The sequence below is a fragment of the Ziziphus jujuba genome, chromosome 1 (genome assembly GCF_031755915.1).
Source record: "Ziziphus jujuba cultivar Dongzao chromosome 1, ASM3175591v1".
NCBI lineage: Eukaryota > Viridiplantae > Streptophyta > Magnoliopsida > Rosales > Rhamnaceae > Ziziphus > Ziziphus jujuba.
Window position 1 is genome coordinate 21696682 of NC_083379.1, and position 144179 is coordinate 21840860.

Consider the following 144179-nt stretch of genomic DNA (forward strand, 5'->3'; position numbering starts at 1 on the left):
CCGAATTTTACCTTAATATCCTAGGGTTTTTGTTTTGTACTCTTAGCCTATTTAAAAGACTTATTTTTCAATGAGAAAGCAGCTTAGAATAATATTTGAAAATTATTGTGAGAAAGAATTCTCCTTATTTTCTTTGAACACGTAAAACATCGAATATAGATCGAGCGTTTTATTTTGATTTATCAATAGGACATCCATCACCTATTGTGGCATCTTCATCATTTACTAAGTTTTCTAATCCCAAGTTGATTAAAGGTTAAGGTAAACATTAAAATTTGAGCTTAATTTTCGATCCGGGCTAGTATAATATGGGTTTAGAAGCAAGTCGACCTAGGTTCGTATCCTTTGGTATTATAGCCGAATTTTGTTCAGGTTTGATCTATCTTATTTTTTTATTATTTTGTTTTGTGTTAATCTACAATTTTAGTATTAGGTTAAGGTTTTTGCTTCTATCTTCTTCACGTTCTGCATAAAAAAAAATAATAATAAAAAAAAAAAAAACAGATTTTTCTACATAGACGAATTTGTTTCTTAGCCAAATTTTTGTCTCCTAGTTTGTTGGTTGTTTTGCATATTAGTTCCTAGAAATTTGGTTTATTGTTGATTTTTCTTTGCTGTTTTAATCTTAATTAGTTGCATTCATATATGAAAAAAAAAAATCTTGTTTGAAATGTGGATTTGGTTTGGTGAAATTTTGGCATTGGAATTGTAATTTTGGTGTTGTTTCTTGCTGCTGAAGTTGGTGTTTATAATTTGTGAGTGTTTAAAAAAAAATAGAAAAAAAGGGGAAAAAAAAAAAGAAAAGCTGAAGATAAAAAAAAAAAATTTACTGCACAAAGGCGGTTTTGGTAGATCATTATTAGGGGATATTTTGTTTTTGGGAAGCATAATTGTAATTGTTGAGTTGCTGATTATTTATTCAATATTTAGTTGTTGGATATTTGAATTTTGAGTGCTAAGATTGTTTGGATTAAAATTAGCTAAAGGAATTGAGACAAAGACTTGAATTACAAGACCTACAACCAACAACTATTCTATATTTTGTTCGAATTTTTTCTTGTTCTTTGTTTGAATCTTTTTTCTAAATTTTATCCTTGAATTATTGGTTTCTTAATATTCTGGTCTGCTCTTTATTGATTCCGAAAATTCCTTGTTGATTTACCTTGTTTTTGGTTAGTTAGGTCGAGACTAGGTTTTATCAATTCACTCGGTATTTGCTTGTTTTAGTTACTGTCTTGTTGATAAGTTTAATTAGGGTATACTTATGATCTAATTGCTGTTTTGAGTGTGTTTTAATAGAACTTTTAGATAATTCTTTGAGTGGAAAAATGTAAGAGCGTGTGAGCCTAAAAGAGGGTTAAAAGCCAAAACTAGTATGCAAACACGAGTGCCGAGACCTTGTTTGATTGAAACATATGAGGGAGTGAATTTGTGAGGAGTTTTGCATTATTTTTATTAACATGGTAGATCCAATAATGAGGAGAGGAGATGGTTCATTAAGAAATCTTGAAGAGCAATCCGTGGGATACAGAGGCGAATCAAGAGCAACGGGACTTGGAGGTGAACCTACTGACATGATGGCGGTTTTGGAACAACTTCAAAAGATAAATGCTCGCTTTGATCTCCTAGGTCAAAGAATGGAAAGAATTGAGAATTTTCAAGGTGGGCCGAATCTAAGGAACCACATGGAGGCCGAGGAGGCTGTGGAAGATTTAGGGAGGAATTCGAAGGAGGTAATTATGGAGATAACCTAGAGGAGGAGTTTGAAGATGTTTTTGCACTCCAAGGAAGGAAAACCCGTGGGAGGAAAGCCCATGAGGAAGCTGATGTTGGAAATATTAAGGTCAATATACAACCTTTTATGGGAAAGAGTGATCCGAAGGCTTATCTAGAATGGGAGGAGCATATGGAGATGATATTCGATTGCCATAACTACTCCAAGGTAAAGAAGGTTAAATTGGCTGCTTTGGATTTTGGACATTATGCACTCCAATAATGGACTAACGAGCACGGTACTTAAAGGAGAGTTGGTGATAAATTAATTACTACTTGGCGACAAATGAAAGGAACCATGAGAAAAGGATTTATGCCGACACAATACCATAGGACCGTAGAGGACTACTATCAAGAGATGGAGATGCTCATGATGAGGTTAAGTATAAATGAGGACCGTGAGGCAACCATGGCAAGGTTTTTGGAAGGTTTGAACTGAGAGATAGCCAACGAAATAGAATTGTAACAATATGTGGAATTGGAAGAGATGCTTCATGTGGCTATTAAAATTAAGAACCAATTCAAGATGAGGGCTACAAGCTCACGGTTTTGAGAAGTTTCTAGCAGTGGGAGGCCTAATTCAAGTGTTTGGAGAAGCAATCCCACATATGATACAAAGCCAAAATCAAAACATGGTGAAGAGAGCTCCAATCAGCCAAGGAAGGACAATCTGGCTGAACACCCACCAGCATCTAAATTGAGTGGTAAGCTTGATTCTAAAACTTCTAGAACTCATGACATTGTTTGTTTTAAGTGCCAGGGTCAAGGGCATATTGCCAATCAATGCCCAAATCGAAGAATAATGGTATTGAAAGGCAATGGAGAGTTGGAGTTCGAAAGTGAAGAATCCGAGGAAGAGGGCGAATTTGTTGATGAAGAAATTGGAGATTGAGTTCGATGGCAAGGAGGGTTCTAACCACGTATAAAGATAAGGATCAAGGCCAAAAGAGAAAACATCTTCCACATCCGATGTGAAATTCAAGGTAACATTTGTAGTATAATAATTAATAGTGGAAGTTGTGTTAATCTAATTAGTAATGTGGTAGTTGATAAATTAGGGTTAACAACCATTAAACATCTCGAATCATATAGATTACAATGACTTAATGATAGTGGTGAGATGAAAGTGAACAAACAAGCCAAGGTGAAGTTTAACATTGATAAAATGTGGATGTCGTTTTATGTGATGCTGTGCCTATGCATGCCGGACATATTTTATTAGGTAGATCATGACAATTTGATAAAGATACTATATATTATGGCACCCACGACTTCACCATTTGTGAAGAAAGGTAAAACCGACTCATCTATCCAAAGTAAGTGTCCTAAACCTAAAATTGAAAGGAAAAAGAGAGAGGAAGTTAAGAGGAAGAACAAAGTGAGAAAGCCGAGAGTGTGACGAAAGGTGAAGTGGCTGAAAGTGGGAAAGAAAAAAAGAGGAAAGAGAAGAAAAAGAAATTTTTTTATCTTAGTCTAGGTGAGGTTAAAAAGGTAATTTTGAGTAATAAACTATTGCTAGTCATGATTTATAAAGATGCTTACCTAAATGATCAAGCTAACCTTGAAGAGCTTGAATTTCCAAGTTCTATTTCTTCTCTTTGACAGGAATTTAATGATGTATTTCCCGAGAAAATTCCTAGTGGTTTACCATCTATTCGAGGGATTGAACATCAAATTGACATTATTCCTTAAGCTGCAATTCCTAATAGGCCTGCATATAGAAGTAATCTCAAGGAGATGAAGGAACGACAAAATCAGGTAAGTGAATTGCTTGAAAAAGGATATATTCATGAAAGTATGAGTCCATGTGCTATCCCTGTTTTATTAGTACCTAAGAAAGATGGATCATGGCGCATGTGTGTAGATTGTAGAGCCATAAATAATATAAATATTAAGTATAGGCATCCAATTCCTAGATTAGATGATATGCTTGATGAATTGTATGGTTCTTGCATGTTTTAAAAGAGTATCATCAAATTAGGATGAAAGAGGGTGATGAATGGAAAACCGCATTTAAAACTAAATACGGATTGTATGAATGGTTAGTAATGCCTTTTGGTTTGACTAATGCATCTAGCATTTTTATGAGGTTAATGAATCATGTCATACGTCCATTTATAGGAAAATTTGTGGTTGTATATTTTGATGATATCCTAGTGTATAGCCGAAATCTTGATGAACATGTAGGATATCTCAAGTAAGTTTTAAATATTTTTAGGAAGGAAAGGTTATTTGCTACCATGAAAAAGTGTGATTTTTGTTAAGATGAGCTTGTTATCCTAGGATTTGTTATAAGTGTTGCAGGAATTAAAGTTGACCAATCCAAGGTCCAAGTAATTCAAGTACCTCTCCAAGTAATTCAAGTACCTCTATTACCCAAGTGAGGAGCTTTCATGGTTTGGTTAGTTTTTACTGAAGATTTGTCAAGGATTTTAGCACCATTGTAGCACCATTAACTAAAGTTGTCAAGAAGAATGTTGGATTCAAATGGGAGGAAGCACAAGAGAAATCTTTTAATTTGTTGAAAGAAAAATTAACTAATGCCTCTTTATTAGTTTTGCTTAATTTTTCTAAAACTTTTGAAATTGAATGTGATACTTCAGGTGTAGGTATTTGAGTTGTTTTAATGCAAGAAGGAAGACCCACAACTTACTTTAGTGAGAATTTAAATGGAGCTACCTTGAATTACCCGACCTATGACAAAGAGATGTATGTTTTCGTGAGAGCATTGGAGACATTGCAACATTATTTAATGCCGAAGGAGTTTGTGATTCATACAGATCATGAATCTTTGAAGCACATCAAAGGTCAAGGGAAGCTCAAGCAAAGGCATGGTAAGTGGATTAAATCCATTGGAACTTTTTCTTATGTCATCCGCTACAAGAAAGGTAAGGAAAATGTGGTTGCCGATGCATTATCCCAAAAGTATGTATTATTTTCTACCTTAGATGCTAGATTGCTTGGATTTAAACAATTGAAAGAACTTTATGAGCATGATAGTAATTTTAGTGAAATATTTAAAAATTGACCTAAGCAGGTTTATAACAAATTCTACATTTTTTAGGGATATTTATTAGGGAAAATCAACTTTGTGTACCTAATTGTAATGTTGGGGAATTACTAGTTAGGTAAGGTCATTGTGGGGGTTTAATGGGTCATTTTGATGTTTTAAAAACTTTAACCATTCTACAAGAACACTTTTATTGGCTTAACTGAAGAGAGATATGGAGAGGATATATGAGAGATGCTTAAATGCCGAAAGTCCAAATCAAAATTGAAACCACATGGACTTTACATGCCATTGCCGATTCCATTTTTTCCATGGGTTTATTTATCTATGGATTTTGTTCTTGGTTTACCTAGGTTTAGGAATGGAAAAGATTCAATTTTTGTAGTTGTTAATAGGTTTTCTAAGATGGCACATTTTATTGCATTTAATAAAACTGATGATGAATCTAATGTGGCTAATTTATTCTTTAAAGAAGTAGTAAGACTTCATGGAATGCATAGGACAATTGTTTCGGATAGGGATGCTAAGTTCTTAAATTATTTTTGGAAAACATTGTGGGCTAAGTTAAAGACTAAACTTTATTTTCAATTACTTTTCATCCACAAACTGATGGACAAATTGAAGTAGTAAATAGAACTTTGTCTGCATTGTTAAGAGCATTAATTAGTAGAAATTTAAGAATATGGGAGGAATGTTTGCTGTACGTAGAATTTGCTTATACTAGATCAATACATTCAGCTACTAAATACACTCTATTTGAAATTGTTTACGAATTTAATCCTTTGACTTCATTAAATATAACACATTTGCCTTCAAGTGAATGTGCTAATCTGGAAAACAAAAAGCTAATTTTGTAAAGTCGATTCATGAAGAGATAAAAGCAAGCATTGAGAGGACGATGAAACAATATGTAAAGAATGCTAATAAAGGACAAATAAAGGTTGTATTTGAGCCTGGAAATTGGGTTTATTTGCACCTAAGGAAGGAGAGGTTCTCGAAACAACGAACGTTAAAGCTTATGCCACGAGGGGATGGACATTTTCAAGTTTTTAAGAGGATTAATGAAAATGCCTACAAGCTTGACTTGCCAGATAAGTATAATGTGAGTGCTACATTTAATGTTGCTAATTTATCCCCATTTGCTGTAGGTGATGACTTTGATTCGAGGGAAAATCCTTTTCAAGAGGAGGGGAATAATGAGAATCCACCCCTACCTGTACAACCGACTACCCTCTAGCATGCTGATCCTGTACAAATAAAGACGGAGCCAATCACGAGGGCACAAGCTAAGAGATTCAAGGACAACTTGGTTATCTTCATCCAAGGAGTGTTTCAATCCCAAGAGGGCATGACAATATCCGAAAATCCAAAGCCTATCTTATGCATCCAAGTTATGAAGGCGAATATGGATCCAACAAGCTGTTTTGAAGCATTTATTTGTTCCAGATAGCAAGGGATTGGTTTGTTAGCCTATGAATGAGATTGAGATCACCATGAGGCCATGGAATCATGTGGAGACCGAAGCTAAGCTATTCAAATGAGGCATGTGCACATAAGGCTTCACTTTGGCCGAAAATGCATTTTTTGGCGCTGGCTTTGACTTCTTTTGTTGATCAAGCAAGTTTGACTTATTCTAATCAAAGGCAACATATGGGAATCAATATTAATCATATCATATTGGAGCTGATTTGGAGCTTAAACTAGCTGGTGATTAGATAAAGATAGCTTAGTTGCCAAACTAGTCAACTAGTTTCCTAATTTGAACATTTGACTTTTGTTTTAAAAAATAGTCTTTATTTTGGTTTTTATTTATTTATTTGCTGGACAAATTACTTTAGGAAAGTTAGAATTTTATTATTTTGATTGTAAATTAATTAATTCCTATTTCAAAATTAAGGAATTAATTAAACAAATTTAGTTTAGGAAATGTTATAAAATCTGGCCACTTTCCTAATTCCAATCCATGTTGGCCGAATTTTACCTTAATATCCTAGGGTTTTTGTTTTGTACTCTTAGCCTATTTAAAAGGCTTATTTTTCAGCTGGGGTGCTAACCCGATATGGATGAAGACCGGGCCAATCACTAGGGCTAAAACTAAGAGATTTAAAGACAATCTAGCTACCTTTATTCAGGGAGTTATCAATTATCAAAAGGGCTTGTCCATATCCCAAGATACAAAGCCTGTTTTAAGCATCTGAGTGATGCAGACCGATATGGACCCGGATAGCTGTTTTCTTGCAAATATGGACGGGCAGCAAGAAATGGTTCCAACATTTCATGAATTCAATACATATCTCTAAGAGGTCATGGAATCAAGTCAAGGCAGCTTCAAAGGCAATCAAAAAGGGCTTGTGCGCGTGGGAGAGAAACCGGTTTTGCTATATTATTTGCTGGCTTTACTGTATTATGCTAAATTGGCATTTTCTATTTGTTCCAATCAAGGGCAACATGTGGAACTCAACAATAATCCTATTTGGCATCCTACAAGGTATATGGAAGCTGATTTGGAGTTTAAATTGGTCAAAGATTGGTCAAAGCTAACTTAGTTAAAAAGATAGTTAAATAGTTTCCTAATTTGATTTTGACTTTTTATTTTAGAAAATTAGTCTTTTATTTGGTTTCTATTTATTTCTTTACTGGAAAAATAAAATTAGAAAAGTTATTATTTTATTATTTTCATTGTAAATTAATTAATTACTAATTCAAAATAAAGAAATTAATTAATCAAAATTAGATTAGGATAGAAGAGAGAAAATTCGGCCACATTAGGAATCTAACATGCTTTGCTGGTTTTATCCTAGGTTTTTATGGTTTATTGTTTTGTGACTTTAGCCTATTTAAGGGCTTATTTTTTAGGAAGAACACACCATTAATAATATTCAGAAAATTATTTTGTGAGATTGAATTCTCTTAATTCTCTTTAAACACCTAAAAGACCATTAGAGAGTGAGTATTTTAGTTTTAACTTACCAATAGGACTTCCATAACCTATTGTGGCATCTTCATTATACCAAGATTTCTAATCATTGGTTGGTTAGGAGTTAAGGTTTTCCCATAAGAACTTGAACTTAATTGAGATCCGGACTAATATAATACGGGTTTAGGTGGAACCGACCTAGGTTCATATCAATATATACCTTGATAAATGTGTTCTCATGAAACAAATTCAAAAAATATCTAAAAAGTCCCAAAAACCTCCAGAAGACTTGAAACATGCGAACTGGGTTGACTCGACCCATCACCACCACCAATCAGGTCATACTAGTTTTCTTCTTTTCTGCATACCTGTAACCACCGTGTGCTAGCCAGGGGTGTTGCTTGTCATTTGGCAAACATGGTCTCTAAATCTCTGGCCAAATCGCTGCCAAATGTGCCCAAATTGGTCTAACAAAGCTAACGATGGTAGTTTGACGAGTCATCAGGGATTTTGGCATTGTCCAACCATTCTAGGCCTACTCATACACTTTACCCACTATTTTTGGACCCTCTGAACTCATTTCCAGCTTTCTTTTACTAAGGTTTCTCACCATTTGAGAGATCCATCAACATCAAATTTGCTCATTTTTTCGATGTGTTTTCTGGCCAACGATAATGTTTTTAGATCAAAGTAAGTACACCATTGTATTCCTCGTCTTTTGGGCTTTCCATTGATATAAAATTTTAAATTTTGGAAGTTGTTTGATAATATTTCCATTTTTAAATCAATCAGTGTAATATCAGATAAATTTGAACTATGTTTGGACATAATTGGATAAATTGGACAAAACTGAAGTTGGATTTATGTAATTAGATATTAATGGGACTTAACAGAAGACTCAGTACGCAATTTTATTTTGGAGTTATGAAAGTTATTTTGGAACATTGGTATGCATCAATGTCTTGGATTTGATTTTTGGAGAGGAATAATTTATTATATTATAGGCACCCATACTAAAATTAGAGGCGAACATGCAGAAGAATAGTAGACATCATCGGTATCAATGAGTGGTTTATATTTTTAAATAATTTTTGGGCATATTAGCATAATTATATATATATGGTTTGAATATTTTATGTTTATGCTTTCATTTACATATTCATCGTATACATGTATAAGTATATATATATATGTGTTATTAATTCACGTAACTTTTGTCAAAACTTTAAGTGGTTTTAAATTCAAATGAGTATATTGTGAATTTGAAATTTCTGGTATTTAAATATCTGGGTATTTGATTGACATTTTAGTCTTTTTGGAAAATAATTGGTTTTGAAAAAGTGGATTTGAAATTGTATATTTTTAAGCATATTTAAGTGTTTATATTTCAAAATTCTTAAAAATGATTTATGGTAATATATATTTCCCTGTTGATATTTATATTTTGATATGAAATAATGATTCTGAATATTTGAAGTATTTACATAAATGGTTAAGTTTGAATATTAAATTTTTGTTTACAGTACTATATGCGTTTGGAAAAAATAGAAAGTATGATTTTAAAAAATGGTTTATAAATGCAGCATTGTTGTTTTTAAAGGGGTGTACCATATAATATCAAAGGTTCTGTTTGTGTTATTAGCTTTGTGCAAGTTTACTCATCCTATGTATAGTCGCAATATGAGAGAATGATAAGGAATTATGTGCCATTCTCTTGGAGTAATGATGAGTCGTGTGCAGCTGACTCGTGCTCATAGGTTGACATGTCTTTATATGTGAGAATGATGATGAGTTGTATGTCATTCTCTTGAAGTGATGATGAATTGTGTGCCCTTCCCTTATGATGTTGGTTTATGTGTATTTCTTTACAGTCTAATGATGTTTCAAGACATTTTAGTAGCGCTAAATATATTATATGGTATACTATATGTGTTATTTCTGATATATATATATATATATATATATATTGTTTATTGTCCAACATTAAATTTATGTTTTAGTTGGTCAACGAGATTTTAAATTCTTTAATTATGAAACGCTATTTTTGTGATACTATTTTGGGGTATAAGTTGGGTTTTGTAAAACGATTTTAAAAATGGAAACTTTTCAAAAAAATGAAAGTGAGGTCTTGATTGAAAATGTTTGAATTCTAAATGACTATTTTCATATTATTAATATATTTCTATTCACTAAGTGATGAGGACCTGCCTGAGAGCACAACAACCTAGAGCCAAGATTCTATATAATTTAAGATAGGACCAATAACATGAGCTCAAGATAAAAAATTTAAAGAACCACTAAATGGTTTAACTTAGGAGATGTTTAGCTCTCGAAGGAAATTCACTACTGCAGGTGAATCAAGAATGGTCCAATGTATAGAATTACACGGCCAAATTCATGAAGAAAAGCCTTTGCTATGACGTGATATATTGCCGAAGTGGTACGATGATTTGGTATATTGCTAAAATGGCATAGTGACATGGCAGTTATAGGATGATGTGGTAGCGTCATACGGTGTCCTATGCGGCATTTGTGAGGATTGATATGGTTCAAGATCGAATTGACTTTTCTTGGTATCTAAGTTATTAATTAGTTTCCAAATTGTAATTAGGAACCTTAATTGTTTTTGTATTTATTTTATATTTGGACAAGTTTCAAATTAATTTCCTAATTTGCCTTAATTATGTAATTAAGTCACATTTCATAATTTCAATTAATGGAAGGTTGATTAGTCTAATTAAGTTTAGGAACTAGGTTTAAATTAAATCATCTTTCCTACATTCAATTAAAGGAAGGTTAACTAGTCAAATTAAGATTAGGAAACTAGGTTTAATGTCAATTTTTGTTTTAGAAACTAGAATTTGTATTTTGCCTATAAATAGGCACTCTTTTAGTTAAATAAAACAGCTTATGAATTTTCATCATAATTGTGAAAGTTATTATCTTGTTTCTCTAAGAACTATTGAACTTATCAAGCTTTATTTGTGGTTTTCAAACCCTAGACTTATCAAGAGGTTTTCCATTCCCTATAGTGGCATCATCACTATATCAAAGTTCTTAGTCACAGGTTGAATAAGGATTGAGATTTCCATTAAAACTTGTCTTAGAATGATCCATACTTTATTTGTTATGGGTTTAGGAGCGAGTCGGTCTATGTTTGTTTGGTATTGGAGCCTGATTTTCTAAGTAGCTTTGATCTATCTTACGTTTATTGTTTTTGTTTGTTTGATTTTTTAATTTTACAATTTTTGCATTAGGTAAGAATTGCGTCATATATTTCTTCTTATCATCCTTGCCATCCATAGTAAAAAAAAAAAAAAAAAAAAAATTCATTTGTTTTCTTCTTTGGCCAATCATCATAGGTTTTTCTTTGATCATTGATATCATTATTCTTGTTTGCTTTGTTCTTTTTACTATCCAAATTCATCCTTGCATTAAAAAAAAATTGGGTTAAGCATCAAAGTTCTGAAATTGTACTAAAAACTCTAATTGTATGATTTTTGGAAAAGTTGTTTGATATTTGAGTGGAAGAATGAATTGATACCTTTTAGTAGCATCAAAAGTTCTGAAATTGCACTAAAAGTTCTAAAAAATTCAAGTTGTTTGAGTTGCTTGATATTGTGGTTGAGTTTGTTAATTTAAAAGGTTAAAAGTTCAGGTTTGAAAGGAAGCACTTAAAACCTAAGATTCAAGGAATCTACATGGCCAATTCCAAAAGGTTTGTTTTCACCCTTTTATTCCTTGTACTATTGCCTCAAACTTATTCAATTTGATCTTTGAAACCTTTAACTATTGATGCTTGACTAGATTATCATTCAAAACTAGAGTTTGTTTTATTTCAGTCTTAGTTGGCCAAATTCTAGATATTAGTGTTTCTTATTTGATTCTTGCTTTCTTTATCATTGTTTAGACTTATTGTTAAGTTCAGTTTGGACCTATTTATAGTAATTGAATTAGTTAAGTTAGTTTGCAAAGAACTAAGTAAATTTAACTTGAGTGGTAAGAAGCTAGAATGTTAATTTATTAAGGTTAAAATCCACTTAATTTTGTGAAACATGAGAGACTGACACTTTGATTAAGTGATACACGTGGGGAGTGAATTAATGAGGATCTCTTTATTTTGCTCACTAACAATCAAAAGGTAAACATATTCAAGGACAAAGAGGAGTCATCGAACTCTAAGATAAAGATTGATACTAACGTGTTCACCACTTTCATGGGAGATATGCAGCGAATGGTGAAGGAGATGGAGCAACTTAAATTGTAAGTAGCTGCGAATTCTAAAGCATTCATATTTTAACAACCTACTCGGTATGTACCACAAGGACATGGTAATGGAGTACATAGATAAACCGAAGAGGAGTTTAAAGGCAGTAACTACGGAAGCGAATTAAAGGAAAAATTGGAGAAGGAATTCGAGTTTTACATAAGACAACCATGTTGGAGATTCGAGTTTTACATAAGACAACATGTTGGAGGATAAAACAAGACTGGGAGGATGATTTAAGTGGTATTAAGCTCAAGATTCCACCTTTTCAAGCCAAGAGTGATCCAAAACATACTTAAAATGGGAGCAACACATGGAGATGGTATTTAAATGTCAACACTTTTTAGAAGCTAAGAGGGTTAATCATAAAGGTAAATTTGGATTTAGTTGCAATAAGTGCCCTAACAATCTATAAAGATGAAGATCAAATACAATGAGAGAACATCTTTCATACTAGATGTGTAATCGAAGATAAGGTATGTATATGATAACTGACGAAGAAAGTTGTGCTAATGTAGCTAGTACTGTTATGGTTAAAAAGTTAGATTTAACAACTATGAACTATTCCAATCCTCATAGATTGCAATGATTAAATGATAGTGGGGTAAAATTTAACACTGATGATCATGAGGATGAAATGCTTTGTGATTCTGTACCTATGCATGCGATACACATATTGTTATGTAGATCTTGCCAATTTGATAGGGATACTAAACTCAAAGGTTGGACAAACAAAATTGTGTTTTCTTACAAAGGTGATAAGGTTGTACTAATGCCATTAACTCCTAAAGAGATTTTGAAGATCAGCTAAAGATGCAATGAAGAAGAGAGGCTAAACAACAACAAAAATCTGAACCCACCATTCCTACGACTAAGAGAGATCAGATGGCCCTTATAGGTAATTTTCAACATACGCTCGAACCACATTCCAAAGGTAAGTCAGGTAAGTCCATGAGTAAGGTAGAAAAAGAAAAGAGAGAGAGAGAGAGAGAGAAAAAAGAAAAGAGGGGTTCTATGCAAAAATAAGTGAGATCAAGAGAGCTTTCTAATGTAAAAATCCTATGTTTGTAATGATGTATAAAGAAGCTTCTCTGAATAATTTAGCTAACTCCAAATCATGTATTTGCTAGTTCTGTAACTTCTCTTTTGTAGAAATTTGATGATATCTTTTCCAAAAAGATACAAAATGGACTTCCACCAATTAGAAAGATCGAGCATCAAATTGACTTTGTTCCAGGTGCAACAGTTCATAACCAATCATCATATAGAAGTAATCCTGAAGAAATGAAGGAGCTTCAATGTCAGGTAAATGAATTGTTAGAAAAATATTATATTAGCAAAAGCATGAGTCTGTGTGCTGTTCTATTGTTATTAGTCCCTAAAATAGATGGAACATGGAGAATGTGTGTTGATTGTAAGGTCATTAACAATAAAACTGTTAAGTATAAACATCCTATCCCTAGGTTAGATGATATATTTAATGAGCTATATGGTGCATGCATGTTATCTAATATTGACCTTATACGCATGAAAGAAAATAATGAGTGGAAAATTTCCTTTAAAACAAAACATCGATTATATGAGTGGTTGGTTATGCCATTTGGATTAACTAATGCTCCTAGTACTTTTATGAGAGTAATGAACCATGTTTTGGATTCTTTTATTGATAGGTTTTTGGTTCTGTATTTTGATGACATTCTTATATATAGTAGGAGTTTAGAAGAGCATGTAAAACATCTTAGGCTTATTTTAGAAATTCTTAGGAAAGAGAAGTTGTTTACTAATCTTAAAAAATGTAATTTTTTTCAATCTAAGCTTGTCTTTTTAGGCTTGTAATAAGTGTTGCAGGTATTAAAGTTAATTAAGAGAAGGTTAAGGCCATTCAAGAATGGCCCACGTGAACTTCAATTATAAATGTTAGGAGTTTTCACATGTTGGCTAACTTTTATAAAAGATTTGTCAATGATTTTAGTATCATTGCTACACTTTTGACAGAGGTTATCAAGAAGAGTGTAGGTTTCCATTGAAGAGAAGAACAAACAAAGTCCTTTAATTTGTTGGAGGAAATACTTCTAATGCGTCTTTATTGGTTTTGCTTAACTTTTCAAAAAAACTTTAGATTGAATGTGATGCCTTAGAAATAAGTATAGGTGTTGTTTTGATGCATTTAAGGAAAGAAAGATTCCCAGCCCAGTGCAAGTGTAAGCTTATGCCAAGAGAAAATGGATATTTTCAAGTGTTTGAGAGACTAAACGACAATGCATATATTTAAGATTTTCCAGGTGAGTATAATGTTAGTGCTATTTTTAATATTTATGACTTATCTTCTTTTTTTGCAGGTGATGATTTTGATTTGAGGATGATTTTTTCGCAAGAGAAAGGGAATGATATAGACCTACCTAGGAGCACAATAAGCTGGAGCCAAGATCCTATACAATTGAAGCAGGACCAATAACATGAACTCAAGCTAAAGATTCAAAGAAGCACTAAATGATTTAATCTAGGAGCTATTTAGCTCTGAAGGGAAATTCACTACTGAAAGTGAATCAAGAATGATTCAATATAAAGGATTCAATAGCCAAATTCATGAAGAAAAGCCTTTGTTGACTTAGATGTTGACATGGCAACCATATGATAATGTGATAGTGGCATATGGCATCTTATATGGCATTTTTGAGGAATGATAAGCTTCAAGACCGAATTGATTCTTCTTGGTGTCCAAGTTATTAATTAATTTCCAAATTGTAATTAGAGATCTTAATTATTTTTGTGTTTATTTTATATTAGGACAAGTGCCAAATTAGTTTTTTAATTTGTCTTAATCATGTAATTAAATCATCTTTCCTAATTCCAATTAAAGGAAGTTTGATTAGTCAAATTAAGATTAGGAAACTAGATTTAAATTAAAACATCTTTCCTCATTTCAATTAAAAGAAAGCTGATTAGTCAAATTAGGATTAGGAAACTAGGTTTAATGTCAATTTTTGTTTTAGAAAACTAGAATTTGTACTTTTCTTATAAACAGGCAAGCTTTTTAGTTGAATAAAACAGTTTAAAAATTTTTAGCATAATTGTGAGAACTATTGAACTTATCAAGCTTTACTTGTGGCATTCAAACCCTAGACTTATCAATAGATTTTCCATTCTCTATTATGGTATCATCACTATACCAAATTTGTTAGTCACAGGTTGATTGAGGGTTGAGGTTAACATTAAAACTTATTTTAGAATGATCCATACTTTATTTGTTATGGGTTTAGGAGGAAGTCGGCCAAAGTTTTTATCATTAAGCTTGTCCCATAGTTTTGTTTTCTTAAACTATTTCCTTAGGCCTTAGTTGACAATTTGTGCATACTACATTTAAGTGTTGTTCAAACTCTTTTATTTTATTTAGTATACTTTGGTGAATTAACCTCTTATGTATGACTTTCCATTTGAAGTTAGTGAAGTTGAATTTATGGAAAATCTTTTAGCAGTATCATTGATATTTTACTTGTACTGTTGGGTTGCATCCAATTATGGGAATGCTCCATTGGACTTTTCAACATTGGTTTGGTGGGGTTTCCCTAGGCAAGACTACTTCGAGTGTCTAGTAAGGACTTCAGAGGCGATCCTATCATGGTCACTTGGAAATTGTTTGCTTTTAACGTTGATGCAAGTGCTCTTTGCATGGCCTAGAACAACAAGGAGTTGAATTTTTTTGTACAAAATAATTTCAATATGCAGACATATATGCTAGTTATCATGGATTAAACTGTAAAAAGTAGTTATTTCAATTGGCTTAGTAAATATATATATGAATTGCAACTTTATAGGTATATAAAGAAAATACAATAATTAATGACAGCCATTGTACTATGTTTATACTTCTTAATCATAATGCTTTAAACAATAGTTATTACTTTCAACTGGAAAAAAATTAGTAATTACTTCGACTTAATTTTGTTGACTTTTGATATGAGACTTTAGGTAATATTGTTGACATGAATTAAATTGGAAAACCCACTATGCTTGCCTGAACATATGATCTTAACCATAAAATATGCAATTATACTCACAAAAAAAGTTAAGTTAAAGTTTAAAAACTTGGTTATGTAGAGATAAGCAATTAAAATTTAAATTAGAAAATTATATGTGTTCTTTAATGTTAAACAATTAATGATAGAATATTGCACAAATCATATCACATTAAGAGCATGGCCAATATAGCATTTTGTATATGAGCCCATTTGCTATTAGAAACAAAATGGAGAATCTAAAATCTCTCTGTGTTAGATAATGCATGCCTATTTGATTGGCCGATTTTATATTACAGTTTACAGGTGTTGCATGTTGATTAGTCTAGAAGAGTTGCTTTTATTTTAAACAAAATTACTACATTAAAGACTATCTAAAACCTATTTACTAGACACATAGTATACTTTATATGTAGTGCATTTTATTAGTCCTAATAGCTTCTATAGCAATTAATTTATTGCCTTTGGAAAAGGTTACCTAAAGTATATCACATAATACATACTACTTATGTTGCTTTAATTTGCGGGTAGAATGGTAATTCATTATTCCCATTTCTTATGTGTGTTTACAATGTTTTTTTATATTTTTTTTGTTCTTCTTCTTTTCAATGTAGTATATATGGATCAAAGAAATGTTGTTGTGTTCTTGTTGCTTGCCAACGAATTAGAATTCTAATATATTTATATGTATTTTATGATGGTTTTGCTTATGTACATGTAAGCATCATGGTGAATTAAAAATGATATAGGTGTTAGGAATCAAATAATCAGAATGTCAGAATTACATATGTCTTTAGTAAATAGCTTGTTAAACAATAATGTGAATTGTATTAGTCAACTTCAGATGGATAAAAGAACATTTGCTATGTTATGTGAGTTATTACATCATGATATATATATATATATATATATATATTAATAATAATTTTAAGGTATGTTTATGGATTAGTTTAGTTAATAATATTATTAGATTATTTGCAACATTATTTTACTTGGGTAACTTTGTTTATGATATATAATTGTTTAAGAGAATTATATGGAACTTACATTAAGGTGAATGTACTTGAAGTCGATAAGTCAAGATATCGAACAAGGAATTGTGAGATAGTTATAAATGTACTAGGTGTGTGTAACCAGAATATTGAACTCATATTCATATTATCTAGTTGGGAAGATTTTATCTCGGATTCAAGAGTACCCTGAGATGCAATAAGTAGGTCAAATGGATTAAAAATATCAACTATATGACTAATCCTAAAATTGTACTTTGTAATGCTCGAACCTTGTATAAACTAATAGGAGGTAACTCTTTTTTGTCTTTTTTTTTTTTTAAGGTTGTTATTACCCAATGGATGCTAGTTAAACTAATGGTTATAGATTTCTTATACCATATAGATGAACAAGATATCACCTTTCAAAATGGAGAGATGGTTATGCATCCTTAAATCATAAAGAATATTTCAACATGAAGTATACATTTACTAGAAATACAATAGAAAGATGCTTTAGAGTTCTGAAAATGCATTGGGTAATTTTAAAAAGTCTATCTTTCTATCCAATGAAAACACAGATTAAGATCATTATAGCGCGTTGTCTCATACATAATTTAATTAGAAGAAAGATGTCAGTTGATCTTGAGGAGTTTGAGTTTGATACGAGTGAAAGCGTTGAAACTGATGTAGATAATGACATTATTAGATCAATTGTTTCCTCATACTAGTAGACTAGCTGAAGAGATAAGTTAGCTAAACAAATATTTGAAAAGTCAAGAGGTCGTCATGGTCAGTAGTTAATTGTTTTGCATAATACTTTGTTGTAACAACTTTTAAAAAAAAAAAAAAAACTTTGGATCATTTTTATGAAACAGCAATAATTAAGATTTTTGTTATATTTTATTTGTTGTTATGTTGTGGTTGATATCATGATAATTCTACCACTGTACTTAAATAGCAATGAAAGTTAGAGGTAGTTGTAATGATATCAGGGAGACTGGATTTAGGTGCACGTGGAGTAAGATTAGAAAGCAATCTTTGCTAAATATTTTAGAAGATGTTGTAGCTTATGGGTAACGCTGTGACATAGGTTCATTTAGAACTAGAACACTAAATATGATTGAGAGGCTACTGTTTTATATGTGTCCTTAATTGAGGTTGAGAGCTAATCCACATATTGAATCAAAGATGAAAAGGTAGAAGAAACAAAACGATATATAATGTATGATATACTGAACAAAAGTAGATTTTGACGGAATGATTCACTGAAATGTATGGAGGTTGATAGTGATGAAGTATGGAAATTCTATGTGCAGGTTTTGAATCATTATGACATATACTTTTAACTATTTTTTGGATTGTTTTTATACTTTTTTTTTCATAATGTATGAACATTTTTTTATATAAACTTTTTCTCTATTTTAGAATAATCAAAATACAAAATGTTGGAAAAGCAAACATTTTTTTATGTATTAGAGGCTTGCTAATGTATTTGGAAAGGATCTTACAACTAGGCTTAGAGCACAAACTCCAAGTGATATGATTGATAATATCATTATGGAGGGTCCAAATGTTAATGTCCATTGGTTTTGTTCATCTAAAAAAATTTTGTTACATCAGATAGATAGATATATGGATAATATATTTAAAAGAAACCATGTCCAATGTCCATTCATGGATTTTGTTAAACTGATGTGATAATAAAAAATAAAAATAAAAAAGCTGTCAATGAGACTCTCTATTTGTGGAGGGTCTGTTAGAAAGAATGAGTATGTAATTCATTGTTTTTTTTATCTATTTTTCTTAATTAAAGAAAAACATTTCCGATAAAAATCATGGTTTTTCTTACTGATGAAAACATATTTTAAACTTTGCGAAACCGAACATATTTTGGAAAAAGGTCTTTTTACAATTTTTTTTAATCCTACTATACATAGCTTGCAGAGGCCCTCCATTCCACAGATCCTTTGCAAAATTCTAAAACCCCAACTTTTATTCTGGAAATTCCACTATGCAAAGCTAGTGATGAATCTTTGAAAAATCTCACACCCCAACATTTATTCTAGAAATTCCACTATGCAAAGCTAGTGGTGAATCTTTGAAAAGTCCTGCATCAAACATATAGATATTAAAAAAAAAAAAAGGCCTTTTTTTCAATTTCTTTTTTCTTTCGGTCAACCATATTATCAAAAACTTTGAGAGAGTAGCTCTGACAAAACAGTGGGTAATAGGTCGAATTGGCCTTCGATGTTGGAGTGGTAGTGGGACTGATAGAGACTTTGCCACATCACATAGACTTCAATGCTTTTTAGACTAAAAAAAACTTACGACGAAGATCTTCAAGCGGCTCATGGGCAAATGGAAGGCCTAAGAAAATCAATGGAATGGAACAACCAAGTAGATTCTCAGAATCCAACAATGCCAACAGTGTATCACAATGTTGAAGTTCAAGGGTAGATGGTGATTATGGTGATTGTATTTCAATGAGAAAGAATCTAAAAATTTCACAAAATAAAAAATAAAACTAATAAAAAAAATAGATTACTTAAAATATTACACGTTATCAGTGAATTTTATTTTGAATAGAATCCATTGGAGAACAATTTTCAATAGATACTGTTTAATAAATAAATACTGTAGCACATCAACATTAAAATCTTCTAATCTCTATGCCACATAAATTTCAATAGGAAGAATCATTGAACATGCTCATTAGGATAAGCTGAAAGATAGTTGCCATGAGAACATTTTTTGTAAATCAAATATGTTAGATTTTATTTAAACTAAAGATTAATTAAATAAATTAAGATATTTGTTACTAAAATGGATTAATTTATTTTTTTAAATGGGCAAATCTTTTTTGAAAAATGAAATTGGAAAACAATATTTATAAAAAAACCCTTATGTATATTAATGATAAAAGATATGAAACAATTTTTACTTCCATAAAACCATAGAATGATTCTAGTGTGATAAAAATTTTAAACTAAAATTTTGATAAGCGATGATTTGATATTTTTATTTCAATTTGCCTCCTATAATTGTGGGGCATTTTAACAATATAGATGGCTAACTAATGTTATAAACATTTTAAAAATTAAATATGAAGAATAAATTAAACTTTTTTAAGTTTTAAGTACTAATCATTTTATTAATTTTCATTTTAACAATATAAATGGCTAACTAATGTTATAAATATTTTAAAAAGTGAATATGAAGAATAAATTAAACTTTTTTTAAGTTGTAACTAATACTCATTTTATTAATCTTTTAGTAAATATGTAAATAGTTTACCAACTGAATCGGTATCAATTGATCTTTTAACTAATCAAGTAAACCAACCATGACCTTTTAACTAATAATAATAATAATAATAATAATAATAAATATTATGAAAAAATAAAGTAATTAGTCATTCAATAAAATTTTCAAATTCTTGTTCAATTTTTTTAATACCTTCATTTGTATCTAAAACTTCTAAATATGTCATAAAATGAAATAACAAATATGATTTTTTTTTTTTTTGCCCAAATGATTTTGTAATTAGAATTAAAGTTTTTTGTCCTATTTATTATTATTTATTATTTATTGTTTACTTTTTTTTAATAAAGTTTAATCGTTGTAAACATTGGATATTTATTAACTAACATTTGCCAAATGTGAAAAACGAAGAATTTTAAGTTTTAAAATAAATATTAAATTATTTTTTCAAAATTTCCATATATTAAATCCTCTACGTTTCTGTGTATATGGACACTTTTATCTCGCTCATAATCATTCTGCAAATTCTTTGAAGTATTTTATAAATATATGTGATGAGAGGGACAAGACTAGACTATAATAAAATAGAATGTATTTTAGTAAAATATTCAAAAGAGCTGAAGTTTTATTATTTTATATATATATATATATTTTTTTGGTTAGGAAAACGGAGGAAGGAAGAGAGAGATAGGGAGTGTTGAAAACTGACAACAGCTGTGAGAAACAGGACAGCACGAACACAGTTTACACATCACAGACTCCAGGCCATCAAACACCACGGTCAATTTTTGTTTTTTTTTTAACTTTTTCGTTCATTTTTTTTTTCCGCCAAATTTAGTGTAAATAAATTCAAGTCCCATGTTATTTTTTTACTGTTCTTCTTCGTTTGTTTTCTCAAGGACACAAAGAGAAACAAACCGAAACCAAAACAAAAACCAAAACCAAAAACAAAAACAAACGGATTGTGGAGAGAGAGAGAGAGAGAGAGAGAGAGGGGTTAGAGATGGGTAGAGGGGGATTGAGAGAGGAAAAAGGAGTTATGGCTTCCGACTTCTTGTGGTCCTATACGGATGAACCCCACGCCTCCAGGCGCCGTCAGATCCTCTCTCACCACCCTCAAATCAAGGAGCTTTTCGGCCCTGACCCCTGGGCATTTCTTAAGGTTATCGACTCTCTTTGTTTATGTCGAATGTGATTATTATTCTTGTCTGTTGATGGGCTTTTGTGTTTAGTTTTTGTTGTGTTTGGATCTAAGATGATCTGGTTCTGTGTTTGTATCTGATTTTGACAAAAAGATGTTTCTTTTCCTGGATTTGGGCCTAGACTAATCGTCCTGCATTATCGTTTTAATTGCTTTTTGGGAAATGGGATCGTGGTTTTCGCCTATGTTGCAATGTGCATTGAATTGATTGGTGTGAGGCTTTGTCGGTTGTTGTTTGTGCGTAGTTGGAGAACTTACATAAGTCAGCTTCTCATTTGAACGTTGCACAATTCTTTCCAAATCCGGTCATGGGTTTTTGTTTGGCTCTGTAAATCTGATACTAAAAAAGTTTCCATCTTTTGTGTTTTTATGTTTGTTTGGTTTTATAAGTTCTATAGAAGAATTGTTTCCGTCGTTTCTTTGGGAGCAACTGATTTGGATTTAAAATTATTCTTGAATACCAGATCCTCCAGTGTTAACGAATCCCAGATTGTTAAGTGGATGTTATAGATATTCAATGGCGCTCTTACTTAATGATCAGATATCTTATATCTAGTCAAGCGGTCAAGTCCCATTTGGATGTCCTTTACTAATTTACTAAGTTCTCACTGGTACAACTATAACGTGCTTTTTGTTGTATTTCTTTTGGATAAGGAATCAGGATATCTTCATTATTTTTCATTAGTAGTACAACTTAATTGATTCATCGTTATGAAATGATGCCGCACTAGATTCAATAGATGCTTTGTGTATTTGTTTGCAAACAATTGCTATTTATTTTTAATTTTTCTCGTGGGTTTCTTTGTATGTAAGTTTTCATTATAAAAAAAAAAAGATGCAAACGCTTGAGCATCTTTTTCCTTTTAATCCATATTGATGACGAATGAGCAATCCTTAATTGTGCAAAATGTGGCATCTTTTAATTGGGTTGTTTCACATCTTTTTCTACAGTGTTTTGAAAACTCCACTTTTTTCTTGTGTTGGTTTGGTAGCCTGACAACTGAGTGTCCATATAAAACGTGTAGGTTTCATAGTGAGTATTTGTGAACTTGCTTTTTATTGTTTGTTTTGAAGTTTTGTTGAAGCTATAAGACTACATGAGTTTTTTAAGTGTTACACAAGTTTATTCATATTCCTTGGGATTCATGAGATCTCATAGTACTAACAAGAAAACCACAATGCATGTGCACTATTTTTTCCTACATTTGTAATTTTACTATTAAAAATATGATGAATGCTGTTTTGATCGTAATGGGGATTACATGATGTCAGTAGGTAAAAAATATTTGTTTTTGGGAAATGGATACACAGCAACGATAAAATTGTTCTGATAGGACCTGTCTGGATTTAAAAGTGTGGTTCTTTATTGTTGGCTCTCCGTAATGTTTGATGGTATTATGTTTCTGGGCAACATTTGGTTTTATAAATCATACTTAGTCATTGAGTACGTAAGTTTCTGACTTTTTTCTGTGAATGGATCTCAGTATGTACTAAATACTATAGTAGTTGGGCATTTCCACCCTATTTGTTCCATGATCTATGGTTATACCGGAGCTAACCGCTTCAATCAATTAGCCATGATTTTGACTGGATTTGAATCACTGGTTTAAAGAGACTAGTTGGTTCTTGAATATACTTTATCTCTTTATTTTTTATTTTTTTTATTTTTTTTTTTCCTGGTCAAGTTTTGTAAACTTCGCAAATATATATTTTTTTCTTCGTTTGATTCAAATTAAATTGGGATTTTCATTTCATGATATCATGAACTATTGTTTGATGAGATCTTGGGTTTATATCTCTGAAATGCAACTTTGTTGTGCAGATTAATTTGGCTGTTTTGCTTCAGCTTTGGACTGCGACCTCCGTCCAGAATGCAGGATGGCTCAAGATACTGGCAATAGCCTACTTCTTTGGTTCATTTCTCAACCACAATCTATTCTTGGCCATCCACGAGCTCAGTCACAATCTTGCCTTCTCTACTCCAGTCTACAACCGTTTGCTTGGGATTTTGGCTAATCTCCCAATTGGAGTACCCATGTCAGTCACCTTCCAAAAGTATCATCTAGAGCACCATCTCTACCAGGGAGTAGATGGCATGGACATGGATATTCCAAGCCACACCGAAGCCCATTTGGTAAGAAATGCGGGGGCAAAAGTTATTTGGGTTCTCTTTCAACTCTTCTTCTATGCTCTTCGGCCTCTTTTTCTCAAACCAAAACCCCCTGGTGTTTGGGAATTTATAAACTTTCTTGTTCAAATAGGCCTAGACTTTGCTATGGTTTATTTTTGGGGCTGGAAAAGTTTTGTCTATCTGATACTTTCCACATTTGTTGGGGGTGGAATGCACCCAATGGCTGGCCATTTTATCTCAGAGCATTATGTCTTCAAGCCTGGCCAAGAGACATATTCTTACTATGGTCCCCTGAATCTTCTTACTTGGAGTGTTGGCTACCACAATGAACACCATGATTTCCCAAGAATTCCTGGTAGCAAACTCCATAAGGTGAGGCAGATTGCACCAGAATATTACGAGGGATTGGAGTCGTATGATTCTTGGAGTCAAGTCATATTCATGTATATAACGGACCGTGCGGTTGGGCCATTTAGCCGGATGAAGAGAAAGGCAAAGCAATCTGAATAGGCCATCTCTTCAGTATTTCCATGATTTTTGGTTCTTTATTGGTTCTTATAGAATTGCCCAAATTAATTTATATTTTTTCTATAAAAGATTTGCTAATGTTTGTAACAATTTTTGAGGGATTAGAATCCCGTGTAGTTTTAAACTGAAAAAGGAGTAAGTTATTTGTGCATTCAGATTTCACAGATTACTTTTGAGTTGAGTTGTATACTATGAAAAGCTTATGTATTAAATTCTGCCCTCGCTTTCTGTCTTTTTTTTTTTTTTGTTTATTTGCTATTATTATTATTTATTTATTTATTTTGGTCTTCATGGTTAGCTCAATATTGTGATGTGATATGCAAAAACATAATATGGATCTTGTGCTGCTCTCAAGATTCAGAGGTATGGTTTAATCTACGTTGTTCATTGAAGCTCCATAATGTTGCATGATTTGATGGGAGTTCTCCAACTAGACAATTAATCGCAAAATTTGTGCTCTGTAGTAGGAATTGGCATTATTGTTTTTAATTTTTTGGCAATAAGGAGTTGGCATAATTGTAAAACAATAATATTATTCATTACCACTTATGGCGGCTGAGGTGGTGACTTTTTATGTAAGCCTTACGGATTTTGCCATTTTTCTGTATAGATTTAATTTTGAAAATGTCTAAATAAAAGCTAATTAATAACACCAATCTTGTAAACTTTGAACTCCCACACCTCTAAAAGCTGTTATATTTCCTGCGATATACACTTATGATGCAGCAAAGTAACAAAGTAACAAGAAAGTTCCAAAAAAACATAATAATAATAAAAATAGGAATGTGGGTTTTAATTACCAAAATGATAGTTATAATATTGTTACTTTGTTAAAGTTCAAGTGATTCACTTCGGTCAATTGGACAAAAGTACTTCAAGAACATTTCATTTTCAGCTCACACAAAGATACATCCACCCCAAAAAAAGACTTACGAATTTATAAATGTTTTTTAGAAACTTTGATACAATAATTTATTTTTGATGCTTTAACATCCCATTCGTCCTGTATGTCAACTTTTTGTCAATCTTCTTTTTCTTAAATACGCTTGAAAATTTTTCTTCCTTCACTTCTTTGTCTGGAAAAAGGTAACAGTACCTCAAATGTTATTTGGAAATATATAAATATAAATACATATATACATATTATACATATATGGGTTTTTTTTAAAAAAAAATAAATAAATTTATACATGTATGTATTATGTTCGTTAAGAATAAATTGTTACCTTAGAGGAGTTATTCTTGGAGGCAAAACACTGTTCATCTTCAAGATACGGTGCCGAATGAAGATCATGCTTTATCAGTGGAAGCCTTGCCGGAATATAATCCTCATCGCTGTCATAGTATTTTGTTGGCCCTATAGACTTCAGTACCATGGCAACTAAGATTGAGAGTCCCTGCGGATTTTTATGGCCATTTTAGGAATACAGTTCTGTAATCCTTGTAAAACCAGTTTAGAATTTCGATTAATTTGAGTAAAGAAAATAAAGAAAAGTTACTACCTGTGCTAAGACAATCAATAAGCCTATCCATTTAAATATATCAAAGTTTGACTTCACAAAATCTTTGAAGTCATTGAACCTACCAGTAGGATCGTTTGGTAAATCCTGAAAAGTGACAAAAAAAAAAGTTAAATATGAAATAAGGAAGAAAGAAAATGGGAAGAAGATAAGGAACTGCCAAAATGATACATATATATACCTTCTCCCAGTCAGAATTGAGGAAAATATCTGCTGCAATTGCAGTCTCCAGTAAAAGAAGTGTAAATATAATCACCATATACTAGGTGGGTCAAGGTTGAGAAATACTCGAGAGTTAAGAAATAGGGCATTGTATTCATGGCTTTGAATATGAGATTTTTCTGGGCCTATACGTTTTGGTAATTGAAAGTTTCTGCTTTTATGCTCAGGCCCAAAAAGAAAGAGGATAAAATTTTCTTCTTCTCATATTGATTTTGGGCAAAAAAAGAAGGATTACAAAGATTTGAGGATTTGGGTTTGGCAAGTGAAAATGATAAAATAAATGTTTCCAGTGTTTTCAGGAAATGAGAAACAGACAAATGAAAGGCTGGAAACATTGTCAATAAGCACCAACTCTTGACTAAAATTTTGTTCTGAAAAACTTCTCTTGGCAAAATAACATATGGGTTTTTTGTTACAAGTGTAGAATAGTGCTGATAATAAAATGACATTATATTGAAGGGGGGAAAAAGCAAAAGGATACACAAGAGAGACAACAACCATTTGCAACCCCTGCAGCTACATGGCCCAGACAAGTTATTGCACACAAAGTAACACCAGCTCCTATGAAAGTGTATATAAACCTGAAATTTGTAATTATACGAGAATGACATTAACACTAGTTCTACTATAAGTTGAGATAGATATTTTTGCAGCCTAAATAGAGAGGACCAAATTATCATCATCCATAATTTCCTTGACTGATTAATAAAACCAAATGGAAGAATCTGAGTTGACCTGCTTTCATTTTAGTGGATTTGGTTTTTTTTAGTTATGAGCAAGTAATACTAGAATTTTGCTGCAAGGACTGTACAAATTGCTGCAACTAAGCTGATATGGAAGAAAAATCAAAGGTTGGAATCGACTGGCAAGCAGAAGCAGAACTAATGAACAGGGTTTCTAAGAAAGAAGAGGTAAGCAACTTACCATGGAGCAGTAGATTTAAAGTCAAACGATGAACCTTCCTCCTCCATGTCCCTCTGCCAAACTCTGATCATCCAAAGGCCATATAGAGTCATTGCAATTCCAACGATCCCCAAACTTGAATTCACAACTTTAAGAAATGACTGCATGCAAGTTCTTGCTACGCTGCTCATTGTGGTAACTGCGAGTTTTTAGTTTCAAAACACTCGGAAGAAAGTGAAAATGAAACCCACCCAAGATTACTCCGGACTCTCAAATATGAAGACTTATTAGCCTTACTCAAAACTTAGACGGCAATGGCAATGATAAGGGGTTTAAACTGAAGATTATAATTGTTTTCTAGACTTTATGTTTGAAGAATAAATGTATGGCAGGCTTTGCCTAAGGCTGTGGCAGAATTTGGGCAGTGTGGCAGTTGAGTGCGTTTACACGCCTTTCTTATTTATTTATTTATTTATTTTATTTTTTTTGTAACATATAAATGTTTCTCTTGTTAGGTAAGAAAACCCACGTAAGGAAGGTTTTGAAGTCCCCAGTAATTTGGTACGCTAACATGTATTAACGATTGAGAAGTAGGAACTTTCTTAGAAACTGGTTGGTTTATCTTTTGCTCCCTTGAAGGAAGCCGGTTTGTCTTTTGTTCCCTGGGAAAAATTGGGGTTTTGACATTTGAAGAAATGAAAAAAGATCATTCGAAAATGCCAAACAGCAGTTGCTGTGGTGTAGTGGTTATCACGTTAGTCTTACACACTAAAGGTCCCCAGTTCGATCCTGGGCAGCAACAGATTCCTTTCATAATTTTTTAATAAATTAACAAACTCATATTTGAAAACCAACTTTTTCCACCACTCACCTTTATCTTCGTTCTTGCACATAATGTTCCATTAGCAATATTTCCAGAAAATAACACTAGCCAAGGCATTATAAAAGCACTGGATTATGCCAATCAAACCCATTCTAATAAATTTATTATATGCAAAATTAGAATTTCCACAATCAATAAATATGTCCATTACAACTCACAGGAGGCGGAGCCTTCATCTTTCTCTACAATTTTCTTTTGATATTAAGTACATTCATTTTCTTGTAATATCTTGAGATGGAATTTAGGCTGAAAAAATTTAGATACGATATTCCTACAAACTCAAATTGTTGTCCTGCAATCCATACTACAGAGCTATCCATCTCATTCAGTGTAAACCTTTCACATCTTTTCCGGAGATCAATATCTCAATTTTGTAGCATTTTTCGTCAACCCAAGGTACAAAATGACACTCATGTTGAACTAAGCATTTTTTCTAGGGCACAAAGCTTCATTACAAATCTCAAACAAATGAGAGTATCTGGCATACTACTTTTGACAGCCAAGAAAATCCCACAGTATCTGGCACACTACTTTTGACCGCGAAGAAAATCCCGCATGTGCATGTGGATTTCTGCCTTGACCACCAGACGCTTCTTCTTTGAATCCTCCCACAACAACCCATTCCATTCACGGGCAAAGTCGCAAGCAGCCTCAAAGACCTCCTGTTAGACAGGGGAGAGGTCTCAGACAAAACCTTAACTTGATGATTAAAAAAAAAAAAGCAGAATATATCACTTCGCAAGTTGGATTCTCACCTTGCTAGGAAATTCATCATAATGATGGGCAGGAGTCATCTCAATCCTGTTAAGGTCTGACTCCCATAGCCTAATCTGTCGCATCGTAGGGCATCCCAAAACATCAGAAAAGAAGTGTGACGTTGCAATCGGTGAAAGCATTACAATCCAAAAAGTGTTGGACAATCCACAGATACAGAAACAAGCAAACAGAACCATAGGAGCTGATGCCTACACAGAATATAGAGAAGAATCCAGACCTGATCGGTAACATTCTCGGGTACAGATGGTATTCTTTCTGCAACACGAGGATGTGCATTCTGCTGAATAAAAGAGATTATCTGCAATTACAAATTTTCATAAGATAAGCAATATTGCAGAAAAGAAATTTAGGCATACTGCTATTAATGAAAATAATGAAGAATATATAAACCAAACACATAAACACAACCAGAAAGCAATAGCTACCTGCTCTGCTGTTATGCCATTTTCAAATGCAGTATACAAGCTTTCCTTTGTTATTGCTCCAACTATAAGGTTTGGAAGTTGATACTCTATCCTGCATATAGACGAATAAAGACAAGTCCTCAAATAAACAAGCAACATGATAAGAAATGCATTCCAAGTTGAAAAAGAGAATTTAGTGAAATTTTACAGAATGTAAATACTGATGATAAGCAATGATAAAATGGGAGGTCTAATTGATAGTTCAAACAAAAATGTAAATGTAATAAAATAAATTAGATCATTGGTTTATGGAGTAGGGAGAGAAAAATAATAATAATAATAATAATAAATAAATAAATAAAATAAACCTCTTTATGCCATGATAATTTTTCAATTGTTTAACAAACACTTAAGCTCTTCTAAACATCTAAATTATGCCTCAAAGCATTCCAAGAAAGATGACGTTCTAGCTAACAAAAAGGTATGAAAGGCTATTTCTTGTTTGGTATTCGATAACCTACACTAAGAGACTTGAAAGTTTAGCCTTCAAAATAACCTAATTCAATTTTATAAAGCAAGCACTAAGAATAAAGCTGCTTCCAACAGAATTATTTACTGCAACCATATTGCTTCGATATGGCTAACCAAAAAGATTGTCTAGAGCTAACATAACCCACAAAGGTTAGGACTGAGAGTTTAACATGCAGACTTGCTTTACAACCATTGGATTATCTCAATCAGACTTCATCTTTTAATGACTGCTATTGAGCTAATCCAAAGGCCATCAAGCAAATCCACACTTAAAAAACTTGAAGGCTGTCCTCAGCAGCGACTCACTTATGTACATGTGCTAACAAAAATAAAATTGTAAACTAGAAGTGTGTTTGACCAAAAATAACACCACCTGGAAAAATTGAGCCTTCTACATCTCCTTCTTCATAAAATAACCATCATTCTTATAATTATCAGTGACATAGAATAAAAATTTAAAAAGTTTGTGTTCTCTCCAAGGTTTTATTCTTGAATTACATGCTAAATATCTACAAGAGTCTCAATTAACAATGTATACTTAATTCACCTGCCTAGTGATGAAACGAAAACATAAGAGAGAGAGAGAGAGAGAGGGGAAAAAAAAAAAAAAAAAAAAAAGAAAAAAGAAGAAGAAAACAAGACAATACATCAAAGTTACTGGTTGGCACACCTTGAGAAAAGACGTAAAATTTCACAATGCAGTTTAGAAGTTGAGTAGGCGTACATCCTAAAATTTGTTTCCACCACCACAAACCCCTGTAAAGAGAAAAATGAGAAATGAAATTCTTAATTACCTAAGAATTCCATGAATGACCAGCTAGCTTTCTTAACAAAAAATGAACCAAATTGGTGACACAGAAAATATTGTTCCAAGCTGAACAAGTGGAAGAATTATAATATCCAAATTCCTGACAGATTGTTAATTAAGGTTGTATTTGGCTTCATATTTGTTAAATGCACTTTTGTTTTCTAAAATCTAAAGAGCAAATCAACCGAACGAATATTAAGTTAACCTTAAAAATAAACTGTGCACAACCCAAAAATTGTCACCAAAAGCATGTTAACTAAACTACTTATCTGTATTTTTATAGTTTTTGGAAACTATACAAAACAAGTATCAACATTTTCAAGTTTAAAAACAAATTTTGAATCATATACCAAACTCATTTCTGAAATGTATAAGTTATTGTAGTAAAAGTTTTTTGAATCCAAAGAAAATTGTTGAAGGCAAAACTTTTAACCACCTGTTTTCTTGATGATGAATCTGCTAAGCTCACGGAAAGATTTGTGGCTAATTTAGTAGGTATAAACCAACTCTCCTTCCTACCCTGAGCAAATAAAAAAAAATCAAACTTCGGTAAAGCATGGTTAAACTATCATGTGGAAAACTATTAGCATATTCTAAAGATCAGACAAAATGGAATTACCTGCTGAAGCTTGACTAATCCCAAGTCTGAAAGGTCCTTTATCGTATTGCTCTGAACATCGGTCAATGTATTCATATTATAGGCCTAAAAGCATGAAAAAAAAGTCCAAAGTTTAAACAAATCTATGCTGGAACTACCGAGAGAAAACAGAAATGGTTAGAATCAAGAAAGCAAGAAACAGAAACCAATAAACTAGAAAACCAAGAAACCAAACCAAGAGCAAAGAAACCAAGAAACCCAGAAAGAACCAAGAAACCAGGTACCAAGAACCAAGAAACCAAGAAACCAAGAAACCAGAAACCAAGAAAACCAAGAATCCAAGAACCAAGAACCAAGAACCAAGAACCAAGAAACAATGAACCAAGAACCCAAAACCAAGAACCCAAGAAGAACCAAGAACCAAGAAACCAAGAAACCAAGAAACCAAGAAACAGGAACCAAGAAACCAAGGAAAAGAACCAAGAACAACCAAGAAAGCAAGAACCAAGAACCAAGAACCAGGAACCCACCAGGAAAGGAACAAGAACCAAGAACCAAGAACCCACCAAGAAAGAACCAAGAACCAAGGAAGCCAAGAAAGAACCAAGAAACCAAATATCCAACTCAAGAAACTGAGAACCCAGAACCGAGAACCAAGAAAGAACCAAGAAACCAAGAACCAAGAAATCAAGAACAAAGAACAAAGAACCAAGAACCCGAACCCGGAAACCAAGAAACTAAGAACCAAGAAACCAAGAACCAAGAACCAACCAAGAAACCAAGAAATCAATAAACCAAGAAAGAACCAAAGAAACCAGAAACCAAGAACCACCAAGAACCAAGAATCAAGAACCAAAAAACCAAAAACCAAGACAAAAGAAACCAAGAAACCAAGAACCAAGAACTAAGAAACCAATAAACCAAGAATCAAGAACCAAGGAAACCAAGAATCCAAAAAACCAGAAACCAAGAACCAAGAACCAAGAAACCAAGAACCAAAAAACCAAGAACCAAGCCAAGCACCAAGAAACCAAGAACCAAGAACCCAAGAACCCAAGAACCCAAGAAACAAGAACCAAGAACACAAGAACCAAGAACCAAGAACCAAGAACCCAAGAACCAAGAACGAAGAACCAAGAACCCAAGAACCAAGAACCAAGAACCAAGAACCCAAGAACCAAGAACCAAGAAAACAAGAACCCAAGAAACCAAGAACCCAAAACCAAGAAACAAGAAACATGAAACAACCAAGGAACCAAACCAAGCAAGAACAAGACCGAGAACCAAGAACAAGAATTCAAGAACCAAACAAGACCAAGAACCAAGAAAACCACAAAGAACCAAGAACCAAGAAAACCACAAAGAACCAAGAACCAAGAAAACCAAAAACCAAGAAAGAAAAGAACAAAAAGGAAAATTTGAACTATATAAAATGTTAAAATGAATCATTTTGTAACTTAAGCGTGGCAAACAAACAATATGCAGCTCAAACAATACATAAATGCAATTGTAATGTTCAGGAAGAGAACAGTTTTATAACAAACACTACATAACTCATACCTCGCCTGTCACATGAAAGCTAAGCTCTAGAAGGAATGAAATTAAATCTGCGGGATCTACACCTCTCTCCTGATCCAAGAAAATAGCATCCACATAGAAGATATTAGTAATGAACAGCAGGTAACAGGTTAGAGTGACAGTCTCCTCTTGGCGAAAATGGATATGATTCTGAATTATTTGGTCAACATTGAAGAATATACATAGAACAGAACGAAAATTATTGTTAAAAAATTCAATGTGACACAACATTCGATTATGAAAAGATATATGCAGAAAATATTCCACAAAACATAGAGGAAACTTATATAAGTACTACCAACAAAAAGACCACTGGTTTTCAACAGCAACAAGGGTGAAATTCTGGAGAAAGAACCAGCCGTAAATAATATGAGTTCATACCTCAGAGTTAGAGATATATTCTCTGATGATATACCAAAGTTGTGCATTTGTATCCATCAGCTGTGGTTTGCAGAGACAAGAATGATAATCTAGTAAGAAACACCACAGGTAGGACTTAGGAGTGGCTCTAGAATTATGCATATACATACCAAGAACTGGAAACCACTTTCTGTTAATCGTGGAGCTTCTTTCTCCCTGTACAAACAGCAAAAGAAAAGGATATTAAATATGGGATACAATACTCTCAACATCCTTCTGTGTATTCAAAGGAAAGAGAGGTTTCTTCATCTTCAAACCTTTGACTCAAAAGTCCCCGCTGGAAAATTTTCATCATAGAAGAGCTTATGTTTGTTGGCTTTTCAGCTTGAGATGAGTTAATAAGTTGCAGCAAGAAGCACTGGTTTAACATGACAGCAAGTCATTAGAAAGAGTGACCTAAATCATGAAATGAAAAAATGGCAGTTTAAAAGCTTGTCAACCAACAATGCAATATAAATAGGCCACCATCGCAGCTAAGAACCAAACTGAGATATCCTCAAACATGGACAAATGAAGTAGGCAATGAAAACAAAAATGAGCTTCACACCTCCCACTTCTCCAGGGCAAAAGCCTCAAGATCCTCCAAGCTCGGAAGCCGTGCTGTAACATTGGGAGGCATTGGCTCTCTTGGCAAAACTTCACTGCATTATTAGAAAAACCTATGGTCACAAACCCAGAATTAATTTCACTGAAACAACATGTCTTGAAATAATGATTTGAAATACCACAACACAAACATCACTTTGTATAGGATCATCAGCTTCGCTTTATTTAGTTCATACAGAGAATGAATTAATAGGCTTTGGGCAAGTCAATTACACTTGTATAAAACCATTAAAGGATAAGAATGTGGAAGCAATACATGAGGAGAAGAGTAGATTAAAATCAAACCATCAGCTGGTAACTGCACATTATTTTGAGTACTCTTTTTCTCTTATTTTTAGGGGGAAGGGCAGGTTCAAGGGGAAAGAAGTGAAAAAGAGAAAAACTAGAAGAGTTGATTCAGATTCTGCACCTTCTACACAAGTCATATTATAGATAACAATAAGCAGGGAAAACATATCATAGTTTTTTACAACTACTTTGACTGCAAGGACCACACTCAAGATAAAGCCCAAAATAGAATGCACTCATTTGACTGAAATTTTATTTTATTTTTTTTAAAGATGACAACATAAAACAAAAAACTTACCCACATGTTAGAAGCTTCTGGAGGTTAGCCTGTAATACAGGATTTAATCTGTAAGTTGTTTCCCTTTTCCTGCCAAAAACAGAAAGAGGGTTGGATCAAAACTCTACTTGAAATCCTTATTTGGATAATGAAACTCTTCCAAGCAAGCATACAAGATAAAGCATTCATATAGGTGTAATTTGTAAATAAGATATTAAGATATGCAACTTACAAAAAGAGTATACGGTTTAATTGTTGAGAGGGCAGGGAAAAAGACATCAGGTAGGCTTAGAAGTTATACTTTTAGAATCAGAAAATAAACTTGGAAAAAAAAGTAGTCCAAGATTTAAACTAGGATGGCATTTCTTGCAATAACATGACGTCTAACATGTGTCTTTACATAACAACAATAACAACAATAATAATAATAAATAAATAAATATATAAAAAGCAGCCTTAAGCAAATCACAATGGCACCTAAATGCAATCAAACTAACAAGCTTCTAAGGTGTCATAATTCATTCCAAGAACCCTATGTCTCTCAAAAGAGTATAGAAAAGAACTCCACAATAAATGGGTGGTAATGTGCCAGAGTACTCCTCTTAATCTTTGATACCTTTGATTTAAACAAAAATGCACTCCAGTATAATATACACAATTGAAAAGGAAAAAAACTCCCAATTATTGGATTGACTTCATGAGCACACTATTTCATTTTCCTTTTTTTTTTTTTCTGGTTTAAAAAAAAAAAATACTGTCTGTCTCACTCTTCCTACTATCAGAACAGATGTACAAAAAAAAATATATTATAAAAAAAAAATAAAGGTCCTAGTCTTGGGAAATAACAAGAAAGGAAGCCTTACCTGTCAGCAGTTTCAGTAAACAATCTTAACTGAATTAACCGATCAATTGCAACTTGATGCTTGGAGACCCCATCTGCAAGCACCCACTCCTGCATTGATGTGGCGCTTACTGGACCCTCAATGAATAACATTTGCAAAACGTATTTCTTGGCTAGAGGTGGCAGAGACCTAAGTACAAGATTTCATCGATGTAGAAAAAAATATATGCATATAAATTACAACAACAAAAACTATATTATTAAAATTTAACCCATAAACAATGTAATAAAGAAAACCACCAAAAAAAAAAAAAAAAAAAAAAAAAGCTCTTATACCCAATACATCAAAAGTGAAAAAGCTTAGCTTTATATATAAATTGTATGTGAGAGGAAGAAGGGGACCTTAGAATGGCTTCGCAGATGAAAGCATTGGCGTAGAGCTTGTCAAGCTTCATGGCGGGCAAGGAGGCCACCATGTCCATGAAATTCTTAGCTATGATCTTCACCTGGGGCATTCTGATTGAAATCGAGTGTTTACCACTTTGCGTTCTAGGGTTCTACACAACAATTTTTGCAGACTCCTGTATTTCTCTTGCAGTTGTATCAATAATCAGTGTCAGCGACGCGAACAACGACGCCGTATTAAGGTTTGCTCTGATCGACGTCAGGATTAGATTATTAGTCTGTAGGGATTCTCCTTCTTCTTCAGCTAAAAAGTTTTAGTCTCTTTAGATTTTCTCTCCATCCTTTGCTCTTTCAAACATCAGATTTCGGAACTTCACTTTTGCTCGATTGCGCCCCAGTGCATTTTAACACACTGGATTACATTAAACTTGTAAAACTAACCCTTTTTTTTTTTTTTTTCTTTTGTAGTGAAACTTGTAAAAAAATAATAATAATAATAATAAATAAATCTTATCTTTAATATTTATATTTAAAAAAATATAAAATGTTTTATTGAAATAATAAATAATAAATAAAAGAACATGGATATCTAACATATCAAATTCCAAAAAGTATGCTTTTAAGTTTTAACCTTTAAAGAAATAATAATAATAATAATTGTTAAAGCTTCAAGTCAAATTGGTATAACAATAATATTATATACCTTGAACCTTTTAAACTATTTTTATTCACATTGATGCAATGCCCCACCAGTCTATAACATGAGGTGGGTACATTCATGTTTTAAAACCATACCTTTGACAGTGCGGATTCAATTCATAGCACAACCGTCCTAGTTTACTATATTCAACCTTTCATTACTTCATCTATTTAAGATGCTCGAATCTCCCATTTTAACATTAAACAAAACAAAACATAAAATAAAATAAAACACTTCAGTATAATGTCAATTTTCCTTTTTTTCCTGGGAAGCCCGGTTTCTTTTTTATGACTAATTATTATTTTTGTTGTTTGTTTTTTTTTTTAATGACAAAACCCCTTAAGACTTGCACATACCAAAAAACAAAAAAAACAAAAAAAAAAAAAAGCAGGTTTAAGTTTTTATTCGGCAGTAGTAGTAGTAGTATTACAGGAGAATAAATCATGATTTTCTTCAGCAAAAAAAAAATAATAAAATAAAAAATAAATAAAAACAAAGAAAGAAAGAAAGAAAGATATCATGATTTATTCTGCATTGAAAAGATACAATGCTTAAAAAAAAGGAAAAGTTACATTCTAAGAAATATTCAATCAATTATCCTAGTGCTAAATGGGCCTTTTGGAAAGCTTTTCGCCACTAAATGATCAAAATTTTAAGGGAGTCCATTACAATCCCCCCAAGTCCGAGAGAAAAATCTATTTCCTTTTCTTGTAGGAAGCTGCAAAACTCTTGATTTTAGTTACTTCCTCTTCAACAAAACTGGAAGGGGACCAAAGTTTATAGTCCACTTCTCTGTGCTATCAAAACTCTAAATAGCCAGATCTCCAGCAATTCAAAGCTTGACGAACCCGAAGAAGAAACGTAAAAGCAAGCTTCTTTCCATTAAAAAAGGGAGCCTAAGATGAAAAAAACAACTGCAGGCCGTCTAGATGACTAAATTGATAAGGCATACATTTTGTTTTAAAATTTTGGATGGCTTTCACTAAGCAGAGGTGCTGGGTACGTCTTCAGCAGTTGTTTTGGATTCAACTGGTGGTGAGGTGGTTGGCTTTAAAACAGGGGGAGGAGGCTTAGGTGGCCTGTTCGGCCGAACTTTATTGACGTTCTCAGTGAGCATATCAAACTGCAACAAACAAATATATTGCTGAGTCACCAACTGTCAAGATAGATAATAAATGCACCAACCAAAAGTGTCTTGAAAACTTTTTGCAACTCCCAGACAAACATTCTATGGCCTTTCATTTTTTTTGCAAAGTAGAAATCTCATAAAATGTCTGCAAATGAATCTCCTGTGTGAGATGAATTATCGTATCACTTTAAGGTATACTAGCAAGAAAAGGAAAACCATGAAAATGTTAGTTGGTGTTGGGTAGAATAATGTGTATTGACTATGCAAAGTGCATCTTACATTTAGCAGCATTTGTCCTATGGACATCAACTAAAACAGCACAATGTTTTAAAACTACTACAGCTTCTAAGAATTTTTTCTCATTAAACATGATTCTCTCATATTTATTACCGAACTAGGAAGATATTACGATGCAAATTTTCTACAACCACAATTTTATTTCCTACAAGCATCAATAAGAAGTTCCTTTCCTTTGTACAATGACCATGTGTTGACAAATTTCCAAAGCATGTTAAATAAATATATTTTTATCAAAAAACTTTTGCCCATTTAAATGTTAAGTAGAATAAAGACTAAAAGATCAGCTCATGAAATAATCTAACCTTGTAAGCACAGCCTGATACACAAGCATGGAAACATTCCTGCACCAAGAAATGGTCAACAATCATCAAATTGGGTCAATCAACACATGGAATGTAACCACTTCTTGCTCCTTATATCAATCACATTCATCACTTAGGAGAGGGAGAGAGAGAGAGAGGTAAAAGAACATAGAAAGCAGCGACCATTCAAGAATCCAACTGTATTCTTTCAGGGTTTTTTTTATTTTTTACTAAAGGTATTCTTGTCTGTTAAGATGCTCCATACTCTTCAAGATTCAAATTCCAACACTAGGTAAGGTATAAAGATATAAGTGAGAAAAAAAAAAAAAAAAAAAAAAAAAAACTAACTTCTGTGGTACAATTTTGAACACACGAAGTGAGAACATAAATGTCAGAAGGAAGCAATTCTTCTTTGGCATGTAAGGAAACGATTTCCCATCAGGTTACCATCCTTATGTAACCAACTATATCTATGAGATGGTCCAACAACCAATACCGATGAGACAGGCATGGGTATCAAGCAGATTTACGTTGTAAAAAACTCCACCCAATGATAGGCATCAAAGTACTGACACAATGGGGAAACATGGACAAAGGATGACTAATAAATGTCCCAATTAGTAAGCGTCATCAGAAATGCTAAATAAAATCTAACTCAGCTTGATGCTCTTCACACATCCTGCAGCCTAAGCCCCCACCACCACCACCAACAAAAAAATAATAATAATAATAAGAGAGAGAAAAAAAAAAAAAAATCTACAAAAGACAAAGGTATAAGAAACCAAAAAAGAATCTACAAAAGACAAAGGTATGAGATGTCCATGGATGGAAGATAAATTACCTCCGAGTAACTGTCAGACCCAGGTGAGCGGTCAATATAAGCACTCCACTGCCGGTCCTTTAAGACCGGGTCCTTGTAACAGATTTCATTGCAATCCTCCAAACCTGAAAATTGGATCAACTACATAATTAAAGCTTCCAATCAACAAATTAATTATATAAAAGTCCAGCTTTCTCCATCCTATGCAGTAGTATATATACTTATTCTTGGATCGGCAAAATAACTCCTTGAATAAATTAGGGGGAAAAAAAGAAAAAGGAAAAAGAAGGAAGGGAAGCCTTGGAACAGCATACCAAAAACCTCTTTAAACCAATAATTAATTTCCACATACAGACCATCGAATCAGAATAAGGGCCAAGAAAGCAATTTACAGCCAAGGGTTTTCTTACTAGACAGGAGGCCTGGGGTTCAACCGCACATAATATGCAGGAAGATTCAGGTTCTCAAACCATCATTTAAAAGGAAACTAAATGGTGTATTTTATAAAACATTTAGGGACATTATGTCAATAAAATTTCCATAAAAATCAGCAAAATTCATCATTCTAAAAGCTGCTTCAATATCATAATTATAATAGCAGTAAGATAGTCTCCTTTAGTGATAAAACATATAGAGCCAAACTTCACTTCAAAGCCAAGGTTGATCATGTTTAACTGCCATACATTTCCTTTAAAAACTTTAAACTTGAAAGTGCTGATGCATTTGAAGCAAGGAAAACAAGCTCAGGAAAAGTTATGCCGACCAAATGAAAAAGAAGAAACCTTAAATCTGGGAAATTAAATTTAAAAAATAAAAAAAATAAAAAAATAAAAAGTTTTCATAAAATGAACATGATAGCACATTAATACTCACATTCTTCCCAAGTGTCTCCATCCGAGTTGCACCCCTTTTTGCAAAAAACTCGCCCTGCAAGAATGCATTCAGATTATTATGATCCATGGAACAGTATTACTTTTTAAAAGTTTGCTATTCATTATAAAAACTATGCAGACATATAAGATAAAAAGAAATAATAATAATTGAGCACTGCCCAAGAGAAGAAATACAAAAGTTTTGGGGTTTTTCATGATAGCTGCATGAAACTAACAGATAATAAATATAATCTCAAATAATCTTGAAATGAAATGAAGAATTGAAAATGTTCAAATATCTCTTTAACAAGAAAAGTATGTACTCATTTCACTGTCCTTACAAGAACTATTCTATGAACAAAAGCATAAAGCAACAAATTATTCGCAAATACAGAATATATATCTATATCCAAATCATGTTAGGCGATCTTCTTCTTACCTCATAAAGTATAATGTAATATAAAAAAAGCTCTGTTCTCATTCACTCTTTCTCTTTCTACTACCTATTTGTTAAGTCCAAGGCTCTTTCTACCACTTATGGCAAGTCAATAGTATTTATTAAAGTCAGTTTCATTTCCTTTCTGAGCCCATTTCAGATCGTCATTTGTAATCTTTCTTCAAAACTAATCATGAAGTTAAAATTGGCATTCAACAGAAGGGAAGTTGGCAGCAGCACGGTATGTTCGTTAGTGAAAACGAATTCCCAAATTCACAACCTATGAGAACTAGCCAACAGTACATGGTATCTAATCCAGATCTCGCAACCATTGCAGCATCAATGAATTCAGCAAAATAATATGCAACCTACATATAAATATTAAAACAAATACATAACTAAATACAAATGTACGTATAAATATGTATATGCACATGTATTCTAGAAATATAGATATATGTAAAATACAATCTCACATATACGTATAGTATGCAGAAAGATAGCATAGTTTGATAAATTGAAGAAAAATCATCAAATAACCAAACAAAAAAGGAATTAGGAGGCCAAAAAAAAGGAGAAAAACGATGAAAATTAAACATGAAAGAGAGAGAGAGAGAGAGAGAGAGAGAGAGGAAGAGAAGGGTTACATGGAATCTGGGTGAGAGCAGCGTATTTCTGGGTGCATTGGTTACCACATGGAGACGACCATTGCTGAGGTATCATCCTTGCTTTTTCCCTCTCAACCCTGCGAATGGAGGAACGAACGGGCGAAGAGGAAGGAGACGGGGGGGAAGAAGGGTCTGACCGCGTAAGGGTATTTTGGTCATTCTATCATTTTAAGTTCTCCGACTCTCAGTTTGGATGTGTGGGTGGATCTACTCTATTTCTAAATTCTCGAGTCGCTGCTTGGTCGTGGTTTCTCTAGTTAAATTATTTTTTTGAAGGACACATTTAAAAGTATTTACGATAAATTTTATTTTATTTTACATTAAAAAAAAAAACATTTTATTTTGGAGAATTTCAAATGTTTCGTTTATATTTTAGTTTTTTCTCGTTTTATTTTTGTTTTAGTCTTGACCAATTTGCTAGTTAAACTTCACAAGACCTAACTTTCTAAAAGTTCAATCCGCATAAGACTAGCTACCATTAATTCATTTAGCAACGTAAAATCATTTGTCATCACCGAAGATGGCAACTTAATGCAAGGAAGTCACTCAATTTTCACATTTACGGATTGGAAAGTTGAGGTTTGAGTTTTAGCTGTAACGTTTTTTAGAATTTGAATGATTTTGACTTTAGTGGGCCTTAATGGGCTTTAATGATATTAAATGAAATTAATTCTTTTTCGTTTTTGGGTTTTTGAAAAAAAAAAAAGGAAAAAAGAAGGAAAAAGTTGATTTTTGCGATAATTAGGTGCACCAAAAGTTTGAAGGGAAATCTTGGTAGTGTAGAGTCCAAGATTATATCCTGATAGACAATCATCGGGAAAACATCTGCACCGATGGCATGAAAATTATCTCAAGAAAATTGTGGTACCACACAGACCTTAGACTATTTCTCAACATGCAGATTAAAGCTAAAGACATACAGGTTCTCAATTTTATTTTATCAATTTCCTTTAATTTTATTCATATTTTCATTCCACATATATATTCATATAGTATGTATAATTCTTATCAACAATCTTAAGACAACTTCCGAAAATATATGTTAATATATATGTAGATGATTGATTTGTTGTGCTTATCTGTGCATGCGTTGATGAAAATAAATATATATATTTTTATTTTTTTGCCTTCAAACCCCGTATACTACATGGTGATGGGCTTTGTTTTTAAATTAATTATTTTGTTTTATTTAATTAAATTTGATACCCATGATTTTATGATATTTAGTGTTTTAAAATTTTAATTTGAATCGGATTTGAAAAGAGAAAAATAAAAATTGTTTCCTGTGGGTTTGAAATTTTTTGGACAATATTTAATTTTGTTTTAAATCAAATTTTTTTTCCAAACATTGAGTTGCCCATGAAATTCTAAGCCTTTTGGTGATTTTTTGGCAATTTTCCGGTGCCAGAATTGAGTAAAAACTGATGAAAAATTCAAACTGGATCAGCTGACCCGTTTACTAGTAAAATGGGTCGATTTTGACCCAGCTAGAAGTTGAAGACTGGTCAGAGAAACGGGTATAGGTAGGTTTCTGGGTTGGTGGACCTGAATTTTAAATTATGATGGACTTGCCCCAGCTCCAAAGCTTAACTCGTGGTTAGAACAGCCTATTGTTCAACCCAATACCCAAGCCCAGACCTGACCCAGGCCCAAGAGCATTCGGCCTAATTGAGAATGGGCTCGCCACGTGTCACGATGAAAGAGTGCCACGTGGGGAGACGAGGCGACAACAAATGCAGCACAATGGCAAGGCGAAGTGTCGCACGATGGCAAGGCCATGTATCACACATTGCGAAGCCACGTGCTGAACACGCAATGTTGACACTTATCGACCTGTTACGGGTGACCCGTGTCGGACGCTGACGATGCCATGTGTCACATGATGGAGATGCCAAGTGTCGACCTGTTATAGGTGAAATGTGTCAGACTTCGATGGTGACACATGTCGATTAGTTAAAGCAACGACATGTGTCGTGCCATGCTAGCCATTGTGACACATGGTAGGGTTGCTTCAGCTCATGACGACACATGACTCTGCCACGTCAGCGAAGCAATTATGTATCATGTGCCACATCAGCAGGTGAAGATGTGGCAGTGCTACATTGACACGTGGCAATGATGTCAGTGATTATGTCATCATTGTGTAATTGATGATGTCAGCTGGTGGGTGTATACAGCAATTTTTATGGGTGTATACAGTAATTTTTGTGGTATATACAAAAACCTTAAAAATCACATTTTTGTGTGTTTTCCTTTTGGAAATTGGTTTAAATTAGTTTGTTGAGATAGAATATAACAACTAATTGATTTCTGTTTTTTTGTGATTATATAGAAATGGCAAGTGGAGATGTGACTACTGCATAAGTGCCTACTCAGACTCCTATGTTTCAAGTGCCTCTACCTGCTAGTCATGCAGAGAGATCTGAGAACTTCGATGGGGCTAATTTTAAGAGGTGGCAACAGAAAATGTTGTTCTACTTGACTACGTTGGGCCTTACGAGGTTCCTGACTGAAGACGCACCACCAAGTAGTGAAGAGAGTGACAAAGAGACTCTGATGGCGGTGGATGTATGGAAGAATTCTGATTATTTGTGTCGGAGTTATGTCCTAAATAGCCTACCTGATGTCCTATTTGGAGTGTACTGGGACATGAAGTCAGCGAAAGAGCTGTGGGAAACTTTGGACTGGAAGTACAAGACTAAGAACACAGGATTCGGAAAGTTTGTGGTAGGTCGTTTCTTGGACTATATGATGGTGGATATCAAGCCACTGATAAGTCAAGTACATGAGTTGCTAGTGCTCATCCAAGAACTTCTAGCAAAAAGGATGTTCATTAATGAAGCCTTTCAAGTTGTTACTATGATTGAGAAGCTGCCTCATAGTTGGGGAGATTTTAGAAATTGTCTCACGCACAAGAGAAAGGAAATAGACACGGAGGCTCTTGTTGAAAAGCTTCGAATTGAAAATGACAAAAGGAGATCTGATAAAAGATCCATGAAGGTCGGGGTGAAGGCTAATGTTGTGGATCATGGAAGTAGCTCCAAGAACAAGAAGAAATCTGGAAAAAATTTCAAAGTTGGGGCTTAAAAGAGGCATCTCCAAGAACGCCAAGTTCCAAGGGAAATATTTCAATTGTGACAAGATGGGTCATAGAGCGGAGGATTGTAGACTGTCGAAGAGAAAGAGGAATAAACAGGCAGCGATGATGGAGCACATCACAAAAGAGGTTGATGAGATTGATCTAAGCATTGTTGTCTCTGAGGTGAATTTAGTGGGTTATAATCCAAGAGAGTTGTGGATAGATATAAGTGTAACCCGCCACGTGTGTGCAAATAAAAGCATGTTCACCTCCTTCTTACTAAAGGCAAATGGGGAGAAGTTGTTCATGGGTAATTCTGCCACATCCAAAATCTAAAGGGGGGGCAAGATAGTCCTGAAGATGACCTCTAGGAAGGATCTGACTCTTAATAATGTATTGTATGTTCCACATATTCAAAAGAATTAGGTGTCTGGATCACTGCTAAGCAAACATGGATTTCGCTTAATGCTTGAGTCAGACAACGTTATCTTGTTGAAGCAGTGGGAAATGGCTATGTAGTCAATGGAATGTTCAAATTGAATATAATGACTGTAAAGCCAAAGAATATTGATAATAAAGCTAGTAGTTCTTCCGTTTACTTGCTTGAGTCTTTCATTAGTGGTATGGTAGACTAGGTTGTGTTAATTTTAAGTCTCTATGGAGGTTGATTAACTTGAATCATATTCCTACCTTTGATATTGATTCTAAACATAAGTATGAAACTTATGTAGAGGCAAAATTAACGAGGTTATCATATCAAACAATAGAACAAAATAATGAATCTTTGGATTTAATACATAGTGATGTATGTGATTTAAAGTTTGTATTGACTAGAGGTGGTAATAAGTATTTTATCACCTTTATTGATGATAACATGGAATATTGCTATGTCTACTTGCTTAAGAGTAAGGATGGAGCTATAAAGAAATTTATTCTCTATAAATGGAAGTTGATAATCAACTCACAAGAAAAATTAAAGTGATCAGAAGTGATCGTGGTGGAGAGTATGTGACTCCGTTTGGAGAGTATTGTACTCAACATGGCAAAATACATAAAGTTACTCCACCATATTTGCCACAATTAAATGGTGCGGCTGAACGAAAAAATAGAACTTAAAAAAAAAAATGATGAATGTAATGCTAATAAATTCTAGAGTACCTCAAAACTTGTGGGAGAAAGCAGTTTTGTTAGCAAACGACCATTTAAATGAGGTGATCCAAAAGGACTAAGTAAAGATACCCTATGAATTATGGAAAGGAAGACAATCTTCCTATAATTACTCACAAGTGTGGGGGTGTCTAGCTAAAGTTGTGGTATCAAATCCAAAGAGAGTAAAGATAGGCCCTAAAACCGTTAATTGCATTTTCATAGGATATGCAAAAAATAGTAGTGCATATCGGTTGCTTATGCATAAGTTAGAAATTCCTGATATACACAAAAATAAGATAACGAAATCGAGAAATGCATCATTTTTCGAGCATATTTTTTTGTATGAAGTGGAAAAATGTCTGAGTTCATCTAAACAAACTTATGATACTATCGATGAAGATAATAATGATAGTGATCAAGAACAAGAAACTGATGTTGAGACTGAGGTTGAGCTTAGATGTAGCAAAAGAGTAAGAAAGAAAAAATCCTACGATTCAGATTTTCTTACGTATATGCTAGAAAATGAACCTCAAAGCTTTCAAGAGGCTATAAATTTTCCTGAAACTGTAAAAAGATTAACTCCATATTGCAATATCATACTTGAAAATTAGTAGATCTTCCTCCAGATTGTAAACCTTTAGGTTACAAATGGATTTTTAAAAAGAAGATGAAGGAGATGGAACAATAGATAAATATAAGGTGAGGCTTGCAATTAAAGGATACAAGCAACAAGAAGGCCTTGATTATTTTGATACTTATTCTTCAGTAATGAGAATAAATTCTATAAGGATGGTACTAACGATCGCTGCATTGCGAGATCTTAACATACATCAAATGGATGTGAAAATAGTCTTTTTTAATGGAGATCTTGATGAAGAGTTCTACATGGAGTAATCCAAGGGTTTCTCCGTTCTAGGACAAGAAAAGAAAGTCTATAGATTGGTGAAGTCTTTGTATGGACTTAAATAAGCTCCGAAGCAATGGCATCAAAAATTTGATAGTGCCATGCTAAGTGATGGATTTAAAATAAATGAGTGTGACAAATGTATCTACGTAAAAGATACAGAGAATGGATATGTCATATTTTGTTTGTATGTAGATGACATACTCATAGTAGGTAGTGACAACAATATGATTCAAACTACGAAAACAATGCTGAAATGCAAATTTAATGAAAGTTACGGGCTTGCAGATGCAATTTTAGGAATGAAAATCATGAGAATTTTGAATGGAATCATTCTTTATTAAACGCATTATGTGGATAAAATATTGGCTAATTTTAGTAAAGATGATACAAATATAGCTAGAACACCGATAAATGAGAGAGTGTATCTCAAGTGGAATATGCAAGGGTGATTGGAAGTCTGATGTACTTAATAAATTGTACAAGACCAGACTTAGCCTATATTATAAGTAGACTGAGTAGATACACGAGTAATCCGAATGATGATCCTTGAAAAGGAATCATTAGCGTATTAAGATACTTAGGATATACTCGTGAATACAGACTGTACTATACAAGATATCCAGCTGAATTAGAAAGATACAGTGATGCCAACTGAATATCATATATTAAGGATTCAAAATCCGTTAGTGGCTATGTATTTACATTAGCAGGTGCAGTCGTGGCATGGAAATCCTCAAAACAAACAGTAATAGCTTGATCCACGATGGAATCTGAGTCTATCGCATTAGATATATGTGGTGAAAAGGTAGACGCTAATTCTTAGAGGACATTCCGAGGTGGCTAAAACCTGTCCCAGCAATAAGTATACATTGTGATAGTCAATTTGCGATTAGCAGGGCACAAAATGTGATGTATAATGGAAAGTCCAGACACATTCGTCGTAGACACAATTTCATTAGACAATTAATCTCAATTGGAGTTATCTTAATAGACCATGTAAAGTCGAAAGATAACGTTGCGGATCCGCTAACCAAAGGATTAAATAGAGAATTAGTTAAGAAATCATCAACGGGAATGAGATTAAAGCCCGTGAGTAAAGTTGATATGATGATAACCCAACCTAGTTAATTGAAGATCCCAAGATCTAGGTTCAATGAGACAACGCAATTGTAAAGATTAGTATGGATCACTGTGGGGTTAATCCTCTACCAATTCCTATGATGAAACAATGATAGAAAGAAGTTAAGCATAAAGTATGCTTTTAATTCCTATAAATGTGTGTTTAGTAATCTTTGCATAGTGATGCTGATTACATTGGAAAAAGGAATCACTTATGTGAGAGAGAAAAGTGGCTGCTTCAAAGGAGGATTGTTAAGGGTGCAATTCTGTAGAAACTCTTGCAGAACTAAGCAGGTGTACAAGGCCAAAATGAACATAATAGTGAGAACTGAAGTGTACTAGAAATGAATCTGTATGAACTATATTGTCATTTACACAAATGACGAAATGGTTCAAAGATATCATATTTATGATTAGTCAGTAAAGAAGATATAGTCTCACAAGGAAAGGTTCAAAAAATAACATCTACCTATCCTATGCAGGTTCCAACTGCAGAGTTTTACCATTAGAGTCTTGCACTGTCAAATAGTCAAATCATTCATGTGGGGGATTAAAACGTTTTAAATGTTTTTTGGAATTTGAATGATTTTGACTTTAGTGGGCTTTAATGACATTAAATGAAATTAATTCTTTTCCGTTCTTGGGTTTTTGAGAAAAAAAAAAAAAGAAAGGGAAAAAGAAGGAAAAAGTTGATTTTTGTGATAATTTCTTCTCCTCCCTCATGAGTTTTTCGGGAAAAATATAGGAAAAATAGTTTTTTTTCCATATTTTGAGATATCTGTGAGAGTGGTAAAGATCAGGTACACCAAAAGTTTGAAGGGAAATCTTGGTGGTGTAGAGTCCAAGGTTTCAAAATCCTTTGTATCTTGGGAGACAACCGTTAGGAAAACATCTGTACCTTTGGGATGGAAATTATCTTAAGGAAACTGTAGTCCTACACAGGTCTTGGATTATTTCTCAACAAGAAGATTAAAGCTAAGGACATATAGGTTTTCAATTTTATTTTATCAATTTCCTATAATTTAATTTATATTTTCATTCCATATATATATTCATATATTATGTATAATTTTTATCAACATTAGCAAGCCCCATTATTGCCTCCGATAATCCCATGCCGCAATTCCGCATGGCATAAGACTACGGCCTAATCCCTATGATACTACTAGAAGGCATCTTTTTTTTCAAGGAAAAAAAAAAAAAAACAAAACCATCTGTCAAGCTAGACCCTTAGAATGCAATTCAACAAAAATTTTGGTAGAGCTTGGTCGTTTTTCTCACATCCTAATAACATACACAACTTAACTTGTAAAGGAAAACACTTCGACATACCCTTACTAGACACAACAACTCAACTCCATCGCAATCAGAACATAAACATCAACCATAAACAAGTCCAACATATGATAAAGTTAAAATGCTACAACATTCCTACATCCAAAAGTAAAACAATTTAACATAAGTTCCCAATATAGAAATCAAGTTCCAAAATACAAGTCCAAAAAATAAAACACAAAACATAAACCCATATCACTATTCACATGCCCATATAATAGAACTGCTATCGATGACCAACTTGTTACTCTACGTTCACTAGAATTAATTGTAATAGGAACCCAAGAGTACAAGAACCATTGAAGGAAAAATAAATAAAGGGAAAGTATATAATACCCAGTGAGTAGGGCTTTAATATCCAACATATTAATATATAGGTAATTAATAATCTATATATATATATAATATGCCTCGTAGAAGAAAACATAAATATAATTGTTAAATAAATCAATACAGTTTTAATTGAATGGAACTTCTTAAACCAAAACATGTTAAAAAAAAAAAGTAAAACAAATATTCTTCTTGCCACCTGGGGCATCATGACTTAATTCCAAAGTATAAACTACTAGCACATATCCACTCATATGTAGGCCACCTATAAGCCACTAGCATAAGCAATGTGCACTTACATGTAAGACAAGCAAAAATAATAATAATAATAATAATATCATCATCATCATTATTATTATTATCATCATGATTAACATCATCTCAATTACTTAGCAAAGCTATCTTTGTGCTCAAGTAGAAGGAGAAATCCACAAATTTGGCTATACATTGACAAAATAACCCATCGTATAGATAAGACAATAAATCGTGCTCAATATCTATATCTCACCATAAAACCATCGTTCACATATAAACAATAACCTCATAAATCTTCTCAATTCATGTAAGGAACAAAATCATGGATGCCATATACAAATCATAGCACAATTGCCCGTATATAAAGATGTTTTGACAATGCCATCTTCATAGATAAATTTAAATTAAAAACAAAAATCCCATAATGATCAAAGGAATCATCAATATCAAATACTCAAGTACATAAAATATTTTAATCTTTTGTAGGTACATCATGCTTTCGAAAATATCATATTCATTAAAATCATAAAATGTTGATAAATCAAGTATTCAAGATATATATACCAAGATAGTAAATGATAAGTAATATTTGTACTCGAAACCTTAAGATCTGGAAACATGACTTATAATAGAAATTGAAATTCTTCACACACACATATATATATATATATATATATATATATATATATATATATATATATGATAAGGGACTTATAGAAAGGAACTATGAGGAACAACATCTACAGCCGTTAAATTTGCATAATCTTTGTAATTTGATGGCTGTGGATGGTTGTCCTTCACAGTCTATTTTTATAAATCTCTTACCATATCAAAATGGTATATATGTATTTATTTTGTATAAAATAGCTATATAAGTAAACATATAGTTCCCATTCAAAATACTCGTGATGCCCAAGTCAAACTAGTGTGATGCTCTCCCCGACTTATTCCTTCCTCTAAAGGGACCAAAGAAAAATAGTATCAAATACTATTTTAAGAGAAACAAATTAAGGATTAAACAATACAAAAGTGAGCAATCATGAAACTACCAAAACATCCGTGTCTTCAAACCGAGTTTTATAGGATAATTCATCAATCGAAACCACTTGCTTAAAGTTGGTACCAACACCTATGAATTATCAAAATTACATTCTTCTCTATTTCAAATTAAAATACAAGCAATTTCATATATATCATCAATTCTATTTTCTACACCTATTTACCACCATTACCAAAATTCAAGGATCCAAAACAAATTCTTCCAAGAACTTATTTATCTAAATAAACCATCACAATTTAATAATAACTTAATAATTTCAAAACAAGCTTAAAATCCATAATTTTCTTATTAATGAAACCACTACCACCGGTACAATTCTTAATACCAAACATAAAATTCCAACTCCCCAACTAAGAATTCTAACCCAAATAATTTTTCATGTAGCATGGTAAACATCATGTGGTAAATATGGGAAAGAGAAGATTTATTTGATGGAAGTTAACTCTGTAGGGGATTTTTTGAATTGCTTAAAACCTCTTAGTATAATTTGAAATAGGGTTAAATCTGAGGGGGTTTAAATGATATTTAGCCAAGATACATTTATATCCAAAGTGATACTTAGGAGTGATAATAACCAATCCATTTGCAAAGAAAAAATTTGGCTGGTCTTCCTAGATTATTTGGAGATAAATTCAGGCAAAAACTAGAAGAAAAATATAATAGAACAATTCGTTATGATAGATTAACCTATAGAGACTTGATTAACCCAGTACAAAAGGAATGTCTGCATATTTATGCAGATTTCATAATCCAAAAACATCTTAAAAAAGAAAAACATCATTCTAAGAAAAAGAATATGATTTAAGAAAAAGAATATGATCTTTTTGTAAAAAATTTGGCTATCAAAATATCCAAAATTTTTAAGAGTTGTAACGAATAATGCAGCAACAAGAAGAAAAATAAAAGCAAGTTTTGTAAGGTTTCCTAAAAGCCAAATGGCAAAAGAGATGATGAGTAAAGATAATTCTATAAAATATTTTAAGTGTGGAAAAAAAAAAGGATATTTAGCAAGATTTTGTAGCATTAGAAAGGAAATTAATAGTTTAGAACTAAGTCTAGAGAAAAACAATAACTAGAAAACAAGATGATAGACTCTGAGTCTGGCACCTAAAAAATAAATGCATATTTTGGATATGGATATTAAATTGATAAAATAAAGACATTTTATGATTAGAGGATTTAGAAATCAGTATGTTTAAAATCAAAGACCAAGATTTACTTTTAGAAGTTATAAACAAAATTGATAACCCATAAATTCAAAAAGCCCACCTTGAAGAAATTAGGAATTGAATGAAACTTTCTCTTGTAAGTAACCCAAAATTATATTATCACGCTCAAAACCCTACCCTACTAAATGACTAGCAACTCACTTTAATAAATTATCTTGTCTCTGTTTTCAGTTATCAATATTTTGTGAGAAAACATCATTTTACTTGCCTCAGAGTTTTAGAAAAATTGTTTTTGTCCTAAAACAAGCAAAAAGAAAAGGTACTTCTTGAACAAAAATTCTCTTTGGACACATAAAATTTCAATCTTCAAAATGAGAGACTTTAGTAATATTGAACAATAAACATTCACTATATCAATGGGACAACATTACTAGTTTTTCCAAATATCAAAAGTTTTAAGGTACTACAATGAAATAGTCAAACAAAAGAAACTGAAACCTAATTATGAATCTTCTGAAACATTTACAAAATACGTTGACTAGATTCATTGTAGACAATCAAATATTTGCATAGACTACTCAAACCTTTATTCTTTTGTGCTCTATCCCCTATAATTAGACTACAATTATTCCCTAATGTCTTTAGATTATTCTTCATCATTTGAATAGAAATATCATCATTTTGATGGAGGGAACAAGAATAATAATGAGCAAGTTTTTTTGAAGTTTTTACTAGTGATAAAGAGGGAACAGGAACAATAACAAATAATGACGAAGTTGTTTTAAGTTTTATCAACAAAGCAGAAGAGAAAATTATCAATAGTCTAATCATTCAGAAACCAAAACAAATAATTTTTCTTAAAGAATCAAAAAACTACTTGAAAGTACTCAAATAAAAACAAAAATTCAAAATATTCACAAGAATTTGAAAAAAAAAATTTGTCTGTGCTGAAATACCAAATGCTTTCTAGAAAATAAAATAACATATTGAATTGCTTGAGTGTTGTAACAAAGAAATTCAAGATTTATTCAATAAAGGCCTGAAAAAGGAAAGCCAATCCCCTTCCATGTAGCTGTTGTTAACAACAAAAATGTTGAATTAGAAAAGGGAGTTCCTATACTTGTAATAAATTATGGCCCTCATTCTCCAAAATAATAATAATAAATTATAATCCTGTTGATAAGGCCCTAAGGTTTGTTTTGAGAAATTGGTGGGATTTTCAAAATATTAAAATAATATTTTGAAAAAGATGTGTTGAGAGTTTTTAGGGAAAAAGACTCTAAGTTGAGAGTTGGAGTTTTACACGTTCTTTTCAACGTTCTTTCATTTTTCAAAAAAAAAAAACATAGAGAAAAAGTTTTGAAAAATACGTAAAAAACCAGAGAGAAAATATAGTCATTTTCATAGTGTGGTAAAGTGAAGGTACACAAAAAGTTCATAAGAAAGATTTTGGAGGTGCCATGTCCAATTTCTTTGCAATCGTTGTATCCTGAGAGACGATCGTCACAAAACATCTGTACCAATGGGCAAAAAACGTCTTAAGGACACTGTAATATCACACAGGCCTCGATCAAATTTACAAAAAGCAGATCAATACAAGGACATACAGGTTCTAATTTATTTTGATTATTCTATGTAATTGTATTTTACGCTGTTTCATGTTATCCACATGTATTTACATATATATTCATACATATTTTTCAACAATCTTAAGATGTTTTTCTTTTTATATATGTATATATATGTGGAGATGTTGATACATTTATCTGATTATGTGAATTGGTTGTTGTATATTATATATATATATATATATATATATATATATTTTTGGATATGTGATTTGCGTGCTTCGGGTTTCGGGAAAAAATATATATATATATATATATTATTTTGCATCAAACTCGTGTATGTTATATACGTTGGGTTTTTATTTATTTTGTTTAATTATTTCTTCATGCCCATGGTTTTATGAATTCCATTTGGTTGTGTGATTTTATAAATGTATTTGTTTGATTTGAGTGTGGAAATAAAGAAAAAAAATTTGTTTTCCCATGAGGTGTAAAATTTTTTGGGCAATTATTTACTTTTGTTTTGAATCAAAAATTTTTCCCAAAATTGAATTGCCCATGAATTTCTAAGCTTTTTGATTAGTTTCTGATAATTTTCTATCATCGAAACCGGGTCAGCTGACCCGTTTACCAGGAAAATGAGTTGAGAAAACCCGGTTGGAGGTTGAAAATGGGTTAGTAGGTCAGAAAAAGGGGTGCAGGCCAGTTCTGGGTTAACGGGTCTAAATTTTAAATTTTGATGGACCTAATCCAGTTTCAAAATCTAGCCCGTGGTTAGAATAGGCTATTGTTCCACCTAAGACCAAGGCCCAATTCAAACCCAGGGCTAAGAGGATTTGGCCCAACTGATTTTGGGCACCTCACATGTCGTGATGAGTTAGTGCCACTTGGCATAATGAAATGTTGACAAGTGATGCACAGTGGCAAGGCGACGTGGAGCACCGTGGCGAGGCCACATGTTGAGCTATGAGTCGAGACACGCGTCACCTGTTACAGGTGACACGTGTTGACCTCCAACGAGAGCCACATGTCACATTAGGGAGACAACATGTGTCGACTTGGTACAGGTGACACATGTCAGACTCTAACATGTGACACATTTCGATCAGAGAAGGCACTATGTGTGTGGCTGTGCACACGAGTGCCTGACATCACCAACATGTAAGGCGACGTGCTGGTGCCACATTAGTTGCTCCGCCACATGGCGGATGACACATCAACTTCAAGTGCCACATGTCACGACATGTCAGCATATGTGATGATGTGCCGGTGCACCACGTCAGCACTCGAGGCCACGTGGCAGTGCCACATCATTAGGGTGCCACATCATCAATAATGACACATGGCTATGTCGTCAGCAATGATATCATTCTTGTGTAACTAATGATGTTAGTTCCGGTGGGTGTATAAAGCAATTTTGTAAGTATATATAGTAATTTTGTGGGTGTATATAGAAATTTTATGGTGTATACAGAAACCTCTATAAAATCACATTTTTTGTGTTTTCTTGTTGGAAATTGATTATAATTAGTTTGTTAAGATAAAAATAACAACTAAGTGATTTCTGTTTTGTGATTTTTACAGAAATGGCAAGTGGAGACAATAGGACTATACCCACTCAGACTTCTGGGAATTCAGATGTATCCTTCTGCTAGTCACGCAAAGAGACCTGAGAAATTTAATAGAGCAAACTTCAAGAAGTGGTAGTAGAAAATGCTGTTTTACTTAACCATGTTGGGACTTACGAGGTACTTAACTGAAGATGCGCCACCTAGTAATGAAAAGAATGATAACAAGACACTCATGGCGGTGGATGCATGGAGCAATTCCGATTACTTATGTCGGAATTATGTCCTGAATGGCTTGTCTGATGCCCTGTATGGAGTATACTGTGGCACGAAATCAACAAAGGAATTGTGGGAAACACTAGACCAAAAATACAAGACTGGGAATCCGGGTTCAGGAAAATTTATTGCAGGTCGATTCTTAGACTACATGATGGTGGATATGAAGCCAATAATGAGTCAAGTATATGAGTTACAAGTATTGATTCAAGAACTTCTTGCTGAAGGGATGATTATGAATGAAGCCTTACAAGTGGCTTCTATGATTGGGAAGCTACCTCTAGTTGGAGTGGCTTCAGGAATTATCTCAAGCACAAAAGAAAGGAGATGAATATGGAGCCTCTTATTAGCAAGCTTCGCATTGAAGATGACAACAGGAAATCTAATAAAAGAGCTTCTAAGGTCATAGTGAAAGCTAATGTTGTGGAACATGGTTAGAGCTCCAAGAATACGAAGAAAACAAGAAAAGCATTCAGGTTGGGGCCTAAAGGAGGAATGTCCAAGAAAGCAAAGTTTCAAGGCAAGTGTTTTAACTATGACAAGATGGATAACAGAACTACAGAATGCAGGCTGCCGAAGAGAAAGAGGAACAAAAAGACATAGATGATGGAGGATATCACTCGAAAGGTTAATGACATTGACCTTAGCATTGTAATCTCTGAGGTAAACTTGGTGGATCTAATCCTAGAAAGTGATGGGTAGATACTGGTGCAACCCGCGACGTGTATCCAGATAGGAGCATGTTCACTTCTTTCGAATAAAAAAAGAATGGAAAAAAGTTGTTCATGGGTAAGTTCGCCACTTCAAAAATCTAAGGTGAGGGAAAAGTAATCCTGAAGATGACCTCTAGGAAGGAGCTGACTTTGAATAATGTACTATATGTTCCAGACATTTGCAAGAATCTGGTATCTGGATTGCTATTGAGCAAACATGGTTTTTGCTTAGTGTTTGAGTCAGATAAGGTTATTTTGTCCAAATTTAGGATGTTTGTGAAAAAGGGATATGTAGTTAACGATTTACTTAAACTCAATGTAATGACTGTAAAGCCAAAAGAAATTAATAAAGCTAGTAGTTCTTCTATTTACTTGTTTAAGTCTTCCATTTTGTGGTATGGTAGACTAGGACATGTTAATTTTAATTCTCTGTAGAGGTTAATTAACTTAAATTATATTTCCATGTTTAAAATTGATTCCAACCATAAGTGTGAAAATTGTGTGGAAGCAAAATCAATAAGGTCATCATATTAAATAATTGATAGAAATAATGAACCTTTGGATTTAATACATAGTGATGTATGTGATTTAGAATTCGCACCGACTAAGGTGGTAATAAGTATTTTATTACCTTTATTGATGATAGCATGAAATATTGCTATGTATACTTGTTTAAGAGCAAAGATGAGGCTATATAGAAATTTATTCTCTATAAAATAAAAGTTGAGAATCAACTCAACAGAAAAGTTAAAGTGATAAAAAGTGATCATGGTGGAGAGTATGTAACTTCATTTGGAAAGTATTGTGCTCAACATGACATTATTCATGGAAGTTACTCCACTATATTCACCACAATCTAATGGTGTGGCTGAATGAAAAAATATAACTTTGAAAGAAATGACGAATGCCATGCTGATAAATTCTGGATTACCTCAGAACTTGTGGAGGGAAGCCATTTTGTTGGCAAACAACCTTTTAAATAAGGTGCCCCAAAAAAATTAGGTAAAGACATCCTATGAGCTATGGAAGGGAAGACAACCTTCCTATAAATATTTACGAGTGTAGGGGTGTCTAGCCAAAGTAGTAGTACCCACACCTAAAAAGGTGAAGATAGGTCCCAAAACAGTTGGTTGCATCTTCAAAGGTTATGCATAGAATAGTAGTGCATATCGGCTTTTTGTGTATAGGTCAGAAATTCTTGATATCCACAAGAATACAATAATGGAATCGAGAAATGCATCATTTTTTGAAAACATTTTTCTGTATAAAGTGGAAGAAGGACCGAGTTCTTCTAAATGAACTTATGATGCTATCAATGATGATAATAATGATAGTGATCGAGAACAAGAGAATGAAGATGAGACTGAGGTTGAGATTAGACGTAGCAAAAGAGTGAGAACTGAAACATCCTATGGTCCGAATTTTCTTACTTTTATGCTAGGAAGTGAACCCAAAGCTTCCAAAAGGCTGTAAATTCTCTTGAAGGAAATTTATAGAAAGAAGCCATAAGAAGTGAGATTGATTCCATCCTGTAGAATCACACTTAGAAGTTAGTAGATTTTCCTCCATGTTGTAAACCTTTGGGTTACAAATAGATTTTTAAAAGGAAGATGAAAGCAGATGGCTTAATAGATAAATACAAGGTGAGGCTTGTAATTAAGGGATACAAGCAAAAAGAAGGTTTTGATTATTTTGATCCTTATTCTCCAATAATGAGAATAAATTCCATAACGATGGTACTAGTAATCGCTGCATTGCAGAATCTTGAAGTACATCAAATGGATGTAAAAACAATCTTTCTTAATGGAGATCTAGATTAAAAGATCTACATGGAACAACATGAGGGTTTCTCCACTTCAGGGCAAGAAAAGAAAGTCTGTAGATTGGTAAAGTCCTTATATGGACTTAAACAAGCTCCAAAGCAGTGGCATCAAAAAATTTTAAAATAAATGAATGTGACAAATGTATCTATGTAAAAAATAGAAAGAATGGATATGTGATTCTATGTTTGTATGTAGATGACATACTCATAGTCGGTAGTGACGACAATATGGTCCGAACTACCAAAAGCCATGTTAAATTCCAAATTTGATATAAAGATATGGGGCTTGCTGATATGATTTTAGGTATGAAAATCACAATGACTTCGAATGGAATCATTTTTAATTAAACGCATTATGTGGATAAAATACTGGCTAAGTTGATGCGAATCCGTCCATGCTTGCACAATCAACAACCCGTTGGGTTACTGACCCGATACGGATGAAGACCGGACCGACCATTAGGGCTCAAGCTAAGATGTTTAGGGCCAAATTTTCTACCTTATCCAGGGGGTAATTCATTCTCAAGAGCACTTGTCCATACCCGAAGATCCAAGACTTGTTTTGGGCATACAAGTGGTGGAAGTCGATACGGATCCGGATAGCGGTTTTGGTACATTTGTGGAGTCTGGGCAGGAAAAAATGGTTCTAAATCTTTATGGATTCAGTAAATATCACTAAGAGTTCCTGGAATCAAGTCAAGGCAGAAGTAAAACCAATTTGTACGGACTTGTATGGACAGCTTCAAAATTTGGCCGAAAATTGTTGTATTGCTTGCTGGCTTTACTGTATTTTGCTGAGTTGATTTTTTTCTCTTTCTTCCAAGCAAGGGAAACCTGTGGAAATCCATAATAAGCTTATTTGGCATCCTAAAAAGCATATTAAAGCTGATTTAGAGCTCAAATTGGTCAAAGATTGGTCAAAGTCAACTTAGTCAAAAAGCTAGTATTTTAGTTTCTTAATTTGATTATACTTTTTGTTTTAGAAAATTACCATTACTTTTATTTATTTATTTGCTGGACAAATAAGTTTAGGAAAGTTATTATTTTATTATTTTTATTGTAAATTAATTAATTCCTATTTCAAAATAAAAGAATTAATTAATCCAAATTAGATGAGGAAAGGAGGAGACTTTCGGCTACATTAGGATTCTTCATTGCATGGTTGGTTTTTTTCCTTTTTGTTTTAGGGTTTTATTTTGTTTTCTCTTAGCCAATAAAATAGCTTGTTTTTTTTTAGGAAGAATACACCATTAATAATATTCAGAAGTTATTTTGTGAGATTAAATTTCTCTTTGTTCTTTTTAACACCTAAAACACCGTTAGAGAGTGAATGTTTTAGCTTGACTTATCAATAGGACTTTCATAACCTATTGTGGCATCTTTACTATATACCAAAGTTTCTAATCATAGGTTAGTTAGGGGTCAAAGTGACCATTAGAACTTGAACATAATTAGATCTGGGCTAATATAATATAGGTTTAGGAGCAGTTCATCATAGGTTCGTATCATAAGTTTAGTAATGATAATACTAGTATAGCCAGAACACCCATAGATATGAGTTTACACTTATCCAAAAATAAAGGAGAAAGTGTATCTCAAGTGGAATATGTAAGGGTGATTGGAAATCTGATGTATCTGCTGAGTTGTACCAGACCAAAACTTAGCCTACACAATAAGTAGACTAAGTAGATACACGAGTAATCCCAATGAAGATCATTTGAAAGGGAATCGTTAGAGTACTAAGGTACTTAGGATATACTCATGAATATGGACTACACTATACAAGATACCCCGATGTATTAGAAGGATACAGTGATCCAAATTGGATATCATATATCAAAGATTCAAAGTCCACCAGTGGCTATGTGATAGAATTTGAGTTTATCGTATTTGATAAATGTGTTGAAGAGGCAGAATGGCTACACCAATTTTTAGAGGACATTCTCAGGTGGCTTAAACCTGTGCTAGCAATAAGTTTACATTGTGATAGTCAATCTACAATTGACAGGGCACAAAATATTATGTATAATGGAAAGTCTAGACATATTCGTCATAAACACAATTCCATTAGACAATTAATCTCAACTAGAGTTATCTCAATAGACTATGTAAAGTCAAAAGATAACATTGCAGATCCACTAATCGAAGGGTTAAATAGAGAATTAGTTGAGAAGTCATCAAGGGGAAGGGAATAAAAACCCGTGAGTAAAGTTGATACGATGGAAACCCGACTGAGTTGACTGGAGATACTAAGATCTAGGTTTAATGGGACAATACAATTGTAAAGACTGCTAGGGATCACTGTGAGGGTTAATCATCTGCTCATTCCTTTGATAAAACAGTGATAGAAAGAGATTAAGAGTATGCTTTTAATGATTCCTATAAGTGTGTGTTTGGTAATCAATGCATAGTCATGCTGATTATATAGGAAATAGGAATCACCTAAGTGAGAGAGAAGAGTGGCTACTTCAAAGGAGAATTGTTAAAGGCGCAATTCTTTAGAAACTCTCGCAGAACTGGGGAGATGTTCAGGGCCAAAATGAACACAACAGTGAGAACTAAAGTGTACTAGGAAGGAAACATGTGTGGGTTATATTGTCATTTACGCAAAGGACGAAATGGTTCAAAGATATCGCATCTACCATAAGTCAGTAAAGTAGATGTAGCCTTATAAGGGAAGGTTTAAAGAGTAACATCTACCTATCCTATGCAGGTCCGACTGTAGAGCTTTACCACCAGAGTCATGCTTTGTTTTAGTAGTCAAATAATTCATGTGGGGATTGTTATAGTTTTGGGCTAAAATTTGAATGATTTTTCCTTTCTAGGGCCTTAAAGGTTTTTGGGATTGGTATTTTGAAAAAGGTGTGTTGAGAGTTAGGGTTTTACATGTTCTTTTCAACATTCTTTCAGTTTTTAGTTTTCAGAAGAAACACACAGAAAAAGTTTTGAAAAATACATGAAAAACCAGAGAGAAAATATAGTGATTTGCATAGTGTGGTAAAGTGAAGGTACGCTGAAAGTTCGTAGGTTAGATTTTGGAGATGTCATGTCCAATTTCTTTGCAGCCGTTATATCCGGGAAGATGATCGTCACCAAACACCTACACCAGTGGGCCAAAAATGCCGTAAGAACACTGTGGTATCACACATGTCTCGATCAAATTTACAAAGAGCAGATCAATACAAGGACATACAGGTTCTAATTTATTTTGATTAATATATTATGTAATTGTATTTTACGTTGTTTCATGTTATCCATATGTATTTACATATATATTCATACATATTTTCCAACAAATTTTTCTTATCTATCTCCAATAATGTCCCTTGAAGACATTTCAACAACCAATTGTTTAGTAATGACAAAAACCTTTTCACAAAGTAAAGGAACTTATCTTTCTCATCTTACTTCTTTTTATGTTTATTTTCCTTTATCAGAAGTAGCAATTATTCAAAAGAATTCCCAAAAAATGAACCAAAAAATATTTTTCAAAACAATCTTCAGAATTTATCTTACCTATGGACTTAGAAATTTTCTAAAATGACCTTGGCAAGCAATTAGCAAAATCTTCCAAAAGAGTTTTTCTTTATCCCCAAAAATATATAGAAAACTCAAAGATTTTATGGATTCAAATTAGTAGATTAAGATTCTATTGCCATCAACTATTATTTTTCAAAACAAGATCAGAACTCTATTAGACATTCAACTGTCCAAATTCTCAAGGTTCTCACACCCATTTCATGAGGAACTAATCTTTTCCAACCTAAAAAATTTTCTCAAAACTTTGATCCCATAGGGTATAACTACTGGGATTATTGTGATGCACGGTCATATGCATTTCACTTCCAAAATTCACAATTGATATAAGTACTATTCAGTTTAAACTTCCCTAAATATAATTATACAAATTGTAAATCATAAGGCATATATTAAATCCAAAAGATTCACATACAAATAGCATATGGCATGCTCAAGAATATATGAATGCAGGCACTTCAACATATACATATATTCTAGAAATTAAATGGGGTTTATAAAGTTCCCACTCATAGTATATTTCCATTGATTTTTATCTAGTGAAATGACCTACAGTCCAATTCCATGGCTTTGTCTATTTAAAACTAACACTTAAACCACCTTTCTCAATCCAAAACGTACATACACTTGTAATAATATGAGTAAACCATATAGATAATTACTTCTACTACAAGTTATTCATTCTCAAACTTAGGCAATATACCATTCTCATTGTAATTTCTCTTTTTACCTAATTTTCCAAATTATCAAGCTTGGTATTTTAAAACCACACTAACAATCATCACCGTTAATTAACAAACCAACCCAAATTCAACTCAATTCACCTAAGTTATAACTTAAGCCAACTATAAGGATCTTGTATTAAATGAAATTGTCCTTGATGTCTAGTATAATAGATTCTATCATCTTTTTTGTTTTTGTTTGCTTAATATCATTGATTTAAATACTATCAATATTAATTATAAATAATATTGTATTTTCATGTTATTATTTTATATTTTTATATAATCAACTATCAATTTGTAATTATGAGATTCTAATGAATCCATCTTATACAAAAAAGTATAGCAAATATATATATATATATATATATATTTATCAATAAATAGAACCTATCAAGTTTATTTATTTAATTCATTCAATTTTATTTATATCATTAAATATTTAAAAAATAATTAAAAGATATAAAAAAAAACTATTAGTAAAATTAATTTTGTAAAATAATTTGCTAAATATGAATAATATTTATGAATTTTTTTATAAAAATTTCTAAAATTTTTATGAAAATTTTGAAAATTTACATAGAAATTGATATTATAGTTTTTTTAATCAAATTGTTAAATATTTAATGTAGATATTTTAATAAAAATTTCTATAAAAATTTTGATGAAATTTTAAAATTTTTAATAAATATTATGAAAATTTTATTTTTTGCATCTAAAATTTTAATTTTTCTTAATCTATTAAAAAAATAAAAATTTTGGTGAGAATTTGAGATATTTAAAAACCTTGCCCTGGGGGTAATATTCTAACATGAATGCCGGTACACGAGAAAGACCACAGTCCGACAAAGCAGAGGTAAATTTCACTTCCCCAAAATGCAATTAGAAATTCACAATGTGATTGGACAGTGATTTTTGTCCAAAATAATAAGCAAGTGGGATTATATCCTCACCATTTATAGATGAAGTCATTTTGGCCGCTTGGTCAATCGGAGCATCCAACGTCAGTACACGAACCAAAGGGCAAGGATATCCTCACCCTTGAGAGTGGGATCCAAAACGACAGCGGTCTGTAATACTATATTGGATGAGAATCTTGGTTGTCGAGCCGTTGGAATTTGATTGCTCGTGACTTTCATGCTTTTCCCCACAGGTGTTCAATTGGCAATCAGCACCTCTTCGACCGGAACAAAAAAAATTTCTTCCTCTTCCGACCTTTAGCAGAGGAGGAATGGATAATCTGCTTCAATGGAGGCTATTCCCTCTGCTGACACTGCTTGCTTCTCTTGTCGTCTTCTTCTATGTCCAAAATCGTTCTAAGGTTTACCATGTTTTTATTTTTGTGTAAACTGTATGATTCATTTTCATAGTTTGCTTAGACTTCGCTTTTTGATCACTCTGTACCTCTTTTTCTTTGTTTGTTTGGTGGGAAAGAATATTAATACGGATGATTCCTCTTATGGCTGTCAACATAATGAAAAACTCAACAGTCTCACAATTTTATTTTACTGTTTCATCTATGGTTTTTTCTGCAACCGAACAGAAAATATGACACAGTAATTTTTGGTACAGAAAAATATTCTGTGTTTATTGTTCTTTATTTGGTTGCTGAATTTCTTTTCTGGTGTATAATTTCACTTAATCTAATACATTATTTGTTTGTTTATTTATTTATTTTTAACACTGTTTGTACTTCATTTGCAACAAGAGGCTTTGAGGTATTTAACCTTGTCCCTTTTTATTTTTTCCACAAGTGTCACCTAGGCACAACAGTAATGGACTACTTGTATCTTGTATGTATTTATGTATATATGTATATACGTATACATGTATGATATGCTATTCTGTATTGGACATTAGACTTGCTCAATGTTGGTCCTTGATGGTTTCATCGAAAGGATTGTACAGCAAAATTTGACAGAAATTAACTTTTCCTTTTTTTTTTTTTTTTTTTTACTACAGCTCCCTGAAAAAAGCTGCAGTCTGCTTCCTTACCAACATTACTGGATAGCAAGCAAGCGCATTGTAACACCTCAAGGGGTTATATCTGGAGCAGGCATGTTTGATTTTCATTTTTATTTATAAATCCTAATGAAAAAACCCAAAAAAAAAAAAAAAAAAAGAAAAAAAAAAGAAAAAGAAAACAAACAAACAAACAAACACTTAATACATGCTCATTCGGTCTCATTAGTCATGTTTTCTTATTTCATTTTTCTTAGTATATTCTTACGCATCACCTGATTAAGTTTGTTCTTCGTACATGAAATACAGTTGAAATACAGGCCGGGAAGATCGTCTCCATTGTTAAAGAAGACCAAAAGCGTCCAAGTTCCAAGTTGGGGCATGTAATTGATTATGGAGAGGCTGTTGTCATGCCTGGCTTGATTGATGTGTAAGATCATTAAAAAAACAAAAAAAAAGAACACCTTTCTTTTCTGACTTATTTCTTTATTGTTTCATGAATAAATGGGGATTTTAATTTATTTATATTAAAATATAAAGAGTTAAGACGAAGTACCGGAAATTCAGAGGAGAATTGATGTAAACCACATTGATGTGCTACAGTGCTTCTCTTATTTGAAGCTTGCATTTTGCAGAGTTTTCTTAGCACTTTGAAAAACTTAATTGCACATCCGTAAAGACTTAATTATCTGTTGCTGTTCTGCAGTTTTTGTAACTCTATGATACTTTTTCAGGACAACTCTGCTTCTATATAAGTTTATTCTAAATCTGAAGCCTAATTCCATGAAGTGTGTTAACATTCTTTTTTTTTTTTTTTTTTTTTTTTTTTTTTTCATATTTGTTAGATAAGAAGAAGCTTTGTTAATTTTTTTATTATTTTTTATTCCCCCATCTATAAGATTTACTAGCTGGAGTTATCGGATTACTCTTGTGGTTTGGAAACCCATTGATCATTTTTGTTTAAATTTAAGCTGTCATTAGATCTAAATGATAGGTGGGGTCGATTTGATTGGCTTTGAATATACTATTATTAGGAATGTACAACTGAAAAAGTGATTCAAGAACCCAAAAAAAAAAAAATTCTAGTTCATCAAGGTGCCAGACAGTGGAACAGTTCTAGTTAATATTAGTAGGCAAAATGAATTTAAATGAAAAGACATGACTTATGCTATTATAAAATGGCATATTTCAAAATTTAAATGCTCCTAATTACATTAATGGCAGGCATGTACACCTTGATGATCCTGGAAGAACAGAGTGGGAAGGATTTCCTTCAGGAACTAAAGCAGCTGCTGCTGGTATGCCAATCTGGTTTCAAAATTGCTTCATCAATGTACTACTGTGTTCTTAAAGCTGATTTCTCAAAGCCTTCTCATACTTCCATGCACATTTCACTTTTTAGACCTTTAGAAAATATAAATAAATCGCTTTCTGTCTTACATCAGTTTCTTTCCTTTTAAATCTAATATCCCATAAATTTGCTTCATTTTTCCTCATTCTCTCCCTTCTACACTGTCAGATTACTCTCTTGCAGTACAATTACTCTTTACAGACCTACATGCTATTTATAATGACTTTTGTTTCTGCAGGTGGAATAACAACATTGGTTGATATGCCTTTGAACAATTTTCCCTCAACTGTGTCTAGGGAAACTTTTGAACTCAAGGTGCTTGGGGCCAAGCAATAAGAGGACCTTTTTACTGTTATGATTTTGTATAGCACTAAGTCACTTTTTAGCTTGGTTACTTTCAAATGGACTTGCAGTTTATTTACTTATTTATTGTTATCATTTGAATAACCAATTATTCTCACAAATTTTTGTGCTTCTGCTTGTCAGATTCAGTCTGCAAAAGAGAGGATTTATGTAGACGTTGGTATGGTCCTGAACCTATATTTTTGACTTAATAACGTTTTGAGAGATGCTGTCATTGTAAATACAGTATGAACAGGTTTCTGGGGTGGTCTTGTTCCTGAAAATGCATTTAACAAATCTGCTCTAGAGGATCTCCTAAATGCTGGTGTCCTTGGTTTAAAGGTAACTATTTAATGTGTTAAGTTATTGATAATATTTAACTTGGCTTAATAGAAATCAAATCCATTCTCTGGATATAGTACTTCTTTAGGTTCTACAAACTTAAATTTATAAACATATTTTATTGTTTGGTGGGCTATCGGTTAATGTAATATTCCTGAACATTATTTCACCATGTTACAAGTTAGCACAATTTCACCATGTTACAGGTTAGAATAATTACTACTATAATATGAAATATACAGAGTGAATATTAAACAATAATATCATGATTGGCTGTGCATATTGTCGTATTTGTGATTTCATCCTCTTTTAATTAATGTTGCTGTTTCTGTTTTGTAGTCTTTTATGTGTCCCTCTGGCATCAGTGATTTTCCTATGACAAACACCAGTCATATTAAGGTTTGTCTCGTGTTAAATTCCAAATTTCATATCTAAAATCTGATCTAGCTTGCAATATAGGTTATACAATTTATAGAGATAATTTATCATGATTATTGGATTTCCTACAATTCTGCATTTGCTAATTTTTCTAGTCCTTTTTTAAATTTTTGGTCATGATTCCTCAACATTTGCATGTACTGGTTTGTTGCAATGCTTGTCTCCATTTGTTCATCACAAAAACTACTTGTTAATTGCTTATAATTTAAATTCTTGTATAGACTTCAATGTACTGGTATTCTGAGAATATTTGCATATGGTTTTCAATTATGTTTTTCCTTAGGAGGGACTGTCTCTATTGGCAAAATATAGAAGACCTTTACTTGTACATGCAGAGATTGAACAAGATCCTATCAGCAACTTGGGACTTGAAGATGGCGATGATGATGCTCGCTCCTATTCGACTTATCTCAAGACTCGGCCACCTTCATGGTATATAAAATTTTCTTTGGTAAATTCTTCATCAAAATCTCTACATGAAATTCCATTTGACCATTGCGGCAAGTTTAATTTCAATTTAGGGAGGAGGCAGCTATTAGGGAGCTCTTGACAGTGACAAAGGATACAAGGATTGGTGGCTCAGCAGCAGGAGCTCATCTTCACATTGTTCACTTGTCTGATTCAAGTTCTTCCTTAAATCTTATTAAGGTACTGTTTCGTATAAAACATTTTCTATATTCAAAACTTGAGTGCCTATGAATTGAAACTAGTACTGCAATTGTACTGTATTTACAGGAAGCAAAAAATGGAGGTGATAGTGTAACTGTTGAGACTTGCCCCCACTATTTAGCTTTCTCAGCTGAAGAGATTCAGGATGGAGATACTCGTTTCAAATGTTCTCCGCCCATCCGTGATGCAGCCAACAAAGAGAAGTTGTGGGATGCTCTGTTGGTATGTCACAAAGTTCAAATAGGTTCATGACCTTCTATCATTCATTTGATTCTACTTATTGGTTTCAACTTTTGTTTCAGGAAGGACATATTGATATGTTAAGTTCTGATCATTCCCCAACCTTGCCGGAGCTTAAGCTCCTCGATGATGGTGACTTTTTGAGGGCTTGGGGTGGAATATCATCTTTGCAGGCTTGTGTCTTTTTTTTCACTCTCTTTCCTTCTTTATCTTAACTAGTAGTACTTGAATTTTTTATTTTTTATATAATAATTATATGTTGTAGGGATTTTGAGAAGTGGCATGAACAATTTTGGATGAATATGTGCAGTTTATTCTTCCAGTAACGTGGTCATATGGGAAGAAATACGGAGTAACTCTGGAACAGTTAGCTTCATGGTGGGGTGAGAGACCTGCCAAGCTTGCTGGACAAGAATCAAAGGTAAAATTATTTTCTTTCTTTTTGTATTCTCCTTAGTTTTTAAAATGCATTTCCTGCATTTTTTTTTTTTTCTTTTGAATTTTGCAGGGGAGCATTGCAGTTGGAAACCTTGCAGATGTGGTTGTCTGGGAACCTGAAGTGGAGTTTGACCTCGATAATGACTACCCTGTATACCTTAAGCATCCGGTACTTCTCTCTTCCTATTTTTTATTATTATTTTTTTTGTCATGTGAATTTTTTTGAGCCATTAAATGTTCTTATTTTTTTGTGGTTTATATAAAATAGGGTATCTCAGCCTACATGGGAAGAAAGCTGTATGGAAAAGTTTCAGCAACATTTGTGAGAGGAAACCTTGTGTACGAAGAGGGGAAACATGCTTCTGCTGCCTGCGGTGTTCCAATCCTCGCAAAATAAAGGAGTATAGAAATAGAATTAGGAAAATAAATCAGTTTTTCCTACTTGCCTGTGAAGGTTTCACATCCATATAGACCATGTCTGTACAGTACCACACAAGAATAAAAGAATAGCTGATGTTTACTTACAAAAATGCATATACAGCAACCATAACTCTTTTAGCAATTTTAATCTTTATGGACAGTCCAATTGCAGAAGTTTTGGTTCGCAGATTGGAGGGGTCGAGTTTATTATACAAGTTTAAATTGCTGCCGTATGTAGGAAGGAAAAAAAAAAAAATGAATATATATATATATATATATATATATGTAAGAAAGAAATAAAAATCCAACCATTTGTGATATGTCAAGTATGATTAAGCGAACTAGGTTTCCATGTGTATCTCTTCTAGCATGAGTAATCAAATTATTAAGAATCAAGGAAACAAGCATGAGAGAGTTGCTATAGAGGTTGACAAATGGTTGAACGAATATTTTAATAGTATTACAGACCGCAGTCGTTTTGGATCCGACTGTCAAGGGTAAGGTTATCATTGCCCTTTGGTTTGTGTGTCCGAGCAGCCTACAATTTGGATACTCTGCTTTGCCAAGCGGTACTTTGTTTGAATTTACCATTGTTCCTAGTTAATCTGTCACAGATTTAGAAAAATATAAAATATATTTTTTAAAAGTAAAAACATAAATATCACACGAATACAATGTCTCTTTTTTCCCCAAAAAAAAAAAAAAAAAAAAAAAAAGAAAGAGTATAATATATATCTCTCCTTAATTTTTTATTAATAATTTTAGGTTTTATAATTTTTGAATTTTCATATTATTTATATATATATATATATATATATTTTTTTTTTTCCGTAGAACGTACTTTTGGATAACATAAATTAGATCACAAAACTGTAATCCTTACCAGGTTTTTTGTATTTTGTTTTTTGTTTTTTGCTAGGTCCTATTAACTTAAGTTGGTTTAGTGTTTTATAAACACGTTTGTTTGGTAATTTCTTAACTTAGGTATGAGCTTTGCTCGGTGACAAACGGACTGAACTGTATGTATGAGAATCTTGGTTGTCCAGCTTTTGGAATTTGATTGATAGTGATTTTCATGCTTTTCCGCACAGGTGTACAGTTGGCAATGAGAACTGTTGAAAAAAATATAAAATATGCTGGCAAATACACCGAACAATGAAGAACCTAAATATGTTAAAACATTCATACATCATTTTCCATTTCATAATTTTTTTCATATATTAATCCATACATCAAAATGAGATCAACAAAGCTATTTATATTAGGAACATAATTTGAAATTAACTCTAATACTATGAATGTGGACTAGAACATTAATTACATCAAAAACTCCTAAAAGACTTAATACATGCATACATAATACTTATCAACTTCTTAATTAATTAAGTCTCATTTTCAAGATACATGGAATAATTCTCAATTAACATTCTTCTCCTTAGGAATTGATCCATGTACTCCCAACATGTTTCGTATATGCTCAAACCTTGCCTTTGAAGACTTTTAGTCAAAATATTTGCTACTTGAGCTTCAAAAGGACAATAATTCAACTTGATTTCTTTATTAGCCACCATCTGCCTTATCACATGAAACTTGACTCAAATATGCTTGGCAGTGCCATGAAGAATTGAAGCTTCTACAAGAGAAATGGCAAATTTGTTGTCCACATTGATAACCATAGGTGAACTTACATTCATGCCCAAATCTGAAGTATTTTTTGAATCCAAATAGCTTGATTTGTTGCATTGACAGCTGCAATATATATTGCTTCAGCAGAGGAGAGCAACAACTTCTTGTTTCATTGAGCACCATGAAAATACACAACTTCCAAGAGTGAATACATAAGCTAAACTACTTTTGCTATCATCTTCATTTCAAGCCCAATCGGAGTCCGAAAACCCCATTAATTCACCTAAGCCTTTTGATAATTCACCTGAACCTTTTGAACTAAACATAACCCATAATTGGCAATTCCTTTCACATATCTCAAAATTCTTTTAGAGCATCTAAGATGTTTCTCACATGGTTCATGCATAAATCTTAATAAATAGCTTATGGAAAACATAATATCAGGTCCGGTGTGTGTTTGGAAAAAAAGACCTCCAATGATGCTCCTAAACATGATAGTATCTACTTTTTCAGCTGCATCATCTTCTGATAACTTCTCATTGCAAGCCATTGGCATAGGAACTAGTTTGTAGTCTTCCATCTTCCATTTCTTCAGTAAATCTTTGGCATACTTGGATTGAGTCATAGAAATACCTATATCTTTTTGCATGATTTCCATTCCGAGAAACTAGTTCATAATGTTAAGATCTGACATTTCAAATTATTTCTACATTTTAATTTTGAAAATTTCATCCTTATCATTGCTTGTTACTAGCAAATCATCAATATACATAGAGACAACAAGAGTTGAACCTATGTTGACACATAATATTGCCTCATTTAGACTCCTTTGAGAACCACATTACTTAAATAAGCATTAATGTTCCCATACCAAGCTCTTAGAGCCTGTTTCAGCCCATACAAAGCCTTATTAATCTTTAAAACTTTATCACCTTCAGTCTTAGTTGGAAAACCTTGAGGAATGTCCACATAAATATCCTCTTTCAAGCCACCATAAAGAAATGTTGATTTAACATCTAAATGATAGATTTTTCAGCCAAAGCCGCTAGAAACCAGACTGTGTCTTGTCATGCTATAGGAGCAAATATTTCTCCATAATCCAAACCTGCCTTTTGAGCATATCCCTTTATGATTAATCTTGCTTTCAGTTTGTTGACTGAACCATCCGAATTTCTCTACATTTTGTAAATCCATTTTAGACCAATTGGCTTTCTTCCATTAGGTCTACTCACAAGAGTCCAAGTTTGGTTCTTGTTAATCATGAACGACTCCTCCTCCATAGCTTGAACCATCTAGCATTTTTTGATGCTAATTCATATAAATTTGGTTCAGAGATAGCCAGATTACAACTCTCATAGACTTTTGGCTCTTAGCTTCAATGGTTCATCTTGATCTTCATCATTAAATTCATCTTTGTCATCTTTATCTTGGTTGTTTTACTACTAAGTCTGTAACTCCTTATTAGGTTTAAAAATAATATTTTTTTTGTTGCTTCAATTTTTTCTTAACCAATTTGCAATTTGATCCTTTATCAATTATTACATCTCTATTGACAAGGACCTTTCCTTCTTAAATATCATAGGCTTTGTATCCTTTGGTTATAGGAACATAACCTAGAAAAATTCTAAGTCGAGACTTTTGATCTAGTTTGGATCTTTTAGGCGTTGGCACATGAACATAACATCCAGCACCAAAGATTCTCACATGCTTTATTGAAGGTTTATGACCTGTCCATTATTCAATGGGTGTGACTCCCTTCAAGGCTGAAGTAGGAAAACTATTCATGAGATATACTACCATGCAGGCAGGTTTGGCCCAGATTTTATTGGGAAGCTTCTTCTCAGTTAGCATACATCTTATCATCTCCATGACAACTCTATTCTTCCTCTCCACAACACCATTTTGTTATGTTATGTACGGAATTGTGAGTTGATAAGAAATACCATAATTGTTGTAGAAATCTTTGAATTCTATGGAGTTGAACTCAAGACCATTGTCAATTCTGAGAGCCTTGATCTTACTGCCTATTTGAGCTTCAACCATCCTCTTGAACTTCTTAAAAATATCAAAAGCTTGCGACTTACTTTTGATGAAATAAATCCAGGTCATCCGGGTATAATCATCCACAAACAAAACAAATTATTTGTTCTTGTTCAAGGATTGCTCCTTCATAGGACCACAAAGGTTACTATGAATGAGTTCAAGCTTACTCTTTGCTCTCCATGTTGCTTCAGCAGGAAATGGTAGTTTGTGTTGCTTCCCCATTTGGAAAACTCTACATACTTCATTTGAGATCATCACCTCTTGCATATTTCTTGTATGCCTTCCTTACATAGCTTAGATAGGGCATTATAGTGAAAATGACCAAATCTACAATGCCATATCTTAGATTTATTAAGAGTTACATTACATGCATCTTCCTTTTGAATATTAAGATTGAACATGAAATACTTGTTAACCTAGGTAGTTTTATAATTAAGAAAGCTCTTTTGTCATAGATATAATATGAATTTCTTTTAAAAAACTAGAATAGCCATTTAATAGAACTTGAGGGACATTTAGGAGATTATATATATATATATATAGAGAGAGAGAGAGAGGGGGGGGACATAAAGAACTTGATTAATATGTCTTGGTCCAGCCTTGGTTTGAACCAAAATAGTTCCCCTTCCAGCAACCTCTACAACTTATCCATTTCTAATTCTAACCTTGAACTTGATAGACTTGTTTAAACTTTGAAATAGACTCTCTTCCTTAGCCACGTGACTTGTGCATCCGCTACCAATCAACCATGTAGTAAATCAGATTCGAGTAATTGAGAAGCAAGAAATACATTTTCTTCGAGCTCTTCTTCTTCTGCTTCTGTGACATTTGCTTGTTGAGTTGTCCCTGCTTTGCCTTGTGCTTTTTTTAGTTTGCAATTTCTTTCAAAATGACCCATTTTTTGTAGAACCTACATTAAATGGGAGGCTTGCCTTTATATCTGCAATCTTCCTACTTGTGGTTTGTTCTAGTACAATGTTTACATGGTGGATAACTTGTCTTTTGGTCTGAATTTGCAGAAACTGCACATCTTTCCCTTTGTTTGAACTTCCTTTTGTAGGTTTCTTGCCATCTTCTTTGCTTTGCTTACTTTTGTGTCTTGCTTGGAATGCTCCTTCAACATTATATTCTTCACCTCCTATGCCGAGCTTTTTTTCAAAGGCATAAAGCGTACTAATCAGTTATGAAATATGAAGAGTTTTAGGATAAACAGACTCTTCAATGGCTGAAATCTTTGACTCATACTTTGTTGGTAGGCTTACAAAAAAGTTTTTCAATAATATTTTCATCTAGAAGATCTTGGCCAAGAAATCTGATCTTGTTTGTCGCATCAAAGAGCCTTGAAGCATATTCTTTAATAATTTCTTCTTCCTTCATTTTCATGACATCAAGCTCCCTCTTCAAGGTTATAAAATTAATAAACTTGACTTTGTTATTACCTTCAAATTCCAACTTCAATTTGTCCTACACTTCTTTTGAAGATTTAATATTAATAATCCTCGTAAAGACTGCATTAGTGACAGTCCGGTGAATGCAGGTCAAAGCTTTTGGCTTCCTTTGGATTACCTCTTCATGTCTTTTAGAGGATCAGTGTCTTGCTCTACTAGTTCCCACAAATTGAGGGCTTCAAGATAGGCTTGCATCTTGAAAGCCCATAAATGATAATTGCTTCCATCAAACTTTAGAGGACCAGGACCAATTTGCTCACTCAAAGACATTTTTAACAAATGCCTTAAGAATTAAGCTCTGATACCACTTGTTGAAGAAAACATGAAATATGCTGGCAAATACACCAAACAATAAAGAACTTCAATCTGTTAAAACAATTTTCTGATAAAGCATTCGTACATCATTTTCCATTTCATCATTTTCTTCATACATTAATCCATACATCAAAATGAGATCAGCAAAGCTATTTATACCAGGAACATAACTTGAAATTAACTCTAATACTATGAATGTGGACTAGAACATTAATTACATCACAAACTCCTAAAAGACTTAATACATGCATACATAATACTTATCAACTTCTTAATTAATTAAGCCTTATCTTTAAGATACATGGAATAATTCTCAATTAACAAGAACCTCTTCGACCAAATCAAAAACCTCTCCTTCCTTTTCCTATGTTTAGCAGAGCAGGAATGGAGAATATGCTTCAATGGAGGCTATTCCCTTTGCTGACACTGCTTGCTTCTTTTCTCGTTTTCTTCGGTATCCAAAACCGTTCTAAGGTTTTTATTTTTTATTTTTTTTTGTAAAATTTATGATTCATTTTCATAGTTTCCTTCAATCTTTAATTTCCATTTGAGCTCTCTGTACCTCTTTTTCTTTGATTATTTGCCAGGAAAGAAAAGTTTTAAGCCTGATAATTCAGCTTGTAGCTGTCAAGATAATAAAAAACTCAAAACAGTCTCACAATTTTATTTTACTGTTTCATCCATGGTTTTCTCTGGAACCATACAAAGAGTATGACAGAGTAATTTTTGGCATAGAAAAATTATATCATGTTTGATGTTCTTTTTTTTATTACTGAATTTCTTTTCTACTATATAATTTCACCTGATATCATATTGTTTAGTTATTTATTTAATTAACACAATTTATATTTTGTTAGTAACAAGATGATTTGAAGTTTTTAACCCCATCCATTTATATTATTGCCTAAATTGTCATCTAGCCTTCATAGTAATGGAATACTTCTATGTATGCATGCATGTATGTATGTATTTATGTATGTACATATGTGTATTTTGTTAAAGCTGAAGTATGATGTGCTATACTGCATTGGACATTATACTTGCTTAGAGTTGGTCCTTCATGGGTTTTGTTGGAATAATGTCGGAAAATTTCCAATAATCTGTCGTCTTCTAAATTTGCGGGCATGCCACTTCAAACCTGTAATAGTTCAAAGAAATAAAAGAAAATGTGCGCCAAATGAATCAAACTCCTCAGACGATTATATTGATTATTAGAGAACAAAAATAATCTTACAAGGTCTGATTGCCTTAATGAATAAAAGATTTTTAAAATAAATTTTCAACTAAAAACAAATAAGAACAATAAAATAAACAAAGTAAATTCTACAGAGAATAAACTAATTAGTCTATATTCTTGTAGTCGTTTGTGGAGGTGTGTAGAGATTCTTTTTCAAAGCTAATGGAGCTTGAATTTATATATGTAGAGAACTTTAAGTTGCTTCACACGCTCCCGATGTTGGACTTTTCAAAAAACCAACTTCAAAATCATAATTTATACATGTGCAAGTTTGGTTTCTCTATCATTTCCAATCATGGGGGACTAATGCTATTTAATTGATCTCCTAAAAATAATATTTCAATGACATAAAAATATTAATTTAGAAAATTAATATTATGGTCCAAACATTGCCCCCTTGCTTTGTGAGTTTGAAGTGGAATGAAAAAATTGCAAAGGAATATAGTATTAACTTGGATCTTGAATGATGGCCTTGTGATAGCTTCATGCCTTGATGCAAAAAAAAAAAAAAACATTCAATATGCACGTAACAAGCACAAGCAAACTCATGTGCATGTATGATTTTACATAATCCACATGCAAGTATGCCGTGGCACTCACTTCATCAAAATATCATGACATGTATTTAATCCTTCCCGTCCGTTATCTTTCGGAATCCTTTGCCCCCAACAAGTTCTCAAATAAACAGGCCAAACACATATATACATATACATACGCATATCAAATCAATATGTATACATTTTGCCCAGAATACTTCAAATTAATCACTTCTAAAGACAGATGGAAGAAAATATCCAAGCCTCCAATTTTGCCAATCAATTATTGCAGCAAAACGTTTGGGATTACATCCGAATGTATATATATAATATGTTTATATATATTCATATTTATTTTTGCTGCCCAATCACCCTTTCTGCCATCACCCTGAATCGGAACTTCATTCCAAATTCAATCCGGATTCTTCTTGCCAATTTGCCTTCTTTCCTTTTTTTCTTATTTTGTATACTTAAAATTTCCTTTTATCACCTTGAATGTCTTTTGTGATCTCTATATATACGTATCAGTTATAAATCAATAACTATCGTTTCCATAAAATAGCACATCCAGCTTTCATCAAATTAGATGGCAAAATACACTATATTTAATGTATGCCAAGATCACCTCTTGATGACATTCCGTAATTTCCAGCTCCATAACCTCCAGAATGTGCTCTTTATTCCGACCTTTTCAATTTATTTGATCAATTAACTTTCATAACCTTAAAAGAAATTAGCCGAATCTTATAAAATGCATATTAATTCTTTCACTGCTAATTAAGCTTCGGCCGCTTACTCCAATTCTGAGTATACTCAAAATATCTTGCTAATATTTAGCACTTTACTGGCTCAAAAATTAATCACCATATAATGCACCAAATAATTCAGTATTCATATGTTTCTCATGCGGCCATCAAACCCTAGAGTCTATAAACATATCATCACAATTACAAATCCATTGCTTCCAAAAATTCTACTCGTTTTTTGTAGGTCACGGATTCCGTAGATGCACATGTGATTCTCTTTTTCAATTTATTTTGCTTACAGCTAAAACACTCCAATTCCAACTGGAAATTCTTGCAAATTGAGCCATCTTTTAAGCGGGATCAACCATCCATCTTCAGAGTGCAGTCCATCCAAGCCTTGCAGTCAAGCTTCCACTGCACCGATCAGACAACTTCCACGAACGGGTATGTCTTTCATCCTTCTCAGCTTTATTTACTGCAACCATATTCGGCTCCACCCTTCTCTAATGCACGGTCTCTTTCTCAATTATTGATTTGGTATGAAAATTTTGGCTTCGCAAACTTAATTTTCATGTGGATATGAAGCTTCGTGTTTGCCGCCGGTTCTTCAATTCATTACCAGACAAATATATGTATATATTGACTTGTTTCTTTGCTGGATTCTGCACAAAGTTATGCTCCCACCTGCACATCTGCTCACAGCTTCATATGACACCAAAGCATTAACCTGTCTTTAATCTAGCTATTCCACCATACCTTTCGGTTTCATATATATATATATATATATATATATATCTAAATAGCATCTAAACCTCTCATGCCTCTTGTTTATATACATAGACATGTTAAGCATGGAAGACATCCACAAAAGCACACGGTTTCTCATGCTTCCTTTTCCTTTTTCTTTTTTCTTTTTTTTTAATATATATGCACATGTGAAGCATGAAAACACTCACCAAGGGCCCATGGTTTCGTATATATATATATGTATAGCATCTAAACATCTCATGCCTTTTGTCTCTTGTTTTTTTTTTTTAATATATTTGCACATGTGAAGCATGAAAATACTCACCATGGCACAAGGCTTCATACATATATATGGCAAAAATGTATCCACATGTCTTTTGTCCAGCCACACAAACCTTCTCTCGGTTCCATATATATATATATATATATATATATATAAATATACATACCAAAACATCTCATGCTTCCTTTTTTTTATTTTTCTTTTTTGTAATATATAACCATATATATATATATGTATGTATAGGTAAACCATGAATGCATTCCTTTATTTATATATATATATATATATAAGTATAGCATCAGAACATGCCAGTTGCCTTTCCAATTTTCAACTCTTGGTTGTTTAAAACTTATTCAAGCGGATGAATTTTTTTTTTTAAGATAATCAGCTCGATGAGGACACAACTTTATCAAAGCTGCAAAACAAAAAATAATGAGGCTCATGATTCATTTCCACACTCAAAGGTCCTAATGGCCTTAATTTAGCATATTAAATATATATATATATATATATATATATATTTCTATTTTCTGAAGTATTCTTTTTATATATAGCAGACCACCAATAAGACAAATTGTCATATATAGAGTAGCTTGAGCATGCTATCAATCACACCAAAAATGCTATTGACGATAGGATTTTGTCATATATAGAGTAGCTTGAGCATGCTATCAATCACACCAAAAATGCTATTGACGATAGGATTTTGATCGAGAGAAACCAACTTTATAAGGAATTTAGCCTTGGCCCTAGATTCAAAGACAAAATGCCTTGTGAAGTTGAAGCCGTATTCAGAACTTGCCGGGATAGAGTTCTACCATTCTCCTCATCAGCCTTAGATTGGTCTAAATAGGAAGATTCTAAACCTTTCAAGTCATGGCCAGTCACACCTCCGGAGTGGATTACATGGGTGGATCCCTTAGATCCCTATTACGGCAGTACCTGAAAAAAATTTGGAATTTATGCCACGATACATCTATCCTATATTAACATTCCACGCGACAAAGGCCTGATTGTAGCTGCATTTTGTTTGTGGTCTTGTATTTCCAATGTTTTTCATTTCAGGTTTGGGATGATGACACTGACCTTTAAATCTAGTTTTTTTGCTCGGCCTTAGACCTTATGGCGAACTTTTGTCCATTACTGCTCTATCTTGAGACGGCATGCTGCATTGTGAAGAAGCTAACTTCCCAAAGCATGAATCTTCTTACAACCACTTCTTGAAGAACATCCAAGGCAAAGGCAAACCACCCTTAAATCAAGAACACCTTTCTTTTCTTCTTTTGTGGTTGTGCAAGTATATCTTTTGTGTGCCTTCAATGCAAGTGACAAAAGGATACATTCACATAGCTGAAGATCTTACTATTGGTTTGTCGTCAATGCTAACATGGACCCACATCATGCCGGTCCTCTGTGAATATTGCAGCTTTGGCTCCATGCCTACTTTCTTTAGAAGAGGCCATCTCTGTCCACAAGTCATCCCAATACGCTCCTAGGCTGCCAAATCCTACAAAATGGTTTACAAGGACATTCGGCCAAAGATTGCTTTGACTTCTTCTACTCCACAAACCATCGGGCTTCGGAAACTTTTTCTATGCTGACCAGATATCATTTTCTTCCTTTTTGGTTGAGTACTGCACTTAATCCTTGCCAGGGCATAGAGAAAAACCCTCCATTAATGAAGACTGTAAAGATTATTTGGTCCAGCCAATTTTTAGACATTAGTAAGTTTTATGCAAAAAACACCTTCAGCAAATGTGGTTTTGCTTGAATTAACTGTTTTACTCTTGCAGGTTGTTCATCTAACATTCAACTTTTATCCCTTTCGTTTGCCAATGAAAGCACTTCCAAAAAATAAAAAAAGTGGGACAATCCTGTACCCCCGAATCTGGTATAACTTAGCATTTGTAAATGTGGTTTTAGTTTTATTTATACTAAAATTAACTTTTTGATAAATGCAGAAAAACCACACTGGGCACGCGAAGATAAAAAAGCTATCATCCCATCTTCTCATGGCAATCAATCTCCAACAAATGACACGCATAATGATATTATTAATATATGGACATATATAACCTTTGGCCTTTTCTTTCCACCATTCATACATGTCAACTCATTAAATTTCTTTTTTTCATGATAGAATGGCCAAACTTTGGACAAACGCTCTCCTTCTCCTTTGGCCGAATCTTCTAATTTGCCTTTGGTGTCTTCGACCTCGTTTGCTATTCCAAAACCTCTCTCTGTCACAACAGGAAACAAATCCAAGGTATATATATATTTCACACTTCAAGTCATCTCAAATGTTGAAATAATTTTCTTTATTTATTATTTCATTTTGCAGGAATCTTTCATTTTTCCGGCTAAATTTAACCTTGGAGAGAATATTTTCCTTGATGCTGATGACCTTCTCGGACCATTCTTGCCTACTCCAGTTGTCACTCAAATAGAAGTAGACGATTCTGAAATTGAAAAAGTCCAAAAAGCTTTTGACTATATTGTTAGCTTTTTCAAAGGAGATTTTAAAGCCTTAACTAAAAATGAAGCACGAGAAAAACTAGACAAATCATTCGGCTTCATTAGCAATACTTCTTTATTGGATGCTAGCATCTGTTCTTGTGTCCCTGAGATCCATGCCACTTTTCATCAGGATGTGAATACCTTTTTATTTGCACAGTGGGATATTGACAAGGTCCAAAAAATTTCCACTTCTTTTTCTAACCTCCAAGCTAATTTTGCTTCGTTGCTGCTGACCATTCTACAACAAAGCAAGAAGCTGCTGCTCTAGCTATTGAGATCGAGGAATTGAAGGAAAAACTATCCATTGCAAAACTTAATCTTAAAGAAAAGGTCAATCATGCCAAGAACTTGTCTACTCAAGCCGCTTCTGTCAAAGTGAAAATTATCAATACCAAAGAGAAAATCAAAGCAATGAGAAACAGTAGATCTCAAGCTAAAGAAACTATCCAGCATTGTAATTGTTTATAGGAAGCTTTCAAAAAAATAGCTTATGATGTATTTGGAGAGCAGTAGCCTCTTTTTTTATTATTTTTTTCTCTAGATATTGTTTTATTTCTTTTGTTAGACTAGTCCATTAAATTTTATGGCTCCTTAATAAATTTATTCTTAGCCGTTTGTCGGCCAAACAATCGTATCTTCTCCAAATTATTAAGTCTTGTTTGAAATTGGCAGTGAAATTCATCCTATGCTTGAGTCTTCCAAACTCGGCATATAAAAATTATATTTTACGAGCGGCCAAAATTAGCCAAGCCATATACACAAATAAATAAAAAATTAAAAAAATAATGGCCGTGAAAATTTTGGCCCTAAACTTTATTAATACCGAATGATATATTGAGTACAAGACTTAATATCCTGTTTAATGCACCTAACTAGTTTCTTTTGCCTTTATTGTTTCATGAGCTTCCCAACTAGTCAGGTAAGATTTCTTTAAGAAGCAGCCGTTGATCGAGTTGGAATGCTTTGTACCATCAATGTCCTAAAGTTGATACACACCCTTCCCTAATATTTTGGTGACAATGATTGGTCCTTCCCAGGTAGGAGACCATTTTCCATACTTTGGATCTTTGGAACCAATTGGTAGGATTGCTTTCCACACGAAGTCCCCTTCGCCGAAGTCCTTAAATTGTACTCTTTTGTTATGCGCTCTTGCCACAGCTTTCTTCTATATTTGGAGATAATCCAGTGCAACCAATCTCACTTCATCCAATTCTTCTATCTCTTACATCATGGCTTGACTGTATTCGGCCGAAGTAAGATTGTGATGCTGGGCAATCTATAGAGACCTCACAGTTACTTCCATGGGTAGATTAGTATCATGCCCATATGTTAGTGCGAAAGGTGTGGTTCTAGTACTAGATCTCTTTGATGTTTGATAAGCTCATAAAGTTTCAAATAGCAAGTTGTGCCAATCCCTCGGATTGTCATCTACCATTTTTTCTAAGATGCATTTTAGGACTTTATTTGTTGCCTCAACCTGACCATTGGCCTGAGCAAAATATGGGGTTGAATGATTAAGTTTAATCCCATATTCCTTGGTGAATGTTTCAACCACTTCACCAATGAATACTGTTTCACGATCCAGCATAGTAGTTTCTGCTATGCCAAACCTGTGGATTATATCTTCTTTTGATGAACTTGATCACATCTGCTTGGTTCATAGTCAGTCATTCTTCCACCCATTTAGTGAAGTAGTCGGTGGTGACTACGATGAACGAATGTTGCTTAATCGATGGAGGATACACCTTTCTAATCAAATCCATAGCCCAACCTTAAAACGGTTAAGGCTTAACTATCAGGTTCAATGGTACGACAGGGATGTACTATATTGGACCATGACGTTGACAAGCCATACACCCTTTGGCATAATTAATGCAATCAGACAGGATAGTCATCCAATAATGGTCATATCTTCTTATCAACCACCTCATTTTTATGCCTGCTTGGTGTACACCATAGATACCTTCATGCACCTCATCCATTACTAACATTACTTCATGTTTGCCCAAGCATTTCAAAAGTAAATCATCCTGACCTATCTTATATAACTGCTTGTTAAATAAGACATATTGAACTGCTCTTAGGCGAGTCTTTCTATCATTCTTTCCATTAGGATTCTCCAAGTATTTCACCAACAAAAATCTCCAATCATATTCATCTATCTCTACACAAAAAATATCTCCCATTGTGAATCTTTCCTTCAACATTGAGAGAGTCCTCTTCCGTATACTTATTACCTTCTCTGTCAACTCAGCCGGAATGTGTACTCTTGATGCTATCTGGTCCATCTCGTTGGCCTCAAAATTCAATTCACTTGGCACATGTTGAAGGATTACATCATCAAAACTTTGTATGAGTTGATTTGCCACAATGTAATATTCAGATAAAGCCAAACTATGACAACTGTATTCACCCATCAAATGTTTCAGGGTCAACATTGAGTTGCCAATTATTTCAACTGAAGACGTCTTAGTTCCTTCAAATTTCCAAGCCGATAATTAAAGCTTTATACTTGGCCTGATTATTTGAACATTCAAAGGCGAGTTCAAATGAAAATTGTGTCTTTTGTCCTTTAGGGGATCTAATTATAATTCCCACCCCTGCTGAAATCTGCATCCTTGATCGATCAAAACTTAACTTCCAATGTGTAAGGGAAATTGAAGCTATCTCTACTGGATCCATTTCATCTTCCACCTTTAAACATGGATGGTCAGCCAAAAAGTCGGCCAAAGCTTATTCTTTCACTGCTTTTTGGGAGACGTACTTAAATGTAAATTCTGACAATGCTATTATTCATTTTCCAATATACCTTCTGATAATAGGTTTTGACAACATATACTTGATTAAGTCAATTTGAGAAATAATAAACACCGCAGCCGATAACATGTAGTGTCATAATTTTGTTGCTTCAAAATACAACGCCAAGCATAACTTTTCTATAGGAAAGTACTTTAGCTCATTTGCTGTGAGAATTCTACTTAAGTAATATAAAGCCTACTCTTTTCAAATTCATTATCTTGGGCCAGCAGACAACCAACGGAATTTTCTGCGGATGAAATATAAAGTTTGAGCGGCTGATTTTTCCGTGGAGGCATAATGATAGGTGGTTTTTTCAGGTATTCTTTTATTCGATCAAATGCCTCCTGGTGATGACTTTCCCATTTAAATTCTTCTTCATTCTTCAATTTTAGTAGCTCTACGAAAGGTTGAGTCTTCCCAGATGTATTAGAGATGAATCTTATAAGGAAGTTGATCTTTCTAATAAGATTTTACAGATCCTTTTTATTCTGTGGTGGTTTGGCTTCCAAAATTGCCCGAGCCTTATTTTTGTCAATCTCAATGCCTATTTGATGGACTAGAAATCCTAAAAAGTTAGCTGCAGAGACAAATGCACATCTCAAGGGATTCATCTTCAACTTATGTTTTCTCATCCGCTCAAATGCCTTTATCAAATCAGCCACATGATCTTTCATGACATCAGATTTCATGACAACATCATCAATATAAACCTCTAAAATATGCCCAATCATATCATGGAAGATTGCATTCATTGTTCTTTGGTATGTAGCTCCTACATTCTTCAGACCTAATGGCATGACAACCCATTTGAATATGCTTATTGCACCTGGGCACCTAAAGGCTGTCTTTGGCACATCCTCTTCTGTGATGAAAATTTGATTATATCCAGAATGTCCATCCATGAAGGAAAGAATTACATGCTTGGCCACTTCATCCACAAGTAAATTAACCATTGGCATAGGATAATAATCTTTGGCTGTAGATAACCACTCTAAATATCAAGCTGTCTTGATGAAGCCGCCTTAACCAACCTCTCAATTTCTTCTTTCACCTAAAATGTGACCTCTAGTGACATCTTCCTTGGTGGTTGTTTATGTAGCCAAAATCCTTTTTTGATTGAAAAGCGATGTTCTACCAATTTCCTATCCAATCCAGGCATCTCATGCTAGTCCCATGCAAAACAATCTTTGAACTCCTTCAAAAGTTCAATAATTTTGTCTCGTAAATCAGCTTCTAATAAGCCACTTACAAACGTTGGTCGAGGATCCTTATCAGTGCCTAAGTTTACTTCTATTAGTGGATCTTGAATCTTGGCCTTGGAGTTGTCCGTCTTAACTAGTGCCAACAGAATCTCATCGAAGATGGACTTATCATCAATACCGGAATTATCCTCCATAATACGTTCGGCCAAGTCCACCGCCAAATTAACTTCTAACTTCTTTTCTACCATATACGCCATTAACTTCCTAATGGTAGTTTGAACTGCCACCATTTTTTCTTCCTCTTTTTGGCGTATCTCATTAAGAACTATTTATGTTAACCTTTGATATCCAGGCTACTGTCGGTCGAGCCAACTCATCCCTTAGCTCTTTTGCTACCTTGCGCAATCCTTTGACATCTTTCCAGGCCATGACCCCTGTAGGGCGGCCTTGCTTATCACCGCCGAAAAATTGAACTTGGCAAACTTCATCCTCATAGTACCAAGCTTCAACTGCATTGGCACTAACTAAGAAGGGTCGACTATCAGCCTGAACCACTTCAACCTCCTTGCCATTCCAAAACCATGAAGCTTGATGCAGGGGTAGTGGCATACACAAACTTGCATGGATCCAATCACGATCAAGTAAAGCATTATAACTAGATTTGGATTCCACAACAAAAAATGCGGTCATGATAGACTTGCCCCCCATAGTAGAAGAACACCTTTTGCCTTTGTAACTCCTCCTTGGAAGTTGCTAACTTTCAACTCGGTTGGGATAATGTCATGTTCGCTTTTGGATAACTTGGCCAACATGGAAGCAAGAAAAATATTCACCACTGCTCCATTGTCTACCAAAACCCTATTTACAGGCATGCCATCAAAATGAGCATTAATATAGAGTGGCTTTAAATGTTGTGCCATTCTTTCTGCGAGCTTCTTCAAAATCATCTTTTGAGGTCGAGAATGATTTAACTCCTTCCTTAGAGGTTCAATGTCCTCTACAATCTCTACCTTGACATCTCCATCTTCTATAACATCCCCTTCCATCACACTCACTTGGTTAGGGTTAGCTTCAAATGTTAATGGTAAGACAACGATCATATTACAAGTCACTTCATCCATGGTTTTAAATTTGACTTTCAACTTTTTATTGGTCAAAGAATCAATCATGTCTTCTTTCATAAGGTCGTCATCCAAATTCTTTATGCATGGGAGAACTTCAGCACTTGTTTCCTAACCCATACCATAGATTGCTTCTTCACTCCAGAAGGACCGGCTCCTGATGAGACAACGACCTTTTTATCCGTGACTTCAGCCATCTTCTTCAAACCCTATAGCCTACCCTCTGTATCGCAAAGGTATGACTCCAATTCCTTTAATATATTATCATCTTTCTTATTTTCAAGCCGAGTTAGTATTGTCACTGGCTTTTTTTCAATAGCCTTCTCATGAGCTTTTACTTCTTGTACTAGTCTTCTTACAGTAGCATGTTGCCTTTGCATCCATCTCTTTTGAGATCTGGTGAGCGACTGATAATGCTTATATTCCACATGGTACTAGCGACCTATTTCTATAATTGGTGGCCAAAATGTCCTTGGCTTCTCAATTTTATGAGAAACCAATCTTATTTGATTATCCCTCGAAAATGTAACCTGAAGTTTAGAATCAAATTGCCCCCCTTGGTGTTGATGGTTCAGCGTCCAATGCCCACCTTGCACCTTTAGTCTTAAGTGCTGGAACACTGACTTTGACTATGAGGCCTGTAATTCTTTAATGGTGACGTTAACACATTTTGCTCATATATCTCTAAAGGTTGCTGCTTCTTTCCATCTTCAACCTCATGTTTGCAGCAGGTACAAAGCACTATAGTGGGTAGTTCGGCCTTTTTGGCAAAATACTCCTTTCTCGGTCTATTCTCCTTTTTCCAGACTTTGCCTGATGAGGGATGTCCTAGCTCGACCTTCATTTAAGGTTTAGTCAAGTCTACAATTCTGGCCGAAACCATATCCATTTTAGCCGATGGGAAAGGATTGTTATCAACCTCCATTACATCCTTTCTTTTTTCTAGAAACTTCAAGGTGCCTTTGTAAATTAGTGCTTGGATTGCATTTCGGAATACCACACAGTGGACAGTTTGATGCTTCCACATACCATGCCACTTGCAGTACGGTTTCTTTTTAGTTTCTTTAGCTGTGGTTAAAACATGGCCCTTAGGTAAGTTAGTTACCTTGTCGACCTACAGATGGTCAAAAATTTGGTCGACTTTGGAGATGTCAAAATTGTAAACCTTCCTTGGCTCGAGCCAATTCTTTTTCATATCCATGACCAATTGAGGAATCCTTTAATTCTTTGTTGGTCTAACTAAAACTTTGCATACTTATGGCCTAGTGGCCACTACCTCAGCAGCATCAATTTCGGCGGAGGCATCCTCGATTCACTAGTCTTCAGCTTCGACCAAATAAATCTCTGTATTTAGGTCTCTATAGTACAATCCCCGAGATGAGTTCTTCCTTTGATACTCTTCCTTTAAAATACCTTCATATCTGGATGCTTGAGAAACTAGCTCGAACAAATCATGAAACTTTGTCCCCTCAAACTTCTTTCGAAGCTTATAACTCAGTATGCTCTGAGCTAGCTTGACAAACTCTCTTTCTGGTATATCCAGATGACATATGATCCTTGCTCTCTTGAACCGGGGAATAAAGTTCTCCACTGATTCACCTTCCATCTGATGCAAACGCAACAAATCAGCCATCAGCCATAGAGATCTTCAGCTCAATCCTATAAATTGCTCATGGAATTTCTGCTCTAACTCCTGCCAAGTATGAATCGAATTTGGTTGTAGATTGATGTACCATGAGAAAGCAAAACCTGTTAAAGAGTTATCAAACAAATGGAACGTTAAAAATTCATTGGCCGCAGCTTCTCCACACTGGATAGTGAAACGGCCTATGTGCTCCACAGTAGATTGATTCTCTTCAGTTAAAAACAAAATGAATTTAGGATATCTAAATCCCCTTGGAAATTCTATCTGATCAATGGCCTCTGGGTAAGGCCTTCTGTAGGATGGTCGACCAACTCTTATAAATGCGGGGCTGATCATCTTCTGGATGATGGTCTCAACAGCCGCCCTATCTATGCCATAGCCATTGTTCATCCAGTTTCAAATATTATGTCCATGTCTCCATGTCGGGCCATGGTAGTCGACCTGGTGGTGATGGTCTTCATTTTGGCCATACAGAAAGTTTTGGCCAAATTGTTCAGCATGTCCCCCACCGTGACCTTGATTTAGGACATATGGGAAATCATGGGGCGAAAAGTCTGCTCTTCCTCCATTAATATTATTTGCAGCTTGAGGGGTCTGCATGCCCTAAGGTGCAGCTTGAAAAGCCCGCACTACATGTGGTACGGCCTAAGGAGCCAGTACAATCTGTTCTTTCTGGCCATTTCTAACATTCTGGCCTTGGTTTTCAGTTGGTCCTCCACCATGACTTGGGTTCTGAGCTGGTGGGAGAATATAAGGCTGCCGTTCTAGTGCGACTGTCTTCCTTCATTTTTGGTTGTTCTCGCCAGAACAGTTGGTGCATCAGTCCTTAACGTGTTCCCTTCAGGTACGGCTAAAAAGGCTTGCACCTATTCTTCTTGGCCAGTAAATGGCCTTGCATCACTCATCGAGACTTGAGAAACCTGCAATTGTTGACGCAACAATTCCATAATGCCTTCCATCATTCATTGCTGGGTCTTCTAGAATCGTTGTTGAGTTTCTTGGACCACTTCCATCTTCCTTTACCCTCCTTCAGATCTTGGGATAGCTCACCGATCGACTCCTAGGTGGACATCTCTGTCAAGTTGAGAGTCTTGCCAGATCCTTCTTCTTTGTTGTTATTATGGGTCTCAGACTCTAGCGATCTTGATCGAGTCTGAACCATTGTCCTCGGTTGAACTTTTGTGTGGGTCCCACTAGGCATACCAAAAAGATATGTTGGAATAATGTTGGAAAATTTCCAACAATCTGTTATCTCCTAAATTTATGGGCGCGCCACTTCAAACCTATAATAGTTCAAAGAAATAAAAGAAAATGTGCACCAAATGAATCAAACTCCTCAGACAATTATATTCATTATTGGAAAACAAAAATAACCTTATAAGGTCCAATTGCTTTAATGAATAAAAGACTTTTAAAATAAATTTTCAACTAAAAACAACTAAGAAAAATAAACTAAAGAAAGTAAATTTTAAAGAGAATAAACTAATTAGTCTATATTCTTGTAGTTATTTGTGGAGGTGTGTAGAGATCCTTTTTCAAAGCCAATAGAGCTTCAATTTATATATGTAGAGAACTTTGAATTGCTTCACATGCTTCCGATGTGGGACTTTTCAAAAAACTAACTTCAAAATCATAATTTATACATGTACAAGTTTTGTCTCTCTATCATCTCCAATCAAGGTGGGACGAATGCTATTTAATTGATCTCCCAAAAATAATATTTCAATGAAACAAAAATATTTATTTGGAAAATTAATATTATGGTCCAAACAGGTTTCATTGGAGATATTGTATGGCGAAATTTGACAGAAGTTACCATTTCTTTATTATTAGTTTATTTATTTATCAAAAAACTGTTTGTTACTATAGCTCTCTCAGAATAGTTGCAGTCTGCTTCCTTACCAACATTATTGGATAGCAAGTGAGTGCTTTGTAACACCACAAGGCATTTTAGCCGGGGCTGGTATGTTTGATAGTTGATTTTTATTTATAAATCCTAACGAATAATATAAACCAACTATTTAATAAATGTTCATTTTGTCTCATTAGCCATGCATTCTTATTTTATTTTTCTTGGTTTGTTCTTATGCATCACCTGATCAATTCATTCTTCCTGTATGAAATACAGTTGAAATACAGGGCGGGGAGATCATCTCCATTGCTAAAGAAGATGAAAAGCATTCGAGTTCCAATTTGGGGTATGTAATTGATTACAGAGAGGCTGCTGTTAAGATGATAAAGAACTTTCTTTTCTGGCTTATTTTTTCATGGTTTCATGAGTAAATGGTTTTTTTTTTAAATAATTATATTAAAAGGTAAAAGAGTCCAGATGAAGTGCTAGAATTTTGGAGTATATTTTATGGAAACCACATTAATGAGCTACCATGCTACTCTTATTGAAGCTTACATTTTGCAGAGTTTTCTAAGCACTATAAAGAACTTAATTGCACATTAATTAATCATCCTTTGTTGTTCTGCAGTTGTTGTAACTCTACGATACTTTTACAAGATAACTCTGTTTCGATATATGTTTTTTCATACATGGCTTTTTCTATTGTGCCTAAGTGCATGGAATGTATGGCGGTTTTTTGTCTTCATATTTGAGGGAGATTTCTAGTTAATTTATTTTCCATCTAATAAGCTACTAATTGCTAAAGTGATTTGGTCTCTCTTTGAGTTATTGAAAATCTTCAATCATTTTGTTTAAAATTAAGGCCATAATTTGATCTCAATGAGTGGCCGGCTAATTTGATTTCCTTTGAATATACTATTGTTATCATGCGCACCTTGATGATCTTGGAAGAGCTGAGTGGGAAGGATTTCCTTCAGGAACCTTAAGCAGCAGCTGCTGGTATGCCAATGTGGTTTCAAAATTGCTTAATCAATGCGCTACTACATTCATATATTTGATTTTATGGAGTTGAGTTTTAAGGCTTACAATACTTTCATGCACATTGCACTTCTTAGACCTTTAGAAAATATAAAAAGATTTTTTTCTGTCTTACACTAATTTCTTATCTATTAAATCCAAAATCTCATAAACTTGCTTCATTTTTTCTCATTCTCTCCCTCTATATACTGTCAGATTACTCTCGTGGTACAGCTGCTCATAAACATACATTGACATTTATAATCACTTTTGTTTCTACAGGTGGAATAATAACATTAGTTGATATACCTTCAAAAAGTCTTCCCATAACCATCTCTAAGGAATCTTTGGAACTTAAGGTACTAAGGGCTTTACTGTTATGACTTTGTAAAGCATGAAATCACTCTTCACTTTGTTAAATTCAAATGGACTTCTAGTTTATTTATTTTTCATTTGAGCAAAATTCTCCACGTATTCTCACAAACCTTTTTATGCTCTTGCTTATTAGATTAAGTCTGCAAAAAAGAGGATTTATATCAATGTTGGTATGTTCCTGGACCTATATTTTTTGCTTAATAATATTTTGAAAGCTACTATCTTTATAACTAAAATATGAATAGGTTTCTAGGGAAGTCTTATTCCAATTTAACAAATCTGCTCATGAGGATCTCCAAAATGCTGGTGTTCTTGGTTTGAAGGTTACTATTTAATGGGTTAAGGTATTTAACAATTTTTAGGCTTGCTTGATGGAAAAGGGAATCAATGCTTAGATTCATGTCATTAATATACTCTAATTGTTCATATATGTGAACAGTATTTTCCCTAAAGCAAACTCTATTTTTTATGTTTTTTGGTTTTACAAATTAAACAAACATATGTTGTAGTTACTAGCTATTGGTTAATTTCGGATTATTATTTCACCATTTAACTTTTTCACATTAATCAGTCATACACAACGATTAATATATTTCACATGGTGCAATTAAACATTAATATCATGATTAGTTAAGAATGTTTATACTTGTATATTTCATCATCATCTAATTATTTTATTGTTTTTTTTTTATAGTCTTTTATGCATCCAATAGGGATCAATGACTTTCCTGTGACAAACACCAGCCATATTAATGTTTCTTTGCTGTCCAAATATTCATATCTAAATCTGATCTAGCTTGCAGAACAGACATTGCTATTAATAGATATGATATGAATTATTGGGTTTAAAGCTGAGCATGAAATGTTTTGGAATATATTCTCTATTAATTAGTGAACCTAAATCAGTTCAATATATACAACAATGTCTAGAATTACATGCTTATCTTTTACGATCTGATTTACACCAAACTAGGAAACATATTTATAATTGTATATAGTTGGTAAAATTTCCTACTATTTACCTTTATTGCATCCATCAAAATAGGAAATTATATCTCCTAATACATGGCTAGTTTGATTCCGTACACTCCCCCTCAAACTAGGTGGCATAGATGTTCATGAGACCAGGTTTAGAACTTAGCTCAATGAAATTGGGACGAAACAATGCTTTTGTGAGGATATCTGTAGTCTAAGACTATAACTATAACCTATGTGCCTTAGGCCAAGGCACGAAATTCTACCTCAACACTACTTCATGCCACTAACTTGCTACTTTTTACGACGCCATATCACTAAGCTTCCCCATACATATCAACAATACCCTAAGGTAGATTTTTGGTCAATGGGTGATCCAGCCCAATCTACATCTATATAGACTTCTAGGTCACATTTAGGATACTTAGTGAACATTAGTTCTTTTGCAGGATCCTTTTTGATATATCTAAGGATTCGATACACAGTTTCCATGTGATCTTCCAAAGGGTTACTTAGAAATTGGCTTACAATGCTTACAGCAAAGCTAATATCTGGCCGCGTATATGTCAAGTAGATAAGTTTGCCCACTACTCATTGGTATTGACCTTTATCCACAGCTACTTCTTCAGTTTTAAGCATCAACTTGGTGTTAGGATCCATAGGTGTCTTAACCGGTCTATATCCACTCATTCTAGTTTCACTAAAGAGATCTAAGGAATATTTCCGTTGAGATACCAAAATCCTTTATTTGGATCTAACTACTTCCATCCCCAAGAAATACCATAGAGTGCCTAAATCTTTGATCTCAAACTCTTTGGATAGTAAGAGCTTAATTCTTTTCACTTCTTCTTCATGGTTTCCCGTGAGGACATGTCGTCCACATAAACTATCCGCATAGTTACCTTGCCATGATCAAAGAGTTTAATGCAGAGAGTGTGATCAACTTGGGACTTTGTATATCCATCAAGTTTCAACACCTTAGTGAACTATCAAACCATGCATGTGGGGATTATTTCAGCCTATATAATGATTTTTGCAACTACCAACCTAGCCTCTTGTTTACTCGGTTTCAAATCCTGGAGGAATGTCCATATAAACCTCTTCCACCAATTCTCCATTTAATAATGCATTTTTCACATCCAGTTGAAACAAAAGCTAGTCTAGATTAGAGGCAACAGATAATAATACGTATACAATGTTGAGCTTTGTTACTGAGGCAAATGTTTCTTGATAATCAATTCCATATGACTGTTTATAGCCTTTGGCTATCAATCATGCCTTGAACTAATCAATGCTGCCATGTGCTTTTTGTTTAATCGAGAAAATCCATTTACAACCAACCATATGTTTTCCAAGAGGAAGAATGCTCAAATTCCATGTGCCATTCTTTTCAAGAGCTCGATATTCTTCTAGGGTAGCAGCCCTCTCATTTTGGTACTTTTAAAGCTTCAAACATTGTTTTGGGAATTTGAACTTATCAGTCATGCAAGCCCTAAATCTTTGAGATAGCTTTGAGTATGACACAAAGTTTCATATAGGATGTTGAATCCATGACCGAGTACCTTTTCTCAAAGCAATTGGCAGGTCAAGATCTAAAGTAGAACGTGGTATCACATCACCACTTGATTCCAAGTTAGTCTTAACCTTACCTTGTATGATTCCAGGATTAACTTGGGTTGGAGTTTGATCATGGCTTTGTTGTTCTTGTACAAGCCCTTGGAAAGTCCTTTTCCTAGAGTACACATTAACTACATCATTGGGTAGGTTGAGGTGCTGAGGGTACCACTTGGATTGATATGCCTTAAATGAGGAATTTGACAATGTTGGATTCAGACCAAGTTGTAACAGTGAGTGTGGGATGGTGGAGTAAGGATTGGAAGGACCTAATACGACTAGGAAGACTAGAAGAATTAGGAAGAGTGGTGGGATGAGTGTTATCTAACTGTCTTAAGATGAAACTAGTCTCAATGGGAGAGTCCCAATCCCAATTCTACAATTCATGTGTGTCTATCTCCCACTGAATCACAGAATTGGAAAAATATAGTTGGTTTTCAAAGAATGTAACGTCCATGGTATGATAGATCTTCTTAATTACAGGTGAGAAACATTTGTAGCCCTTTTTTTTTATGAATACCATATTAGAATGAATCTGATGGCTCATTCATCTAATTTGCTTATGAGAATCCACCCGAGCCCCCACAACCGACAACCAGCTGGGGTGCTGACCCGATACGGATGGAGACTGGACCGATCACTAGAGCTCAAGCTAAGAGGTTTAAGAAAAACCTGAGAGCATTTATACATGGAGTAGTTAAATCTCAAAAGAGCTTGTCCATACCCGAAGATACAAAGCCTGTTCTAAGCATCCGAATGGTGGAAGCCGATACTGACCCAAGTAGCTGTTTTCGTACAAATTTGGACTCCGGGCAGCAAGAAATGTTTCCAAAACTTCATGAAATCAATGAATATCATTAATAGGACATGGAATCCAGAAAACAAAAAATCAAAACCATCTAAAAAGGACTTGTACGGAGAGCATCTCAATTTGGCCTAAAATGTGCTGTTTAGCCGCTGACTTTGATTTTTCTTCTTGTTTGACTTATTCCAATCAAGGGGCAATGTGTGGGAATCATTATTACTCATATTTGGAATCCTACATGACATATGGAAGCTGATTTGGAGCTGAAACAAGCTGGAGATTGGTCAAAAATACCTTAGTAGTTAAACTAGTCAACTAGTTTCCTAATTTGATTTTGACTTTTTGTTTTAGGAAATTATCTTTTATTTGATTTCTATTTATTTATTTGCTTGAAAAATCAACTTACGAAAGTTATTATTTTATTATTTTCATTGTAAAATTAATTAATTCCTAATTCAAAATAAAGGAATTGATTAATCCAAATTAGATTAGAAAAGGAGGCGAATTTCAGCCAAGCTAGGTTTCCTATTCTTTGATGGCCGATTTTACCTAGATAATTAGGGTTTTATTTTGTAACTTTTAGCCTATTTAAGGGCTCATTTTATCAATAATATTCAGTACATTATTCATATAGAAAATTATTTGTGAGATTGAATTCTTTTTATTCTCTTTAAACACCTAAAACACCATTAAAAAGTGAGTGTTTTAATTTGACTTATCAATAGGATATCCATTACCTATTGTGATGTCTTCATTATACCGAGGTTTCTAATCACAGGTTGGTTAGGGGTTGAGGTGACCATTAGAACTTGAACATAATTAGATCAGGGCTAATATAATATGGGTTTAGGCGCAGGTTGTCCTAGGTTCGTATCATTTGGTATTAAAGCCAAATTTTGTTCAGGTTTGACCTATCTTTATTTGCTTTATTTGTTTTTGTGTTATTCTAAAATTTTAGCATTAGGTCAAGGTTGCATTGCATCCATCTCATACACTTTCAGCATCTTTAACCCAAAAAATATATATATAGATATATATATATATATATATATATATTATTCCTAGTTAAATTAGGTTTTCCTAGTTTTACCATATTTTTTATTTTCTAGTTTGTTGGATGGTTTTCATTATTTTTCTTGGTAATCTAGTTCATTGTTGATTTTTCTTTGCTATTTTGATATTTAATATTTGCATTCATATATTCAAAAAAAAAAAAGTGTGTTTGCGGCAACATATATAGATGTACAAAAAAAATTGCAAATTTGTATTTTGTTGTTGGAGGTCACAGGTTTAGTGGATTTTTGGTGTGGAATTGCTATTTTTGGTGTTTATATTTGCTACTAGAGTTGTTTTACATTCTATGAGAAAAAAGAAAAAGAAAAGAAAAGAAGAAGAAAAAGCCGAATAAAAAAAATTCGGTTTGTTGAATTTGGTATTTGCTGGAAATTTCTTTGAACTGCTGAATTGTTAACTATTTATTCAATATATGGAGTTGCTGGAGTTTTATTTTTGCTGCTGGATATTTGAATTTTGGGTGATAAAAATATTGGATTAAAATTAGTTAAAGGATTTGATACAAAAACTTGAATTACAAAGGACAACAACTAACAACTATTCCTTATTTTTGTTCCAATTGATTCTTGTTTGAGTTTGAATTTCTTTCTCTAAAATTTATTCTTGGATTCTTAATTTCTTACTATCTAGTCCAGTTCTTATTGATTCCAAATATTTTCTTGTAATTTGCCTTATTTTTGCCTAGAAAAGCCAAAGTTAGGTATTTTAAATTCATTCGGTATTACTTGCTTTTTGCTAATGCTTTCTTGATAAGTTTAATTAAAACATACTTGGAATATAATTTCTGTTTTATAAGTGTTTTAATTAGAGCTTTGAGATAATTCATTGAGAGAAAAAAGGCAAGAGTGTGTGAGCTCCAAAGAGGGTAAAAGCTAAAACTAGTGTGAAAACACAAGTGTCAAGAACTTGATTGAGTGAAACACATAAGGAAGTGATCTTGGTGAGGTTCTATTTCATTTTTGTGTTATTCATACTAACATGGAAAATTCAAGGTTGAGAAGGGGAGATCCACCATTAAGGATTAATGAAGAAAAGTCTGTAGAATTTGAAGGTGATTCCTAAGCTACGGAGAGTGGTGAGCAAACGGACATGAAAGCTGTTTTGGAGCAATTGCAGCAGATGAATACTCAATTTGACCATATAAATCAAAGGATGGACAGATTAGAAACATCCCAAGGAATGCCAAATACAAGGCTTGATGCTCATGGAGGTCAATGACAAGGTCGAGGAAGCCGAGGGCGACCTAGAGAGGAATTTTAGGAAGGTAACTTTGAAGATGACTTGGAGGAGTAGTTTCATGAAAATTTTACATTCCAAGGAAGGCAAAACCATGGAAGGCCAGCAAGGAATGAAGATGATGATCTTGGGAATATCAAGGTAAACATTCCACCTTTCATGGGAACAAATGACCCGAAAGCTTATTTGGAATGGGAGGAGCGAATGGAGATGATTTTTTATTATCACAACTATTCAAAGGCTGAGAAAGTTAAGTTGGCAGCAATGAAAGCTCGACATTATGCACTCTGATGGTGGACCAATGAGCAAAATACCCGAAGGAGAGTAGGTGATGAATTGATTACTACATGGAGACAAATGAAAGGAGCCATGAGGAAGCGATTTGTATCATCACACTATCATAGGTTGCTGCATCAAAGACTTCAATCTTTATCTCAAGGGAATAGGTCCGTGGAGGATTATTATAAGGAGATGGAAATGCTTAACTAGAATTGCAACAATATATGGAATTGGAGGAGATGTTGCATGTGGCTATTAAACTTGAGCATCAACTCAAGAGGAGGGTTACAAGCTCATGGTTTGGAGGAGTTTCAAGTAAGGGAGGTCAAATCCAAGTGCTTGGAGAATTAATCCCACCTTTGAAGAAAGAAAAAAGCCAAAACTCGGAGAAGAAAGCACCACTTGGCCAAAAAGGGAGTCCAAAACCGAATCTATCCAAGCACACAAAAATGAAGGTAAATCTGATACTAAACCTTCTAGAACTGATGAAATTGTGTATTTCAAGTGCCAGGGGCAAGGATACATCGCCAATCAATGTCCGAATGGAGGATCATGGTGCTGAAAGGTAATGGTGAACTAGAATCCGAAAGTGCAGAAAGTAGGGGAGAGGCCAAATTAGATGATGTAGAACTTGGAAGGGATGAGCATGAGTAATCCAAAACATTCCAACCTTCAAGGGCTGACTTAAGCTTAGTTGCAAGGAGGGTCCTTACTATATACAGATGAGGATCAAATTCAAAGATAAAACATCTTCCACACCCGATGCGAAATTCAAGGTAACATATGTAGTATTATTATAGATGGTGGAAGTTGTGCAAATGTAATTAGTAGCATGGTAGTTGATAAATTAGGCTTAACAACTATTAAACATCCAGAACCATATAGAATACAATGGCTTAATGATAGTGGAGAGATGAAAGTAAATAAACAAGCTAAAGTAAAATTCAGCATAGATAAATATGTGGATGTTGTGTTGTGTGATGTTGTACCTATGCATGCTGGTCATATATTTTTAGGGAGGCCATGGAAATTTGATAAAGATGCCATACATTATGGGAGAGAGAACTCCATTGTTTTTAAGTTTAAAGGCAAGAAGGTTAAGCTGAAGCCATTGTCTCCGAAGGAGTTTTTAGAGACCAATTACAAATGCAACAAAGGAGAGAAGCTGAGAGGCTCAAAGAGAAGGTTAGAATGGCCCCAACGGTTTCACCATCCATTCAAGAGGGAAAAGTTGAGCTTTCTATCCAAGGTAAGTCCTTTAAAACTGAGGTCGAGTGGAAAAATTTTAATAAACCCGAGAGTGATGTTACAACTAATGAATCTGTGAGTGAGAACGGAAAAGGAAGAAAAGAGAGGAAAAATAAAAAAAAATTATTTGAGTTTTGGAAATGTTAATAAAGCAATTTCAACTAAGAAACCATTGCTAGATATGATTTATAGAGTTGCTTATTTAAAGATGCTTTTATTGTATAGAACTTTATCTACATTGTTAAGAGCTTTACTTAGTGGAAATTTGAAAATTTGGAAGAGATTTTTTGCTAACTTTAAAAATGTAATTTTTACCATAATGAGCATGTATTTCTAGATTTTGTTATGATAGTATTTGACCCAGGAGATTTGATTTGGTTGCACCTAAGAAAGGAAAGGTTTCCAAAACAAAGAAAGTAAAAGCTTATGCCGCGTGTGGATGGACTTTTTCAAGTTTTGGAACGGATTAACGAGAATACCGGCAAGCTTGATTTAACGGGTGAGTACAATGTTAGTACCACATTTAATGTTGCTTATTTATCTCCTTTTGCTGCAGGTCATGATCTTGATTTGAGGACAAATCCTTTTCAAGAAGAGGGGAATGATGAGAATCTGCTCAAGTCCGCACAACCGACAATCTGCTGAGGTGCTAATCCGATACGGATGAAGACCGGGCCGATCACTAGAGCTCACGCCAAGAGGTTCAAGGATAACCTGAGAGCATTTATACAGGGAGTAGTTAATTATCAAAAGAGCTTGTCCATACCCGAAGATACAAAGCCTGTTCTAAGCATCCGAGTGGTGGAAGCCGATACGGATACGTGTAGCTGTTTTTATACAAATTTGGACTCCAGGCAGCAAGGAATGGTTCCAACACTTCATGAAATCAATGACTATCATTAAGAGGACGTGTAAATCCAGACAAGATAGAATCAAAAGCATCTAAAAAGGACTTGTACAGACAGCATCTCAATTTAGCTGAAAATGTGCTGTTTAGCCGCTGGCTTTGACTTTTCTTCTTGTTTAACTTATTCCAATCAAAAGGCAATGTGTGGGAATCATTATTAATCATATTTGGCATCCTAAATGACATATGGAAGCTGATTTGGAGCCTAAACAAGCTGAAGATTGGTCAAAGATACCTTAGTAATCAAACTAGTCAACTAGTTTCCTAATTCGATTTTGACTTTTTGTTTTAAGAAATTAGTCTTTTATTTGGTTTTTATTTATTTATTTGCTGGACAAATCAACTTAGGAAAGTTATTATTTTATTATTTTCATTGTAAAATTAATTAATTCCTAATTGAAAATAAAGAACGATCGCGCCTGAACCCGTATTATATTAGTCCGGATCTAATTATATCCAAGTTCTAATGGTCACCTCAACCCCTAATCAACCTGTGATTAGAAACCTTGATATCATAAAAATTCCACAATAGGTTATGGATATCCTATTGATAAGTCAAACTAAAACACTCACTCTCTAATGGTGTTTTAGGTGTTCAAAGAGAACAAAGGGAATTCGATCTCACAATACGGGTTTAGAAGCAGGTCGTCCTAGGTTTGTATCAGTTTGGAGGAGTTTTAAGCAGTGGGAGGACAAGTTCAAGTGGTTGGAGAAGCAATCCCATGTTCGAATCAAGACCAAAGCTGAAGCTAGATGAAGGGAGTACCAACCTACACAAAACAAAAATCTGAAGGTAAAGCTCATTCTAAACCATCTTGAACTCGTGATATTGTGTGTTTTAAGTGTCAGGGCCGAGGACATGTTTCCAACCAATGTCCAAGCCAAAGAATTATGGTGCTGAAAGGCAATGGAGAATTGGAATTCCAAAGTGAGGGGTCCGAAGCTCAAGCCAAATTTGTTGAGGAAGAAATTGAAGATGAAGAGTAAGAGGAACCTAAGACCCTAAAAGCTTCAAGGGCCAAATTGAGTTTGGTGGCAAGGAGGGTTTTGACTGTGTATAAAGATGAAGATCAAGTGCAAAGAGAAAATATCTTCCATACTAGATGTGACATTCAAGGTAATATTTATAGTATGATTACTGATAGTGGAAGTTATGCCAATGTTATTAGTAGTGTTGTGGTGGAGAAATTAAGTTTAACAACAATCAAACATCCCAAACCATATAGACTTCAATGGCTTAATGATAGTGGAGAGGTGAAAGTAAATAAATAAGCCAAGATAAAGTTTAATATTGATAAATATGTGGATGTGATTTTATATGATGTACCTATGCATGCTAGTCATATTTTGTTGGGAAGGCCATAGCAATTTGATAAGGATACCATACATTATGGTCAAGAAAATGCCATTGTATTTCGATTTAAAGGAAAGAAGATTAAACTAGAGTCGTTGACTCCAAAACAGGTATTTACAAATCAATTATAAATGCAACAAATGAGGGAGGCCAAACGGTAAAAGGAAAAGACAAGCATGCCACTCATGGCTTCATCTACCAAACAAGAGAGCAAGGCCGAATAAGTTTTTCTAAACTCAAAATTGAGGGGAAAAAGAGAGGAAGCCAAGAGTGAAAGAAAAAGATAGAAAGCCGAGAGTGTTAAAGGGAAAGAGAAATCCGAGAGTGAGAAAGAGAGGAGAAAGAAGAAAAAAAAAATATATCGTAGCCAAGGTGAGATTAAAAAGGCATTTTTAAGTAAGAAACCTATACTTATCATGTTGTATAAAGATGCTTATTTAAAGATGCTAACATTGTATAAAACTTTTTTTGCATTGTTAAAAGCTTTAATTAGTGGAAATTTGAGAATTTGGGAAGAATGTTTGCCACATGTTGAATTTGCTTATAATATAACCATACATTCTGCTACTAAATATTCAACTTTTGAAATTGTTTATGGTTTTAATCCTTTAACTCCATTAGATTTAACACCTTTGCCTTTAAGTGAACGTGCCAATATGGATGAAAAACAAAAAGTTGAATTTGTTAAGCAGATTCATGAGAAGACAAAAGCAAACATTGAGAGGAGGACTAAGCAATATGCCAAGATTTCTAACCAAGGCTGAATAAAGGTAATGTTTGAATTGGGAGATTGGGTTTGGTTGCACTTAAGAAATGAGAGGTTTCCGGAACAATGAAAGTTAAAGCTTATGCTTCGAAGAGATGGACCTTTTCAAGTTTTGGAAAGGGTTAATGAAAATTCCGACAAGCTTGATTTGCCAGGTAAATATAACGTGAATGCCACATTTAATGTTGCTGATTTATCTCCTTTTTTTTGCAGGTGATGATTTTGATTTGAGGGCAAGCTTGTACCCGTACAATCAACTACACGCTGGGGTGCTGATCCTATGCAACTGAAGACAGGACCAATTACTAGGGCACTAGCTAAGAGGTTTAAGGAAAATCTGATTAACTTCACACAAGATATTATTAAATCTCAAGAAGGCATTATTATACTCGAAAATGCTAGGCTCGTGTTAAGTATCCAAGTTATGAAGGATGAAATGGACCAGGGAAGCCGTTTTGGTACATTTATGGACTTCGGGAAAAAAGGATGGGTTTGTTAGCTTATGAATGTGATTAAGCTCACCAAGAGATCATGGAATCATGTCAAGGTAGAAGCAAAGGCATCCAAGTCCATCATTTGTGCACAAGCCTTCAATATAGCTGAATTTTGCTGTTTTGGCACTGGGAAGGATTTTTCTTGCATTCCAAGCAAGCTTTGCTTAGTCCAATCAATAGCAATGTATGGGAACCAATTCTAATCCTATTTGGCATCCTACATGGCATATTGGAGCTCATTTGGAGCCTAAAATAGCTAGTGAATAGACAAAGACAACTTGTTTGGCAATCTAGTCAACTAGTTTCCTAATCTGAAATTTTAACTTTTGTTTTAGAAAATAGTTTTTTATTTTAGTTTTTTATTTTAGTATTTGCTGGATAAATTAATTTATAAAATTTGATATTTTAATATTTTGATTGTAAATTAAATAATTCCTATTTCAAAATGAAGGAATTAATTAATTCAAAACTAGTTTAGGAAACTAGAAAAAATTCGGCACTTTCCAAATTTTTTCTCTATGTTGGCCAAACTTTCCTAATGTTTTTAGGGTTTGATTTTTTGTAACTTTAGCCTATTTAAGGGCTTATTTTTTAATGGAATGGTAGCTTAGATTATTATTCAAAAATTATTTGTGAGAACAATTCTTGTTGTTCTCTTTGAACATCCAAAACATCGAATAAAGATCGAGTGTTTTAGTTTGACTTATCAATAGGATATCCATCATCTATTGTGGCGTCTTCAGCATATATAAAATTTTCTAATCATAATTTGATTAGGAGTTAAGGTGACCATTAGAATTTGAACTTGATTTCGATCCGGGCTAGTATCATACAAATTTAGGAGCAAGTTGATCTAGGTTCGTATAACTATGTTGGCACGGCTATCACAATTTACACAAGCTAGCTACTAGTCTGGAGGTTTGTCATGGAGCTTCCAACATGTCTCCTTGACATGACTTGGTTTTTTGCACTGCTCACACCATGGGCGCCCTCGGCGTGGTCGAGAATCAGTGTTTGATTGTGTGGTAAAAGCAGATGGTTCAAAAGTAACTTGCTGGTCTTTCGAAACAACAAAGGTAGAGTTGTCAGAAGAAGGGGACGAATCAGGCATTCCCATCATAACACATTTTCGGCTCTCTTCTCGACGAACTTCTAAGAAGACTTCTTGAAGCCTCGGTAATGGTTTGGTTCCAAGAATTCAACCTCAAAATTCATAAAGAGACTTGTCAAACCCCATTAAAAGTTTGAATATTCTCTTTGTCTCAACTATTTTCTTGAAATAGACATTGTCATCCGCGCATTTCCATTTGTGTGACTTAAAAGAGATCTAACTACTGCCAATAGCATTGAAGGGTCATGAAGTAGATGGGGACATAGTTGTTGCCTTGATGAATGTCATGAAAGAGGCTCTCGACATGGAAAATTTCAACAGTATTATCTTTGCTAAAGAAGGTTTCACGGGCCACATCCCATATGTCTTTAGTGATAGTATAGAGGAGAAAATTTTCACTGATATCTGGTGTCATCGAGCTAATCAACCGGGATATGACTTGGTTGTTTTTAGCCCTCCATGAACGGAATGAAGGATCAATGAATGAAGGAGGAACCACACTTCCAATAAGGTAGTCATCTCGACTTCTGCCACTAATAAACATCATTATCAATTGCAACCATTCAAGGTAATTATGGTTGTTGAGTTTATGAATGAAAACAAGAACAACATTGTTGGAGGTTGGCTGAGAAAAAACTTCGTGAGTGATTGGATTCAAGGTTGATGAGGAATCTCTAGAGGTTTGCTCAGATTCAGCCGTGTGTGAAATAGGTTTAAGAGAAAAACTAAGATGGAAGGAGGCTATAGGAATTGAGGGATGAAGGAGAGGACAAAATCAGGATTAGGGCTGCCTGTTGACTACGGAGGGAAGATCAGATTCACGGATCTAATACCATGAAGCTCAGCACAAAATTTTTTAGAATATATTCTCTATTAATTAGTGAACATAAATCGGTTCAATATATAAAACAATATCTAGAATTACATGCCTATCTTTTAGGATCTAATTTACAGTAAACTAGGAAACATATTTACAACTATATAGAGTTGGTAAACTTTCCTAATATTTGCCTTTATCACATCCATTAAAATAGGAAACTATATCTCCTAATACCCGGCTAGTTTGATTCCCTACAGTGTTGCCTACAATGCTGCATATGCATTTGCTTTTTTTAGTCCAATTAGCATGGTCATGATTCCTTATGCTTATTCTCTTTTTCTTCTCTTTTTCTTCATCATAACGGTTGACGATTTGATATCTTGCATAGACTGCAATGTACTGTACTTTGAGAATATTTGCATATGGTTTTCAATTATATTGTTTCTTAAGAGGGACTGTCTGTATTGGCAAAATACAGAAATCCTTTCCTTGTACATGCAAAGATTCAACAAAACCCTACCAATGACTTGGGACATGAAGATGCTTGCTCCTCTTCAACTTATCTCAAGACTAGGTCACCTTGGTTGTTTAATCTCTCTTGAAAAATATGTTCTATATATATATATACAGCTCTAAAGACTAGGATCATGTGGGTGGAAATTCTTCCCTAATGTCTATATTGGTACTGCAATTTATACTGTATTTACAGGAAGCAAAAAATGGAGATGATAGTGTAACTGTTGAGACTTGACCCCACTATCTAGCTTTCTCAGCTGAAGAGACACGGGATGGAGATACTCGTTTCAAGCGTTCTCCGCACATCTGTGGTGCAACCAATGAAGGGAAATTGTGGGTGGCTCTGTTGGTATGTCACAAAGGTCACAAGTTCATGACCTTCTATCATTCATTGATTCTACTCATTGGTTTCAACTTTTGTTTCAGGAAGGACACATTGAAATGTTAAGTTCTGATCATTTCCCAACCTCCCCGGAGCTTAAGCTTCTTGACAATGGTGACTTTTTGAGGGCTTGGAGTGGAATATCATCTTTGCAGGTTTGTAATAATTGAATGTTGTAGAGACTTGGAGAAGTAAAGTGGCAGGTTTGTAACAATTTGGATCAGTATGTGCAGTTTATTCTTCCAGCAATGTGGTCATACTCATACGGGAAGAAATACAAAGTAACTCTGGAACAGTTAGCTTCACAGTGAGGGTGAGAGACCTGCCAAGCTTGCTGGACAAAAATCATGGATAACATTATTTTCTTTCTGTTTTGCATTCTCCTAGTCTAAATGCATTTTCCAATTCTTTTTTCTTTGTAATTTGCAGGGGAACATTGCAGTTGGAAACCTTGCTGATATGGTTGTTTAGGAACCTGAAGTGGAGTTTTAACCTCGACCATGACTACCCTATATACTTAAGCATCCGGTATCTATTTTTTCCTACTTTGCTCTTTTTCATCTGAATATGTTTGAGCCAATTGTGAATAATAAACGTTCCTATTCTCTTTGTGTTTCAATTTATAAAAAGGTAATTCAGCCTACAGGGGAAGAAAGTTGTATGGAAAAATTACAACGTTTGTGAGAAAAAATCTTGTCTACAAAGAGGGGAAGCACTCTTTCGCTGCCGAGGTGTTCCAATCCTTGCAAAATAAGAGACAGAAACATATCAAACTTCCCTGGAACTTAGAATTAGCTTAAGGGTCTACCTTTACCTTGAGATAATTAGGAAAATAAATTAGTCTTTCCTACTTGCCTATAAGGGTTTCACATTCATGTGGACCATGTCTGTACAGTACCATACAATAACAAAAAAAATAGCTAATATTTTTTTTCATTAAAATACACCAAACATGACTAATAATAATTTTAATCTTTATCAACAAGCATCCAATTACAATAACTTTTTATTTGAGGATTGGAGGACAAGTTTACCATGCAAATCCGACTAAAGAGAATACCACCAAAGGTCAAGAGACAAGACAATCTTGAAAGGAGTATTGGAGAGGAGGTTCTTGACATTGCTGAAGAGGGCGTTGAAAGTTCCGAGGCATTTTGAGCTGAACCGACCTGCTAAGCCATTCTTTGTAGCTTTGACGGCTTTATATTTAACAAAGTCAAGCACAAACAAACTTTATAAAAGAATAAACCAATGAATGGTCCATAAGGATATTGTCAAACCCTGCTAACTACAGAATTTTGAAGATTCTTTTAATTGTGGAGTTAATGTGAAAATCATACACATAACCATCCAGTAGCAAATAAAATAAAAAAGTAAAATATACGTTTAGAAATATGCATCTTGGAACTTAGTTAAAATTATTTATATACAATCTAAAACAACAAATAAACTAGGTTGTCACCTGAACATCTCATAGTTTCTTAATCTACAGTTGGAAATGAAAGCCAACTCTGGCACCATTTCTCGAATATTGTAGTACAAAATTCTGAAAGAAAAGCTCAATACAAATCAAGACAATCTCCTCCTAAATGCTTTCTCTCAGTCCGCCATTTGTATACAGGTTTGGATGTGGGATTGACAATCTCATCCTCATGAAGCTTACGCTTTCATCCTTTTTTCTATTTAACGAAAGGTCTTATTATCATCATCTTCAATGAACAAACAGATAGCCACATGGAAAGCAGGACATTTTAGATTCAATACCTGTAATTCCTTCTGCATTGTCATATCCATGTAGATTTTCTCCAAGTCACTGACTCTACTCCTCCTCGCTTCCAGTTCTCTGTAGGAAGAAGCTGTTTTCCTGCCAACAGGATGTAAAAATATGAGACTTAAAAATGATAAATTGCCTCCAATTCAGGACAGTAAAGGATATAAAAGTAGCATGCAGAACAAAAGGTAGATACCAAGAGACTAACAAATATATGAAATGATAAAAATTTTCTTAAACGACTAGTAGGCTATCTAGAATTCGGGACAATTAGAGGCAAGGAATAAATAATTCCACACATAAAATCTAATGTTTAGGAATGACATAAACAGCTAATATATTAATAGCGAGACCAAATTTCAAAGTAATTTGGTCCACCATGAGAGGGGAAAAAAAAAAAAAAAAAAAAAAAAACAAGAAAACAGATTTTCCATAAGAAAGGCACCTTGCCCCTTTTTCTAACAGTAAAACATTGATTTTGTGAGAAACCTCTAAGACTAAGCTTCATGTTTCCATTTTTAAGTAAATGACATGATAACAAAAATAGAGCATTTTGTAGACACCTTTTTATATGCTCAGGAATGTCATCAGAAGCAGGTAACATTCTGCCCCTTGAAGAGTGAGATTGTAATTCCACAAATAAAATCTAATGTTTAGGAATGCATAAACAGCTAATATATTAATAGTGAGACCAAGTTTCAAAGTAATTTGGTCCACCATGAGAAAAAATAAAAATAAAAAACCAGATTTTCCATAAGAAAGGCACCTTGCCCTCTTTTTCTAGCAGTAAAACATTGATTTTGTGAGAAACCTCTAAGACTAAGCTTCATGTTTCCATTTTTAAGTAAATGACATGATAACAAAAATAGAGCATTTTGTAGACACCTTTTTATATGCTCAGGAATGTCATCAGAAGCAGGTAACATTCTGCCCCTTGAAGAGTGAGATTGTAATTCCACAAATAAAATCTAATGTTTAGGAATGCATAAACAGCTAATATATTAATAGTGAGACCAAGTTTCAAAGTAATTTGGTCCACCATGAGAAAAAATAAAAATAAAAAACCAGATTTTCCATAAGAAAGGCACCTTGCCCTCTTTTTCTAGCAGTAAAACATTGATTTTGTGAGAAACCTCTAAGACTAAGCTTCATGTTTCCATTTTTAAGTAAATGACACAATAACAAAAATAAAACATTTTGTAGACACCTTTTTATATGCTCAGGAATGTCATCAGAAGCAGGCAACATTCTGCCCTTTGAAGAGCGAGATTGTACTTCTTTAGCATCCTCCCTAAATTGAATGAGCAAAGGAGAATTTACAAAATCCAAATGATTATAAAGAAAAGAGAACTAATTATGATTCCAGTGAAATTTGTATATTAAAAAATAATAATAATAAGAATTGCACAAAGTAAATATTGTCTATAAGGACGCTAGTTAGAGAAGAGAAGCTCAAACCAATCTTCAGCAAAATAGATATGTCTATTGGATGACTGATTGTCAAGAGAATGCAGCATGGCAATCAATTTTTGAATTTTCTGCATCAAACAACTAATTAATCGACATGAACAGGAAGTATTCATAAACTCAATATAAGCATAACTTTTTGGTAAAGCTTTCATTACGTTTTTCTCACTCTGCAGTTTCTGGAGGATATATCCTATATCTTGGGTCTTCATAAGCATAAGCTCTTCTGGAGTGTATTTATTTGCCTAACTCCTATTGCAAAAGCTTACAAGTCATTTAACTAACATGTAAAATAATATGCTAAATAAGCTTTAAATGAAGAGAGTTAGTTTACTCTAATTTATGGACTCCACCACATTGACCTTTGAGATTGAATCTGGCTAGGGCGCCCTCGTAAGGCGTAGGGTAGGGATTTGAAACCGGAGCCTCCCCTCATCTAGTTCTTTCGTTACGCCGAGAAGAAAGAGAAGGAGGAAGAAGAGATGGTCAATCCTCTCTTATGGATGAAACTGCTAAAAAAGGGTTAAAGCCAGAACGAGTCCTCTCTCGCGGGAGGGATAGCGGGAAAGGGTAGTTTGCCAATGACTGAGGAAGGTCGTCCACTATGTCTTACCGATTCTAAGGACTGAGGTAACAGCCTACTTTCTTGGAATGGAATGCTTGCTGCTATGTGGCTTCATTTTCTTTTATGGGAGTCTTCTGCTATAGTCAATGATGACGTGTCTTTGTGTCTTAATCATTTTGAAGTAAAACTCATCTGGGTTTCTAAATGCCGCTTTCTCTTTGAGCCTCTGTAAATTAAGCATAAAATGCATACTGTAAATTTGCAATGTTTAAGTGTAAAATATTACTGGGAGTTAGAATAAAAGTCGAAGCAAAAACATGACCAAAAAAAATTGTGAATACCAAGAGACAGGTAAAAAAGGGTCTGTAAGCTTACTCGTATAGCCTCCTCCTTTTTATGGAATGCTTTTGCATGCTCTACATAGTCCTTGCGCTTTTCAAGGAGACCAAATCTTTTCCTTTCTTGCCTGGAAAAAGCCATAAATTCATCATTTGACACACTAAAATACACTGAAAACCACATGAAGGGAATTGTGGACACTTACGGTTGAGGTCGCTCCTTATGAGCCCGTCTACTAACTGCATTCCTTAGGGATGACATGTTGGAAGAATATGAAAGCAATCACCACAACTTAACTGTCAAAGTAAAGAATAAAGGCCAAAGTTCAGACTAAAAGTGCACAAACTTTCATCATTATACGCAGAACTGCAAACATTGATAACAATTCTGCAAAAGACTACAAATTTCTGATTGACCAAGTTACAAGCAAGTGAATTACACAGCAAAAGGACTGATAACCAGAAAGGTAATATCAAAGTTTTCAGAAAACTTACCTTCCTCTGTTACCTTTTTTACCAATACTAGGTAGGGCTGACGTGCTTGGCGCATACATTTGACATAACATAGCATTGCATTTATAGAAAATATAATATAGATATTGGTACTTTAAATTTCATTAAATATTTAGCTTTTACGTACATTATATAAAATTATCCCATACAATATTCATCATATACACACAGTTGTTCATGAAATTGATGTAATAAAAATTCTGCTAAATTAAAATCCAACATTGACATGAGGAAGGCTTAATACAATGCAAACCCAAATTACTAATCAATCTGCTCTTTACCCATCATTACCAAAGAATGAGTCCTATGCTTACATGCGCTTCTTTTAATACCATATTCACTACCAGAACATCTCAAATTCAACTATCTTCGACCAAAGATTAAAACACAGCAAGATAAAGACAGAATTATAACACAACTATCAGTGTGCTTTTTAATACCATATTCATTAATAAAACATCCCAACTACAACGATCATAGACCAAAGGTTAAAACAATGCAAGATAAAGAAGGAATTATAAGACCAGCACCACTCCCAACTTCAAATTCAACTATCAAACAGAATTATACCATTTAATTCCCTTTTATTATTATTATTATTATTATTATTATTATTATTTTGTCTTTCCTTTTGGTAGGCACTAGAGCTATTTTTTTTATTTTACCTTTTTTTTTTTTTTTTTTTTTTTGGGGGAAAAAGGTAGACGCATGGTTTAAAGGGTTTTAATAAAAATACAGTTTGTAGTGATCAACTTTGTACACTGAACAATTACCCCAAAAAAAAAAAAAAAAAAAAACTTTGTACTTGCTTAAACCAAATTAAATAATGCTACAAAAAGAAATCTAATTGTTCATGATCATTAACAAATCATAACACCATAACCTTAATCACAAGCACGACAGAAAATTACAACTTAAAAGAAGTTGCCCAAAATCAACCAAAGGTCCAAAAACCAGAGAAAAGCAATGCCAAATCCTCACCGGGGGTATGACTGAATCCCAAAATACCAGCATGCCAACCCTTATCGGAGTACCAACGAAGCTGTGAGTAGAGAGCAACATCGTCAGCCATGGGGATCGCGCCTGAGCGAGGAGAAAGATAATGTGAATGGGAGGGAGAAATACCTGAGACTGAGAGACACGCACCTAAGCTGGGAAAGAAATGCGAGTAGCAAGAGTGGAAAAACAAACGTAGAAAGAGTCAGATTGTCATAAGGGGGCTAGGGCAAAAATCAATTTTCTTCTAAAAAATTTCCAGTTTGGAGTTTTTTTTTTATTATTTTTTTTTTTTTTAATGAAGGAGCTGGTTTGGAATTTTCATCATTGCTAAAATCTAAAATTTTACATCAGTATATTTTAATTTAATCTTTATTATATATATATATATATATATATATATATATATAGCATTATTTGTTTTTATGGTCCATTATTGATTAATAATTCTTTAAAAAAATAGTATTAATTAACAAAATTTTATATCCATATATGAACATATGCATCTATAATTTATTTATATTGATTAAGTATCAAGAATAAATAAGATAAATTACACAAATTTTCCTTCAAATTTTCCTTAAAAGGTTTTAAGTTTTTCATATACAATCTTTCTTTTAAAAAAAAAAAAAAATTGCACGTATTTCCATATTAGATTTATCAAAGTGTTGACACATGTAGCAAATGGAATGTTAAAATACTGTAATTGGATTACTTTTTTATTTACATATCTATTTATGGATTTATTTATTTATATTTAATTTATATTAATTTTTAAATAATAATATACTAATATATGTTGTTTAGTAAAAGTTTTTATATCAACTCTTTGGTAGCGCTATTAATTCTTTAATCTCACGCAAACTATTACATTTGGTGGTTAACAAGGTTTAATTTTTATAATTGCAAAAATGAAATGTTATACTAAAAATAAAACTAGAATTTGTATAATTTGCCTCAGGTCTCATTTCAAAAGTTTCAATCTCATTTCAAAAGTTTCAAAGTTCGAAAAGAAATAAGTTTTCAAAAATTAATTTTTTTCTATTATGCTTAGTAGGTAATTAGAAAATTAGGATTAGTAAAAAATTAAATTTAATTTTGTATTACAAATTAAAGATAAATTTGTATTTTTTAAAAAATTTAAAGTTACTATCTTTTAAATTTTTAAAATGACACATTTATAAATGAGAACTATTTTTCTCATATTTTTTTTTTACATAAATGAGAATTTAATTCCTTGGATTTACATATTTTTCATATTAAAATAAATATGTAAATAAAAAAAAATATCACTTTATCAAAGGAATTAAAATTCCATCAATTTTACAATTATCTAAATTAAACTTTAATGAACCTATACAAATAAAAATATTTTAAAAACAAACAAATATTACAAAATATTATCTTTTGTCAAAAAGAGTGGCACGCTTTATGTTTTGACAAATAGACTTATTTATAAAATAATTCAGTTAGTGAAAAAATTATTATTATGTTTTTAATATTGTACATTGAAGCTATTTTTCTTATTATAAAAAGGGATAAACCATTGATCTCCTATGGAGTTCACTACAAGGGCAAATTTCATTTATATATTTTTAATTTGCTATTATTTCACCTATATTTTATGTTTTTTGAAAAGTTATCATCAACATCCTTTTAGTTTTTCATATATATTAAAATAAATACATTTTTAAATTGTTACCAGTTAATTTTAATAGTTAAAAGCTAAAAAACAAAGTTAAAAATTTGTATTTTATAATTTAATAATATTATAAAAAATCTAATTTTGATCTTTACCTGTTAAAATTAATTGATAAAAACTAATAAATTAGTTTTTTTTTATAATTTTATAAAACTAAAATTAGGTAAATGTTGATTTTTCAAAACCATGAAGTTTAAGTGAAATAATGGCAAAATTAAATGGATGTAAATGGAATTTTTACTTACTATACCACTTAGATTTTTTAAAAATTATCATTTATCATCTAGATCATAACTAATGACATTCGAGGTGGGCATAGATTGAGTTGGTTCGATTTTGGATCAAAATATAATCCAATCCATATTTTTATATTTACCTAACAGAAGAATCCAACTCAAATCATTGAAACTTTAAATCCAAACCAAACAATTTATAATCGGTTTGGAATTTACCAATTTATAAATATATAATATAAATAAAAATCTTCCAAATATAAAATACAAATAATAAATTGTAGTTATCTAAGCATAAAATACAATTTGAAGCTACCATGAGTTTTGCAGCAGAGAATGAACAGCAAGCAATTGATGCCGAGTATTGAAGCAAAGAATGAGCAGTAATTGAGAGCTGGTGCCGTGAGTTTTGATGGCTGTGTGATGATCAAAACTTGGTTATGGTGGTGGTGGGGGCAAGGCAACATAAGGCAAGCTGTTTAGGGATTATCTGGAGATATGTTAACAAAAATATATTAAAAATCGATATATAAAAATGAAAAAAAAATGTAGAAAATATATATATATATTTTTTTTTATTCATATAATATATGATTTGGGTTGGGTTGAGTTGAATTAGTTTTATATTTTTAACCCGATAACTGACCACATCAAAAAGAAAAATTATGATATTTTGAGCACAATTCAATCTAACTTATGTAAGAAATCCAATTCAAACTATTAAAAATTAGTTGGTTTAAATAAGTTGGGTTGGATTTTGCCTACTCTTGAATGACATTGCATTTTTGCCATTGTAATGTTAATTTTGGCATAGATGTAGTTTTTCACTCTCCAATCACACAATGCAAAATTTTTTTTAATCATTTAAAATAATTTTTCCCTCTCATCTAATATCTCAAACCCACAACTTTACTTAATAGCACATTGTAAAATTTGATAATTGATATTTGATGCCAACCAAATTTTAATAGCAAGCTCCACTATTATAAAGTTTATGAGATCCATAACTATTTAATACTTTTTAATTTCATATTTAAATTATTATTATTTTGTTTTTTATATGACAAAATAATATTTATAGCTTAGCAATATTATTATTTATGATATGTTATTGAAAAGCTAATGCTAAATTTTAATATTGGTAGGGACATAGCCAGCATTTAATATTCAGAGCTTCAATAATTTTTTTCTTGAATGAATATTGACCGTATACCAAAATTTTGTTTATTGAAAATGTTAAAATACACAATTAAGATGTCGTAATGAGTCATACATTTGAATATTCATATAACTATTGTAATATATTAACTTAAAACACAATAAAATATAAAAAAATAAAAATCAAAAAATTAAATGCAAAATTCAATAAAATACTAATTTTTAAAAAAGAATAAAATGCTACTTAAGTATTTGTGCTTGACTACATAAAATACTCCTCAAGTTGTAATTTATGATTCTCCAAAATACTGAAAACATGTTTATTCCGTATAAAAGTAATGGTGAAAAATTATAATTGTATAATTGGTTATATAAAATCAATAATATTATCCCCCACGTCTTAATCTTCAATTTCATCGCTAAAGAGTATGTGTGTTTGTATATATAGAATAATGTTATAATGTATTCTGTCCGGATGGAAATTCATACAAAAATTAATATTTTTATACAGTAAAATTGATATTTTTGTAAGAAAAATATCAATTTTGATATAAATCTGTATGTAAATGGACCGCATTGTAAAAACATCTATATATATATATATCATTTAACGAAGCCATATTGAACTCTTTTTTTAATAACAAATAAACTAAAATAATAATACTAATAATAATACTATTAAAAAACAATTGGGTTTGTTGGGCTTGGGCCTCTCGTACCTTTTTTTTTTTTTTTTCAGTAAATGAAAAAATGAACATTTTAGTGGATATCATCCGTTCAGAAAAAATTGTAATCCAAAAAGAAATACATACACTATCCAACCCACTACGGCACAGCTATCCTAATGTCACGGTTAAAGCATTTCATCAAACACTTGGTGAGCATTCTCTCCATTATGGGCCTTATAATCCACTTTGGGCCTATTTTGGGCCTTACAATGGGCCAAGCCATGTACATATCCATTCTAGATGTTTCTTTAGATATTTTATGTAAAGTAGGTGGGAGTAGGTGGGAACCATTCTCCACCGTAGGATTAAAGCAATTATAGCCGTAGGATTAAGCTTTGTATGCCTATAAATAGGTGGAGGCCTCATTTGGCCAAACCATCCAAGAAATCTCATCTATACTTGTAAAGCTCTCTTTCAAGTAATATACTTTCATTCTCCCAAACTCTCTTTGTGCTCTAGCTTTCTTTGCTTAGCTTTCTCTTTTAGTGGGCAAAAGGCTTACTTAGTTGCAACAAAGGGTCGGAATAGCAACTAAGGCCGCACGGCTTGAAGGGTAAACAAACAAGTCCGTGACAAGTGGTATCAGAGCCAAGGTTAAAGCTAGCATCTAGAGCAACATGTCTTCCTCAGAGGTTGTGATTGAAGAAGCAAGGGGAAGGGAGGTCATCCCCGAAGCTGCAAGGAAGGGACGTGGGCGTTCAAAGTCGAAGGACGTTCTCACCGCCATGGAGACCAAGGTGGTCAAGATGGAGTTGGCCGTTGCCGACATGTTGGAGCGGCTTGATTGTGTGGAGCAAGGCATGGGGGAGCTCGATGGCCGAGTGGAAGGCCAAGTGGGGGAGCTTAGAGGTACCATGCAAGACACCAACGAGGCCAACACCGAGGCATGGCGTCATGAAAGCCAAGCTTTCCAAACAAAGGTAATTGAAACCTTGTCCCTTATGCAAGCTCAATTAGATGAGTTTAAGAAGAGTTTAGAGGAGACTCGTGAGGATTGGGCATTATGCAAGAGAGCTGCAACTAGTGGCACGGCCACCACCCAACAAATAGTCTCTACTCCAAGGGTAGATGTTCCCAAGCCCAAGGAGTTTAGTGGGAGAAGGGATGCAAAGGAGTTGGACAACTACATGTGGCACATGGAGCGATACTTCGAGGCCTTGGATTTCCAAGACGAGAAGCAAAAGGTAAACACCGCTACCCTATATCTTACTAATCTTGCTGCGGTGTGGTGGCGTAGAAAGCATGAAGAAATGAAGAGAGGCATATGCGCTATCAATTCTTGGGAAGATTTAAAGAGTGAATTGAAGAAACAATTCTATCCCGAGAATGTGGCGAATGAAGCTAGGAAACGCATGAAGGAGTTGAAGCACCAACGTTCCATCCGTGAATATGTGGAGCAATTCTCCGGGTTAATGCTCCAAATTCCCAACATGAGTGAGGAGGATCTCCTTTTCAACTTCATGGATGGGTTGCAACCGTGGGCATACCAAGAGCTTCAACGAAGGGGAGTACAAGATATTTCCACTGCCCTCACTACGGCTGAAACGCTTGTCGAATTTAGGCAAGGTGAGTCTTCCAACTCTAAGCCTAAGATTAATTATATTAAAGGTGGGGGAGCCAAATTCCATAAAACTCCCCAAAGTACGGAGTTTCCAAGAAGGCCACCACTACCTAGCAAAGATTGGAAGAAAGGAGGCAAGCCCGAATTCAAGCCGAAAGAAAATTGCTTCTTATGTGATGGTCCCCATTGGGCTAGAGATTGTCCAAAGAGGAAGTCCTTAAGTGCCATGCTCGAGGAGAGGGAAACTCACGAACACACGCAAATGGGTTGTATACAACTCCTCAACTCACTGAAGGCTAGTCCAATCCCAACCAACAATACGAAGAACTCCCTAATGTACGTGGCGGCACGTATCAACGGGAAAGATGCCCAAGTCATGGTAGACACCGGCGCATCTCACAACTTCGTAAGGAAGGAGGAGGCCATGAGGCTTGGCCTCAAACTCGATAAAGGTCAAGGGTGGTTGAAAACGGTGAACGCGGAGGCTAAACCGCTAGATGGCATGGCCCGTAACGTGGAGTTGCACCTTGGCACTTGGCAAGGTAACGTAAACTTCTCCATTGCTCCTATGGATGACTTTGATATTGTACTTGGCATGGAATTTCTTAGGCAATTCAATGTGGTACCACTCCCTCGCTACAACACGGTGTGTATAATGGAGGGAGGCCCTTGCATGATTCCAACCATGCACAAGCCAAGTACTTCCAACCGCCTCTCCGCCATGCAACTCAAGAAAGGAGTAAAGAAAGGAGAGCCTACATTCCTTGCTACTCTACGCGAGGAAGAAGAAGTTACTTCCAAGGAGCCACCGAAGGAGGTTAGCCAAGTCCTTGAGGAGTTCAAGGATGTCATGCCACCACAACTACCCAAGAAACTTCCACCAAGGAGGGAGGTAGATCATTGCATCGAGTTGGAGCCCGGTGCAAAACCACCCGCAAAAGCACCATATCGCATGTCTCCACCGGAGCTAGAGGAGCTAAGGAGACAACTTAAGGAGCTTTTGGATGCCGGTTATATTCAACCGTCGAAAGCACCTTATGGAGCACCCGTCTTGTTCCAAAAGAAGCATGATGGTTCGTTAAGGCTATGCATCGACTATAGGGCACTTAACAAGGTTACCATCAAGAACAAGTACCCTATACCGTTGATAGCCGATTTGTTTGATCAACTTGGAGGAGCAAGGTACTTCACTAAACTTGACTTGAGGTCGGGGTACTACCAAGTTAGAATTGCGGAGGGTGATGAGCCAAAGACTACATGTGTTACTCGATATGGAGCATATGAATTCCTCGTCATGCCCTTTGGTCTCACCAACGCACCCGCCACTTTCTGCACTCTCATGAACAAGATCTTCCATCCTTACTTGGACAAATTCGTGGTGGTCTATTTGGATGACATTGTCATCTATAGCAAGACACTAGAGGAGCACATCCACCACCTACGAATTGTGTTCAAGGTTCTAAAGGATAATGAGCTTTACGTGAAGAGAGAGAAGTGCTCGTTTGCAACCAATGAGGTGTATTTCCTCGGCCACAAGATCAAGGATGGCAAGCTGCACATGGATGAAGCCAAAGTGAAAGCCATCCAAGAGTGGGATCCTCCAACCAAGGTGAGTGAGCTGCGATCTTTTCTTGGTCTTGTTAACTATTACAGGAGGTTTATCAAAGGGTATTCTGCCCTGGCCGCACCACTCACCGATCTGCTAAAGAAGAACAAGACATGGAGTTGGTCCACCCAATGCCAACAAGCCTTTGAGAATTTGAAGAAGGCTATTATGAAGGAACCCGTGTTGGCATTGCCCGATTGCTCCAAACCATTCGAGGTGCACACTGATGCTTCCGACTTTGCCATAGGGGGCGTGTTGATGCAAGAAAAACATCCAATCGCATTTGAAAGCCGCAAGCTCAACGACACGGAGAGGAGGTATACGGTCCAAGAGAAGGAGATGACCGCCATCATCCACTGCTTGCGCACTTGGAGACATTACTTGCTGGGGTCTAAGTTTGTGGTAAAGACTGACAATGTGGCCACAAGCTATTTCCAAACTCAAAAGAAGTTAAGCCCCAAGCAAGCTCGTTGGCAAGACTTTCTTGCCGAATTCGACTACAAGCTCGAATACAAGCCCGGTACAGCCAATGTAGTTGCCGATGCATTAAGTAGGAAAGCCGAACTAGCATCGATAACCAAGTTCCAAGGGGAACTACCCAACCTACTAAAGGAGGGCATGGACCATGATGTTGTGGCCAAGCAACTCCTACAACTTGCCATGGAGGGCAAGACTAAGAGGTTTTGGGTTGAGGACGGCCTTCTCTACACTAAGGGGCATCGCATCTACGTACCAAGGTGGGGCAACCTAAGGAAGAATTTGATCAAGGAATGCCATGACACCAAATGGGCCGGCCACCCGGGGCAAAAGCGTACGAGAGCTTTGTTGGAGACCAACTATTATTGGCCACAAATGCGGGATGATGTCGAAATGTATGTAAAGACCTGCCTTGTTTGTCAACAAGACAAGGTGGAACAGCGACAACCCGCAGGTTTATTGGAGCCACTACCAACTCCGGAGAGACCATGGGAGAGCATCTCCATGGACTTCATCATTAGCTTACCCAAGTCCGAGGGATGTAGCACGATAATAGTCGTAGTTGATCGATTCTCCAAGTATGCTACATTCATTGCCGCGACAAAGGAGTGTCCAGCTGAGGAGACGGCACGGCTATTCTTCAAGCACGTGGTGAAGTATTGGGGACTCCCAAGATCAATTATAAGTGATCGAGACTCAAGGTTCACCGGAAGGTTTTGGACGGAGTTATTCAAGCTCATGGGCTCGGAGTTGCATTTCTCTACAAGCTTCCATCCACAAACAGATGGGCAAACCGAGCGAGCTAATGCGCTATTAGAGCTATATCTACGGCACTTTGTGAGTGCCAATCAACATGATTGGGCAAAACTGCTAGATGTTGCCCAATTCTCCTACAACTTGCAAAGGAGCGAGTCCACCAATCGAAGTCCATTCGAGTTAGCCACGGGGCAACAACCACTCACTCCACAAACACTTGTTACCAAGTATGGAGGAAGGAGTCCTGCCGCATTCAAGATTGCCAAAGGTTGGCATGAACAAGTGGACTTAGCAAGGTCGTACCTTCATAAGGCCACCAAGAAGATGAAGAAGTGGGCGGATGCCAAAAGAAGGCACGTGGAGTATCAAGTGGGAGACTTGGTGTTCATCAAAATCCTTTCATCCCAACACAAGTCTACCCGAGGACTACACAAAGGCCTTGTTCGTCGATACGAGGGACCATTTCCAATCGTCAAGAAGGTGGGCAAGGTATCTTATAAGGTGGAGTTACCTCCTACACTCAAACTTCACCCGGTTTTCCATGTGAGTTGTCTAAAACCATACTACAAGGATGAGGAAGACCAAACAAGAGGGGAGTCCAAGCGAGCACCAATAGGGGTCTACAACACTTATGACAAGGATGTGGAGAGCATCTTAGCTGATCGAGTAGTTCGTGGAAGGGACAACCATCCGAGTCATGAGTACTTGGTGAAATGGAAGGGACTTCCTGATAGCGACGCAAGTTGGGAACCTGCTATCGCACTTTGGCAATTTGAAGATCATATCAAGAGGTTCCATGAAGCAAGCTCGACGAGGACGTCGACGGCATAGGTGGGGGAGAATGTCACGGTTAAAGCATTTCATCAAACACTTGGTGAGCATTCTCTCCATTATGGGCCTTATAATCCACTTTGGGCCTATTTTGGGCCTTACAATGGGCCAAGCCATGTACATATCCATTCTAGATGTTTCTTTAGATATTTTATGTAAAGTAGGTGGGAGTAGGTGGGAACCATTCTCCACCGTAGGATTAAAGCAATTATAGCCGTAGGATTAAGCTTTGTATGCCTATAAATAGGTGGAGGCCTCATTTGGCCAAACCATCCAAGAAATCTCATCTATACTTGTAAAGCTCTCTTTCAAGTAATATACTTTCATTCTCCCAAACTCTCTTTGTGCTCTAGCTTTCTTTGCTTAGCTTTCTCTTTTAGTGGGCAAAAGGCTTACTTAGTTGCAACAAAGGGTCGGAATAGCAACTAAGGCCGCACGGCTTGAAGGGTAAACAAACAAGTCCGTGACACTAATCCCCCTCCCCTCCTCATACCTCTTGAAAAGCTATTTCTTTTAGACATTTGCATCCAGATTTTTTATTGAAAAGTTCAGTAACTTTTAAAAATGTCAAAATCGCATTTCCCATTTTAAATGCTTCTTATCCTCCTCATCGTACTAATACTTCACGTTAGTCAAAAACTAACAGTTAAATGACTTAATGATCATTTTGCCTTGCTATAAAAAATAAAAAATAAGGTGAAAATGCAGTGGGGCACTTGTATAGCTTCTACAAGAAGCTTCACATCCCATCATCTGTCTTTTTATTCTGGCTTTCTTTGACTTTCAACATACTTTTCTCGCAATTATCCTTCAAAAACTAAAATATCAGAGTGCCATTGCAAATTACGAGAAAAATCAGGTGGACCACCTCAACTACCTTTTCTCTACAAAAATTTCCTATTCAAATTTTGATAAGTATTAAAAAGATTTAGGTAATTAGAATTTTAAATAGCCAAATCAGCCAAATCAAAAGAAAAAATAATTATATTAAAAAATAGATTATGAAAAAATTATTTTTAGATGTTAAATATTGAAAAAACTTAAAAGATTAAATTGAGGAAAAAATTAAATTGAGAAATTTTTACTTAGTAAAATAGAAAAAAAAAAAAAACACTTCCAAACGTTTAAGTAGAGGAAAATTTCTGATTAAAGGAAATTTTAAGTGGAAAAAATGGGAAAAAAATTTAAGTTCTCATCAATTAATTTTTATCAAAGGAACTTTATAAAGGTGATCCAAAAACTATCTGATTTATCTGATTTTTCTCTGTAAATTACTATTATATTGCCATATTCTAGCATGATTGTAGGTCTCCAATGCCACATTGTAAAGTTTATAAATTATTTTTTTAATCAAATTTGGTATTAAAAATATTACAAATTACAAATTTTGATAGTAAATCCACTATATGAAATCCCTACCATTTATTTGATATAATTTTGAATTTTGAATTGTTAAAAAAGTAAAATATAATAGGATCTGTATATTTAGAATCTCAAACATTTGATTAAATAAAATTTTTGATTTTCGAATATTATATTTTAACATATCCCAATAAAAATCTATTTTAAAATTTAATATTAATATTAATATTTATTATTGAAAAATTCATACTAATATTAAATTATAAAAATGCTAATGTGAAAATGATATTTACTATTACAATAAAATAAAAAGAGGTGAGAAACCATAGGAATATCTGAATCATTGAGAAATTTTCAAGCAAAAATTGTTTCTTTTAAGTGAAAAAACAATTTGTAGTGACTTTTCATGATAATGATAAAAGCATGCCCCGTCTGAAAATTTTTACTGATTTGCCATTTGTCATGGTTACCGGACTGCTCATACTTGTATGCGGAGAATGAAAATACTTCTTATTTTTTATTTTTATTTTTAATTTATCCATAATAACAACCCGAAAAGTATATTTGCATGTTTTAGACAAATAATATATATTCTATATATTTATATTGATTTAGTATAAATAACTATTGAAAAATATTATTTTATTACAACCGGTGAACGAACCCAGGTGAGAAGGCCGAGTTGTCGTGTAAGCTTTTTCTTCCCCAGACCAACTAAAATACAATATTCACGGCCTACTTTCTTTGCTGAAACGTACATCAATTTAAATTCAAATAGTTATTATTAAATATGAATAATAAAATTAAATATTTTAATTAATATTTAACACGTTAACTATAATTTTCACCGTGTTAACAAATAGTAAAATTAATAATTATTTTTTCAAAAAAAAATGAATAATTATAAAAACAATAATAAATAATAATTTCTAACGAAAATTTTTTAAAAGTTAACCACTAAGTAATGCAACAATTTTATATTAAATAGTTATTCATTTAAATAAAAAGTTTACATATAACAATAAAAGAAATACTTTATGGGCATTAAGACATCACTAAAGAGGGAAATTGCAATTAACTTATTCGGTTTTTATGTAAAATTAGGCAGGAATATTTAATATTATTATTAAATGTTAAAAATCCAAATATTTAATAATGTGATTTTTATTCCTAAAAAATAATATGTATTTATATTGAACAGAAATTTTAGAATAGTAATTTTAATTTTTTTAAAATTTGCATCGGAAAAAAAAAATTGAAAGAAATATTTCTTCAATGCGGAAATCAGATTCACCTTTGAAACCCTTTTTTTTTTTTTTTTTTTGGGATGACGGAAAAAAAAAAAAAAAAAAGGGTAGCTATTGCAAAACTGTTGAATTGTAAAGAGAGTTTATGAAATTACTAGAAAGTCAAGGGTGTATATATTAAAAAATGAAAGTGTAAGGGAGTGTATGTAATTTATCATATTTTCATACTTCCCAACGGATAGGCATCGTATATTACGTAGTCGTTGGCGTGCACCGGTGTTGGGTTCGTCCGTCGAAAGTTTGAAGTTCGACGGCCAATAATGGAGTGAAAAATTATAAAAAGAAAAAGAGGCCATGTTATTACTGAGTCAACTCGTTCCTACTCTTACTCACTCAATTCAACTCAACCCCAAACAACACAAAAATCTCTTCTTCCCCAGAGCTCTCAAGCCCTCCTTCTCGCCCGAGTCTCACTCCCACCGGCTCACCCTCTCGCAGACCCTTCAGTCCCAAACCCTCGAAATCCTCGAATGGGCCTCCGTGTGCAATCAGCTCTCCGCCTTCACATCCACCTCCATGGGCCTTTCCACCTCACGGAAGGCCGGCATTCCCTTGGGCCGCTCCAGGGAGGAAAGCCAGAAGCTTCTGGACCAGACGACGGCGGCGGTCGCAGCCATGGAGATGATGCGTCATCGGCCGCTGGATTTCTCCGGGATCAAGGAGGTCTCGGGAATTGTTAATTCGGCGGCTTCCGGCGAGTTGCTCACCGTTAAGGAGCTTTGTGCGGTGAGAAGGACGCTGAGTGCGGCGAGGGGCTTGTTCGAGAAGTTGGAGGACTTGGCTATGAGTGAAGTCTGCAGGGAAAGGTATTGGGTTTTTATATACAACATTCTCCATATACACCTCTGTTTCTCTCTGTATTTGAATTTCTGGCTTGAATTTGAGCATTCTTTTTTTTTTTTTTTTGTAATAATTTTTTCTTGGTTGAAGAAAAGGTAAATTATGAGTGAATAAAGTTTGTATCATTATATGTAGCATTTGCAAAAGTCAAAATGATAGTAGGGACGACTCAAGAAATTTAAATGTTAATTAAGAGAAATTCCAACATGAGGAAATGAAAGTAATGGTTCTAGGACTCTGATCTTAGTAAGACGTGGACTTTGAGACTAGTCTTTCTTCTTTATTAATATACCATAGCTAGAAGTAATAAATATAAATATATGCATAGGCTTTGTGATATGCATGCTTAGTAAAATAAACATTTGTAGATTTTTTTTATTTTTTATTTTTCTCTTTGAGTTTGCATTTTCTTTATTTATAGTTGTATCTGTGGATGTCTTCCATTTTGCTTGAGTCAATTTGGAGGCCTATAGCTTACGGTATTGGATTCTCATGTCTCAGTAATTGCCTGAAAAGAAATTCATTTTAAATAGGGTGCAGTGCTTATTCTAACTTTAATTTTGAATATAAGCATCATACATGGAGTTTTAACCTAGTTTTGTATGAATCGGACTCTTAGAATATTGTCTATCTGCTTGTATTTAAATAGGTTATTGCCACTCCTTGAAATACTTAAAAATTGTGATTTCCAAGTGGAGCTGGAGCAAAAGATAGGATTTTGCATAGATTGCAATCTTTCAATTATCCTTGACCGAGCAAGTGATGATTTGGAAATGATTAGATCAGAAAGGAAAATGAACATGGAAAATCTTGATTCTTTGTTGAAGAGAGAGTCAACCCGGATTTTTCAGGCTGGTGGCATTGATAGTCCTTTAGTAACCAAGCGGCGGAGTAGGATGTGTGTGGGTATAAGGGCTTCACACAGAAATTTACTTTCTGATGGTGTAGTTTTAGATGTTAGTAGTTCTGGTGCAACATACTTTGTAGAACCTAAAGAGGCAGTGGAGTTGAATAACATGGAAGTTAGACTTTCAAATGCTGAGAGGGCCCAGGAGATAGCCATTTTGAGCTTGGTTACATCTGAAATAGCAAAATCCAAAATAGAGATAAAGTATTTGTTAGATAAAATCCTGGAAGTTGATCTTGCTTTTGCTAGAGCTGGTTATGCCCGGTGGATAAATGGGGTTTGTCCAACTTTTAGTCCAGAGGATAGTGAGGTCTTAGATTTTGACAAATCAGATTATGCTATGTCCGTGGATATTGATGGAATACAACATCCTTTGCTGCTTGAGTCCTCTCTTAAAAGTTTTCCCTATGCCCTCATGTCTGATTCTGAAAATTCTGTTCATTCTATAGAAGAAAATGGCAAAATCCATTCCGGAAAGCTTTCAAAGGGCAGATCTAGTTTTCCTGTGCCAATAGACATCAAAATTGGTTGCGGAACTAGAGTAGTCGTGATCTCAGGACCCAATACTGGAGGGAAAACTGCTTCCATTAAAACTTTGGGTCTGGCATCTATCATGTCCAAGGCTGGCATGTACCTTCCTGCTGAAAATCATCCAAAGCTTCCATGGTTTAATCTTGTCCTAGCAGATGTTGGAGATCAACAGGTAGTAGTGTGTTTCAGTAATGGCAGAAAAAGTTATTGATTCTTTATATGTGTTTTTTTTAGTCTGACTCTGGTTTTTCGATTGAAGTCTCTGGAACAAAATCTCTCGACTTTTAGTGGGCACATATCGAGGATCAGTAACATCTTGGAAGTGGTTTCAAAAAAATCACTTGTCCTCCTTGATGAGATTGGTGGTGGAACTGATCCTTCAGAAGGTTTGGCTCTATCTTCCAGCATCTTGCAGTATCTCAAAGATCATGTTAACTTGGCTGTTGTAACTACTCATTATGTGGATTTAAGTCGCCTGAAAGAAAAGGATAACCGGTTTGAGAATGCAGCTATGGAATTTTCTCTACAAACCTTACAACCTACCTATCGGATCCTTTGGGGAAGTAGTGGTGATTCAAATGCATTGAATATTGCAAAGACAATCGGTTTTAATGTTGATATAATCAAACGTGCAAATGAATGGATGGAGAGTTTAATTCCAGAAAAGCAGCAGGAACGGAAAGGTTTGCTATATTGGTCATTGATGGAAGAAAGAGACAGACTGAAAGCTCAGGCTAAGAAAGCTGCATCTCTTAATGCAGAAATTATTGACCTTTATCATGAGGTACTGTTCAAAAACTTTAATCTAACTGAGAATTCTTTTATTTTTGCTGTTGTTGTGTGGCTTATTTCAATATATGTATCAGAGGACCAAAGTTAATATTTGAAATCCAACAAAGGTCAGCCAGGTTCTAGTTAATTAAATTTTGATTCCCATTCCCTTTTTAGGTAGAGAAGGTTAGTTTTTTGATTTAAAATGCCTGAGCACATCATTTGATGGCCTTATTGACACTTGTCTTTGCTTGGCAATGCTTGAATTTCCATCAGACCGGGGATTTGTAACCATATGGCTGTGCAGTAACCTTCATAGGAAGCTTACTCTTGTATTCTTCTTGGTATATATGGGTCTGCCGCTTTGCTGGCTTTATAATAGAATATTGAATTTTTAGTATGTTGTATGGCTGTCAACTATACTTAAGTTCCAACATAAATTGCTGAAGCTTCTAGATAGCTTCCTTAGAATTGGCATTTCTATTCGGATTTGTAGAACCAGGCTTTATATTGTTTGTTAATTTGTTGCAATTGGAAAGGACTATGGACAAAGATTAAGAGGTATCACAATGTTTGACTGCGTCCTAAAATTCGAAACAAATTGATACTAATATTTAGCTACTATTATGGCCACTTCTATACTATGAAAGAAGGGCCTTAGTCATGGATTTAGTGGTATGTTAATATTATTTTTATTTTTTCATTTTGCCTTTGAATGCCAACATTGATCGTATGTTTTCTGGATTTCTATTAAAATTGTTTGAAGATCCATGATGAGGCGGAAGATCTTGATACACGGAAGACAGCTCTGATGACAAAAGAAACCTTACAGATCCAGGATGAGGTGAAAACTGCAAAATCTAAAATGGAAACTGTGCTGCAGGAGTTTGAAAGTCAACTCAGAACTGCCAGTTCTGATCAATATAACTTGCTGATTAGGAAATCTGAATCTGCAATTGCATCTATTCTTGAAGCTCACTGTCCTGACGATGATGATGATACTTCTGACAGTGAATCAGATTCGAATTCATTTACACCACAAGTTGGAGAGCTAGTTAGTTTGAAGGCACTCAGGGATAAGTTAGCAACTGTAGTGGAAGCTCCTGGAGATGATGAGACAATCCTTGTACAATATGGTAAAATCAAGGTGCGTGTGAAGAAAAGTGACATCAGAGCTATTCCTAGTCGCAACAAGAAATCTGTTACTGGTTCTTCTCCACGTTTAAAGCGGCAGGTATGCCCTAAGCAATAGTGTGGTGAAGTTCTTAATGTTTGTGGTCAAGTAATTTTTTCTCTGTTATTATTTAGTCTTTTCATTAAAGAATTCTTCCATGAGGATATTGTGTGACTTAATTCTTTTTGCCCATGAAATGGCCCATTTGGGCTATGAGGGGAATTCTTACCCATTGCCTAGTTGGAAATTCCTGACTTGATCTTACTGTGGGGATTCTAACCTCCGTATGCAGGTTCACATGCTCGCATGTTTCTACTTGGCATTTGGAAAGCCTTTTTATCTTAGTTTGTCTAGAAGCCTTCAGAAATAATATGTCACTAGAGTCTCAATACATATTTGGGATGATAATAATGCCTAGTGCATGCTACGTACATTATTCTTTACCATTCATACCATTTGACTAATTGCACACTGTTGAACTTCTAACATTTTCAGCAGTCTGAAATCTGAATTATGTTTCATCTTTGGCTCATGAGGTATGATATCTCTACTCATGGGAGATTTTTTAGGACATTGAAGATGATGGCATTTACTGGGTGGAGATGCATGCTTTAATCGTAAACCTGAGTCATACAAGCTTAATTGTCTTACTATTTTCTATTCTATTGCGCTGAAACATTTTGTTTGACCATTCTCTCGTAGCCTCTAGATGTAGTGAAATTGAATCCAACTGTAAAATATGATCATGTTGTTAATACTGTAGGTTCGACAGAGCAGAGAATTCAAGAGTCATTCGGGGGGCAGCAAAGATGAAGAAGTTTCTTATGGTCCAGTGGTACAGACTTCAAAGAACACTGTAGATCTGCGTGGTATGCGGGTAGAGGAAGCTTCTTACCAACTGGAAATGGCCATCTCTGCTAGAGAGTCTTATTCTGTTCTCTTTGTCATACATGGGATGGGCACTGGGGCTGTTAAGGAGCGCGCCATTGAAATCTTAGCAAGCCACCCTCGAGTGGCTAAGTATGAACAGGAAAGTCCAATGAATTATGGTTGTACAGTTGCTTACATCAAGTAAAATGTCACTTCATATGTCTGATGACCTTTTTTTTCGTACATATCATTTGCACCAGTTTTGATTTCTTTACGTACATGGGATTAGATTCCCTTGATCATTTATTGGGATTGGATTCCCTTGATCAGTTGTTGAGGTGAAATACGGTAACTGTGATATCTTAGGCCATCTTAATATCATATTATTTAAATTTTTTTTTATTTTTTATTTTTTTTATAAAACCTAAATAGATAAATAACAACCCAATTTGCAGGGGTACGTGATATAATTATTATAAAAAATTAAGATCCTTGGTATAATTATTAAAAAAAAAAAAATTAATGTGATATTTTTTAAATTTAATTGATAATTTATTTCTCCATGTAATCAATATCCATGGTATGGTTTGTCAAATACCTTGCATATAATGTCTTTTGCTGCATCAAAATCCTCTATATTATGTGGCTGCAATGAATTTTTTTTTTTCGCGGGTAAGTTGTTTGGATAAGGAACTCAAAACAGGAAAGCAGGTTGGGAAAATTATTTGCCAATTAAAGGGAATAGAAGACAAATATGATCACCAATTGATCAATTATTGTTAACTTTTTGGTGCATAAAAAGGTTCCTAATTGGCTTAAGCGTTCATGAAGTCCACTTCCGTTTCAATTTGATGCCACTGGAGGGACACCACAGCCAATTTGTCCTCCCCCATCGCCATTTGTCCTCTCAATCAATGTCCATCAATCTTGTTATTATTACTATTGTAATTTCCATCAGATTTTTAACTTCTCTTTCAATTCCCTTGTCATTTTATTTTTGATAATGTCTGGAATTGGAATAGTCAACATCTGTCATGCTTTATTAGTTTTGGATGATATCAAATTTAAAGATTGAATTTGAGCCCAAAAAATTTAAAGATTAAAATTTAGAAATCAATTAATAATTCAATGGCTTGTTAAAATTTTATATGAGTAAAATAAATTTTGTACAAATCCAAAAAATTATAATAAAATTTTTAAATTTTAACTTGTAAATCATTGTAATGTTTTTTTTTTTTTTTTAAAAGAAAATCAATGCAATGGTTGATAAATAAAGTTTTGATTGTAAAATTATTATGCTGATTTGATTAGAGATTTCTCATATATACATATTAAAATTGATATTTTGGAAATTATTTTTTAGTTTATAAGACATGATGATGTGGATAATAAAACGGGATTTACATTGATTAATTTATTTGGTATTACATATTAATTTTTTTGAAAATTATTTTTTAATATTAAAAATAAAATAACATGTCTTTTTAAATAAATGAAGAGATAGTTCTAAGGAGAATAATCGTTTAAATTCTATGAAATTATATGAAGTCCTAGTTTTAGTATACATAATAGCATGTCTTCTAGCATAGCAAAAAAAAAAAAAAAAAAAAAAAAACAAAAGAAAATAGCATGTCTTCTAGAATGAATTAAGAAATAGTGCCAAAAATAACAGTTGTTTATATATGAAAATGATATTGGAAACATCAACTATCAAATGCCGAAAACCAAGTGATGGTCTATTTGTGGATATCAGCAACGGGGCCTAAACGATAAAAAAATATCTGTTCTAACTTTATCCAAAATTTGTCAAAGATGAAATTGGCTATTATTTTATTATTTTATTTATTTACTATTTTTTTTTTTGTCTTTAAAGTAAAGCAAAGATGAAAGAGGATTTTAACTTGGTCTAAACACCAAATGAACTATTAGTACCGGCATATTGTAAAAATAAACAAGAATCTATCCACTATTGTTGATGTTTTTTTCTCTTTCTCTTTATCTTCCTTCCAAATAATCTATTTATTTATATTTACCAAAACCCATAATCTCTGGCCTATTGAAATTCTGTAACGGACAGATCATAGAAGAAACCAAAAAAGTAACGGCTTCTAAGTATATGTATACATGTATATCATATGCTTACCTTAACACATTACACGTAGACTCCAAGTAAGCCTTTGAGCTGCCACATGCATAGTCCAAAGCAACACTTAAGTCAGCAAACTTCATCCTTCAGTTACAAAGACTTTTTAAAGATAAGCATGTCTTCGGCCTTTACCAAATAGTGTGTGTGTGTGTGTGTTTGTATAAAAAACCAGCTTTAATTTCTTCACCATCTTGGGATTCTTGGAGGTTTAATTTGCTTGAAAAAATGTTAGCAGTTTTTGAGAAATCAATTGGGAAACCACCGGAAGAGCTGAGGCTTCCTTCAGTAGGTTTTGGGAATTCCAAGAGTAGCAGCAGGGAAGAAATATTGAAGAGTTTCAGAGCATCTTGGCCTGAGTCATCTGTATACAACCTTTCAAATGGGAATTTCATGGCCTTGTCTAGAGAGAATGATGCTTATTCACCACCAAGGTACTGAATTATACAATATTTAATATCTTCTGGTTGGTATTATGATCTTTTATTGATTTCTTTCTTCATGGGCTAAACTTGCATGCAACTGCAAAAGAAAATTTCCCAGATGATCATATATTAACAACAAACATAGAAATATTTTAAAGGAAATTAAAGAATCGAGGATCTGAATTATCATCTTTTCGCATTTTTTTAGGTCTATCATTGTCATGGAGGATGTATTTTGCATTTTCATTGGGACTTTGGAGAACACCAGTGAACTTAGACGCCATTATGGACTTTCAAGACTTGCAACAGAAGCCATGGTTGTGATTGAAGCCTATAAGGTCCTAAGAGATCGAGCACCCTACCCACCTGACCAAGTCATTAAAGATCTCCATGGAAAATTTGCATTCATTCTATTTGATGTTAGAAATTCTACCCTTTTTATAGCCAGGGTGAGTTCATTAGTTTTAGATTTTTTTTTTTTTAATTATTTTAATTATTTTTATTTTTTATAAATTTTTTTAATTTTTTTATTTTTTTGGCAGAGAAATTATGTTTTATTTGAGTGTACATTATATGGTAATCTTCTTCAAGGCGATGGAGTCCAAATTATGCTCTGCCTATGTGGATAGGCGTGTTGTCGGACAACTTATCCTGGAATCCAACGTCCAGGAGAATTAAAACCATATATATATATATATATATAGATAAAAGATGATTCGTTGTTGCCATATAATTTTACATTGCAAACTTTAGTTATTCCTGCTTGATGTGCTTGACAGTTTACATGAAAGTTAATTTTTCAGACTAGACCCTGTTTAAGAATTATGGTCATCAAGAAATTATAAGTTTTTGGATACTGAAATTGTCATTGAATTTCCATAAATGTGAACATTGCATATTAAACCCAACTTGTTCATCCACAGAATTAATTATACTGTATTATTTCTTCAAAATTAGTACTGTATTATTTCTTCAAAACTAATTTCCCAATAAGAAATTGTGACAAAAAGGATTTTAATTCAATAGCCAACCATGTGATTAGGACCGTGATGGAAGCATTGAACTCCAATGGGGAATGGCTGGTGATGGGTCCTTAGTCTGCTCCAACAATCCCAACATTATTAGAGAGGCTTGTGGAAAATCTTGTTCACCTTTTCCTGCAGGTTAGTCCAATTGATTAGAACTCTTATTATCTTCTCCTTACTATGCTCTCTTAGGTTGTTAATCGAAAGTACAAAACATAGATCATATAAAGTTAGCAGTTAGATTTTCGTTGCTATATTGTAGATGAACTAGTTTTAAGCGCTAAAAGAGTGTTATTCATAATGGTCATACAGGCTGCATGTTCACAAATGGAAGTGGGCTGATTAGCTTTGTTCATCCACTGCATAAGGTAAAAGCGATTGCACGTGAAGATGATAACGGAGATGTATGTGGAGTCTTTTTTCAGGTTGACTTGTACACAAGAATCCCAAGCATTCCACGCACTGGCAGTGCATCGAATTGGGCAGATTCAACTGTAGTTGAGACAGAATAAAGAAGACCAGATAACCAGAAACTCTCCTACTGCAGAGAAAAATGGATTGTTTGTGTGTAAGTTGTCATGTCGGTTGGTATGTGTATACTCCTTCAGAGTAAAATAGTTTTCAATTTCAAAAAAAAAAAAAAAAAAAAAAGAAGCCATGGAAGTTCTTGATATGTAATTTATGCTTCTGTTTTGATGTTTGGAATATGGTCTGTTTTGGAAATTAGTAGTCGATCTCTTTCCCTTTCTTTTTTCTTATAGAGATACTAAAGCCGAGGTTCAAACCCAGTACATTGTATTTTCACTGAATACTAAAAATACCAATTAAGAATATCTTGCTAAATTTCCTGGCTAGTCAGGGATTTATTTTGGAGGCTTTCCTATATATCTTAATCAGCTCTTTATGTTCTAATTTAACCATCAGCACTGAAATTGAATCTGAAAGTCTTTGTTTGAAAAACTATATAAAACACAACACACACTGAGATTTCCATATATATATATAACACAGATGCTTAGCTAGCTTAATAGATTATCTCCCATATATGGTCTGCCTGGTTAGATAAACTAGATGGACTCAGGGGCAAAGGCATTCATATTTCGATCATGATGATGATCAATGGCTTCATCACTGCGGTAGCTTCCATCCGGTACACTCTTCTCCTCATTCTCGGGCAATGATCCAGCGTTGATATTATCTGTCAAGTTATGGTCATGATCATCACTCTTGATTCCGTGCTGATTAGGTGACTGGGTCATGGTTTCTTGGTTAGCATTGGTAGTGGTGGTGGTGGTGGAGTTGGTAGAAGCGGTGGCGTATTGACTGTGATAAAAAATCAAACGAATCCCACCACAGTTTCCGGCAGGACATGATTCAATAGGTGTGCAATATAGACCCGACAAAGGGATAGGGACCAAAAAACCAGGAATAACAACACTTGGGATGCCAACACTTCCTTGGCACCCACCTCCTTGACCGGGACAAGAACAGCCAGCGCCTGAACCGCTGCTGCCAGAGCCGCAGCCTGAACAGCTACTTGTTGATCCACTGCCACAACCACAACCGGAACCAGAACCAGAACCGGTGCCAGAACCGGCTCCTGAAACTGGAGGAGTAGAGCCCGAGCCACCTCCAATATTGAAACCAATACCAGCTGCACCGGCACCGCCATTGCTTCCCCATGACCATGTAGCTCCAGCTGCTCCATTCAAGGCCTCTGGTTTTTTTGCTACTTCTTGGTTCTTGTCACTGATGGCTCTATTTGCAAAGCAGACTCTCCAGTTAAGTAGCAACACGATCATGAGTGCGTGAACACATTTTGGTGCTGCCATATTGAGCTGACGCCTGTTTCATTCACCGACTCTGCATGCCTCAGACCTAGGGGCTTTATATAGCCAGTAAAGTTCCTGCACATTAATGTGTTTGTTTGAGAGAAGAGAAAATTTGGCAAAAAATTGGGAGTTGGTTAAGGAAAATGCGAAGCAAGAAGATAGTTTCATGCATTTGGTTCTGGGTATTAATAAAAAGCATCATAGTATTTATGTGATCAGAGAATTATGCAACTTGATTTGTATAATAATTGTTATTACAAAATTTTTCTGTATCAGTAGGTGAGCATGGAAAGCACATATTAACTAATAAAATAATGTTATGTTAATTGCTATATCAAACGAGGTTGGTACTCCTATTATTAATGTAGTTAAGATTTCAACAAATGTGTATATATATATATATATATATATATATAGAAATTCTATGATGAGGACGGTCTGTATGAGAATCGTAGTATTAACGACGGTTTTTTAGAAAATCGTTAAAAATCGTTACCAATACTATGGTCCGCATGAGAACCGTCCGCACCATATATATATATATATATATATATAATGTTTTTAGTAGTGAAAGATGAGGACGGTCTGTATGAGAATCGTAGTATTAACGACGGTTTTTTAGAAAATCGTTAAAAATCGTTACCAATACTATGGTCCGCATGAGAACCGTCCGCACCATATATATATATATATATATATATATATATATATATATATATATATATATATATATATATATATATATAATGTTTTTAGTAGTGAAAATATCTAAATAAGAATAATGGAGTTATTTTACAATTTTTCTTAAAAGGGGATAATTGTTAATTCATCTTTACCATTAGATGTTAATTCATCTTTACCATTAGAGGATCACTTGTGGCAAAATTCGAAAGCAGAAACTCTAAATTAATATTTTGCAACTGGTTCTTAAAAAATAAAAAAAAAGAAACATTATTCTGGCAAAAAATGTTTTTGACATCTTATTATTATATATAATTAAATTAACTAGACTATAACATAATAATCAACCATTTGTTAGCCAAAATATCTCTCTTTACTTTCTCTAATTTATTCCCTCACCATATTATTCATCTCTTTTCACTTTTTTTTTAACCAACATAGTTTTATGGAAAAATATCACCAACTTTAAGGTTTGACAAAGATGTAATTAAATTTCAAAGTTTGAAAAATCAACATTTAGATCCCTATGTTAGAAAATTCATTGCTTAGCATCTCTAAAGATAACCACGGTTAAAATTATTATTATTATTATTATTGATTAAATTAACTAACAAAAAGTTTATTTTACACATATGAGGTGTAAAATCAACTCTTAAATGCACGGATTAATTTTCAAGTAATAAAGTAATTTAAAATCAAATATCATACTTGAGAGATTAAGTATTAAACACAAAAATAACAAGATTTTTGTAATATTCCAACTCAAATTGAATATGACAATTATTAAACGAAGTAATTAAAATTAAAGCAAGTAAATTAGGTATGCAAGTAACTATAAAATTTTTAAAATAAGATATTGAATTCAATAATTATGAACACTAATGCATAGATTTCATTACTAACTTATCCAATCTAATTATTAAACCATGCAAATTTTATTAACTACTAATTTTATTAACCACATTTAACTATAAAAGTAATCAATATTAGTTTTTACTCTCAATTGATAATTCATAATTTAACTTCTCTACAACAAAATAGTTAAGGAGAGTAAATGCATGATGGTTCAATGCAAAGTTGTCTTAAAATATGGTAGACGATAGCTTGAGCGTAGAAGACAGAAATTTTTAAACGAAAGTTAGATGTCCCGTTAGGTTTCCATGACAGCTAACTATTATGAATTTTGGCCAAATATACGATAGATAGCTATCGTGGTGATTTAGATACAATCCTCGATGGCTAGTTATCTTGAAATGGGGCTAAATAACGATAGCTAGTTGTCGTGGTAATTTGGACAAGATGCATGGTAGGTAGCTATTGTGTATTTCATTACTTTTTATATGATCGTTTGATTTTTTTTTTTTTTTTATATTTCAAATGATTTTAAAATTTATTATGTTTTGATTATTTGATTATTTTTTATTTAAATGTTAAAATTTTGTTAACTTTCAAATAATTTTAATTTAAATAATTTATTTTCTATTTTTTATAAATTGCAAGACAATATTATTTACCAAAAAGAATATTATTTATTCATATAATACTTTTTTATTATTTTCTACAAATTTATATATGGAATACAAATTGCTTTATTAATTATGCTTTTATGTCATACTTTTTATTAATTATACAAAATAGACAATAGAAGCTGTCGTCTTTTACTTTTTAATTTAAAAAAAAATAAAAAAATAATAATTAAAAAATGGAAAATGATGCTATTGTGTTTTACTTTTGACATAAAGCCCCAAATCTAAACAAGCTACCCCTATTTTCTCCTTCTTTCTCTCTCTACATTGTCTCCTTCCCCTAAAATGCTTTAGGTCATGAGATCCATTTTTTAATTTGCCTTTTAGATCTAGATTACTCTAGTTCGTCTTAGTATTTTTTTCTTTGCATATACCTTGAATTTTTTTTTTTTAAAATTTCTTTGTATGTTTCAAAATGAAGCTGTGTTTAGTGGGGGAAAATGTTCTCTCTCCGAATTGCTGCATGGGCATGTTTCTATGCTATTTTTCTATTTTCCTCTTTGTGATTCCTCTATTTATAAACCCTATTTATTTATTTATTTTTTGTTAGATGGTGGGACAAGATGCTCTCCCTTTTATAGTGTTAAGTCAATTTTTTTGCGTTGGCAGTTTTCATGATTCAAAATATTGAGTAGTAAATTGAGTCAGTCTTGTCCATTTTGGAGCATTAAGAACAAATCTCAATTAGAACGTGTAAGTCTTGTTTATTAGATGGATAGTCAGACATTATTCCACATAGTATTTTTCTAAAAAATTCAAGTTTTATTTTTCGCTGACTTTCATGTTTTTACGTAGATTTATCATTTGGGTATTTTGATATGGGGTTCAAATGATTTTTACAAAATTTTTGGAAGTTAAAAAATACCTAGTTTAACCAATACTTGACCTTTTTTTGAACAATGCCTTTTGTTGTTCAAACAACATCTAGCTATGTATCATTAAGTGAGTTGTGGACCTATTATTATTCAAACAACACCTTGCCACATGTTACTTTTTCAGTGGTAGATTTGTTGTTGTTCAAACAATGCTCCTTATTTTTTGAACAATACTTGGAACACTTATCATTCCCTTGTTGGCTACTTATCATTACTTGGACAATAAAAATAGGTTGTTTTAGCAATGTCCTTGTTTTTTTATTTTTGATTTTTTTATAAAACCTTAGTCATTTTTTGAGATTTGTGAGAGGGAGAAAGAGAGTTCCAAGCCACAATTGATGGCCATACCGAGTTATTCATTGTTTTTTAGTGTCAGGGACCTTAGAGATCATAACTAAACACTTTACATTCATTATCACTATCATGGTGATCCTTTTCATTTATTGTGTGTTTTTCCTTTGATATTTTATTGAATTTTTTGGATTTTCAATTTCCACACTTATGAGAGGAGCCCATAGGTTTTCCCACTTCAAAATTGTTTCAAGTATTTTTCTTATGACACTTGTATTGATTCTCTTTGAGATTTGTTGCAACAAAATCTTGAGGAGGAGCTTCTTTATGAAGAAGATTGTCATGAGGGTGCTGGGGTTGTACCCTTGTGAGAAAGGCCATTGCAACGGAGGAGGAATATTTGACCCTTGGAAGGTAGGCTTTGAAGGTAGAGCTGCAGTGCCATCCTTGCAATAAGTGGTTGCTGCTAAAGTGATCTAGGCTTAAGATCGCTGCATCGGAGATAGGAGATTGAGTCATCGACTATCATGGTGGCTAGGGATGTTGGTATCATTCCTCACACTTAGGATATGTGTGTGGTATATGAGTTTCTTTCTTAATGGATTTTTAGATTAAAATTAATGGCTAACACCCATGATTTCTTCCATCTAAGGTTTCCACATAAAAGTATCTATGTTGATTATTTTACTTTCTTGTCTTTTATATATTTCCATTTGTTGTTTTTTTGATGCATTTACTATGTGAAGACTTAGTCCTCATTTGCTAAATTTATTATCTTTTGATTATCTATTGTGGGAAAACTGATTCATCAATTATTGTCATTATATTGTGATTCTGAATCTGTAGTGTGGGAATTCCATGATACGCTATGAAATAGGCGTAGGTTTTTGCAAGATAGTTTGTTAAATGAAGAGTAGAGTTATCGAAAATGCCTACTTAATCTCCATTCTAGTCATTTATTAGGTTTTTCAATTGGTATCCAAGCAGGTTCACATTAGTTTAGGTTTAATAATTTGAGTATTTGAAAAATGGACACATTGAAAGAAGGTGGTTTCGTTGTGTGTAATCCATTGCAAACTAAGTCAAACTAAAGTATTTGGAAAGTTAGGATTAAAGCATCAAAATCACTGGATGAGAAAGTTTGGTGGTCAATGGTAAATAAATGGAAAGTTATTGTTGTATATTCTGATAGTATTGAGATACTGAAGTCTATGCAACAGTGAACAAATGAAGAGATTACTGTTAGTGGTTAGAACTCTAAAAGTCTAAATGCCATATTTTGTACTTTGACAGTGGACGAGTTCAGTGAAATTCGGACCTATGAAGTAGCCAAAGAGGCTTAAGATATGCCGGAGTTAGCTCGTAAATGAAATCTAACTGTAAAGGGCTAAAACTTCAATTGTTGACTACAAAATTTGAGAATATAAACGTGAAAGAAGATGAAACTTTTTTTTCTATGCCAAATCCAACGACATTATCAACTCGAGCCACTTGCATTTGATGACGTAAGCTTTTTTTTTTTTTTTTTGTTAACCTTGATGCCTGTTTAATGGACAAGGAAACCTAGAAAGTTACGGGCATTGAACGATCATCCTTGGGTGTATCTAAGTTTAAATTCCTAAAATCAATGCATATTATAAGCTTTCCATTTTTCTTCATCATCGGGACAACATTAGGTAACCATTCTCTATATTGAGTTGTCTTGATGAAGTCAGCTTTAACCAATCTTTCAATCTTCTCTTTCACCTTAAATGCAACCTTTGGTGACATTCTCCTTGATGGTTTCTTAAATAGTCGAAACACCTTCTTGATTGGCATATGATATTCTAGAAACTTTCTGTCCAAGCCAAATATCTTATGGTAATCCCATACAAAATAATTTTTAAATTCCTTCAAAAGGTCAATAATTTCAGCCTACAAATCTACATCTAATAGGCCGCTTACGAATGTAGGCTGAGGATCCTCATCAATTCCACGTTCAATTCTACCAATGGATCCTAAACCTTAGCCTTGGAGTTATCTATTTCAGTTGGTTCTAGTTGAATCTCGTTAAAGATGAAATTTAATTCGACATTAACCTTATAATCATCTTCCATAACACATTCGACTAAGTAAATGAATGAATTATTTTCCAACCTTTTTCTATCATATATGCCCCTAACCTTTTGATAGTGGTTTGAATTGCCACCATTTTCTCTTACTCATTCCAATGTATATTCATTCAAAACCTTTTAAGTTTATTTTATATTTAGATATGATATTCGAGCTACTCAAGGTAGAGCTAATTTATCACCTACCTCTTTTACCATTTTATAGAGCCCTCCGATATTTTTACAGGTTATAAATCCTGCATGATGGCATTGTTTGTCCTTACCAAAAAATTAGATGAGACCAACCTTATCCTCATAATACCGAGCTTTGATTGCATGAGGTAATAAAGGTACACATAAGCTTGTATCAATCCGATTACGACCAAGTAGAGCATTATAGTTACATTTACTCTCTACTATACAAAGTGCAGTCATGATAATTTTACCCCCCATGATAACCATTATTGGAAGAACTCATTTTGTTTTTGTGACCCTTCATTGGATGTTGTTGATGGTCAAATAGGTCGAGATAAGGTCATTTTCAGTTTTGGATAATTTGGCAAACATGGAGATCGACAAGATATTCATAGTGGTTCTATTATCCATCAGAACTTTATTTACAGGTATCCTATCGAAATGGGCATTAATATAAAGCAACCTTAGATGCTATACCATATTTTCAATTGACTTCTTAAAAACCATCTCCTGAGGTCGGTAATAGCCTGACTCATTTTTTTTTCACTCTAAAAGTGTTAGCTCTGGATGAGACATTAACCTTTTTAGTTGTGGCTTTTGCCATTTTCTTTAAATTCTCTAGCCTCCTTTTTGTATTGCAAAGATGCAATTCTTATTCCTTAAGCACAATATCCCTTCTTCATTTTAGGCTGAGTTAGTATCATTGTTGGTCACTTTTGGTGGCTTTCCTATGAGCCTTCTCTTCCTTTGTCAATATTTTGATCTTAGCATGCTGGCATTACATTCATATCTTTTAGATTCATGGTACTAACGACCTATCTCTGTAATTGGTGGTTTGAATATCCTCGATTTCTCAACCCTATGAGAAACCATTCTTGTTCGGTTGTCTTTGGACAATGTGACTTGGAGATTAGACTCAACTTGCTCTCTTGACACTGGTTGCTCAATTTCAAGTACTCATCTTGTGTTTTTGGTCCTGGTGACTGGAACACCAATTTGGGATTGTGGAGTCTCTGGTGGTGACTTTATCACATTTTGATAGGCCTAAAACATTATGGTTTTATCCCATCTTTTTTGCTTAATATTTGTTAGTTTTTCACTCACTTCATATGGAAAGCTACTTAATTTTATATTTTTCGAATTTTTAGGCAAAAGAAGAAAAAATGAATGAAATGCTATAAAGCTGAAAATATGCATAATGTAAGAGTCACACACACCTTTGCATTTTGACTGTAATTACCAAGCCAAGTTCATCCAGGGTCATTAGTCAAGCCCATGGTCACTTGCTTGGATTTCTAGTTTTTGTTATACGAAGTAGTGAGATTATGATTCCTAGCATATTTTGATGTATATTCCTGTCAGGATGAAAATGGCTAAATAAGTTCTTTAGAGGGGGGTGGCTAGTCGGCGAGTTGTTGGACTAGACCACTAGCATAGATAAGAACATTTAATAGTATGCTTGTAAATCTCTCTGCTGTTTTGTCCATCGAGACAGAATAAAACGAACGCATTTCCATTCAGTTGTGTTGTTGCATTGTTTGCTTACTCTTTTTCTAACGATTTTGATTACATGCTTTATTACTTGCTTGGTGCTTGCACAATACTAATATCGTGTGGGTCATTTTCTTGCAAGGGACATTCATGTTTGGCTTACTACTGGCGAGAGTCGAGTAAGCACCGCACAGCCCTGTTGCACACTTAGAACGGTGGGACCGTGGCACATAGCATGTACTGTTTTGATCATATCTAAAGCTACCAGTAGAATTTTAAGGTGATTCAAGTTGGAGAATTTTCTTAAGACATTAAGGATCATCTATTTAAAGTTTCATTTCAAATGAAGCAGCCAATTAGCACCAATTTATTTTGAATTTAAAGAAAACTACATAGTTCATCAGACCACAGTCCCATGGGAAAACCAAGTTTTGAATACCTTTTTGGCATCCAAATCCTTATATATGCATTTTTAAGTCAAGATAAAGAGCTAAAATTTTCAAGTAATTTTAGAGTAAAATAAACAACTTTAGGAGTTCAAAAGGTGGGTCAAATGCAGGTTGACAAAAATTCTCTAGAAAGGAAATTTTCAATGTAAATTATATTTCTAAAATTTAGGATTGAATTGGAAATTAATGAGGAAGCTGGAGGATGAACTTTGGCACATGAAAATTAATAATTAAAAGACAAAAATAAATCCTAAAAGTATAAAAAATTTGGGTTTCTCCTAGTAGGCTAACTAAAAGTGATTTTTGAAAGCTTATTTAACTTAGAAAGGAGGTAAAAATCCTAAGTCCTGCTTGGCCTGGGACTTAAGGCTTTAAAACACTATAAAAAGACATTAAATTTTAGGCTTTACACACATATACATAGAGGAATACACAAGAATTTTTAGAAGGCTTAAGGAAGATTAAAAAGAAATTGAAGAGCTTGGAGTAAGACAATCGTGGATCTTGCTTAAGAAGAGGGGTTATGACATCATCAATTAGGGACTTACAGTATATAGGTTTCCTTTTCTTCTTCTTTACTTTTCATTTGTATTCTTTGATTTTATGGATGTTTAAAACATGTTTGTGATTAACTAATTTTCTATTCTAGAGTATGGATAAAACCTTAGTTATGATATTTAATTATTATGTTTGGATTTATTCTATTTAGCAATATATTTTTCTTTATGGATTATTAAGTTCTAAATACTTTCATAGACCTAGAACTTATGAATGATTTAATTTCATTTGCACTTGAGAGAGGGGATATATTTAATTCAATAATTCACGTGTTATGATTTTTAATCGAGAGATACTAGGATTACATGCCAATTTCTATGTTGAATTAGGATTACATACCAATTTCTGTGTTGACTTATGTGTTGAATGGTTGATTGAGAAATATTCATGTTGCATGTAATTAATATAGACTTAATCTTTGCTTAGTGACATTTGCATGAATTTAGGTTTTTATCCTAAAGGAATTAATCTAGGTTTGTGTTAATAATTTCAAAAGGGTATAGAATAGCTTTTAGTACATTGGATGATGAAGTTATGGTTAACAAATATTGCTAATAAAATATATAATTTTTTTTTGGTTATTAAATTGAGATAACTAGTAGTGGATTGTAATGTTCTAGATTCCATAATTATTGAGTTTTCCTTAGTTGATATATATATTTTTAATTTGATTAATTGCCTAGTAAGTTTAATTTTCTAGTTTTCTTTAATTATAATTGTTTTTTAAATTTCAAGCTCATATTTTTGTTAGATTTAATTAAAAATTAATACAACAATTTCTTGAGTACGATAACCCTCCATTCTCACTTTATTTCTTGTGATGATTCATACATTTGTTAGTTAATTTCACACAAGACATTGATTACATGCAATTAATGTCGCTCTGTGGGTTGTTTTTTTCTTTCTCTTTAACCTCATATTTGCATCAGGTATAAAAACCTTATTATGTGATTAAGCCTTTTTAGTTGAATACTTCCCTCTAGGCTTGACATCCCTATCCATACTTAACCAGATAATGTCTGTCCTAAGTCAACTTTGACTTTAGGTTTGGTGAAGTTTGAAATGTTGGTCAACACCATTTGTATTTCGATTGACGGAAAAAGATTGTTATCTACCTCCATTATCTCATTCTTTTTCCTAGGGAACATTAAGGTACCTTTATTAATCAATGGTTGGATGGCATTCCTAAAGACTATGTAGTGGACTGCTTTATGCATTCATATACCATGCTACTTACAATATGGTTTCTTCTTCATCTCCTTCAGTTATGGGTAAGATATGACCATCAAGTAACTTGATTTAGTTTTCAACTAATAAATGATCAAAAATTTGATCAACGATGAAGATGTCAAAATAGTAGACTTTGTCCAGCTCAAGCAAATTATTATTTGTCTCTGCAACCAGTTGAGGAACCTTTTAGTTCCTTAATTATCTAGCAAAAGCTTTACAACCATATGGACTAGTGGCTATCGCCACAACCACAACAATCTTGAAGGCTTCCTTTTATGTTCCATGGTCCTTAGTCTTGACTAAGTAAATCTCTATATTGTGGTAACTGTGTTATAAACCAAGAAGAATTGTTCCTTTGCTATTCTTCTTTCTAGATGCCCTTGTATTTAGTAGCCTGAGAGACAAATTGAAATAGGTTGTGGAACTTTATCCCTTCAAACTTCTTCCAAAGTTTGTAGCTCATCCATCCTTGAGCCAACTTGAGGAACTTCCTTTCTAGTATATCTAGATGGTATACGATCCTTATCCTTTTGGATAAAGTGATAAGGTTCTCAATCGATTCCCTTTCCATTTATCATAGACAAACAAGTTAACCGTGGAAATCTTTAACTTTATCTTGTAAAACTGCTTAGGGAACTTTTGTTCAAATTTTTGCCATGTATTGGTCGAGTTCACCTATAGGTTAATGTACTCTAAGGAAGTTAAACTAGTCAAAGAGTTGCAAACATAAAGCTTAAGAAAGTCATTGGCCGTACTTATCTACATTGGATAGTGAAGCAGTCTATATGCTCTATCATGGACTGATCCTTTTCACTTGAAAATTAGGTAAGTTCAAGAAACTTGAATCCCTTTAGAAATACTATTTGGTCCATAGCCTTGGGGTATGGCCTATTGTAAGATGGTTGACCATCTCTTTTGCATGCAATGCTTATCATCTCTAAAGAGAATTTGCCTGTACCCATACAACCGACTACCCCCTAAAGTGTTGATCCTGTACAAATGAAGAGGGGGCCAATCATGAGGGCACAAGCTAAGAGATTCAAGAACAACCTGGATAGCTTTATACAAGATGTGATTCAAATTCAAGAGGGCATGACAATATCCGAAGATCTAAAGCCCGTCTTGTACATCCAAGTTATTAAGGCGAAAATATACTCGAGAAGCTGTTTTGGTGCATCTATAGATTCCGAGCAACAAGGAATTACTTTGACTTATGAATGAGATTGAGCACTCAAGAGACTATGAAATCATGTCAAGCTAGAAACAAGATGGTCCAAACACAAATTTGCGCACAAGACTCCATTTGGCCAAAAATTGTCCAACTTGGCGCTGACTTTGACTTCTTTTGTTGATCAAGAAAGTTTGACTTATTCCAATCACAAGCAACGTATGGGAACTAATATTAATCCTATTTGGCATCCTATGTGGCATATAGGAGCTAATTTGAAGCCTAAACTAGCTGGTGATTGAATAAAAATAGCTTAGTTGTCAACTAGTCAACTAGTTTCCTAATTTGAACGTTTGACTTTTGTTTTAGGAAATAGTCTTTTATTTGGTTTATATTTGATTATTTGCTAGAAAAATTAACTTAGGAAAGTTGATACTTTATTATTTGATTGTAAATTAGTTAATTCCTATTTCAAAATTAAGGAATTAATTAAAATAAATTAGATTAAAAAAGGAGGATAAAATTCGGCCACACCTTAGTTTCCTAAACACTTGGCCAGTTTTTACCTAGTCTTTTAGGGTTTTATTTTGTTCATTCAAAGTATACTTAAAGGCTTATTTTTTAATGAAAAAGCAGCTTAGATATTATTCAAAAATTATTTGTGAGAAAAATTCTCTTTGAATACTTAAAAAAACATTTAATAGAAATTAAGTGTTTTAGTTTGACTTATCAATAAGACATCCATCACCTATTGTGGCATCTTCATCATATACCAAAGTTTCTAATTACAAGTTGATTAGTAGTTAAGATGACCATTAAAATCTGAACTTAATTTTTGATTCGGGCTAACATAATACGAGTTTAGGAACAGGTCGACCTAGGTTCGTATCATTTGGTATTAGAGTCGAATTTTGTTCAGGTTTGATCTATCTTATTTATTTATTTTGTTTTGTGTTAATCTAAAATTTTAGCATTAGTTTAAGATTTCTTCTATCTTCTTCACGTCCTGCATAATAAAAAAAAAAAAAACAACTTTTTCTACATAGCTAAATTTGTTTCTTTGTGTAACCAATTTTTGTTTCCTAGTTTGTTGGTTGTTTTGTATATTAGTTCTTAGTAATTTGGTTTATTGCTGATTTTTCTTTGCTGTTTTAGTCTTAAATTAGTTGTATTCATATATTCAAAAAAAAAAAGAAAAAAAAAAGAGAGATTTGAAAGTATATTGCATTAAAATATAATAATTATGTAATTTGTTCTTGTTTGAAGTGTGGATCGGTTTGGTGAGATTTTGACATTGGACTTACAATTTTGGTGTCGTTTCTTGCTCTTGGAGTTGGTGTTTATATTCTGTAAGTGATTTAAAAAAAAAAAAAACTGAAGATAAAAAAATTTATTGCACAAAGGCCGGTTTTGATAGATCATTATTGGGAATTGTTTGTTTTTTGGGAAACACAATTGTAACTGCTGGGTTATTGATTACTTGGTTGCTAGATTTTGAATTTTTAGTGCTAAAATTGTTTGGATTAAAATTGGTAATGAATTTGAAACAAAAACTTAAAATTACAATAACTATAACCAACTATTCCATATTTTGTTTGAATTGTTTCTTGTTCATTGTTTGAATCTCTTTTCTAAATTTTATCCTTGAATTATTGGTTTCTTAATACTCTGATCTACGCCTTATTGATTCCAAAAATTGCTTATTGTTTTACCTTGTTTTTAGTTAGTTAAGTCGAGACTAGGTTTTATCAATTCACTTAGTATTTGCTTGCTTTTTGTTGCTATTTTATTGATAAGTTTAATTAGAACATACTTATCATCTAGTTGCTATTTTGAGTGTATTTTAATAGAACTTAGAGATAATTTTTTAAGTGGAAAAAGGCAAGAGAGTGTGAGATTAAAAGAGGGTCAAAAGCCGAAACTAGTGTGCATACACAAGTGTCGAGATCTTGTTTGAGTGAAACACATGAGGGAGTGAATTTAGTGAGGATTTTTGTATTATTTTTCCTAACATGATAGATTCAAGGATAAGAAGATGAGATGGTTCATTAAGGAATCTAGAAGAGGAATCTGTAGGGTTCAAGGGTGAATCTTGAGCATCGGGAAGTGGAGGTGATCTACCGACATGATGGTGATCTTGGAACAACTCCAAAGGATGAATGCTCACTTTGATCACCTAAATCAAAAAATTGATAGATTTGAGAACTCACAAGGTGGGCCATCCTAGGGTGGATTTACATGGAGGCAGAGGACGAGGTCGAGGGGGTCGTGGATGTCCTAGGGAAAGATTTAAGGAAGGTAATTTTGGAGGCAATCTAAAGGAGGAGTTTGATGATATTTTTGCATTCCAAGGAAGGCAAAATCGTTGGAGGCAAGCTAGAGATGAAGATGACGACCTTGGAAGTGTTAAAGTGAACATCCCACCATTTTTAGGGAAAAGTGATTCGGAGGCAGATCTAGAGTGGGATGAGCGTATAGAGATAATATTCGATTGCCATAACTACGCCGAGGCAAAGAAGATTAAATTGGCCGCTTTTAGAATATGGACATTATGTACCCCAATGGTGGACTAATGAGCAAGGTACCCAAAGGAGAGTTGGTGATAAACCTGTTACTACTTGGCGACAAATGCAAGGAGCCATGAGAAAGAGATTTGTACCGACTCACTACCATAGATTGTTACATCAAAAGTTTCAATCATTATCACAAAGAAGTAGGACCGTGAAGGATTACTACAAAAAGATGGAGATGCTCATGATGAGGTTAAGTATGAATGAGGACCGTGAGGCAACTATAGCAAGGTTTTTAGGATGTTTAAACTGAGAGATAGCCAACCAAGTAGAATTGCAACAATATGTGGAATTAGAAGAGATGCTTCATGTGGCCATTAAAATTGAGAACCAATTCAAGAGGAGGGGTACAAGCCCATGGTTTGGAGGAGTTTTTAGCAGTGGGAGACCTAATTCAAGTGTTTGGAGAAGCAACCCCACATATGAAACAAAGCCAAAACTGAAACATAGTGAAGAGACCTCCAACCGGCCAAGGAAGGACAATTTGGCCGTACACCCACTAGCACCTAAATCGAGTGGTAAGCTTGATTCTAAACTCATGAAATTGTTTGTTTTAAGTGCCAAGGTCGAGAAAATATTGCCAATCAATGTCTGAATCGAAGAATAATGGTACTGAAAAGCAATGGAGATTTGGAGTCCAAAAGTGAAGAATCCAAGGAAGAGGCCAAATTTGTTGATGAAGAAATTGGAGATGAAGAACATGAAGAAGTTGAGACTCTCAAAGCTTTAAAGGCTGAATTGAGTTTGGTGGCAAGGAAGGTCTTAAACATGTATAAAGATGAGGATCGAATCCAAAGAGAAAACATCTTCCATAGCCGATGTGAAATTCAAGGTAACATTTGTAGTATGATAATTGATAGTGGAAGTTATGCTAATGTAAT

At 33.8% G+C, this 144179-nt stretch overlaps 9 protein-coding genes, 1 long non-coding RNA gene, 1 other non-coding gene and 1 pseudogene across 13 annotated transcripts; 8 read left to right on the forward strand and 4 right to left on the reverse strand.

The window, feature by feature from the left end:
• Positions 1–20919: 20919 nt before the first annotated feature.
• On the forward strand, positions 20920–24330 carry LOC107423895 (sphingolipid delta(4)-desaturase DES1-like). Its single transcript, XM_016033550.4, has 2 exons — positions 20920–21398; positions 23260–24330. The coding sequence occupies exons 1-2, from the start codon at positions 21240–21242 to the stop codon at positions 24076–24078; spliced, it is 978 nt and encodes a 325-aa protein (XP_015889036.2). The 5' UTR covers positions 20920–21239; the 3' UTR covers positions 24079–24330.
• Positions 24331–24760: 430 nt separating this feature from the next.
• Positions 24761–27206, reverse strand: LOC107423915 (tetraspanin-19). Its single transcript, XM_016033572.4, has 6 exons — positions 26763–27206; positions 26320–26419; positions 25798–25878; positions 25599–25703; positions 25323–25493; positions 24761–25172 (listed from the first exon to the last, which is right to left on the reverse strand). Exons 1-6 carry the CDS (start codon positions 26930–26932, stop codon positions 25161–25163), a joined length of 639 nt encoding a protein of 212 aa, XP_015889058.2. The 5' UTR covers positions 26933–27206; the 3' UTR covers positions 24761–25160.
• A 264-nt stretch (positions 27207–27470) lies between these two features.
• Positions 27471–27543, forward strand: TRNAV-UAC (transfer RNA valine (anticodon UAC)). Its single transcript has one exon. It is a non-coding gene; the product is annotated as a tRNA-Val (tRNA).
• A 153-nt stretch (positions 27544–27696) lies between these two features.
• LOC107423855 (general transcription and DNA repair factor IIH subunit TFB2) lies at positions 27697–35577 on the reverse strand. The gene is made up of 15 exons (XM_016033505.4): positions 35155–35577; positions 34775–34942; positions 33933–34001; positions 33288–33381; positions 32998–33098; positions 32851–32896; positions 32702–32761; positions 32303–32371; positions 30764–30847; positions 30581–30664; positions 30007–30092; positions 28827–28917; positions 28619–28699; positions 28380–28454; positions 27697–28286 (listed from the first exon to the last, which is right to left on the reverse strand). Exons 1-15 carry the CDS (start codon positions 35265–35267, stop codon positions 28152–28154), a joined length of 1356 nt encoding a protein of 451 aa, XP_015888991.1. The 5' UTR covers positions 35268–35577; the 3' UTR covers positions 27697–28151.
• A 781-nt stretch (positions 35578–36358) lies between these two features.
• Positions 36359–40608, reverse strand: LOC107423886 (uncharacterized). Its single transcript, XM_016033538.4, has 5 exons — positions 40364–40608; positions 39282–39335; positions 38430–38533; positions 37589–37627; positions 36359–36980 (listed from the first exon to the last, which is right to left on the reverse strand). Exons 1-5 carry the CDS (start codon positions 40437–40439, stop codon positions 36840–36842), a joined length of 414 nt encoding a protein of 137 aa, XP_015889024.1. The 5' UTR covers positions 40440–40608; the 3' UTR covers positions 36359–36839.
• Positions 40609–42766: 2158 nt separating this feature from the next.
• LOC125418836 (uncharacterized) lies at positions 42767–43471 on the forward strand. Its single transcript, XM_048463498.2, has one exon. It carries the CDS (start codon positions 42767–42769, stop codon positions 43469–43471), a length of 705 nt encoding a protein of 234 aa, XP_048319455.1.
• An 18362-nt stretch (positions 43472–61833) lies between these two features.
• On the forward strand, positions 61834–67369 carry LOC125420690 (allantoinase). 2 transcript variants are annotated; one of them, XM_048467472.2, is made up of 16 exons: positions 61834–61849; positions 62147–62314; positions 62956–63049; positions 63265–63385; positions 64180–64253; positions 64545–64621; positions 64793–64829; positions 64905–64990; positions 65330–65389; positions 65712–65860; positions 65950–66076; positions 66164–66319; positions 66400–66510; positions 66648–66758; positions 66846–66944; positions 67044–67369. In XM_048467472.2, the coding sequence occupies exons 2-16, from the start codon at positions 62225–62227 to the stop codon at positions 67170–67172; spliced, it is 1521 nt and encodes a 506-aa protein (XP_048323429.2). In that variant the 5' UTR covers positions 61834–61849; positions 62147–62224; the 3' UTR covers positions 67173–67369. The 2 variants fall into 2 exon arrangements, with proteins under 2 accessions (XP_048323429.2, XP_048323430.2); XM_048467473.2 differs by lacking the exon at positions 61834–61849 and adding an exon at positions 61920–62061.
• A 9544-nt stretch (positions 67370–76913) lies between these two features.
• On the forward strand, positions 76914–79322 carry LOC132800260 (uncharacterized). Of its 2 annotated transcripts, XR_009635211.1 has the most exons (4): positions 76914–77900; positions 77970–78067; positions 78138–78442; positions 78518–79322. It is a non-coding gene; the product is annotated as an uncharacterized LOC132800260 (long non-coding RNA). The 2 variants fall into 2 exon arrangements; XR_009635210.1 differs by having other exon boundaries at positions 77970–78442.
• Positions 79323–86000: 6678 nt separating this feature from the next.
• On the forward strand, positions 86001–103039 carry LOC125418881 (allantoinase-like; annotated as a pseudogene).
• A 607-nt stretch (positions 103040–103646) lies between these two features.
• Positions 103647–108243, reverse strand: LOC125421167 (probable U3 small nucleolar RNA-associated protein 11). The gene is made up of 10 exons (XM_060812300.1): positions 108065–108243; positions 107921–107981; positions 106633–106723; positions 106464–106554; positions 106216–106314; positions 105682–105768; positions 105515–105594; positions 105264–105347; positions 104050–104149; positions 103647–103964 (listed from the first exon to the last, which is right to left on the reverse strand). The coding sequence occupies exons 3-10, from the start codon at positions 106686–106688 to the stop codon at positions 103953–103955; spliced, it is 609 nt and encodes a 202-aa protein (XP_060668283.1). The 5' UTR covers positions 106689–106723; positions 107921–107981; positions 108065–108243; the 3' UTR covers positions 103647–103952.
• Positions 108244–119826: 11583 nt separating this feature from the next.
• Positions 119827–125151, forward strand: LOC107424019 (uncharacterized). The gene is made up of 5 exons (XM_016033706.4): positions 119827–120462; positions 121146–122106; positions 122194–122718; positions 123472–123939; positions 124643–125151. Exons 1-5 carry the CDS (start codon positions 119951–119953, stop codon positions 124952–124954), a joined length of 2778 nt encoding a protein of 925 aa, XP_015889192.3. The 5' UTR covers positions 119827–119950; the 3' UTR covers positions 124955–125151.
• A 1739-nt stretch (positions 125152–126890) lies between these two features.
• LOC107423847 (stem-specific protein TSJT1) lies at positions 126891–129208 on the forward strand. Its single transcript, XM_016033494.4, has 4 exons — positions 126891–127326; positions 127526–127766; positions 128360–128480; positions 128655–129208. Exons 1-4 carry the CDS (start codon positions 127121–127123, stop codon positions 128852–128854), a joined length of 768 nt encoding a protein of 255 aa, XP_015888980.3. The 5' UTR covers positions 126891–127120; the 3' UTR covers positions 128855–129208.
• The last annotated feature ends 14971 nt before the right edge of the window (positions 129209–144179 follow it).

Bases quoted from the DNA above. Each gene is read 5' to 3' on its own strand.
- LOC125418836 (XM_048463498.2), top strand. From the start codon at position 42,767: ATGTTTCAAGTGCCTCTACCTGCTAGTCATGCAGAGAGATCTGAGAAC.
- LOC125421167 (XM_060812300.1), bottom strand. From the start codon at position 106,688: ATGTCATCCCTAAGGAATGCAGTTAGTAGACGGGCTCATAAGGAGCGA. The intron at 106,555-106,632 runs GTAAGTGTCCAC...GGCTTTTTCCAG, and splicing joins CATAAGGAGCGACCTCAACC to GCAAGAAAGGAAAAGATTTG. The intron at 106,315-106,463 runs GTAAGCTTACAG...CTTAATTTACAG, and splicing joins AAAAGGAGGAGGCTATACGA to AGGCTCAAAGAGAAAGCGGC.
- LOC125420690 (XM_048467472.2), top strand. From the start codon at position 62,225: ATGGATAATCTGCTTCAATGGAGGCTATTCCCTCTGCTGACACTGCTT. The intron at 63,386-64,179 runs GTAAGATCATTA...CATTAATGGCAG, and splicing joins ATGCCTGGCTTGATTGATGT to GCATGTACACCTTGATGATC. The intron at 66,320-66,399 runs GTATGTCACAAA...CTTTTGTTTCAG, and splicing joins AGTTGTGGGATGCTCTGTTG to GAAGGACATATTGATATGTT.
- LOC107423886 (XM_016033538.4), bottom strand. From the start codon at position 40,439: ATGATACCTCAGCAATGGTCGTCTCCATGTGGTAACCAATGCACCCAG. The intron at 39,336-40,363 runs GTAACCCTTCTC...GCATTCTTGCAG, and splicing joins TGCTCTCACCCAGATTCCAT to GGCGAGTTTTTTGCAAAAAG. The intron at 37,628-38,429 runs GTAATTTATCTT...TTCTTGGTGCAG, and splicing joins GGTCTGACAGTTACTCGGAG to GAATGTTTCCATGCTTGTGT.
- LOC107424019 (XM_016033706.4), top strand. From the start codon at position 119,951: ATGTTATTACTGAGTCAACTCGTTCCTACTCTTACTCACTCAATTCAA. The intron at 122,107-122,193 runs GTAGTAGTGTGT...TTTCGATTGAAG, and splicing joins CAGATGTTGGAGATCAACAG to TCTCTGGAACAAAATCTCTC. The intron at 123,940-124,642 runs GTATGCCCTAAG...TTAATACTGTAG, and splicing joins CTCCACGTTTAAAGCGGCAG to GTTCGACAGAGCAGAGAATT.
- LOC107423855 (XM_016033505.4), bottom strand. From the start codon at position 35,267: ATGCCCCAGGTGAAGATCATAGCTAAGAATTTCATGGACATGGTGGCC. The intron at 30,093-30,580 runs GTGGTTAAAAGT...TTCTCTTTACAG, and splicing joins ATTCATCATCAAGAAAACAG to GGGTTTGTGGTGGTGGAAAC. The intron at 28,455-28,618 runs GTCTGGATTCTT...ACGATGCGACAG, and splicing joins CCGAGAATGTTACCGATCAG to ATTAGGCTATGGGAGTCAGA.
- LOC107423847 (XM_016033494.4), top strand. From the start codon at position 127,121: ATGTTAGCAGTTTTTGAGAAATCAATTGGGAAACCACCGGAAGAGCTG. The intron at 127,327-127,525 runs GTACTGAATTAT...GCATTTTTTTAG, and splicing joins GATGCTTATTCACCACCAAG to GTCTATCATTGTCATGGAGG. The intron at 128,481-128,654 runs GTTAGTCCAATT...ATGGTCATACAG, and splicing joins TTGTTCACCTTTTCCTGCAG to GCTGCATGTTCACAAATGGA.
- LOC107423915 (XM_016033572.4), bottom strand. From the start codon at position 26,932: ATGAGCAGCGTAGCAAGAACTTGCATGCAGTCATTTCTTAAAGTTGTG. The intron at 26,420-26,762 runs GTAAGTTGCTTA...TACAAATTTCAG, and splicing joins TTTAAATCTACTGCTCCATG to GTTTATATACACTTTCATAG. The intron at 25,494-25,598 runs GTAGTAACTTTT...AAAAATCCGCAG, and splicing joins TATTGATTGTCTTAGCACAG to GGACTCTCAATCTTAGTTGC.
- LOC107423895 (XM_016033550.4), top strand. From the start codon at position 21,240: ATGGGTAGAGGGGGATTGAGAGAGGAAAAAGGAGTTATGGCTTCCGAC. The intron at 21,399-23,259 runs GTTATCGACTCT...TTTGTTGTGCAG, and splicing joins ACCCCTGGGCATTTCTTAAG to ATTAATTTGGCTGTTTTGCT.